This window comes from Gallinula chloropus (genome assembly GCF_964237585.1).
Source record: "Gallinula chloropus genome assembly, chromosome: 7".
Classification (NCBI taxonomy): Eukaryota; Metazoa; Chordata; class Aves; order Gruiformes; family Rallidae; genus Gallinula; species Gallinula chloropus.
Window position 1 is genome coordinate 6,505,311 of NC_140092.1, and position 123,655 is coordinate 6,628,965.

The 123,655-nt window shown below is 40.3% G+C and overlaps 5 protein-coding genes across 5 annotated transcripts; 3 read left to right on the forward strand and 2 right to left on the reverse strand.

Annotated features, from left to right (window-relative positions):
- Positions 1 to 51,961: 51,961 nt before the first annotated feature.
- Positions 51,962 to 62,147, reverse strand: QDPR (quinoid dihydropteridine reductase). Its single transcript, XM_084266679.1, has 7 exons — positions 61,929 to 62,147; positions 61,659 to 61,751; positions 60,262 to 60,358; positions 58,538 to 58,678; positions 56,169 to 56,277; positions 54,682 to 54,765; positions 51,962 to 52,797 (listed from the first exon to the last, which is right to left on the reverse strand). The coding sequence occupies exons 1-7, from the start codon at positions 62,013 to 62,015 to the stop codon at positions 52,689 to 52,691; spliced, it is 720 nt and encodes a 239-aa protein (XP_084122805.1). The 5' UTR covers positions 62,016 to 62,147; the 3' UTR covers positions 51,962 to 52,688.
- Positions 62,148 to 63,114: 967 nt separating this feature from the next.
- Positions 63,115 to 67,499, forward strand: CLRN2 (clarin 2; the record flags this gene model as incomplete). Its single annotated transcript, XM_084266742.1, has 3 exons — positions 63,115 to 63,417; positions 66,626 to 66,805; positions 67,234 to 67,499. The coding sequence occupies exons 1-3, from the start codon at positions 63,165 to 63,167 to the stop codon at positions 67,497 to 67,499; spliced, it is 699 nt and encodes a 232-aa protein (XP_084122868.1). The 5' UTR covers positions 63,115 to 63,164.
- Positions 67,500 to 68,803: 1,304 nt separating this feature from the next.
- On the forward strand, positions 68,804 to 81,740 carry LAP3 (leucine aminopeptidase 3; the record flags this gene model as incomplete). The annotated part of the gene is made up of 13 exons (XM_084266603.1): positions 68,804 to 68,926; positions 69,500 to 69,615; positions 69,924 to 69,978; positions 70,644 to 70,749; positions 71,836 to 71,995; positions 73,361 to 73,522; positions 74,344 to 74,502; positions 75,227 to 75,351; positions 77,522 to 77,610; positions 78,352 to 78,454; positions 80,102 to 80,181; positions 81,030 to 81,142; positions 81,252 to 81,740. 13 exons carry the CDS (start codon positions 68,804 to 68,806, stop codon positions 81,448 to 81,450), a joined length of 1,590 nt encoding a protein of 529 aa, XP_084122729.1. The 3' UTR covers positions 81,451 to 81,740.
- A 783-nt stretch (positions 81,741 to 82,523) lies between these two features.
- Positions 82,524 to 85,641, forward strand: MED28 (mediator complex subunit 28). Its single transcript, XM_084266788.1, has 4 exons — positions 82,524 to 82,685; positions 82,783 to 82,849; positions 83,828 to 83,940; positions 84,393 to 85,641. Exons 1-4 carry the CDS (start codon positions 82,527 to 82,529, stop codon positions 84,588 to 84,590), a joined length of 537 nt encoding a protein of 178 aa, XP_084122914.1. The 5' UTR covers positions 82,524 to 82,526; the 3' UTR covers positions 84,591 to 85,641.
- Positions 85,642 to 85,651: 10 nt separating this feature from the next.
- Positions 85,652 to 121,311, reverse strand: FAM184B (family with sequence similarity 184 member B; the record flags this gene model as incomplete). The annotated part of the gene is made up of 11 exons (XM_084266787.1): positions 85,652 to 85,796; positions 87,173 to 87,378; positions 88,029 to 88,133; positions 88,311 to 88,449; positions 91,023 to 91,204; positions 92,283 to 92,395; positions 93,799 to 93,952; positions 94,846 to 95,058; positions 99,573 to 99,683; positions 107,500 to 108,258; positions 121,177 to 121,311. The coding sequence occupies 11 exons, from the start codon at positions 121,309 to 121,311 to the stop codon at positions 85,706 to 85,708; spliced, it is 2,208 nt and encodes a 735-aa protein (XP_084122913.1). The 3' UTR covers positions 85,652 to 85,705.
- Between the last annotated feature and the right edge of the window lie 2,344 nt (positions 121,312 to 123,655).

Consider the following 123,655-nt stretch of genomic DNA (forward strand, 5'->3'; position numbering starts at 1 on the left):
CCTACGTCACTGAATTCAGGTCTTCACAGTGACAGGGAATCAATAATAGATATTTATTTCACAAGAATCCATGAGCACATGCATCTTGTCACTAACCAAGCTCTGCATGCCCCCCACCTTCCCATCCCAAAACGTCACACAAAACACACAAGCTCCATGTAATAATATTAAAAAGGAGAAGGGTAGGAGATACAATCTCACAGGCCCGTACAGCAGCGGGGAATTCCCTCGGTGAAAACGTGTAGTATCCTAGGATACTCTCCACAGAGAAGGAAGGCAAAGTACCCTGCACAGTCCCAGCCAATCTGACATAGGGGAAATTACTTGCTAACCCCAAATAGGTGACTGATTTTTCAGTGTACTAGAAAAGCTCTTACTAATTGACCCAAGTGAATCAGGTACTGAAGACACAAGAAGTGCTCTCGCTATGAAGAGTTTATAATCTGAAGTAAAGTACACTGGATAGTCTGATGAGCTGATCAAATTGACATTGCCAGAACTTTCCATTTAACAGGAACAAACATTAATCCTTACTAAACTAGGCAGAATTGAATAGGAATAGAAACAGACTTCTGTCTATTGCCTAAATAGTGAAGAACTCAGTGCAAGAGGATTCTGTGGACGCCAGAAATGTGGACACATTTAAATCAGGCAAATTAACAAATTAATTTAAAGAAAAATGTGTCAAGGATATTAAACAACTGAATGTAACTTAAGGTTCAAGAATGTCCTAAGCTGCAGTCCAGTAGGAATGGAGAAGGTATGGAGAAGAAATATTATAGTATACTGCTGTGTTTTTGATGTTCATTCCTTAGTTATCTGTTACTGCCTATTATGAGGGATGTCGAATGAGCAAATGGATCTGTGGCCTCAGAAAACTTTTTCTTATATTCTTATATTATGATTAAAGAGGCTCATTAGATATAAGCACTAACTTGAAGTACAAAAAGACCATACTTTCTGGAAAGAGAAGGTATTTAAATATTAAATATTAAACATGTTTGCCCTTTACAGAACTCAAAGATGCAAGTGTCCATCCTCTGCTTGCACTGAAAAACCTTCATCTTCTATACTGCTTTGCTCAGCTACTAAGCCTGCAGCACCCAGACTGTGTACTTTCAAAATGATAAACATTAAACAAAATACAAATGGTTTTTAAAAACACATTGCAAAGCAAATGTTACTGCAAGGGCTAAATTATTTTTTGAGTAAAACATCCAACAATAGAAAACCATTCCAAAAATCATTCCAGTGATCCTTTCAATGGCTCTTCTGTAGCATGCTGGTAATGTTTTTTATACTTCATCCCCTGTGGCATTAACAAAATCAAGGGATTTAACTCAAAAACTTCATAATTACAACTATAACCTCTTTTCCAGAAAAGAAAGAGGTGACAGAGAGAGAAGGAGTTATCATGTCTCTGTGGACAAGCCCATATAGAGGAGATCTGTCCCTACATCTATAAGTCCTCTTTCCTGGTGGACTACACAGTAGTGCAGCAGTGCTAGCAGGTTGCTGGTTTTAGGAACAAATTGTGGTATAATGTTTACAGATGTTATAAGGAAATAAAAAAGTGGTTTTGTTTGCATCACCAAAGAAGACAACACTCCAGACCCCTAGATAGAACAAGCATTACCATTCCCCACTTGGTTAAAGCAGGATGTGTAAGTCCCTGCACCTCTGATCAAGAATGGCCCAGTTCTCCCCACCTTCCTAGCAGCAGAATCAGAAACCTTAGTGCAGGGTTAGATGCTGCTGAGACAGGAGCAGCAGGCATTGCAGACAACCAGAGATCAGCTTCTTGGAAAATTGGGCTCTGTCCTTCACTTTGCCAACCTTTCTCAGATTCTCAGTTGAAACTACTAAGCAGTGCCACAGGCATCCAGGTATGAAGCCTAGAAGTACAAAGGGATGGTAAGGTACAGACAGATATCTTAACACAATTTCATGGGAGATCTATGTCTAGGCACCCTGGTTCCTAATTTAACATGTGTTCTGCTTTGTAAGGTACTAGGAGTAAAAAAATACAGGGTAGATCTGACTTCTCTCATGTCCTGTTAAGGACTATATGTGATCACATCATACAAGACTGTCCACAAAAGGGAAATGACAGAGAAAAAATATTCTTGAAGATATGACCTAGTGGATGCATCAGATCTGTAGCACAGAGAAAGTCAGAGGAAACTGAAGTGCAGTCACACACATCCAGTTTGTCTTGACTCTCTGCTCCATAACAACAGCAACTGCTTAGCCTACAGGAATAAATGAAAAGCATCTTGGTGCCTAACTGCATAGTAGGAGTGCAGTGTGGAGTCAAACATCTAAGCAAAGGAAATGATATACAACCACTTAAACAGCAATACCTTAAAAGGAGTCTTCCATTGCTTTGATAGCACTGTCCTGTCTCAAAATACATGTTTAATTATTTTCCCAATAATTAGATTTTTTTAGGAAAATATTTGAAATAATTAATTTTAAAATGTTGCAGTGAGCATTACAATTATTATTATCCATCTCTTCCTCTTTCATAACCAGGGACTGATGACAATCAGAAAGCCCAGATGCCAGTCTGTATATTATAGTCTCAGCCAGGATATTTGGCTCCTTGGCAAGATCCACAGGCAGTTATTCTGGCAGCTTTCAAGTTGTCCCTGTCTAGCAAACAATTAAGTCTGTTGACTGACTACTCAGACTACCCTGTTCTGGACATCTGGACTTTTTCCCCTCCCCGTATTTGTAGCAGAACAGCTGTTCTGTGCATGTACTGCATTTCTACAAGTATGCATCCATTCCTTTCCTTTATTAACGAGGAATCAAGGAAAGCATGTTTACATAGGTCCCTTTTATGTCACAAAACACATGGTTATCCTCTGTGCTAGTAGGACTTTGCACCAGTTCAAAAGTTTCCAAACAAGCAGACACAGAAATGTACATGAAAGGCCATATCTGAGAAGTATCTACACACATGTAGGTCCATGGCAGATGATGCATATTACCTGCTGCTTTCCCCCAGAACCTGAAAAACACTTGTTTTAACATCTGCCTAAGAAAGTTGCCAGAGACTCTGTAAACCCTGACTCTGACCTCAGCCACCTCTTTGACTTCCTGCACAGAATTTCCTCTGCATCAAATGGACCAGAAACACTCCATATGTGGCTGATCTCTCAACAGAATTTGTCTTAAATTATTTATTATTCTTGAGTGCCATCAAGGTGCCTGAGGTTGTACAATGGTCCCTGTCTCAGGGGAATCTAAATGAGACAGAATGCTTAGTGTAGACATTCAAAGCAATACCACACAGCATGAGCAGATGAAGGGCCAGGCTCAAAATTTCATCACTCCACTCTGTTATTATCTAACATTATTACAGAACATGTGTGCTTTCAGTAAGGCCAGGTGTGCATGTAAAGATTTTGTTAGGTTGCCTATGAAAAGATAGAGAGTGATAAAAATCAGGCCTGCTTAAAATTACCATTCTGTCCAAAACCTTAACATAGAGGAAACAGTCACAAACAAAGAAGTGTCTTTATGATTTAGCTTATTGTTTTTATGAACAAAACATGCTATAGGCCATCATAGCCAAAGAACTGTTTTGTTAGCATAGCCCATCTCTATTAGAAGGTTTTGCTGCCACAGCAGCACTGTAAAGTGGTCCTAATGTAGAAAGGCCTAAAATCTCTCTGAATGCCAGGTACAATACAGGAGGTGGTGGCTAAACTTTTTGAAGAGAGCTTGGGCTGAATACACATGGATGTTACTGTAAGGTTACATATAACTAGACACCCATCACTCAGTAACTACTTCTGTGCCTGATCATAATGCACATCCTTAAAAGGGTAAGAATATGGAGGAAAAATATTTATATTTACAGCCAGGAGGAGAATGTAGCTGGGTAGTTATGGGGGTGCAGCTGACACACTGTAGGTTTCCAAACTAACCTACCTCATGGCAATTTGTGTATATACCCACATGCTTTGAGAAGATGATGTACAAAGAAGTGAGCAAAATTCCAGGCACATCTGGAATCACTCACAGTTATGACTACAAGGAAGTTGGAGCTGAACACAATAGATATGGAAAGTCATTAGAAGGATTCAAAAGCAAAAATAACACAGTGGAAAGAGTCACAGGGAAAGTGTACTGGATTGATAGGACAGAATGAATTGAGAAATCTGAATATTGAGATGGGTGAAGTATTCAAGCCAAAAAATATTGATGTCAGATGTTATGCTGCTTTTGGCTGGGATACAGTTTATTTTCTTCATAGTAGCTGGTATGGGGCTGTGTTTTGGATTTGCACTGAAAACAGGTAACACAGGGATGTTTTAGTTATTGCTGTAACTACTGTAAGCAGAGCTTACACTGAGCCAAGGCCTTTTCTGCTTCTTCCCCTACCCTACCAATGAGTGGCTGGAGCTGCACAAGGATTTGGGAGGGGGCACAACCATGACAACTGGACCAGACTGACCATGAGGATGGTCCACACCTTAAGATGCATCTAAAGCTGGGGAAGAAGGTGGAAGAGAGGGATGTTTGGAGCGATGGCATTTATCTTACTGCATCTCCATTATATGTGATGGAGCCCTGCTTTCCACAGGATGGCCTGCCCATGGGAAAGGAGGAATGAATTCCTTCTCTTGCTTTGCTTGTGTAGCTTTTGTTTTACCTGTTAAACTGTCTTTATCTCAACCCATGAGTTTTCTCACTTTTACTCTTCCGATTCTCTCCCCCATCCCACAGTGGGGAGAGTGACTGGCTGTGTAGTGCTTAGCCATTGGCTGGGGCTAAACAAGGATGGATGACCTGTCCTAGACTAGCTTACTGAAAAGGATATTCCCTCTGCAGCAGGGCAAATGCTCAAGATATCTTACATTGTAGTTCAGATGTAAACCTGAGGATAGCCTACCCGGGCTTTTTGCTTTTTATGCTTCATGGTATTTCAAATCCTGGTCTAAATTCCCATAAATGAAGAACAAACATGACTACCGACTGCCTACACATGCCCATCTGTTCAGATGGCACCGCTCCCACTAACAATTTAGTTGGGCAGTTTCACTGAAGTCGAGGTGCCAAACCAGCATACGTTTCACAAAGATAGTCCCTATGACACTACAAGCACCATTTCCTTTGCAAGATTCCATTGTCTGGGACAGGTTTGAAGGTTAGCCATCTCATCTTCCCTGATAGTCTGGTATAGGAAACAAGATCACACAACTGCAGTGTGACTCCTCATCTGTCAGCGTGCCCTCTTCTTTCCTGCAGAAGTTTGGCAAATCTCAACCAGATCTGACAGAAGGGCAATGGTTTCAAAGTTGTTACTATCCTGTTCCTTTCAAATTAATTTAATTGAAATCAATAGCTGGTTAGAGGAGACCTTATCAGTGAATTTACTGAGGGAAGTTCAAGGGTATGACCCAAATCCTTACTAGACAACAGAAAATCCACACAGGTGTATGTTGTCTTGCTCATGGGAAAAGTGACTGTCAGAACTTCGCTGATATTAGACAGAAGGGAATCCAACTGTTGGACACAAATGCATAATAAAGAGGAGAGCTGCTCACAGATAAGCTTGGTTTTGATGACACTTCTCAAAGTATGTGACCAAACTAAATACCTGAAGGCAAATGCTGAGGAGTCCCAAAGACTTTGCAAACATTTCTGGCCACAGCTCAAACACTCCATGTGTGTAGCTGAATAAATTGGCAGCGCACTCTGTGCTTCACAGGGCAAGCACAGTGCCATCCACCTACACGTAGCACGAATGCATCAGAATATCTGTTGGGTTCTTCAGATGCTGCGAGCTGCTTGGTAATTTCCTAATGAAAGTTAACAGAACTTGGAAAACTCACGTAAGCTCTCTCACACCTTCCTGAACGTTCAGTCTTGTCCATCAAACTCTTGGCCGCAGGAGAAAACCAATTCAATGAGCAAGCCATCCATGGATTTGTATAGTACAAAAGAAAAGCCTATGTGACAGCTTCCCCTGGCTGGTGCAGCCCAGTTCAAGTACCTCGAGCTATTTTGTGACGAGGCTACTTTAAAAGTTATGCCATTAAAAACTTTTAATCAAAGATATATTCTACTCTAAAGAATCAACAGCAGCAAACCGAGCTGGTTTTCTGCCTCAACAAATGGCAGTGCAGAATGGAACGAGGAAATATAGGCTAGTTTCCAAACAGAGTGGTGACAAAAATTGACCAATGCATATTGGTCATGAGAGAAGGCAATTGTTCATCTTTTTATCTTCAAAAGAAGACAAAATCCACAAAACTACTGACATACACATGAGCTCTACAAAAGCAGCTAGCTGTAGTGATGGATGGGGAGAACTACCGCATTTGTGCTCACAGAGCTGATGTAACCACGCAAAAATCAGTCCCAGCTGTCTTGGCTAAGAACAAGGAGGCTAAAGACATGAAGAGACCTGGATTAACAGTATTAAGGGAGATGGCCAGCGCCCATACCATGTAATTAATGTCATCCTAGCAGGAATAAGGAATATCATCCTGTTTCCTTTCAAATGCACCGTGGCCCCAGATGATCCACCCCTACCAAGAAGTCTGTGGCAAAGAGCAGAATTTAACATGGATATGTGAGCCATACCACTATCAGTAGTAACATCGTTTGCACCATGAGCCATGCCCTAAACTGGAACCCTGGAAAATTAGGATGTCATTATCAGAAAAGGCAGACCATTCCTACAATTCAGAATTCATCAACAGAAATAATTTTTGCAGAAACCCTTATTTGAAAATGCTATTTTGCACAATAGCTTTATTTTTTTAAGTAATAACAAGTATTTTCTTTGGCAAAACTAACTTAAGATTAGAAGTACTGTCACTGATAGTCTATCCTGAGAAGAGCATTCCTGTCAGAACTGGTGAATTTTGTGTATATACTAATTGTCCCTCTTGACCTTGTTGGATCAAATACTGCAGAGTTTCTATATACAGGCAGTTGATATCCTACAAAACAGCTTCACTGGAGTTCTGTGTGGAACAGTGTCACTGACAATAAACAAGAGAGAAATATACAATGGACCAACAAATTATCATTTTAATCTTTTAAACTGTAGTTTAGAACTAACCAGAAAAAGCATTCTGTGTGTTTTCTGAGAATCTTTTGCTCTGTTAGATAAAATTGGTGGAGACTTTTGAAGGATCCAATTTTACTGGCAATTACTCCTCAAACTAAATCAATAACTCTAACAATTTTTAATAGCAAAGCTCTTTCCATCTGAGTGGCTGCAGTGCATGTGCATAAGCTGCAGTGATGTTTATTGTATATCAAGATGGAAAAGCTAGACTTTAAATTGTGTAACTTTCCATAACACAGTTTTCCTGAGGGCTGTTCAACTCAACAAGCAGCCAAGGAAAAGGGAGGGTGAATGCAACAGATCTGTTCCTTTCCAACTTGAGATGCAGATGAGGCCCCACCCAGCAAACCAAACCTTTGGCATTCATCCACATGATCCTCCAGGCTAAGGAAAGAGAAGCCATGGAACAATATAGCAACACGAGCCCTCCTCACTCCTCACCCATCTCGTTCTGGTGCTTTCTTTCTCACAGAAATAGACTGCTCTAAATGGCAAACAAGGCTGTCAGATTCATGGTCCTCCATCATTTAAAGAGGCCATGTAAATCTTGTTTCTAGTATGCCATCATTTGCCCAGTTTCAACACAGTAGAAGATACAGATATTTTTATTTCCCATTCCTCACTATCCCACTGGACATGAAGAGGGTACACTCTTCAGCATGGGCAGGAACATGTTCTTTTTCCAACCTAATCATCAGTGAAGGAACAGAAAAATTCACTCATCTGAAATGGAAGTAGTAATCAAAATTCCCTCAAACGACAAGATTTTTTTTACTGCAAGATCAACCTGCAAATAATTTGGTAGAACATCACCATCTGGTGGATACACCCACTGACAGTTTGGGTTTTACTTTTTCTTCATTTCCCAGATAGTTCTCCACTCAATCCATTCAATAGTGATCTATAGCTTCTCCTTGGGACCAAATACAAACCTGCAAAAAAGAGGGTGTGAAATTCCTATTTTCATATACCATCATAGGTGGCAGACCTGTTAAATAAATCAACGACTCTTCCAGGCTGCCGTGGAAAGATCCCATCCTTTGTGGAAAATAACATACACCTCCTCCAAACAAAGTCAGAGAGCAAATAGTAGTCTGCTACCAGTTGGTTAAACAGCACATTCCACACCAAAGCTGAGATTTCTTTTTCCTTCAGCTCTCACAACTGAGCAATTAGTCTCACTGTTGATGGAAATCATGCACTTTGCATAGTCCCTACTCCCCAGCATGTCAGCAAAGTGTAAGATGCCAGACTCTTCACAAGCTCTAACAGGATATTCGAGGAAAAGGGGAGACAGGAAAACAGAAAACATCCATACTATCCTATGAGGGCAGTCTGGCATCAATCGAAAATCAGGTTATCTAAAATCACCATCTGCCCTTAGACCCTGCATCTCTTGTCCTTGAAACAAGATGTTGAATATGGTATTTTCTGTCTGGTTTCAACCAAAACCTGAGAAAAGGAACTAGATCCATATTGTTGCCACACGTTTCATGTAACAAATGGGACAGAACTGAGACCACACCTCCTCCAGCAGAGACTGCACAGTGTGTGGAACTCAGGCCCCCAAAGACAACGTGCGCCAGTGACTGAAGAAAAACTTCAACAAGATCTTGTGGGACATGGCAGGCTTCAGCGCTCCCAGCTACATGCAAAACCCCACAGTCTTACCATTACAGTCATTTATGTCGTTTGCAACTTACTCTCTTACTCCACAAGTCCCTTAGCCTGGCACACTTAAACACTAGATTATACCTATGGCAGTAAATGCTTGGCAATGCAAAGGCACAAAAACCCCCAAACTGATTCCTGTAGGAATGTGTGTTGTGAGATTTATGTCATGAAGTTACACAACTACAGGTGAAAGGTGAGAAAGGAAAAGAGAGAGTCTTTATGGTGAAATTTTACATAATAAAAGAAAACCACACACAGCACATCTGCTTCATACTGTGCCTGTCATGAGTTTGTACCATGAAGTTCCTATGAAATCCTGTGACAAGTTGACACAGTGAGGGAAGGCTCTACAGCCACTCAGATTTACCCTATCTAATACAACTTAAAAAATTACAAATAACATATTTTAAAAGAATCCTTTTTAGGCACTACCATAAAAAAATGTAACGCATATTGTAAAAAAAAAATATATAAAAGTACTAAGAAATGGATAGAAACTATCACTAGAATGGATATTCAAGAGTTAACAGCAAAACACTGTCTCTTATTTGTGGGTGTGGGAGAGGTCCCAGTGCAGTGTTTGACCTGTGAGAGAACCCCACGTTTCAAAAGACTGTGAAGTCTTGAGGAGAATCAAAACACCTGAGCAGTGGTTGAATTACCCAAAGCTTTTGCAATATATCTAAAACAAAAGATCTTTTAAAAAACAGCCAAAATACATTCTTAGAAGATGACAGAAAAACTGGATCGGTAGCAGATCTGAGATAAACACGTCCTTAAGACACTGTCAATAAAAAGAAGTACAGTTTGGATTCATTGTTGTGGCTAAAGCCACTTTGAAAAAAAATGTTTAAAAGCAATTAAGCAATTTTACAGAAATAGTCTGGGATTTTGTGCAAAGGGAGTGAGACTCCAGGCTTGCCTCATCTCCTAGAAGCATCCCATATTCTTAGATGTGACGTTGCCATGACAACCACAACTTGGTGACCTCGTTATTTCAACCTAATCCTGCTTTGAAATTATAGTTGCTCCACCCTTTTGCCTGGCTAGCCTGATAACATAATCATTGTAAATGAGGATGGAAAAACACAGCAGGATACCATTCCCCCAGTGACATGGGACTAGTCTCACCTTATCAGGGAAACAGACCAACAATTAAACTGCACAAATCTAAAAGCCCAAAAGTAGATTTTTTTTTGTTGTTTGCTATTCTATTTTGCAAAAATCTAATATAGCTTGTCAGTGCAGAGATTCAGTTTGGAATGGGGGCTTTTGGGGAAATTCCTTTTAATTTAATTTAATGTCTTTATCATGAAATTAAGCAGTAATAAGGGATAGTTCTCCTTAATTATGCATTTGTTTTGACTAACAGCTAGAGGAAGACTTAGGATATACAAAAGGAGTCAGGACAGAACTTGTTTAGCAAATCAGATTGGGGTTTTTAGGTTCAGGCTTGTCTTGCTTTATTCAAAGTGGTTAAAGCAGTGAGCATTACAAAATCCCTGCTGAAGCCATTGTGAAAATATTTAGTGTATTTGCTCACATGTTGCAGGAACAGTACTGTAATTTTGCTCTTATTAAATATGTGGGCAACAGTACTGTTGCTGTCACAGATTTAAAGGAAACATTTTCTTGGCTCCTTGGGGAGGGAATCCAGAGTGGTTTACGTACATAGGACACAGAAGAGGAAAAAGTGGAGCAAATACCTTTAAAAGAACATCAATTTTGAGTTGTTGATGTGTGATCCAACTGAAGCTCCATAGACTGTAGTTTGCAAAATCATTTCGTGACTGTGCTTACATAGTTCTGTCTCCTTCCCTCTTTTGGCAGAGTGGTTGGTCTGATTTCCCCCTTCCTCAGTATTCCCATGTTTTAGTACATGGGGCCAGACTTTACCTTGGAGGTTGTGGTGTTGCCTGAGACTTCTCGTGGGAACAACACACACACTAAGGAAACTAAATTTGTAAATAAGGGTCATTATTAGAAGAAGACAACAAAAAGGAAAATAGGGGAGGTATTTTGACAGAAAAGTGCAGGGAATTCTTAGCTTGCTCTGTATGGACACAGGACTTTATTATTATGGTTATTTTCAAAAAACTATCACAAAGATTTCCTCCATATTAAGCTTACACACTTCAGCCAGCAAAGGGGCTGAGCTTTTTAACATTGGAAAGGTGTTGAACTAAATCATTCTTTCCAGCTTCCATGTCACAATAGGGAATTTGGGTGATACCCTGTAATATAAATCAGCAAGGAATCAATGCACAAGCAAAGGTACCTATCGAGCACTCACAGATTTACTCAGTGACAAGCCAGGAAAACCTTTACTCAGAAACTGTTTTATTAACACTATAACCATGTCTGTTAGTGGTCATCAGCTCTCAGACAGCTGATGAAGTAGCAAGGTAGGTGAATAAAGTGATCCTCTCTGGGTAAGGCTTTACACAAGAGATTCTGTTGAATACTACTTCAGCAATGCGTGGAGGTTATTCTCCCAAATAGCCAAAAACACCCCAATCAAGACCCAAAGCATTATAGGCATACATTGCAGGTACAACATGATGAGCTGAAAACTAAGCTCTTTCCTCTTTGCCATGAAAGTTATCTTTGCATCCAAAAGCATCTGCAACAGGCAGGACTGAACCACCCTTTTCCCTTGCCTCTGTTTAAAAACTTGCCACTCCCAGGTACAGGAAATGAAATCACTGATAGCTCACACTTCCACCTTCACCTCTCTTTAGCACAAGGACTCTCAGGTGCATAAGATTTTGCTTTTCTCAAAAGAAAAATAAAAAGAAAAAGGAAAAGAAAAAGAAAAAAAAAAAGAAAAAGAAAAAGAAAAAGAAAAAGAAAAAGAAAAAGAAAAAGAAAAAGCCTGACAAAACACACAATTTCCTCCATGAAGGTACCATTTAACATCTCCCCCTTCCTCCCAGCCTTCTCCTTCAAGTGGGGCATTTTGCTATCAATTGCTGATCATTAAATGATTAGAAGAGGAGAAATGGGAATATAAGCATTAGATTTTTTTATTTCTTGAGGTGTTCAGCAGGGGTTAGAAATCAGTCTTCATTAAAATATTTTTCTCAAGATCTGTTGAATCCCAAGAGCAGAGAATAGACACGAGTAGGAGATGTTTATACAGCACTGCAGCAAAGGAAGCAGGTTTTCCTTCACTAAAAGGCCAAAGTTCATTTTCTTAGAATAGCAGCATACATTCCAAAATGGTGCCTCACATTTACCAAGAGCGATCAGTGAACAAGATTTATGTCCAAATTCATATTTAGTTCTCCTACATACAATGGTGAAAGGCCAGACTACTCAATACTTGATCAGGTTTTGAGTCTGATTTTCCCAGCCTTGCTTGAGATTGCCATATAAAGTGTGTAGGCTAATTAATCCTTCTAACTACTGATTCTAACACATGAACAGGAATCCAGAAGCCCCAAATGCAATTCCAGACAGGAAGTGTATTTTGACAATTGATTTTTGCATATAGAGTCTGACTTCTTAAGCTGTTACAACCTACTTTTCTGAACTCCCTTAAAAAAAAAAAAGAAAAAAAAAAAGTAAAATATTGTCCCTTCTGCAGTTATGGTCCTGGATTTGAACAGCAACTAAAATCATTCTCTGTTCAAAGCAGCTAACATACAGGGAAAAAATAATTACTAACTCCTCTCTGTGTAGTTAAAAGTGGATTGCATGGCAGACTTCTTGCTGAAGTTGAGGAACCCAACTGGCTCCTTGCCGACCCTGCTATGGAGTCCACAGGTGTGAGTTTTTGTAGGCAATATAAAACTTCTTAGATACAAATTATTTTCTGCTTTGTACAAATTTAAACCAGAAATGGAAACAAAGCTTTGTTTTTCTCCTAGATCAGTAGTGACACCTAGTGACCAAGTACTAAAGGAACAGCGCTTGAAGAGGACTGATTTTCACAAAACTGCTGGATTACATTACCAAAAGTACTGTTGGCTGGGGACACCACCACCACCACCACCACCACAAAAAGTCTAGGGTGTGTCAGGAGGGCATAAAACAAATAAATACTGACATTATCTATGGGGTGATTTAAATTTCCATAGAAATGCCACATCCACTTCAAAGGACAGCATGCTGCAATGCAAAAAGAAAGGAAGGGACACTTTTCACAATCAGAGAAGAAACCACTTGGATGAGAGGAAAGTAATTACCCAGTGGAACCTGGAAAGGCTATGAGGCAATGTCTCCTACACATGAACTGTGTACTCAGGGCAAGGAACAAACCCTATTTGTAAGAATCCCAGTTTTCCATCTCATCCAACAAGGATAGCTCCCAGAACAGAGCACAACTGCTCCAGTGTTATGCTTAGTCTGGTCCAAGTTCTTGTTGATATAGAAACTCACTAATATAGCTCACTGTCATAGCTATATTAGAATAAGTTAATTCCATTTTACCTACACCAGAGCAGGGCTCTCTCTATCTGGATTTACTACTTGGATCAATGACATGTAGATGCAGGCAAATGCTGTAAAGTCTTCTCATAGGCCTTGTCCATTCATACACAGGTAGCTTCATATGTTCCCCAAATAGGTGGTTAGCTCCAATCTGTAAATCACCTTTAGTTCGTAACATACTGTCCACATAGTAATCTTTTCCCAAGTTCCAGCGACACAGAAGGTCAGCAAGCTGCAGTAATGTTAACCAATGTTATGCAAACAGGCTTTGCTTTGTGTGGGGGGAAAAGATGCCACTTTCTTCCTGAGAATCACTTCTCCTTTCCAGCTATTCACTCAGTTTTCAGATTTGTAAAATGCTTTGCAAGCTGCACTTGGAATATAAAAAGTTTAAAAGATGCCCAGGAGTATGGATGAGTTCCCTGAGGAAGAGATTAGTCAAAACAGAAAAAAAAATGTTTAAGGAAGGAAAATCTGGGAAAACTCCATAGTAGAAATTATCAGGTGATGTACCTACCCTCTTGATCAGAAGACTAATGTACAGTTCAAAAGCAGACCCACCAATTCCTGCTGCAATACATCTCAGAATATTCTGATGGTGGAAGAAAATACTTTTTTAATATGATAGGAACAAGTGGAGAGGAAGTCTGCATCAGTGTTCTGCATCTTCACTTTGTGTTCATTTCTTGTCAGAGAAAGTGACTCCAAGTCTCTTTCAGGAGAGTCAGCCTTGTAATGTCCAAACTATGAAACCATGCCCAGCTGTGCAAGGACACTTGCATGGAACAGTTAAAATCACAGATAACTGAAGTAGCTAAAAAAAATATAAGAATTTTGAGTGAAAGGAGAGACATCCACAACCAGCAGCAAAGAGACCATTAACCACAGAGCCTGAAAACCTATCCATGTTCCTGGGACTTTTCAAAACAGGTGTAAAAGAAAAAGTGTTCAGAAATACAAAAGAAAAGTACTTGCTCTTTGAATTTCTGAGATAAGGAGTACTGAAGACTGATGACAGAGAAGGTTTAAGAATTTTCTTACCCAAAGATAACAGCTGCAGCTTTGATTGATTAAAGAAAAAAAAAAAATCCAACAGGGTGACTGGCAGTGTTAGAAATGTGTGGCTTGTTACACCCAAAAATAAATCCAGCTATGTTACTTCTGCTTGCTACAAGCGATTTGCCACATAACTGTCCCATTAAACTTCACTTGTGCTCCTATTTGTACCACAACCAAGTATGAAGTCCCTTCCAACAAAGAGGAAAAAATTCCAAAAGAGACCAATTGATTATCCCAATCAAATAAACCTGGAAAAGTCCTCAAAACAAGCTGTGGTGCATCGAGATCAGAGAAAGGAAGGTGTCCTGTGTTTAACCCCTTAAGTCTTTTCCTCACTACCAGCAAAATAACTGATGAAACTAGCCAGTTACCTTGACCTGGCATGTACAGAATGTAGATAAGTTTGAAGAGGAACAGAAGCTTTTGTTGATTCATCCTACCAGCAAGACAGTGGTTAGTTTTAAATGGAGAAACAGCACAGATTCCTGAACTCAAGAAAACCTCTCTGTGTGTCAGTGGTCTTTGATAAACACTTTTCACCTTGGCCCTGAGTCTGTGTAACATCGCTAAGGGATCCATGGGAAGTGAAACTTATCCATTATTTGACCTTGGTGAAACGTCCAAGAGTCAGAATCACTGTTGGAAAAATTTTGTGGCCATAAAAAGGAAAAACAATGAAAACCATCACCTTAAATTGGATGATCTTCAGTTTTGTTCCCATCTCCAATGTGGGCTGGCTGTGACCTTGCAGAAAGGTCAGTAGGACACGTTTGACATTAAAATAATCAGTATATTGCAACATCTCTTATTTATATCTTAAATTGAAGAGAACTTGATTTTATCTTGTATTAAGATTTGCAGCCTTTTTCATGTGGTATCCTTCATCAATAGTGAATTAAAGGTCAATATCTATTAACAGCATAATTTATGCATTTGCTAATTACTGTAGATTACATTTGAAGTGAGGTGATCACACACTTGTTAGCTCTAATTGCAAGAGAAAATCATTAATCATAGCTTTATAATACAGCATAGGTGTTGTAGGTATTAAATAGATGTTTAGCTTATTGCTGCACACCTCCTATGGTATCAGTGTGAATACCCTAAATATGCAGAGGTTATAAAAAAATTCAGAATGCCTGTGCTGTTTTGCAGAGTTGTGTTCTGAAATGCTGAATTGCCAAAGAAACCAGGTGCACTTACACTAGGGTGGGGAATGAGGGAGACTCTCTTGATGTTTTATAAAATGAAATGTACATAGTTTAATAAGAAAGTCCTCACCTTCATGTAAAAATTCGACTTTTTCCCAAAATGAAATGGACCATTAAGATTCAAGAATGTAACTTTGTAAATAGATCTGTTATTTCATTGCATCAACCCTTAGATACTTTCCTAGGTGGTTTTGCCTAATGATCTTGCTGCCAAGTTCAACAAAATTGAGTGCAATGTACTGAAAATGCACTCAACTCTTATTGAACTTGTTGATGAGGACTGTAGGGCTGTTAAAATTGACAAAACTGAGAAATTCTCTATTGCCTCCTATTTTATTTTTCTTTTGGTTCAACATGTAGCTTTGCAAACATAAAGCCTTTATTGCTTGCTGGTCAAAAAGAAAGGTCATGCTCAGGAATACATTTCATTAGTCATGAGTCAAGCTCTTTAACCAGTTTACCTCTTTGGTGAAATGCCAATTTTTTAATAGTACTGAGGTACAAAGGTAAAAATAGAAATATTTCATAGAGTTCTAGAGAATATTACTGGCCAGCTAAGGTCAGAACTCTGTATCAGGGAATTTTTCTTAAAAACATTTTCTTGGAGACACAGGAGCAGCAGAGACATCACTGAAAAAAATCATGCTTTGGTTTTAATAGTGTAATCATCACTAGATCTGCTACTAAACCCAGATTTTTTTTTTCCTGACAAACCACTGGAGACATGATTCATAACATGACCCTGAACCAGCTGCACAACAGTGATGAGGCAGAGAGTAGGCATGTAGAACTGTGAAGAAAAAATCTAAGAAAAATGGTGATACATTGACTAAATCCAAAATTTCCAAACCATACTCCTAAGCAGCAAAATTCTACTAACTAAATCTGTCCTAACTTTTATTCCCATGAGCAACTCAACATTTTATGGGACTAGGTTGAGAACCACAAGGTATTTGGTGATCTTCTTCAACAAATAGTCCTATCTATAGTAATCACATAAGCACAACTGAGGGCATTAAATCTGGGAAGAAATTAGTGAAGAGATCAAGTGAAGGAAATGCTTAAACCAACTTAAGAACTAAAAGATCTGCCAAAGTTATTTTACCTTCCCTGATGCTATGTTTCCTGGACCATATCACGTTATAGCCAACACAATATATCAATTTATAACACAATTTCAATCTAGTTGAAGCCAACTCAGAAACAATTCAAAACCACTTCATAATTAACAAAAAAGTTAGATGTTAATAATCCAATAAAATGTTTGAATGCAATATACTGCACACAAAAACACAATAGAGCTGATATGTCAATACCTATGCATGAATTTAGGCTTTAACTGTGAAATATCCAAGGCTCTGCCATTTCTTATGTATTACACAAGTCAAAAAGAGTATTTTATTGATCACAAAAGCAGGAACTTCAAAATTAGAAAGGGTCCTTTGTATATTTGGGTGCTAAAGACATTAAATCCCTGTTCATGAGCCCCTTTTTTACATGTGGCCCTCATCAGCCCATTTCCAGTCTGACCAGAACCAGCATTATACAGTTTGTCACCTAACCCTAACAACACTCAAAGATCAGTTCTTCATTCAAACTCATCAGCAGTAGTGTACATGAAAAGCTCCAGGAAGAAATTCTTTTCTAGAACAAACCTTTCTCTAGCAGCCCCTTTCCAGCCCCACTCCAAACAGATCTCTAGGGTTGGCTCTTCCCAGCTTCAAACACGGACTTTGAAGATGGATGTTTATACCTCATATCTGGCAAAATCTAAATGTCCAGCACCCTCTTATAGAAAAGCACAGTACCAAGATCTCACAGTTAATCAGGGCTGTGCTCACAGACCTTCCCACCTCTCTTCACATTGACAGAGTCTTTAATTTTGTATGGGAAAGAAGAGGAATTTTTGGAAATTTTCTGACCTTCAGAATACGCTACCAAGTGCCCAGGGACTCCTGGCTAGATCCTGTGAACCACAGCAACACTGAACCACTTTTCATTGAACTTTGCCTACAAATCCATGAGAAAGGTTTTCAAATGAACTGTTACCAGCTTACCAGTAGATGTGCTTTCCACAATACAAAATAAAGCACCTGTGCCTAGTTACATAGTCACAATCAAACCTTGATGAGGGCTCAGTTTCTGCTTCCCCAATAATAATTGTAAGTAGTGTCTTTGCTTGCAGGAAGCATGATGAAGAAACCACAAAGTTGCCTCCAGTTTCAAATTAGGAGATGCTTCTGCATTTAGTTTAAACAGATTCATGTGACGCAGGTGTAGTCGGACATATGGCTGCCTAGAGATATCTGAAGATGAGTGAACTTTTTTCCTCTGATGCTTGCTTTGTAAGGTCAAGACCTCTCCTTTCAGCTGTAGTTCAGACTTCAGTAATCCATTCCTTCCTCACTTCTAAAACAGATTACAACGTGCTACTCTTGTCCACTTGAAACTGCAGCTTCTGCAGCTGCTCTCCACATACTACTCTCACACGCAACAGAAGATAACTTGTGCTTCTCACATCTGCCACGGCCTTGGATTTGTTTGGATTAAGAAAAATTCTGATCCTGTGGCTAACAGATAGTTATATCACTGTGATCTATTCAAGTAGCTGAGGAAAGAGGGAGTCCTCTGGCTTGCAACCCTCAGATTTAAATACTTTTAGATTGAGGATAAATTTAGCTCCAGATCCTATTCTTTGTTCTGTTTTTCTGACAGGGAGAAAACAGGATGAACTTTTAAATGTAGGCTTTGCATATCTGCTTCTAGTACTGTTTTGGTCCCAGGTGATTTCCAGATTATTTTACATAAAGTCTACCTCTTGTAATTTTTGTAATTTATATCTACCCTCAATGCAATCAAGTACATTGAAAAAAGTATGCCATAAAGAATAAACACAGATGACTGAAATAGTAAGTACTATTAAAAAGCAAAGCCTGATGAAAATCTAAAATTAATATCATATTCTTCAAAATAACATGGTATATTCCATTTAAATTATTGTTTTGAGTACATTTCTATTTTTCTTTTCCCATTTCAAGTAAAAATACGATGAATATTGATGTGTCCCAGAGAAGTACACCCACAAGAACAGTACATTTCATTTTATTCTTTTTGCTTTGCTAAAACTTTTTGTATTTTTTGGTCTTTACTTATTTTTGACAGCTGGGAAACAGGGAGACATTTACAACTTTTACAACCTCAAATGCAACAGGAAGTCCTCTTTGTGGTTTCTTATACCTTATGGAACGTAAGTGCTTCCTAACATCGCAGCTCTGGCAGACAAGAAATGCAATTGTTTAATGCAATTTAGTCAAGAACAGCTAAAGAAGGAAAAACCTGACTTAGGAAAAATGTGACAGAGATTCCAGATTTGCTCATTAATGGTTGAAGAGAAGCACTTCATGTGCCTGAATGACTGCCTTAGCATGGTATACTCCTTTCCAAGTGCTGAACTTCATGCCTCTTTTCCTTTGTAAAGCTGGCTTCACTTTTGTTCAGCATCCATTTAGAGTGACTTCTGTGTTTTTAATTTCTCCTTTGAATACAGAATTAAAAAAAACAGGTTTGGCTGAGTGGCTTTAATCAGAAACAGAAAGAAAAAGTTTTGAAAACAAAAATTAGGTATGCCTAATGCACCAAAATCAGCTTTCATTCATTGACTCACTTTTCCTTGTTATCTACAAAGCATTCTGCTTTCTCAAAGACCTGAAGAAAAAAAAAAAAAAGAAGAAATAAAAGCACCAAGGATAATTAAGTTACCTACTAATTTTGTCCAGAAATCTTAAGTTAGAAGAGAGCATCAAATGTAGTCTGCTGTCTGTTGCAAAATAACGAGGTGAAGTTTAATGTGACTACAAGGTAAACAGGAGATAAGTGAAGTATCAAGAACAGGAGTTTGGCTGCTCTGGTATTATGAATACATCTTAAGTTTTTTTAATGCCCTAATTTGTTCTTTATTCTTCACTACTGCAAGGCAAGACTAATTTATTACAACAGTGTTATCACCACTTTAGAATTTGAATGTACTACAATAGAACAAAGGTAAATTGTTTTTAAAAATAGAACTCTATGTGCAGACAAAACCCTTGAGATCTTTAGATTTGATATTGGTGTCCCCTACTTTCTGGAATCTTGGGATCTTGTTCTTGCCATTTAAATAAAATTCCTCAACCAAACTCAACTGGCTGGTCTTGTTTAACATCTTCATCGATGGCCTTGATGAGGGAATAGCATCCACCCTCATCAAGTACCTGATGATACAAAGCTGGGAGGGGTGACTGACACGCAGGACACTGGCACTGCCATCCAGAGAGACCTGGACAGGCTGGAGAGCTGGGCAGGGAGAAACCAGATGAGATTCAACAGAAGCAAGTGTAGAGTCTGGCACCTGTGAAGGAATAACTGCCTGTATCAGTACAGGCTGGGGGATGACCTGCTGGAGTGGAGCTCTGAAGAGAAGGACCTGAGGGTCTTGGTTGATGACAGGTTGGCCATGAGCCAGCAGTGTGCCCTGTTGGCTAAGAGAGCCAATGGGATCCTGTGGGGTGCATCAAATGAAGCATGGCCAGCGGGTCAAAGGAGGTGATCCTCCCCCTCTACTCTGCCCTTGTCAGGCTCCACCTGGAATATTGTGTCCAGTTCTGAGTTCCCTGGTATAAAAGGGACAGGGATCTCCTGGAGAGAGTCCAGCGAAGGGCTATGAAGATGATTAAAGGACTGGAGCATCTCCCCTATGAGGATAGGCTGAAAGAACTGGGGCTGTTCAGCCTTGAGAAAAGAGGTTAAGAGGGGATCTTATTAATGTTTATAAATATCTCAAGTGTGGGATTCAGGGGGAAATGGCCTCTTTTCAATGGTCTGTGGGGACAGGACAAGGGGCAATGGCCTCATGTTGGAGCACAGGACGTTCCACACCAATATGTGGAAGAACTTTTCCACAGTGATGGTGACAGAGCCCTAGGACAGGCTGCCCAGGGCAGTTGTGGAGTCTCCATATCTGGAGATATTCAAGACCTGTCTGGATGCCTACTTGTGCAATCTGTCCTAGGGAACCTGCTTTGGCAGGGGGGTTGGACTGGATGATGTCTTGAGGTCCCTTCCAACCCCTAAGATTCTGTGATTCTGTGACAATTAAAGTAGGACTAGGTCTGCAAGGAAAGTAATGTCTGAATTCAACCCACCTCAGTAAAAAACGTAGTCTAGAAAAGAAATAAGCACATGTTGTGCTTCTGTTTAAGTCAGCTCAGAATACATATATTAAACAAGTATATAAAACTTGCCATTGTTGAGGTCCTCATTTAAATACATCTATGCCTAAAACTGGTCAATAATTGTGTTAGAAATTGAAGATCTGTTGAATTCATCACTCCATCAATGTCAACGAGCTCTCTGCTGTTGAGTTCATCCATGATGCTACAATCTAACACAGATTCTGAGAAGGTTCAGCTGCCCTATTTGCCACCACAGTTTTGTCTTGAAAATACAGAAAATGAGATTATAAAAGTTACATTATTTTCGCTGCTAATAATTTTGATTATCATGTTTATCTATAAATGTTGAATCAATGATTACAAAAACACAGGCTCCACACTTGCAGACTTTTTGTTTCATAAAAGACTAGGAGTTCACATTACATTCACTAAAAGAGAAAGAAGAAAAAGGAAGAAAAAAAGGAGAGAAAAAAAAAGTAAAAGAAAACCAAGAAAAAAGACACACCAAAACCTAAACAAACAACCTCTGTTGCTGTCAGTGTGTTAGAACAAGGAAATAACTTCCTCCCCATCATTCAAGTAACAACCACCAAATAAAAGCAAATAGCCTCCAACAATTTTCCAGGAGTCAAAAGCATTAATTATTCCACACCCAGATGTCAAATCTTTCTTCTCAACTTGTAACAACTTCTACAATACAGCTATGCTTTAGTCAAACAAAACAGACGCAGCAATACAAAACCTCAGGCATAGCACAGAAAAACAGATACAAGAATGGGGAATAAGTACTGAATACATTATAGTAGAGTCTCTACATCCAAAAATGTTCTTCTATCATCTCACCCACATCCCTGACATGGCATCAGTAGGTCTAATAGAATATATTATCTTGCCTTACAAATCTTGCCTATGTTATTCAGTATTAATCAGAAATTATTCCTTTTTAAAATGCTGTGTTAGTAGAAGGGCTACAGAAAAACACCTGAAATGTCTGCATGCTACAAGAACTGTTCCCTAAACCAGAGAGGAGAGAATCAAACTAAACCTGGAGAGCCCAATTTCAGTAGAGAAGTTAAAGCTCAAATGCTCAGTGCAACAGAAATTCGAGGGGATGACTACACAAATACCAGCTATTTTAATTATTAGCATGTTTGAGAGAGCTGTATTGTAATTTTCATGCATCTAAGAAAGTAGAGGCAAGGATGAACCAATGATCAGCAGGTAACAGGCAGTGCTCTCAACTTCCTCTTTGCCTTAGCTTACAGGAATGCTTACAGTAAAATGATTATAAAATAAATCCTGTGAGAACATAGAGCTTATAACTGCTTTGTATGGTATGGGACCAAGCATGTTGCCGATGGCACAGAAAGAGTCAGTGATTTCTTGGGGAGGGCTTTGTTAGTAAATTTCTACTGATTTATGTGTTAAATCAAAATTTTCCTAATCTTCCAGCAGTAATTTTTGGATAAGTACTGAGGTCCAGGTCTCCCCTGACACTGGCGCAGACTAACGCACGAACACATTACAGTTCACATACAGATGTATGTTTTGCTCAGCCATCTGCTCTATCTGAAACACAAAAGAGATCACAGAAAATGAACTCTAACTCTCTCTCTGAATACACAGACAAACAACTGGGTTCCCAACAAAACGAGTGTGTTGGTTTTCACTGTGTGTTGGAAAAGATTGCACTTTGCAGGCAACTCAGAAAGTCAGGTCCCTGTTCTGAAGAGCCTGGAATCTTGGTAAGGTAATCATGAAGAAACGATGACTGATGATGGGGTAAGAGAGCATACAGATCACTCCAGGAGGTTTTTTATTTTCTGGATCATGTTCTGAGTCTTTTATTTTACCCTTTTTTTGTTTGTTTTTTAATGGTGTTTTGTTCATATAATGGTGTAGGTGTTTCAGGCACCCACACAACTAAGGACTGGATTGCACCAGAGCAAATGCAGTGAAGGGTGGTAAGCTGAGAGAAATTGATTTAGTGAGAGACTTGAAGGGGGAGTGAGGTGGGTAGTACCAAAATAAAAGAGTTTATTTTCAAGTGCAGAGAAGAGTCAGCCTGTAAGAATTGAGTCAGAAAAGTAAGGTTAAGAGGCACATGCAGAAGGGGCATGAAATGGGCATGCTAAAGGCTAGAAGAGATACGGACATAGTATGCAAAACAAGAACAAGAAAGAAACCTGATTTAGTAAGGCCATTAAGAAGTATTCAGCTTTGAGTCAATGACAGAAAAGGGAGACAACTGTAAGAGACTAACTCTATTAACTGAAAAAAAAGAGTTCAGTTACTTGGGACAACTGGAAGACAGTATAGAAAGGGAAAAGAAGGGTACAGCTGCTGTAGCACTGTCAGAGAACTGGTTCTCATGAGCATGAAGAGATTTTGGCTGCCTGGAAGTAGTGCTTAGCCATCCCTGACTCCTGATCATGTATCTACATGAAAAGCTGTCCTTTTATTTGTTTCCTAGTGCCTACAGCTATTCAAGGCTATTCCAAACTTTGGTCCTGAATACTATGTGGTTTAGAATGCCTACAACCTAAAAACTGAGCAGGTATAAATTGTTTAGCCGGGAAATGATCTGACCTCCAAACAAATGAACATAAGTAAATTCAAAGCTCCCTGGAGAAGGCAACAGTAACATCTTGAGCTGAGAGGGTTCATTGTAACTACTCACATTAACTAAGTACATTGACACGCAGCCAGTCAAATTTTCACATAGCAGGCAAATTCTCACTGTAGGTTTCATTACAATAGGCTATGTACTCATGCATTGCAACACCATAATACTTGACTTCAGAATAAAAACTGTTCATTTTATACCCTCTGAAATTAAACAACCAAAGTATGAAGAAGTTTCATGTGATTGAGCCAATTAAACTGATGTCCTGGTTCCTGCAGTCAGGCTTTAAACCGGTATCATACTTGGGGACTAAAAGCCAGGCCTAGAAGAGAGCAAGTAACACAACCTTGCTTCTTATTTTTATATATTAAAAAAAACCCACAAAATAAAACAAAAATTAGCAAGCCAAACGACACCCATCATAAGCCTTAAACCTGGAGCTTTATGTGGAGGTATTCCTACCTTCAGGTTCCAATATGGAAATCTACCCTGTGCAATAGCCTACTTGATTTCCCTATGTATTAAGTGGCAAGTAGCCACTAAATGAGGAAAATCTGTCATTCTTTTAAAGGGAAGCTGTCTCATATAATAGCAATAATCTTTGTTAAAAATGGGAAATTGTGATTCTGAAAAATAAATGCATGAAACATTTGCACTATAAAAAACCAAGAGTACAAACTAATATTTTGGCTGTAATTTTATAACATACTGTTTATTCACCCACAGAAATAATCCCTCAATATTACATTTGAAAAATATTTTGGCATATTTGATGCACACCTGAGTTTGGAAAACAAGAGTGAGAGTAGAAGTTGACAGAAGTAGAGTGATAGTTTATAAAATTGTTAAAATTTCCCACATCCAGAACTATAAAAAATTGAGCTACATTCAGAGATATCCAAACACCATGAGCCAAACGTGATCAGACCCTGGAAGCAGTTCAGTAATGTTGTTACAGTATAAATCTGCTAAAGCTGATTTGTCTTGCAGAGTGTGCAGCAACTGTATCATAGGGAGGAAACTGAGTTAGCCCAAGAGGTGCTTTACCACCTACACTGCAGTAGCAGTTTGCAACAGCTCAGGAGTCCACACGCTGTTGTGCACTGTGTAGCACAGAGAAACAGATATACCCAAGACAAAGGCTTGAGCTTTTGAATACCTTGAGATTTATATTCAGTCCTGTTACTTGTGGGTGAGTTTTCTGCCTGACCTCCTGCACGATAAAAAAATGTTCATCTGGTACATGTGAAACATTCAGCTTTTCTTTCAGAATGACTGTATTTTATCCCATGGTGCATGCCTAGTGAGGTAGGACACCCAAGCCAAAGCAAGTCAGATTCATTCAAGTTCATAATAAAGGGAAAGGGCAACACATCTCCTACAGTCCTTTTATTAGGCCACATTATTGCCAATGTGGTTTTCCTTCTGATGTCTGAGGCATGAAATAACAACGCTATGACACATACTCAAAGTAAATAGCACAGACACCTTTGAACAGAAGAAAAGCTATTCACAGCTCTTCTTACTGGGCACTGGTCCTGATACAGTCTGTAACAGCTGATCTCATGGCATAAAAAAGACTAATAGATTGTGCTTCAAATGTTCAGTCTTGCTGACTCTCTTACTCCTATATCTACACCTCAACATATAGCTATACATTAATCAGCGGGAGTTTACACATAGACTAGTCAAAACCACCCTTTTTTTTAGAAACACTGGTTCAGTCACTGCCATTTTGCCTTCAGTTAACCTCATTCAAAATAATATCTCTCTCCCTACTGGCTCTGATTTGATATATAACCCTTTCAGGCTGTTTCTGTTGTTGTTCTTGATGTATTCTGTTCCATTCCCTACCTGTATATAACCACATGGATAAATGCTGATGCTGTACTCACTACAGTGACAGCATTATTAGAGCACTATTTTGTTGTCCACAATAAGCTCCCTCTTGTGCCTCTGGTGTTCTGTAATTAGGCCCCTTCAGACACACAGTTTGGTTATTATGGTTCATCAACTTATAATACATTATTCTAAATGGCTGCATTTTCATTCTTTTTTTTTCTTCTTCTTTTACTTTTTTTTGCTGTTAAATTAAAAAAAAATCCCAGATAATGTAGGTTAAAAAATTACTCACCCTTCATCTCGATCTAACATAATGTCTATGAGCAGCAGGGATAGCAGGAAGACGTTCTTGGGAAGAGAGGAACTTGAGCAGCTTTACAGGACAACAACCTAGGAAGAAATGACAAGCCAATACCCACGTTTACTGTTTGTAAATCTGAGCATTGATTCTGCTTTCACAAGTGGCTTTCATCAAATGCAAATCAGAAGCCTGGCATCTGCTTGAGTAACCAGGCAGCCCTGTCCCCCTTTCAGGGGAACAAAAGCCATACAATCAAAGGATTTTAAAAGGATGGCAAACTTATTGTAAGCTAGAAAAGGTTAAAAGTCTGCCAAGGCTTAAATATACCTCTCAGAACTCCCAAGTATGAAAGCACTTCTGACCTTTATGATTATTTTTTTTTCTGAGAAATGTTTCTGTATATTTGAGATGTGATAAAAAGTGACCGAACAGAAGAAAAACAAGCTCATTTTGTCTCTGTCTTCCCAACTGATTTTGAAAGCTCCAGAAAATAAACGTAGATCATTTCCTTTATTCTCAGATTTTAAAAATCCTGCTCCAACCAACAACACCCTGGGTATCATAACAGGGCCTACCTGCACTCCCCTGCATCCTGCACTCCCCTGCATCCTGCACTCCCCTGCATCAGTGACAAATTTCCTTCTGTAAAGATGGGTAATAACCAGAATTCACCCCAAACACGCTATTTCCTCGTCTCAGAAATCTCCACTGAGACTGATACATCCTGAAAAATGCCTGAATCACATCTGGGTAGAGAAAAACCTTTCTCTTTTGTTTTTAAACACACTTTAAATTTTTCACTTCTATTTGCTTAAATTAAAAGCACACATTAGCAGCACCAAGGATATTTGTTATTATTATTTCTACGGAAAATCTTACAAAAATATGTCCAATACTCATTTCACATGTACATTTATTGTGAAAATAAAGCCCTTTGCTGTCTGGTAACAGCAAAAGTAGGAATTTATATAAAAATATGTTTAAAACACTGAACAAGTTAATCAGAGTGGTCTTTCTAATAGCCTTATTTCTCATTCATTTGGGAATAATCAGAAAGCTTATCCCAATGACTATCAAGCTCGAAACAGAAATTCAAAGATGAGCCTGAAGTGTCAGTTTGATCAGATCTTCAGCTTTTTGTTTAATGATTTATTCCAAACTCCAAGGTACAGAAAGGGATACCATTTCACACACAAGTTTTATAACATAAGTGTTTCATAAGAACACAATTTGTCAATGCTATTAATAACTAGCTGGAAAATAATTCAGTCGGAGTAATGTCTGAAAGACCCTGTACTGTAAGGAAACAACTCTTTATAATTATAAACAATTTAATTTAAAACAGGTCTTGGTTCTAATGGTTTTGAATACAGTCATTGTCTGACAGAACAATCTATGACTTCTTCTGAAGGAATCATAACTCTCCCTGGTGTTTAGAGACAACTATAAAGCAAAAGCTGGGTATCCTTTAAGGCAAAATCAGAACAAAAGATTCAAAGCAGTAGGAAGGAATTTTGGTTTTCTGTATTATGTACTACATCAATCAAATTATTAAGCCCAGTGTCACAAGATGTCATGGAGCCCAAAAATAGAAATAGGTCTGAAATAAAGTTACATGAACTAAGGGAGAAATCTTTGTTGGATCACCCCAGGAATAAACTAGTTTGAAACAAACAGCCTTCTCCCTCAAGCAACTGACAAAAAGACCCACACCCAAACCAAACCAAAACAGGAATGATGATTTAAAAATGAGCTGTTCCAGGAAAAGATACTAAGTAGGAAACAGATTCTGTTATCATTGTAGCAGAGAAGGTAAAAGTCTATTTCAAGGAGGAAACATCACATAGGTGCAAAATATGAATACTGCTTGCAGGACTAAGCATCCTGTATTCTGATCATCACAGCTCAAAGCCTACCCACTCTGTCTGTTGCCAGTGAAGATTTCTTACAAACACAAACTCCTTTTAGGGAGCAAGAGGGCTACAGAAAACAAAATGGAGAAATCAAATGATCCCAGACTACAGCAAATGAAATAAAGGAAGAGGTCAAAGCATCAAAAGTGGAAAAGCCAGGGAACTGGAGAGGGATGTTAAACAGAGCACTCCTGACAGTGACTACCACTCTCTGATACTCCCCAGTTTGCTGATGGATGCTGCCAAGTGGTGGACTGCCCAGGGCAGAGACATCACTATGAGAAATAGAATACTGAAAGGGACTCAACAACTCAATATCTGATAGTGAGCTAGCACTTCCAGCTAACCCACTAAGGAAGTTCTTAAGGTAACATGAAAAACACCCCATGTGTTATGTTGTTTTTTCAATACAACATCTTGTGTTCAAAGTTGATCACCACCCACAGCAAGGCTTTCCTCACAAATACCTTTGGTTTAAGTAATATTGCCAGATACTCCTCTTGTAAAAACAATGTGTGGATTTAGTGTATCTATTAAAACATCTGTTTCAGGCCCAGAAAAATTAAGAAAATCTCTTCTGAGTCACGTACAGAATCATTCTTACCTTCTCCATGACTCTTTTCAGCTGCGGGTATTAGACACTGTTTCCTGAGAAAGAAATCAAATAAACTACTTTCTTATTAGTCCTGAAAATAAGAAATTTTCACAATACCATCCTTGCATAACTTGTTTTCATCTAATATAGTCATCTGCATAATAATTTGTCTTCCCAGACCTTTCCACAGAACCACAAAATGTAAGAACAAGTGTTAGTTACTGAAGCAGCATCCTTACCTGCTACTCACAGTTCAGGCTGTGTGAACACTATTAGCAGATAGTTACTCCAGTGATTTAGCTAGTGAGACTCTACATTACCCTTTCCTATACAGCAATTAGAAACAAGGTTTAGTGCAAGATACTCAGGAAAAAAAAATATGTACTTCAGGGTATGAACTACGTATCTGATTAAGCCCCCAGCTTGATGCACCTTATCTTGGCAGCGCTGAAGATGGGTATTGTTAGAGATTAGAGTGGCATGCTATGTTTGCTCAAGATAACTGTTCTAGAGTATCTGTAACGATGCACATTGCACAATAAAGATGATAAATTTTACTAACACTATCCAAAAATTCTGATAGCTTAATGTTAAGTACAGTACCCTTGTTTATTATGCTTCCACGAGGTAGCCCCATGTAATGTGAGCATGAGACATTGTGATAAAATTCAATATTAATACAGACCTTAAACTAGTATAATACTGTTTTCCATATAATCCTCTGGTTTTAGCTACATCTCACCTGAAGCTCTGAAATATTATCAGATAATATGTGGTGATTATCCCTTGAAGTGTGAACCAGACTTTTTAAAGTGCTAGTTCCTAAATCCCATTAAAACAATGGGATAATTGTGTCTAAACATTGTAAACTCCCTCTCTCAGGTCAGTACGTAGGATAACATAGATTAAAGGTTAAAATCCTCCTAGTCTCCTCAGTACTTTTAATCCTATTTCAAATTTACTATCAGAGCTGCAGCAGTCCCAGATGTAAGTTTTTCAAATACTTTTCAAAACAAAACCATCAAATATTTAGATCACATTAACTTCTCACCTTCTCTTCTTTCTCCTCCCAAACACACAAACATATGCAAACACATTCACACACACAAAAAAAGCACTGAAGGTTAGAAAGAGTCAATCTTTTTTAATGTGGAAATATAGAAATATTCCCTCATAAACGTGAAGCCACCATGGTTTAAAGTCTAAACATTCAACACATAATTTGTAACTTTAATCAACACATCTCATTTTGCTAATGCATACTGACTGGATGCCTGAGTGCTAATGAGCGTCCCTGAATGCTAATGGCTCTGTGAAACTAGATGGCCTCTGAGCATCACATGGATAATCTAAAACTTATTTGCATCTCAGATTCCCAGCACCATTCAGCTTCACCTCTCTTTGACCTTGACAGTTTATAAACCAGGGAGAACAGTTCTGTTATGAAAGAAAAGCCAAAACTAAACCAAAAAATGCTGGCAAGGCTATATGCATCTAGAATATATTTGAGACAAAGTACTGAGCTGAATATTCTCACACTAAAATGTGATCACTATAAGACACTGTACACCTTCTCTCCTCCTTCTTTGAACTCTAATGCTTACAGAACATATGCTTGTGAATAGAGGTGCTGTATCCAAGAACTTTTAAGGAGCTAAGTCATCAGGAAAAATTTTGAGATACTAAGAAAAACTTCTTCACTTAAAGGGTTACCAGGCATTGGAACAGGCTGCCCAGGGAGGTGGTTGAGTCACCATCCCTGGATGTGTTTAAAAGACAGGTAGACGAGGTACTTAGGGATATAAGGATATAGGACAGGTATGGTTGGACTCGATGATCTCAAAAGGCTTTTCCAACCTTATGATTCTGTGATTCTGTAAATCAAGGATTGTGAAAAGAGGTAATACAGACACTGCCTTTTAGAACCAACTGATTTTACACCAATTAAAGGCATTAGATATATTACACGTGACTGCATGTATTGCTATGCGGTAATATAATAATCCATATATCAGAAATTCAGTGCAGGTGGAAAACAGACGTTTCAGGCACACAAGCCCTTCTTCAACCCTATCCTATATATCAAAAGAAAATAATTCCATTTCTCCATCATGTAACATTTATTTGGTGATTGTCAGATGCATTCTGTAACGTTGCAAAAGCCCCACCATCCTGCCTGAACTGTTGCAGTGAATAGACCTTGCACCAGTACCCTGCTTTAAAGGGAAACCCTTACCCAAGGTATTATTTCAGTGCCCTGTATGTCATAGTTCTCTGTAGAAAGTCAGAAACACTTCTTTTTTTCTTTTAAAATTGTTTTCCATATGGTATTTTTTCTATGAAGAAATGCATGTGTATATATATATACACCCATACATATATGCACAGATATGTATTTACATATTTTCAAAAAAAACCCTCCTTGTCTGCCAAGAAACATTAGAAAAGTTATAATTGAAGAACGTGATGCAAAAGTTATTTTAAAGTAAAATGTCTCTGCACTCTTTATTACCTCAGAATAAACAGACACATAATGTTCAGATCTGTTTCCCAGTGTGAAATACAGAGGAAGCACTTGATGTATTGTTAAATCCAAAACCCAGGAGAGGTCATTAGATCATTTGATCTGATCTCTGCAATGTAGAGTACATTTTGCCTACCAGCTTTAATACAGAACCCCTGACCTGTGGCTGACTCAAACATTCCTCCCAAAAGGCTGCGTGATTTTGATCTGAGAACTCCAAGTCATGGAATACTCACACCTCTTTGCAATTGTTTTGCAATGACGTAACCCCCTTCTATTAAAAATATTTCTAATATTGATTTTCCATTTTCTACTTCCAGATGATAGAACTTCTGATACATAGAAAAACAAAAACATTTCTGTATGTTTGTTGATCCACCCAAACACACCACCATTGGCTTCCTCATCCAACTCGTCCTTTTTCTTTTTAAAGTTTACATTTTCTTTCTTCTGATTTTTTTCTAGTAATTCAAGATATATTAGAAATTACCCGCATGCCAGATATATTTCTAGTTCTTTAAAGACTGTTTGGTACAAATTATCTGCAATTCCATGAGTGTTTATCCTTTAGTGATTATCTATACTGTGAAAAGTACTTTCTTATCATCTTGGAATGCAAACACATGGTTATCCAAGTACAGAACAGAAACTCTTGCTGAACATTTCTACATCTCCTATGTCATTATTAATGATTTAATTATCTCCAGTTAGTAATGGAGCTATAGCATGACTGTGATTCCTCTGACTCCTCATTATTGTACTTGGCTCCCTTACGAGTTTTATCGATTTCTTATCTTCCAATGACGTACACAGCTATTTATTTACCAAAAATACTTTTGTATGACTATATAAAAACTGCATGTCCTACAGGAAGAGAGGAGTGACTTCATGGAACTGTCTCCAGAGACACTAATATAAAAATCAGGTTTGGATAAGACTGATGACAAGTTTCTCAAAGATGGATCTCAGGGATCCATGGGGGCCACAAAAATGATCAAAGGGCTGGAGCACCTCTCCTGTGAAGACAGGCTGAGAGAGTTGGGACTGTTCAGCCTGAAGAAGAGAAGGCTCCAGGGGGACCTTATAGTGGGCTTCCAACACCTGAAAGGTAAGAAAGCTGGGGAAGAACTGTTCACGAAGGTGTGTAGCAATAGGATGAGGGATAATGGTGTCAAACTACAAAAGGGTAGATTTAGGTTAGATATTAGGAAAATGTTTTTCAATCTGAGAGTGGTAGATCACTGGAACAGGTTGCCCAGAGAAGTAGTGCAGGCCCCATCCCTGGAGATATTCAAGGTCAGCCTTGACACAACCTGATCTAGTGAAGATATCCCTGCTTACTGCAGGGAGGTTGGACTACATGGCCTTTAAAGGTCTCTTCCAAACCAACACACACATGCTATGATTCTTCTGGGAGAGCTATGAGTCTGAAACAAATTACATCATTGGCCAATAAGGAGTTCTAAGACCCCTGCATTAAAAAGGTTTAGCTTTTACAAAACACAAGTTATTAATAAAAATTTGGTGAAACAGTTGGATTTGACATTGTAAGGAACACCCTTAGCACATCCTAAACAAAGACCACGGTACATAATTTTTGTTATAACTGAGCTTTGCTATACATGATAGGTGCTAGCACCTGCTACAGTCGTGGCAAAAAGATGTAAAAAAAATGTAAGAAAAAAAGCTAACATTTTGGCATATTTAAAGCTATGTGGGTAACTTTTACTGAGAGACAATTTGTTCCATGTGTGCTCCTATCACTTTTTCAAATACCAAATAGTATAACACATGGCTGGATACCAAGTGAATAAAAAGAAGAGCATCACAATCAACAAACTGCTTGTATCAGTAATTAGCAAGCAAACATAAGAGCATCTTGGACAGATACACATCAGATTTATACCAAAGATTACCATTACTATTAAAAAATTACTACAGTAAAGCTTCTAAGCAGTGGTGGTATAATAATATTCTGTAATAAAGTACATCAAGAGATGGAATTTAACTGAAGTCTAAAATACATGCATAACACTTTGTGTTATGAAAAAAAAGTTTAAGGAACTGAAAAAATTACTCTAAAATGTAAATTTTGATGAATTTCATGACTTTCAAATACTTTGTTACTGTCCTAATATGACATACAAAAACAGTATTTTAAGTTATTTAAAGAACTTTGTGAAGTTTAATTAGCTGGAGTATTTGCATCAGCTTCTCAGCTAATGCCACAGTATATACCTCCCTATTTCCCACCTCCCTGTTAGTTGCCTAGGTTTCACTGACATCAGACAGGAGCCCAAACTGTAGGCTGGTTTTTGCAACCAATTATGAATCGCTGTGGTGGGTTATGTAATCTGAAGAAAGGACCTTGTCAGCTACTTAATTCTCCACTGTTTCTGGTAAATCACTCAAGGCAGGCAAAAGTCAATTCCTCAGTGCCACGTTGCCTGTGCTGCTTTACCCCAGTGCACACCTAAATCCCAGCAGGTCAGTGAAGCTATTCCAGGCAGAGCCCACTGAGGCCATGGGACAATTCACACACCTCACACTTCTCAGTCCTACTATTCCAGGCTTTCTTCTGACATGTCTATTTTACCTCAGCTCAATTCATGTTCAGCTTTGGAGGTTTTTCCTCCACAGTTACAGCAGATAACAAGTTTTAAATGTTAAAAGAAGGAAGGAAGAGTTAGGAAGGTCAGTGATGTATCATTACATTATTCAGCTGCTGTGGGTATGTGGGAGAGTAATGGTGGTGATCACTTGTTTCTAACCTAAACCCAGTTCATGCTGTGCCTTGAACAGTCTTTGCATTTGTCACTAACATTTCTGTCATCTCCTGGTTCAAGCAGCCAACCTCAAACACTACCTGTTGGAGGTACCTGAAGCAATGTAGCACAAGCCTATTCCAGTCAGAACCTGACCTGCAAAGGAATTTTCAGCTTCCATGAGAAATCCTGTATTGATTATCATGTTCCTTATTTCCTGAGAAGCAGGTGACTCATACCTCCACCACTGCAACAAAAGAAGCATGTAGAGCTGGAGCCAGTACACAGAATTACTCTGTGGAGCTGAGCAAGCATTCACTGAGCAGCCTTCCTGACATATACCATGGAAAGCAGTTCCTGTTATAAATCTTGTTTTATTCACAAAGTAGAGCTGCAACAATGATTTAAAATACTCTTGTCCTGCACTCTGGCATATGGGTCATCTCAACACAGCCAGCACCACCTCCTGTGGGCCACATTTGGAACTCCATCAGGAAACTGATGCAGCCTGAATGAAGTGGCAGAAACTAACAAAGGAGATGATAAAGCTAGATCATGCCTGCAAATTCTCCTTTTGTCCTATCTATAGAAAACATACCTGTTGCATAGAAGGAAGGGAAATATCTTGTATTGAAACTGATGCCAAATTTAACATGAAATCATGTCCTCTGTGATGTGTTTCAGACCTTGTTAAAGTATCAGAACACAGACGAAATATAAATTGCAGTCATTCAAAATTGATGGGACTTAATTCAGTCATAAAAGCATCTACTTGGATATGTATTTTATTTGAAAGCCTGACAAAGCAGCTGTAAATAACTATGGCATGTGCAAATGCCTGTAAGAAAAGGTTCACAATATCATGGCTTAACTTTCAAAACCCTTCAAAAAAACAAGAGTCCTTTTCTCAGTTTTCCCATGTTTGTTTAAATATATACATTATATGTATTATATATAAAAGAAAGGTATTTTCAAAGTTTGTAGCTCTTTATTTTTTTTTTCTTTTTCTAAAAACATTATTCCAATGTCAACAACCCACAGAGATGGGTCAATTTTGTTTCTGAGCTAACTTCTGCCCCAGTTAGATGTCTCTTGAGCTGTATATTCACTGCTCATTACAGCAGCCTAGATCTAAATGGGGGGTTTTTTATAGACCCTTGGAACATTTGTCTAGTTCTCATGAAAACACTTAAGACTAAGCTTCACCTTGTGTGGCTGACAAAATGAAGATTATCCTTTTATTATTAATCTTATTATCTCTAATAATGGCTTTAGAAGCTACTGTGTAAATATATTAAAATAACTCCATATAGCACATTTTAATCCTGGTTTAACACACCCTTTTACCAAGGAAAAGAAATCCTATTAATCATACTGGTAACTTTGTGATATACAGAAATAGGTGTTTCCTCCAGTCAAATCCTTCTCCTTTTCCACTTAAGGGCTAAACCAGAATTAAGAACCTGGGCAAATCTTTGATGCAGTAATCCACTGACGCACCAAACACTTCTGTGAAACATGTTACCCCAAAAAAATTAATTTTACTTCTGCTGTGTTAAGCTATCATAGCCTTTTGGAGCATTGATGATGTATCTATTCATGATATCTATGCAGCCTGTAAAATATATGAGCTTTATAGCTACCAGCCACATAACTCTGTGCACATTTGTTCTACAGAATGACAACCTTAACATTTAAATAAATGTTTAGGATATTTTGACTGATTTTGACCTAACTTTTTATTTTCAGTTAGGTCTTATTAAAGCAACAAGAAAAATACTGGCAAATTTCTGTATCTTACCACTTTATTCTAATATATTATTTTTAATTTCCCATAAATTTACAAATATAAAAAAATCATGATATATCATCTCTTTTTCATAAAATCTGAAAGTTTTAAGATCACATTTCCCTTTCTCAAAAATATTTTTATTACCTTCCAAGTTTGTAACATAATTTACCTAGAAATTGAAACATAGTTACATCTTAGCAGGAATAAAAGAGGTGAAGTCAATCTCTTTTACATACAAAGCAAAAAAAATAGCTCCAGCTCAAAAAAAAACCCACCAAAAACCTCTCTCAGCTAGGATCTAATACAGCAAGTGATGTTGTTGTTGTTTTTCACAAGGTATTTTTCCACTGCCTCCCTCCTCTGAAACAGGGAGATCATTAATTCTACAGTCAGCAGCTGAAACCAGTTAGTCTGACCTCAGACGTTACTGACCACATCCCTTCCTGCTCAGTACGCCCCAGACTACAAAAGATATATTGCTTTTGCTTTCTTACTAGAAATTAAGAAAGCAGTCAGGCCAGAGCACTTTTCCTAATAGAAACATGCATTATTAGTTACAAATACACCTCTGTGAGTATTTTGAGTCCAAGTTCAGGGCCCTGTAAGGGAGAGAAGACAGAGGTGGAAGCAGTAATGAATGCTACACACTACTTTAACCTACGTGACTGTGCAGGTTGGAATTACAGTAGTACCATGGATTTAATCAGTCATCTCTCACAGCACCACAGAATTGCAAAACAAGACCAATCCTCACTGAAGTTTAATTTAAAATAAACATGAAAAAGGTGTTAGGGAAATGTCTGTTCTCCTGATCAAGATAAGACTACAAATAGGAAAAAGGAGTCGTGCTCCTCTGGAATGGTTAAACACTAAACACCTGTGCATCCACAGGCTTTACAGGGCACTAACTCAACAGCAAAGTCAGATGTAAGTCTGATGTAAGGACAGCCATTCAAACTGTAAGATCTGGGATCACTCTGGGCTAACTGTGTAAAGAGAGGGCAATAAACAAGAGAGAGAAAAAAGCAAGAACATCTCTAATAGACAATTTTCTGAAGGGATTGACTAGGCGGTGCGTTGCTCTCATGAATCAAACCCATCTATACACGGTCGCTGCTGTTTTCCCTAAAGCTGAGGGATTGCATCTTTTGGCTTCCAGTTTATTTAAGGCAGCCTGCTTCCATGGATCCAAGCTTGGCATTGATTTCTCAGCTGCCTATGTGATCTGGAAAGCCACTTCAGCTACAATATTGTAACATGGTTTTTTTTCCACATGGCATTTTACAAAATTCTCACGAAAGAACGTGTGAGAGCTCTTTAAAATGCAAGATTCACCAAAGGGGAAGCAGCAGTTAGCTCTGCAAAGGAAAAAATGTCACATGGCTGAACACATTCTCTTATTACTCCCAGAAGCTAAAGAAGTAGCTAGAGGCAGAAAACTGACAATAATTATATTGCCTAGAAACTGACAGCATACATAAATCTACTGTATTAAGCCTTTATTCATTGATTTACTTTCCAAAGCTCATTTCAGCATTAGCCCAGAAGTAACACTGTACAAGACACTGCTCTTCAGTTTAGGGAAAATTTGGGTAATTTTTCCTTCCACGTACTGTGATAATTAAAGTTTTGTGTGGTTCCTCTTTCTATCCTGCGGCAACCTGAATTGCCATGATTTTTGACTGCAATTTTCTTCCTTAGTAGATTGTCAGTAATACATGAAACAGAAAGCAGGTGTGCTTAAAGGGAGAGTAATTCAGCCTTTGTTGAAGTTGTTACATGTACAGCATAAGCCTGCAGTGATGGCAAGGCAGCTATTCAGTCCTGAACGCCTGTTTATGTCAAATCACAAGAGCGGAGACCAAGCAATCTAGAGCCAGCAGGAATCTTTCACTGAACTAATTTTGACATAACACTGAAAAATCATGAATAAGAGGTATATCAAGGAGGGATAGAGTGGTAGAAAAAGTGCTAGCACAGTCCTGGCAGACCAGTACATGTGTGCTCCTCTCATTATCTCACAGGCCAGCTAATTTTAGAACAAATTTCCCTCTTTTGAGGTACCAGGTCCAACCTGCACATTTACCGTTCTTTCAGGGACTTATGGTAGCACGTTACTGTGAGGTCCCTGGGTGGAGGGGAAGAGCAGATTAGCCCAAGTGGCAGGCAAAGTCAAAAACAAGTTTTAAACCTCCCACATGTATGAAATCAGTATTGCTATTTTGCTGCACTTTATTGCTTAGAGATGCCTGGCAGTCTTAGTCACATGAGTAAACATTATACCCACGGTATAAACAGATTAAAAAAATGCAATTAGAAGACTGGAAAGATATTCTATCATATTAATTCACTCCCCACAATGATCCCTTATTTCTCAGATTTTTGTGCATGTTGGTATGCATTTACTTTATTTTGGATGTCTAATTTTTAATATGGTACTGTAGTATTTAATGACATTTCAAAGCCAGAAAAAGTATTAAGAATTGTAACACTTCTATAGCTACATCCACTGGATATTGTATATTAACAAGTAAAACATGTCATTTTTAGAGTGATGATATGTTTATTAATAATTTTTTCTTCTGTAAGTTTCAGGATATACAGTCTCCTTCAATTGATGTTAACAGGTTTGCATATAGCTCACTGCATGGGGTTTTGGTGTTATTTGGCCTCATAGCCAAGTTGAAGGAAAAGAAAGACTAGTTTTAGTGTCAAGTGTTTTCATAATTTCTACAATGTAATGGGGCAGAACATAAACTGAGGGTTGTTTGTTTGTTTTTTATGGAGAATGTAAAAAATAACAATCAGACCTTGGGAATCACAGAAAAGAATTGTGTGAATACAGAACTTTCCAGAATCTGTATTGAACTTCAGGTGCCAGACCTCCTGTGTCTCCTCACCCTGCTCAGAGAGAAAACCTGCTTTCTTTTGCTTTCAGGGAAGTTACCTAAGGGTGTACAAGGTAAACGTTTCAGGCCAGTAAAACAGGCTCTTTGCTTTTTTTAAAGAGCACAACAGATATAAATCACACATTCCTTCAGCAAATGTGTAGTAAATCTAGAGTCCTGAAGCACTGGTGAAAGGCATGAAGAGACTTGAGGGACTCGTAAAGACAGCAGCCGAGCAGGGGAATACTGCTGGTGACATCTCCAGGTCAATCCACCCCTCCTGCAGCCTCCTCCCAAGCTGTCCTTTAGCAAGAGGGCCAGAAGGCCCTAGCATGTACTAGGTATACACTGTCCTAATGGCTTCTGCAGGAAACAAAGCAGTTTGGAAGCAATGCCTCTTAGAACCCGTGGCCTAACCAGCCTGAGTACTGCAGCACAGGCACTGTTACCCCTTCCTGGCTTTGGTACAAAAACATTACACAGAGCTCTTTTGCTGGGATAGCTACAGCTACACAAGAGCTTTGCTCTGTGTGTGTTAAGGGTGTAATCATTCTGCTGCTCAGTCCTTTCAGGGTGACTTTGGGTAACTCCAGTTAAAGGGACAAAGAATTCTTTCTGCGGGATACCAAAGTGCCTATAGCAGGGACGTGGTCATCAGTTCCCTTACAAGTTCCCATTTTAAGTACTGTATACCCCTGATTTAAGAAATTTGCCAAAATTCAGACTGAGTAAATAAAGAGCAAGCAAACTGGGGCGTGGGGGAGTAAATTCTTGTGGCATAAAGTGAGTAAATCCTTTTTGTCTGTGGAGATTCTGCAAGAGGTTTTACTCCATTAATCCCTCTTACTAGAAAAAGCAACCCCCAAATATCCACTCTTGTCCATTCTTTCCTCCCTTCTCTTTTTGGAGAGTCCCTTAGTCCTAACTTTGCATAGTCAGAAAGAAGACACAAGTCAATGAGAAGGCAAGTGATTCTGGAATCAGGGAAATAAATGCCCTATGTGATGGAGCTTTAGAGAAAGGATCTGCAATCCATGCTGGATTGTGACTAACATCACTAAACAGCCAAGAGAAGTGCGTAAATCCAGGGAATACAAGGAACCCACTACTAACCTTGCTGGTCTTGCTGTCAGTTGAACAATGGCAGTGATGTTGGTATTAGTGGAAAAGGTTCATTTAAAAACACTGCCATAAGTATAAAGTAATAAAAGGGAATGCATAGCGTTGGAATGCCAAGATGATAGATCTTTAAGACAGAGACAGAGCATTTTGCTGCTGGCTGAGTATATGAATACTAATACTTTTATCTACTGTGACTAAATTACTTTCTTAAGTTGGCTGTAATTTGGCACAATATTTTTATTATGCAAACAAAAATGTTTATTCAGTATTTTTGTTCTTGTCTTTTATACTTAGCAGATTGTAAATGCATGTTATCTTAATATTTCATGCAATCTTTGGATTGTCAACGTTCAGATAAAGTGTATTTTTAAAGAAAATGTAGGATGGAAGAGCATTTGGATCCTATGTCAATATATTAACCAGTATCACTGTCTTCCTCCTGTGCCATCAAGTGGGAAAATCGCATCCTAAAGATGATTAATCTTTTGAAATGAAGAGGAGCATTTTGTAATTTTTTTTCTCAGCTATTTCAGAATCAGTAATTAGCTCAAAAGACAAGTTTCAGCACTTCTTGCTAAAACAGATTGGAATATTTCATCTATATTTCTTACAGAAAAACAAATTTGGTTGAGTCACAATTAAATTCCTCATTAACTATTTAAGGGGTTTACTGCATTTTTCACATTTCCTCTTTTTCAGAAAAAAAAAAAAAGGAAGAAAAAGTTGTGTAGTAAATTTACCTCAGTCTTTTTTTTTCATTTAGTACTTTTAGACACCAAAATCATTATGCAGAAGTAAAGGAAAAGGACAGGTTTTTCCCTATCTGAAAAAAATAGCTTTTGAAACCTGTTTGATATATTTTAATGTAATATACATTAAAATAATTTCTATTTTCTCTAATTTCATAAAATGCACTTCTAATCTATTTACTTCTTTAAGTCAACTTGAATCTCCTCATTACAGACTTAGCTATAAGAAATCAAAATGGGAATTTCATTACATCGGTGCAAAAACAATCTAGGCTAGTTATTTTTCCTTATTTCAAGCATTTTGGACATCACAACATATTAAATTACTTTGTTGTTGTTGTTTTTAAATGAGCTTTTAAAAAACACCTGATCCTACTCAAGGCTTTTTTTTTCCTCTTTCTTAAAATAGGCTGTAATTCAACTTGTTTTGATAGATCAAGTTGAAGAAATGAGATGTCCAAATCAGAACATCTACTGCTGCTCCATCATGCATTTGAGATAAACAGACAAATCTCCAAAATAAAATGTGGAACATTTTGTGTCAACTTGTGTGCATGGATTCATCTCCCTTCTGAAATTTATCAGTACTTCTGTGATTCTGCCATTACACTTAAATTATTTGAAATATGAAAACGTGTGATTTTATTTTTGTAACAATAGCAGAACCACTGTGCTAAGGGATCTGATGAAATCCTTGTCAGGGACTCCTGTTGCAGTTTTGGACTTCTAAGATACCTTTGAAAAAATCTTCTCACTTTAGTTCTAACTTACAGATGATCAGTGAACCTTCAGTCATAAATTATTGCTGTGAAATACAGTATAATCATCTGAGGCTATATAAATTAAGTTCCAACTTAACTCAGCATCTCTGATTGTGTTTTGTTTGCCTCTCCAAATACTTCTACTGCTACACAACATATAAATTAATACTTTGGGGGTTTTAATTAATAAATACATGCCTACAGGGTGATGTTTAGGTGGATCTGATCATTAGCAGGTTAGATCCAGAGTTTCTTTGTGCTGCATGGTAGTGTGTTAGCACACACACAGAATGAAAGTTCATGAGAGTCATCAGTAATGAGAAGTTAACATGACAGTGACTAATTTTCCCTTCCTACAAAGCGACAGTGTCCAAGTAGGATTGAACTTCTCTGAATCATCTCAAGAAGGTCTAGAATCAAAATATTACAGAGTACACCTAGAAGAAAAAGTCCCTGGTGGATGGAATAATGAAGCCCTGCATGTCCCCAGCTGAAGGGGACAGCAGTAAAGAGGCACACTGGAAAGCCACAGCTCCCAGAGTTCATGCTGATGTGGTTGAGGAGAGTCAGCGAGAAGCACCTCAAATTGCTTAAAGACTGGAAGGACCCAGATTTTAAAAATAATAAAAATCCTGGTTTTCAATAGCCAGGGCTGGTTCATAGGCTGTGAATCCTGCCTTTAGTGAAGCTCTTCCTATTGCAGTTGACAGCCTCCAAGCAATGGAGATACTGTATTTTCAACCCATGCTTCACATCTGCACTTTTTTTTCTTCCAGAGGAAGAGAAAAAAATGAGACCCATTCCTAACAGACACTTTGCAATTAGAGAAATGGGTGATGTGAGTAGGAATTTCCCATTTTCAAGCTACAATCTGAATAAACCTCCAGTGCTGTCAATTTATTTTGCTCTCCCCCCTCGCCCCCCATAAATGTGTGTCTAGCATACTACAGATTAATGGAAATACTGCCTTTTTAGTCCTTACTTCAGCCAGCTACAAATCATGTGGCTGACAGTTAAATGGCCAGTCTGAAGATCCTGTCTGACGTCGCCGTGGCTTTGGTATGCCCCGGGATGTAGGTCACTGTTAGTGCACAGCCCCTCTCACATCCTTTGCTCCCATGATGCATTTAGATGATGGTGCATTAATGCGACATTCTTTCAAAATAGAAGTCAAGAGATGTAAAAGCTGTTTCCCACATAAATGATTTTTAATCTGTTATTTCCATGACTCTTGACATCTGCCATCAAATGAATATATCTTCTCGTTTTATCCTCGAGAGAAAGGCAGATTGTCGCTATGCCCACTGCCAGCACTCATCATCTTTAAACAGCCTTATTGCTGGTTTCCAGAGGTGCAAAGGAAAGAAAGGAGGATCTGGCCATTGTGGGGTTTTTGCATAAGAAACGCTGGAATGAAGAAAGCTCCTGTGATTCGCAAGCCTTGCCCCTCACGTCACACATCGTGACATCATGCAGTCACATAGCCACATCATGCAGTGCTTACAAATTTAACAAGCTCCATCCTAGAGACAGGGCAGCATTTTAGCCTCTATAATCCCACTGAGAAGGCTGTCCCAAAACCTTGTAGATTTAATGACCAGAGCCTTACTCTAATTTCTCACTTGAACCTATGTCAGTTTAGCAGCAAGATGTGAAAATGGGAAAAAAAAAAAGTAAGAATCAGTGTTTTATACCAAAACCAGAGCCTATCTGTCTTAGCATCCTGTTTCCCACAGTGGGCAGTATACAACACTTTGGGAAAGAATTTAAGAATCGAGTACTGGAAGAGCAAGGAAGAGCTACACTGTGACAGAAACAGGCAGCCTAACTTGAAACACTCACTGCCAACTGTAACTGAAATAAAACTAAATGAATAAGCACATTACCTTTCATCCCATTCTTTTCTGATCCATCTAAACCTCTGAGAGGCATTTTAGGGAAAAGATTACAACAGGTGCCTTTTAATTTGTTTTAAACTCTTTCTAAGTAGAGCGAATAGCTCAGGCTGAACCTTGACCTACTATGCCAACACTCTTGCCATGCTGGAATACTCTGTATTCCAGCCTGCCATATCTGGCTGGATTGGGGAACTTTGTAGGTCAATAAGCCATATTCAGGGTTAGGGCCTACAGGGACCTCAAGACTTTGTACAGGGAGAAGTATGCCTTTCTTTAAGATGTTTCTGCTCAGCCTGAAGTTAGTGCCACTTGCTCAAAGCAATCCCAGACATGACATTAACACTGCTAGAAGCTGGTTTGAAACTTGCAGGATCAGCTTCACCTTGTATTAGTTCATTTGACAAGAATGAACTAATACAAGGTTATTGATTGGCCAAAAATTTACAAGTGAAACGTTTAGTTTGGGATCACTAATTTTTCAATGAGTGGAAGACAGCTTGGCTTCCGAATAGCTACTCCAAACAGCCACAAAGACAGGGCTCCTGATATTATAAGATCGATTTTGGTGAGCAGCAACAAATTGGACATTTTGTAGTTTCATTTTTGCTGCACTTGCCATGAAACGTTTCACAACTCCAGGTCATTAAGCTAGTAGCAATGGAGAACATTCTTCTCCAGGCACTAACAACTCAAAATGCCAGTTGCATCACCACTGCCAGCACTCTGACATTGATAGCTACATTTAGAGTCTTTCCCCATGTGAGATTTCATAGTGGTTATGACAATTTATCTGAGTGTCTTCTGAAAAGTGGGAAGAACTGAAGGGAGGCTGAACTTCATCTCTTCTACTCATTAAAATAACAGAGAGGCAGAGGTAACTGGGCAACAGTAAGAGACAAAATGAGGAGGCTGCTGTTATTAAAATAAGCCTGAATGTAACCAAGAACATGGAGGTTGGAAGAAGGCTGTGGTGGAAAATTGTAGAGGTGGATTTGTCTTCCAGCTCCAGCATGATCCTAGACTTAATGTTCCACCCACACACACAGCCCACCCCCATTAGCCAATTAACTTTTTAGGTCATGGTGTCCCAATCTTGGTCATTATCTTCTTTCTCACCCACTCCTTCCACAAAGTCCTCCTTACACCTCCAGTTTCCCCACAGAAATTGTAACTGCTTGGGGTAACAGAAGACACTGATAGTGAAAAGAACCACATTTTTAATTTCTTCAGTGATGTTACAGGTGTTCCACCTCCTGGTACAAGCAGAAGGATGTAGAATTCAAACCCATTTGCTTCCCCTGAGTTCAAGGAGACCACATTATATGTTTTAATCCAAATCACAATTTATGCCACCAGTAAGCACCAGATAGTCTTTTAATATTAATTCTGTATAGTTGGAGAAGCTTCCAATGGGTGGACTGTTCTGCTCCCATATGAAACAGATAGCATGACTCATTACACTCATTTGGGAGGCCTTTATTACTACAAGGAGGGTGAGTTTCTGAAGTTGGCAACATGGGATAGCCCTGTTTGTTGAGGAAGTACAAATCAGGAGTTAAAATGTTATCTCCTCTGGTTGGAACAGGTACATTGTTTCTATCACCTGGCTGCTAATTTCCACTATATCCAACATTGACCCAAGTAGTTTATATTTCCACAACTGCTTAGGGAATATGTCAAGTCTTGGTTCATAGCATCTCCTGAGTTGGAAGGGGCCCATAAGGATCATCAAGTCCAACTCCTGGCTCCACACAGGGCCAGCCAGGTCTGAGCAGGTGACTGAGGGCACCATCCAGGTGCTTCTTGAACTCAGTCAAGCTCAGTGCTGTGACAATTTCCCTGGGGAGCCTGTTCCAGTGCCTGACCACCCTCTCAGTAAAGAGCTTCTTCCTACTATCAGACCTAAACCTCCCTTGTCACAGATTCATGTTGTTCCCTTGGATTCTAACACTGATGACTGAAGAGAGGAGATTGGTGCCTGCCCCTTCACCCCCCTCATCAGGAAGCCATACACTGTGATGAGGTCTCCCCTCAGCCTCTTTTCTCCAGGCTGAACCAAAAAGGAATCAAGCTAGAGAAGAAAATGGCTTGCAAAAATATTCATGCCTGCTGTGGTCAATTCTTAACTCAAAATTCACTGCTCTTAAGATTTTCTTCCCTTCTTGTCCATAAATCCACAATTTGCATCTTTACCTAGAACCTTGATCTTTCTGTATGCTGTTGATACCCTCACACCAAACCCTGTCAATTAGTGCTAGTACAACCCTAGGTTTACTCTGTTACTCAACAAGAAAACAAGGGTGTTGCACAGCTCTGCCTCTTGCCATATACTGGTGTTCTGGGTTCATATTTTTACCTTCAGTTTGAAGAGTAACCCCTCACTCCCTCATGTCCATGTTTGCTCTTCTAATTTCACTCATTTCCTTTATCCCAGTCTTCAGTATCCCCCAGTACTTGCTCCTACTTGTTCTCCATTAGAATAAACTGTGCTCTACAGCTCTAGCAGTTCACCCACCCCAGAGATCCTCTCTTGTTAACAATTCCACTTTGCTCAGCAATCCAAAGCAACCTATAATCACAGTGGCTGGATTCACGCCTCACATAAAGTGTTCTTGATTGAGATCTCAAAAAAAAAAATTAATAGGACAAAGAATAATAAGCTTAACAATGAGGAAGTGGGACCAAACTACTTCAGATCAATCCCCCTTTTCTTCCTGCTGAACTTCAAAATTACCCTGTAAATGCCACCCTCGGTGAAAAATCATTATAGGAAAAAAACCCCAAACCCTAAACATTATGAATTTTCCTAATCTGACATGTTTAGCTGCATTCAGAGTCTCTGCAAGAAATCCACAGAATGCAGCCGTGCACAAAGCAATTGCTCTGTTTTCACCTGTTCCCTGTTGACTAGAGTTCAGGTGAAATGAACGCATTAAATGATGGAATAGAACTCAAATTTGCTACAGCTTTTAGAAATTCTTGCTTACCCAAGTAATTTTGTTGTAGTAGATGTACCTAACAGCAGATGCACATAGAATCTCTTTCTGAATAGAAGGTATTGACTTAAACAATGTAACAACTGTGAAAACAGAAGTTAGAGAAGCAGGAGGTGTATCTTATCCCTTACATGAAATCCAGTGGTTTTGGCAAGTGACAAATGTTAACTGGACAAAAGGTAATGGGTTTAAACTAAAAGTAGATGTTAGATAGATTTAGATTATACATTAGGAAAAAAATTCTTCCCTGTGAGGGTGATGAGACATTGGGACAGGCTGCCCAAAGCAACTGCTGCTGCTCCCTCCCTGACAGCGTTCAAAGCCAGGTTGGATGGGGCTTTGGGCAACCTGGTCTAGTGAGAGGGTGTCCCTGCCCATGGCAGGAGGGTGGGAACTGGATGATCTTTGAGGTCCCTTCCAACCCAGGCCACTCCATGACTCCATGATTCTAAGGACATGTTAATTTGAAAATTCAGCCACCACTGGAAATAAAACAGTGGGTGCTTTAAGAGTGACAAATCCCAGTTTGTTCCAATTTTTAACAGTATTTCTAAAGCTATCAGACACTCATGAAAGAATTAGGTGTCACAGTGTCTGAAATTCAACTCTCCCTCTCTTAAAGTTACTTTTATCCACCTCTGTGGCTTCAAATTTACACAGTTATTTAACCTTGGTGACCAGCTGCTTCAGAAGCCAGGTATGTGGGTACACTGCAACACCACACCACCCACAGCCCTGTGCCAGCCAAACTCAGTGCCTGGCGAGGAGCCTGCAATAACCTGTCCCCATCCCTTCAAACATCACTTCATAATACCTGAGGACTACAAGGGCAAACACTGCTTTGATGTCCCTAGCAAACACCAAGAAAAGTGGTTTAAGTGAATACACAAACACATGCCATCTACAAAGTTCTTATTAATAACACGCCCTTCCCTTTCCCCTCATATGTGTTCCCCATGATCTTCATGCTTTTTTTCTACAGCATTCAAGACATTTGCACACCAAGCATGACTTAATGCCATCAGCACCATGAATCACAGAATCACAGAATCACAAGGTTGGAAAAGACCATTAGGACCATCAAGTCCAACTGTTCCTGTCCTAAGCTAAACCACATCCTTAAGTACCTTAATCTACCCTTTTTTTAAACACATCCAGGGATGGTGACTCAACCATATCCCTGGGCAGCCTGTTCCAGGCCCCAACAACTCTTTCAGTGAGAAACTTTTTCTTAACATCTAATCAGAACCTGCCCTGGTGCAGCTTTGTGCCATTTCCCCTTGTCCTGTTTCCTGGCTGAAGAGACCATCTCCCACCTCTCTACAACCTCCCTTCAGGTAGTTGTAGGTGGTGAGAAGGTCTCCCCTCAGCCTCCTCTTCTCCAGGCTGAACACCCCCAGCTCCCTCAGCTGCTCCTCAGAGGATTTGCCCTCCAGCCCCTTCCCCAGCCTGGTTGCCCTTCTCTGCACTCGCTCCAGGACCTCAATGTCCTTCTTATGGTGAGGAGCCCAGAACTGGACACAGCACTCACGGTGTGGCCTCACCAATGCCGAGTACAGGGGCACAATCACCTCCCCAGACCCACTGGCCATGTTATTTCTGGTACAAAAGACAAAACCCTCTGCAGCAGCAGGGTGGGCCCGCGCCTGCAGTCTCACCAGTCAGGTCTTTCAACCCGTCCCACGTCAAGCTGAAAAAAGCTCAGTCCAAACTTACCTCTTTTTATTCCCTTTTCCTTCCAAGCCGCTCGTTTTCTGACCCTTGCCCACAGTATCTTCCCCAGCTTTAACCTCCATTAAGAGGGGACAGGGAGCTGTGAGAGCGGCAGTCAGGAACGGCACTGAGCCTGTCAGAACCGGCTCCAACCAGCTCAGACACCTGTGGGGACTATCCTGTTGCTCACCAAACCCACGGCAGGTTGAGGAACCATGGGGTATCCTGGCTGAAATATTAGTTTTTAAAAGACACTGTTAGCAGCCTGGGGACACTCTTGACATTGGGTGGGGAGGAGGGGTTGTATGTTCAGGGACATCCCCCACAGAGGGACAAGGAAGAACCATGAAGTAGGAAAAACAGTGGGCAAAGGCGGAGTAGAAAACCATTAAGCACATCCCACCTCAGCCTCCTACACACACACCTCTCAGAGGAAATTTGGGCTGAGGGACTGCAAATCCACAGGGGAAATGAAGTAAGCTGAGACTGAGGAGGGGGTAAGGATCCCTGGTTTTATGCATCTGTGTAGCCTTATCTTGCCAATGATGATGTTTCCCTACACACTGGCTGTGCAGACGGGGCAGAGGTTTGCCCGGTCACACTTTTGTTGAAGAGAGGCCTAAATTTGCAAAGAGGAAGTTGGGGGGGTGTAAAGAGAAAGAAAATTTGTTACTCACAAAATCAGACAAGTTAAAGCTATTTACCAGGTAATGTGGATAAAATAAGCCATTCACACCTGTTGGATCATAGAATCACAGTCACACAATTGGCTGGAAAAGACCTTTAAGATCATCAAGTCCAACCATTAACCTAACACTGCCAAGTCCACAATAAACTATGTCCTTAAGCCCACATCTATGCATGCTTTAAATATCTCCAGGGATGGTCACTCAGCCATTTCCTTGGGCAGCCAGTTCCAGTGTTTGACAGCCCTTCCAGTGAAGAAATTTTTTGCTAACATCCAATCTAAAACTCTCCTGCCACAACTTCATCCCATTCCTTCTTGACCAACACCCACCTGGCTATAACTTCCTTTCAGGTGGTTGTAGAGATCAGGAAGGTCTCCTCCCAGCCTCCCTTTCTCCAGGCTAAACAACCCTGGTTACCTCAGCTGCTCCTCATTTAGACTTGTGCTCTAGGCCCTTCACCCTCCATTAAGCACTGCTTCCTTTGATTAGTGCAACACTGTAGGAATGAGGTGCTTGCTCACTTGCAGGTGATGTTTGTCTATGGGTTTAAATAAAAAAGCCAACCACTGTCACACTAACCCATGAAGATCCAGAATCTATCTCACTAAGATGTCAGGTGGAAAGAGTAATTGGTTTATTCAAAATTAAAAACAGCGTTGTATTTTTAAATTCCAACTGTGATAGTCATGAAAAATTAATGCCTGTTGTATAGAACCACTGCCTGCTCTCAGATGCATAGGCAGTGATGTCCAAATTACCTGGCTGAGGTAATCTTTGTCATAGCACCTCTTTTGCAAGTGAGTGGTAGCAAAGTTTTTTGGCTTCAGTTTGTGGTCCCAATCATACATTCATTTCGATGAGACTGATGATGAAGGAGGTGTTTTGCACTTCTATTATTGCTCTCACAGAGATATAATTGCATTTCATTCATATGTTCTCATTTTCATCAGTATATCTCAAAGCACTTTGAAATGGTCTCATATATATTTGGGATACAAGGCATGGATGCAGAGACATATCCAAGGTCTTGCAGCAGAGCAGTAGCCAGAGTAGGAAGAGAAATCAGGGGCTCCAATCTAAAAGTTTTTCTATACTTTTCATTTGTAAGAATGTCCTAATATGTACTTAATAACAGTATTTAAGAGGAAGTTCATGCAAGGAAAATACTGTGATTAGTGGTGTAGTTCATATCTACAGGAGGCCCTGGATAATGAATATTAAACTCTAGAAATGGCAGTCACATGGCTTGCTACTTCATGTTCCCTCCTAAATAACACTTTCTTTAATATTATCTGTTCCTTCATTTCACAGGCAAAGGCATTAAACTTTCACATTTGAAACCCTACAGCAACTATTTTTATGTCTCCAAATCCCATCTTTTTGCTCCTACTCCTCTGGTCTGAATAGATGCTGGTGCTGTTGGTTGGGTTAGGAAATTCTTACAATCCTTAGGTGCAGTAGAGGAGTTAAACAATCTGTTTCCCTTCCTCTTGTGCCCGAGCTCTTAAAGCTGCTTTACAGAGCAGTGATTGACAACCCGCCTGCTGGTAACATGCCAGGAGTAACGCTACACCCTGCGCTGGGACTCCCTTCACAGCCTTGGCTTCTTTTTTCCTCTGGTGGGGAGGGATTTGCATGTTGCTGGTTGTTGGGTTTTGCTGTTCACAGGATCACAAGGTTGGAAAAGGCCTTTAAGATCATCGAGTGCACTGTTCCTATGCTAAACCATATCCCTGAGCACCTCATCTACCCCTCTTTTTAAACACATCCAGGGATGGTGACTCAACCCCCTCCCTGGGCAGCCTGGTCCAGGCCCCCACAACTCTTTTCAGTGAAGAATTCTTTCCTGACATCCAACCTCACCCTGCCTTGGCGCTGGGTGTTGCGCTCTGTTTGGAGCAGGCGCAGCGCTTTCGGGAGCGGGATACGTTACAGGTGGGGTGTGCTTGGCGATGGACAAGCGCGAAAGCTTTGGCTGTGGCGCGCAAGGAAGGCGATGGAGCCTCTCCCCGCGCTGTGGCACGGTTCGCATCCCGCTGGCGCAGCGAAGGGCGCTCCGCGGCGGGACGGCTGCCCATGGCCTGGGAGGCTCTGCCCTCTGCTGGCGCTGGGAGGGCCGGCGGGCCGCGCCCAGGCTGCCCGCGCTCGCTCAGCAGCACACCCCTCACTTAGGGCGCGGTGTTTGGGGAAGGGCCAGGGTGGCGGTGTCTGACAGGGCACTCAATCTCAAGTGACAGTTGCTATTGACTTTCTGCCATGCTTGTCGGATGTCTGCCTCTTCCTCACCTTGCTCAGCGCCACGAGCGTTAGGCTGAAGCATCTCCCCACGCTGCTGCAGCCCCCAGCTCTTTTCTTCCAGTGAGACAGTGCAAGGAAGAAGCAAGATCATAAACCTTCATTTTTGCAGTGGTGGCAGGTTTCATTCCACTATAAAGAAATAGTGCTTGCTTAGCATAATGGGTTATAAAAATCCATATGTCCATAAGAAGGACATTGAGGTCCTGGAGCGAGTGCAGAGAAGGGCAATCAGGCTGGGGAAGGGGCTGGAGGGCAAATCACATGAGGAGCGGCTGAGGGAGCTGGGGATGTTCAGCCTGGAGAAGAGGAGGCTGAGGGGAGACCTTCTCACCACCTACAACTGCCTGAAGGGAGGTTGTAGAGAGGTGGGCGATGGTGTCTTCAGCCAGGTGACAGGAGATAGGACAAGGGGAAATGGCACAAAGCTGTGCCAGGGCAGGGACAGATTGGATATTAGAAAAAAATTTTTACTGAAAGAGTTGTCAGGGCCTGGAACAGGCTGCCCAGGGAGGGGGCTGAGTCACCTTCCCTGGATGTGTTCAAAAAAAGGGTAGATGAGGTACTTAGGGATATGGTTTAGCATAGGATGGGAATGGTTGGACTCAATGATCTTCAAAGGTCTCTTCCAACCTTGTGATTCTGTGATTATTTCAATGAAACATTTCAAGGGGGAATTTTGGGTTAATGTGGAACAACTGCTGAATGACTCAGCTGCCATCGTATTTGGAAACCATCCCATCTGTTTTCCTTAGGTACAGAGCATAATTTTAAATCTTCATTTTGTGGCAATTGGTATTAGCTAATTGACAGAAAACAGATTTCCCATAAAAAGTTAAGAATCCACTCACCAGTTCCCACTCACAGGTAACACTATTTCTTGTTTCACAGCCAGCAGATTTCACCACTCTTACACTGCTGCAGCCAGCACATTGTTTGTTCCAACAGCTGTATTGCTGCCTCTTAACCAGTACGCTGGACTGAGTACAAGTTGAGTGAGGACACTGGAGCAGACACCTTTCATGGAATGGAGAAATTGCCATGTTGTCTATCATTCTTCTCCCATCAAGCAAGGGTGGAAGGAATCAAGCTCAGTTGTGGACATTCCTGTTACTATGTTCACACTCCGTTCAACATGGATTTCCTCCATCTCACAGATCTGTATAGCTGCAGCTGCTCTGTCTTACAATGAGCACAGCTGTCTGGTGAACTGGCAACAGCAGCAGTCAGGATCTGCAGAGCAGACCCCTGTGAGGCTTTGGATCGGTGCTGGAGCTGCACACATGCAGAGGGGTACAGTGCAGTGACTGGTGGCGCCACTTCATCTTCAACACTGTCCTAACACAGCTGTTCTGCTGCAAGACCTGTGCTGGTACCATCATGCAGTATGACCTGGAGGCCTCTAGGAGCTTAGGAACCCTCTACTCAGCATAACATGGACACCTCCCCTGCTTTTGCAGCCCCCTCTCTAGCTGACAGTGGCAGAGTGTACCTGAACCATCTAAGTCAGAACCACAGATTTGCTACCAGGACCATCAGGTCTTTCTAGTGAAGGAGGAGGAATCAAACCAGCTTCTGAAATGCATGGATTGCACCTCACCACCTTTTACTGACCTTTTGTTCTCTACCAGAGCTTAAAGCTGGTCTCCCTCTTCTGCACCTCTACCACAGAAATGTATTTTACACAGCATGACCAGAAGGAATTAGGAAAGAAGTTAAGTCTTTTTCCCATAACAGAGCCGCATGCTCAGTTAAATTGATTAGAATGCAATCCAAATATTTGGATCACAGGGACAGAGACAGGCCAGTACATAAAACAATATATATTTATTCAGCACAAAAGGTTCCATATTCAAACACAAGTGTGTGGATGCTTCTTCTAGTACTTCTTTACAGCACTTTGCTTTTTCAAAAAGTAAAGAACCATCGTGACTAACGCAAAGGCATACTAACCATTTGGCAGAGCAACTGGTTTATCCCACAACTGCAGACCTGATAGCAGCTTATAAACTGTAAGGCAAGTCAGGAACAACTCCTCATGTGAATCATCTCTATACAGTTCCATTAACTCAGGAGGAAAACTCACAAGAAAAGTGGTACAAGAGTAGGACATTACATACAACTGCAGCACTTCTTATCACTGCAGCCAACATAATATGCAGGGGCAGGGTTACATTCTCAGAGAGAGACAGACAGATTACTGAAAGAGTCACAATAAGTTGCCAGGACCACTGAGGAAAACAAATCCATCCACTATGTATGTGATTACATGATTAAGCACAACTCCCATTTCAGAGAAAACAGGCAAGTCAACATATAACAGAATTAGGACATCTACAGACTTCAAAGCCTGAGGCTTTGAGACACGTACTTGATACCTGTTGGTAAACAAATGCTGAGAGCTCACAACTGACAGCACAGAAATATTACTTGAAATCTGGTTCCATTAATGACATAACTACAATCACTGGCTACAGAAGACTGTTTTCCATAGCTTCTCCTTTGCTGAAGTTCCACTGCCTTAAGTGACTGACATCAAAGATGGGCCGCTGCAACCAGTTCAGTCTTCCCTCCTGTAGTTACCACCTGGATTAGACTCCCTGAGTTTGGTCGATTCTTTCCTGTTATCCAGTCGTAGAAAGTTCTGTTTAAAAATAAATGGATCAAACAGGGTGAAGAGGAGGAAAAATAATAAATACAAAAATACTGCTGGCAGGTGTATTTATGGCAAGCAGAAAATAAAAGCCTTTTTCTCTTCCTTCTTTTCCTACCGCCCTCTAGTGACTTCTGTGCATGTTGTAAACTAGCAACGTGATTGCTGGATGGAGACCCTCAGAGCTGGACAGAGGCCAGAGCTTTACAGCACACACAAGGGGTACTCAGAACACCTGGAAAGGAAAAGGCTGGCAGCCTGAAGTGTCAGACTGGCAAATTTTTTCCCGAGTTTAAAAAAAAAAATAAAAAATTTGAAACGTGGAAGGAGAGGCTATGCAAGCTGCCTTTATACTACATACCAGAAGCACAGATTTCTGGCTAAATCAGATGCTAAGCCCATCACTCTGCCCAGAGGCCATTACAACACTTAGATATGTAACTGTGAAAGGGATCTTGACAGAAGCAGAGAAAGTCCTGAGACATCCAAAACAGTGCAGAGAGGGGCACACTCATTCCAGCAAGCACACCAGAACACCCCGTATCAAAATGTCACACTAACTCCTTACCCAAGGATAACAGAAAGCACTGAGTATTTCTCAGGTCCATCAACCCATCCCATGTTGCAGACATAGCAACGGCCACGCTGCAATGTCCTGCTACCTGGCACAACAGCTCCTGAGGCACAAAGTTCAAGTGCCATACAGGAAAAGGATTTCCTGCATCTTCTCAAGATGCATGTTACCAATGCTTAATGCTGGGTGTGGATTTGAAGTTTAGGGAAATTAGATCCCAAGAAACAAAACAAACTAATCCTCCCAAAAGGAAGGAAAACACCCACCCTTAAAAGTTAAAATTGAAAAAATGAATTTCTAAAACCACATCTGTCTAAGCAGTCTCTGGAGCAAAATACATTAAAGCTCTTTTTTGAACATTTTAGGCCAACAAAACTGAATTGATGAGGCTTTTTTCAAGACCCACAAACAGCTGCACAGGCTTCCAGCAACAAGAACTATTTCCCACTCTGATGTCCAATTAAAAAAAAAAGCCACAAAAAAGTCTAATGTCATAACTAAATCACCCTCTCAAAATTCAGCAACAGGGAAATGCAATTTCAGTGTTAGTTCTAGCAGACTTCAAATGTGTAAAAGTAAAGCCCTTCACCATGTGTAAACATAGACTCATCTTTGTTTCCCTCAGAGCCAAGACATTGTGTCCTTATTTTCTCATGACAGCCCACCCTCAGCAGAATCTTTGCTACTCACCACCACATCACTGAAAGAGAAGGTGCAGCATAAGTACTGGTACCTGACAGGAACCACAGGCACTTAGGCTCATAATCTCAGCCTGCTGTTACCTACCCTGCAGTTGAAGTTTTGGCATTTTGCTGTCATTCAGGACAAGCATTTGTGGATTATGGAATCAATAATCTTGTCTGAATTTTTCTAAGCAAGAGCAGGGATTTTACCAGCTGAGAGAAGTGAACTTACACACTGTAGCCTGGGCAGTGCAGAGTGCTTAAAAGAAAGGAGAAAAAAAAATCCCAAACTTTACACGCCTATTTGCAGCTTATGCCAGACTGCTGCCTCCTGCAACGGCTGTCTGCAATTTAATTTGTCTACAGGCTTTATGAGATTCTCTGGCTTCCAACTGCTTAAGGCTATCTCCCTTGTCAGAGTAACTGGGGTAGAGATGCTGAGCTTGATGGAGTTAGGCTAATTTGCTCCAGTTAAGAGGCCTGTGCAATAAGCCCAACATGATTTAGAAACATACACAATGAGGAGGTGATGGAGGAAAGAAGCCCACCCAAATCCAACGCTGCTATTTAGAAAGGACATGCAAGATGGATGAGGAACTGCTTATCACAGATACTCACTCAGCAATGAATTCTATGGGTGTCCAGGAGCTGAAATCTGCGTCAGGCATTGATTTCCTGTTTGCAGGCGTATCTAGGGTAACCCTGTGATTAAAAAAGATAAGCCTTTTATTTAAACATCCCATTTCCAACAAGTACCACCTGTTTCTATTCACTGCTGTAACATATGCTTGACTTTTATACCACATGGTATGGATTTCCCTTGCATGCTCTCTATGTGTCACCAGCACGTGGCCATCAGTTTCAATGTGTACCACAGGCTCCAACCTGTAACCCCTCACCTTCCCAGCTTGCTGATGACATCCAGCCCACTGCAGTGTTTGCTCAGCCCACAGCTTGCTCCCAGCTCCTCTCATGCAGACAGGGAACAGCAGTACCAGGCTTGTTCATGGGTGCTGTGCAGCACCCACACACTACACTACACTACACACACGCCTTCAAATAGCCTCACACCAGCTGCAAATGCAGAGACACACTGCACCAGCACAGCAGTTCTCACTCAGATGATGTGTTTACTGCAGGTGAGTACGCATACATGCGGTGACATCAAGGGGTGAACTGTTCACAGTGCTCAGAGATGCTGTTGCCAGTCCAAGGTGTAATAACTCTCAAAAATTCCAGCAAGAACAGGATTTGCATGGGAACTATGCAAGTGCATAATGCCCAGAAGTCCAGCCCTGACACCTGCCACGCTCTCTAGAAGGCAGTGTCAGTTATCCAATACTCTGAATGCTGCTGCTCTGACCTGGAGAAGCTCACATAGCAGTGCACATATGAGGAAATCAAAGCAGGGAAAATCCAGGTGGTGCTCAAGTCCCCATTCAGAACTCTTTAGTCTTAAGTTTAGAGTCCTGACCAGGATATGGACTTGCCAAGAAAAATACTTCTAGTTTTTGCAGGAGAATCAATACATGTAAACACAGTGAAGGTGTATTAGGCCATCCACTTTTTACTAGCTTTCCTCATCAAAAAGAAAGCTGACAGGCAAACACAAGCTAAACTTTTCCTTTTCATGGATCCTCAAGGTGACTTAATTTTACTCACTGAGCACAGATATGCAGCACTTCATGAAGAAGCATCTGTAACCAAGTCAAAAGTTGTCACGCAACCCCTTGCTTTACTGTTATCAGGCAGCTAAGCCTAGAACTGTGCTGAATAGCTCATCTCATTTGCAGAGTTCTGACTATACTGAAAAAAAAATAACACTCAGATTAGCACAGTGCTATGGTTAAACTGGTTAAAAGCAAATAAAATTTTAACCCCTGCTGATTTGCAACATAAAAGGAAAGAACTGAATCACTTTCAGGGTGACCTGCACATCATTACGTTCATACCTGCAAGACGCCTCCTTTCTCTGTGAAACTGAGTGGGGCTGAGAAGCTGTTTGTGTTCTGTGAACAGGACACCACAAGCATGTCCACACGACTCTGGGTTACAGCAGCAATAAACCAAACAGCACAGGCAGGGGCAGCCACGCAACCACTTACGGTAAGATGGCAACAGCGGCAGAACCAGACGGCAAACCACTACTGGCACCGGCTAAACTCTGACAGAGCTGATGCACTGCTCCTTTGGCCATACCATAGCCAATCATCCCTAACAGGGATTAAAAACAGGCAGATTAGAACACAATCAAAACAACTCTCACTGTCATCAGTAGTATGACAAATTCAATTGTTGATGAATGTTAAGACCACTTACCATGGGCAGAACAGAATCAGGCTTTTAAAAATCAAGACATCAAGCCACACAATTAAAAGAAAAAACAAACAAAAAACACAAATGCAGAAAGCTCTTATTAGTCACCCAGGAACTATCACAAGCCTCTGTCTACTCAGCACTCCAGAAATCAGCAGATTCCCAAATTAAGCCTGTTTAGTTAATGCACCTTGAATGCTGGGGCCTACAGGGCTAACCTTGCTAATCTTACTAAAAGAGCAAGCATGAAGATGCACATGGTCCTTACTAAGGCAGCCTTCTGTTAACATTAATCATGCAACTAAAGTATTTCCAGGTTTGGACACAGATACAACTTGCTTCTCTCCTGATCTGTAAGGCACTGGGTCAGCATCCCACAATCTGACAGGCCTTTGGAGAAAACCACCACTCGTGGTAGGAAATTACTGAATAACCTGCAGGTAAAGCAAACTTCTCCCTAAACACTGCTGCTTTCCAGGCAGACAGCACTGAGCAGCAGGAACGAGAGCATAAGGCACACCAGTGAGGTACACGAGCTGGACAATCACAGGGCTACAGGACCAAGACGCCTCCAGTATCCACCTGCCAAGCAGCCTGGACACAGATTAAGCACAAATGAAAAAAATATGTATTTTGTCTGCTCAAATGGATGCTTTTCTACCCATGTAGGTAACTACACCACCTCTGCAATGTTCCTGAGGAAGCGTTTTGTTACAAAAGTAGTTTTGCATAGAAGTGCTCTGGCTACACTCCATTAGAGACACTGTGTAACAGTGGCTAACTTACTGTTACATAGAAGTATCCCATCTCTGTTATTCCCCTCTTTCACTGAAACTGAACATTTGAAGACCTCCTAAAACCTTTTCATGCTTCTACATTTCTTAGCCATCCCTGTTGGGCTCCTTCTGCAACCATTTATGTAATTTTCAGCATTCAATTTGCACTACATGAGTCAACATTTTCACACAGGGAAAGAAAAAAGAAATCATTACACTAACAGCAAACAAGAAAAAGATGATTTCTTCCATCATGGCTGGCAGTAACAAGCCCAGCAAATTGTATTTGCAAGAGTTGAGTAACAGCTCTTTCCCAATTCTTCCAAGTGTTAATAAGTTGCATGTGTTTGCCCAAAGCACCACTGTTTTTCAGAAAAACCCAGACTCATTGAAACCAACTAGTACAAAACATGAAAGGAAATCGCTTTGATTCCTGTTCTGTGGTCGCCAACCTCCCCCAACCACCCAAACACAAAACATGAAAGTTTGCCAGAGTTCACATTTTTTCATTTGCCTGTGCTCAGTCAGTAGGACACAGAAAATTATTCATTTGCTTATTCTCATAAAATAAGCCTTTTATCTCTGGATTATGCCAGATGTAGCTGGAAACATAGAATATAAATCATTACCTAGAAAAAAAATCAGCCTATTTTTTTCTGAACAGCATTAGACACAGATTTCAGGAATATTCATAAATTCTATAATATGTTTTAAAATGCTACTATCTATGTCTCATCAAAATACTGCTGAAGTCACACTAAAAGATTGGGGAATAAGAGTGTTTGCCTCAAAAACTTTCTTCTCCCTGCTTGTTGGCTTGTGTGCCAGCACCTTGGGGGTTTCCGTTACAATTTTAAATTGCTTCCAGATGTCCTGCTCCATGCAGACCAACACAATGAGGAGCAAGATGAAAAAACTCTGTAATAGAGTTCATATTAAGTAGCTAGTGGAGGGCAAAGGCAAAGGTCAGCAAGCTTATCTGTGTCTGAAGCAAAGGTAGACTGGAATCAGAACATGAGCAGCACAAGCACATTGACCGGAATCAGCTGAGTCATCACCAGTGGAAAAATTGGGCAATTAAGGACTCTGTCTTTCAGAACACAAATAGGAGATTTCACTTTATTTAATCACTCTACTTACAGCTCTCTATATGCTCCTATTCTTTATTATTTTCCAAACTTTTATACCAAGTACATTTCACTAAGGCACATCAAATAAAATTTAAACACCAATTCTGTCTGTTGGCCCTCCAGAGCTATTTTCCATTTGCACTAGATGCCAAGGAACTGGGGAGTGAAACTTGTTTCACAAACAAGAATGCTCAGACCAACAGACAGCTCTAACTGCTGATGTCCCAGCAGTTATCACACAGTGTGTTTTACCTGGGGTTCCAGATAAAGCAGCTTGAGCTCCTGTCAAAGTCAAGAGGCCGCCTTCTTTCAGATGCTTTGTGGCTAGGTGGCTGGAAATAGTGGATGTCCACACGCTTTGCTTCCACATCAGATCACAGTTTTTATATAAGGCTGATTGGGAAGAGAATTAATGAAAGTATTTAAAAGACAGAAGACTTTTGACTCTAATTTCCTTACTGTCACACAGTGCCACAGCACTATGCAACAGGACTATGGAAACATGCTTTCTATGATTTTCTACTTCAACATGGGTTAAAATATCAGTTTAGGTCTTTTGTAACTCCCTTGTCTTTGGGCTCTGAGTCCCAGCAACACAGCACATATTCTAGGCAATTATCAGCTCTCTTGCTACCAGAACTAAAAAAATAAACAAACACAAGATAGTTCCACTGGTTCTCCATTAAAGGCTCACAGATTTCCAAGTTCTTCAAACTCCTGTAGGGATTATTTCAATCTATGCCAAGGATCTCAAAACTCCCACATCAGCCTCACCTCACCTTTCAACAGGTCTCTTTCTATAGCTTCCTCACTAGCTGTAAGAGAGCTATGCTACATTAGTATACAGGCAGAAGGCTCAAGAAATAAAGGACCTGAACAAAAGAAATATTTCCTATTGCTAATTACTTCATAAGCCAAGAAACAACCTGTCTGCCTGACAGTAGCATCCTCATGTGGACTATCAAAGATGCATGCATCTGCACTGTACTAAGTGTGCATTCCAGTGCCCCTACATGCTAGAGTACAACCTCTAGTAAGGCAGCTTACTGGGGAGGTAATGCCAGTAACTTCAAATGAAAGCAGAATTTGCACTCTCATCATTATGTTTGTTATCAATATCAGCATGGGGAATGATGAAAAACAACCACTAGCCATGTCAGATTTTATATGTAAAAACCTCTGTGACATAAGGTGGCCACCTATCCCAAGATACCCTGCTTCCCTGTCAATACCACTACTGTAAGTTATGGCTAAAATAGATTACCTTATCTAAAATACAGCTCACACTAATAACATAATGTAATGCAACTCTATAAATGTATCCACTGTGGTCTGTGTATGCTGTTTTGCCTCTTTAAGGAGAGATCCTTGACTGTAATACCTGAACTGGAGGGAGAGAAAAAGACATGTTTTACCAGATTGACTCTGCATAGAAAACAGGCTGCTGGGTTTTTTCCTCTCTACACTAGTGGGTAAACATTTAATTCCAAGTATTAGATGTTTAAAAGCCTTTTTTTAAACAGAAGGCTGTTTTCATTTCAGAACTCCTTCCACTACCGTGCTGCGCAGTGATAGGTCACTGAACTGCAGGAGCAACTGAGGGTTTATGCATAAAGCAATGAGTTAGGAAACAGCATTGATGCTCTTAAACTGCCACTGTCTTATCTAACTTGTCTGACACAGGTCATCCTGCCAAAGTTAGTACACAGGTAGCAATTCTGAACTCCTTCATGAAGTGCATCAAGTTTCCAATGAACATTGGTGCATCAAGAAGTATTACTGAGAACACTAATCACTGTGCAAACTGAAGAGACAGCAACAATTCAGAGAAGCTCTAAGTAGTATTGTGACTGTGCTATTTTGTCCTCATCCAGACTCAGGAGAGAGGATGATCTCAAATACCTTTATTACCACGATTTTTAAGGATTCCTCTCAGATTTCACATGTTCACAAGCATGCAAGGACCAAAGGCTTACATTTAGCTTTGGCGCTGCCTCCAGCCCATCCTCCTGCTACACACAAGATCGCATCCACCTTTTCTTCACCAAGAAGTTTCCCAACTTCCGCTGTCACCTTCAATACAGAGAACAAAACCATGGTGAAAACGCTGGACTGATACAGTAAAGGAGTGAATATCAAGGCTGCCTGAGTAACACAACACACTGCAATTCAAACAGCTGCAGAAAATTAACATTCATGACCTACAAACTCAGTTGTGTTGAAAGATCAAAGTCAGACCATACACTGTGTGATATCACTGGAAATAACACATTTGAGAAGGACTGGAAGATGAAACTCTTACATACATCATTAAGAGAAGTTTTTATTTGTGACTTACTTTTGGACAGGTTCTTCTCTGGGCACGGTGCTGTTTAATACAGGAAATGAAGCTCCAGGGCTGACCAGGACTACTGGTGTCACTTTTGATAACAGTGCAAGAAGTGAGCAACTAACGATTAGCTTAAGAAACCTTCTTATAGCTTCTATCTAGACCACAACCATCAGTTTGAGCCTGGCCCCTTAAATTTGAGTTTCTCCTCCTTTTAGATACCTAGCATTTTCTTCTCTTTTTCAAATATGAGACTTCACAGTTGATAATGAATCTGTCTGCTATGATTTTTTCTGTCAAAGGGAAAAGCAAACCTCCAGTCTCAAAAAAAAGGGAGAAAAATCCACTGTTTTTCACACTGAAAAATACACTGCAAACATTCTACACTGTCTCTTTCAAAGCTGTAAGAGTTGTATAGGTATGAAGAAAACATTGATTAACAATTCAATTTAACGGTTTGAGAAATCGGTTCAAAAGTTTAAAACTGAAATAAATAATCCCTGTATCTTGAGAATAAAGCAAAACAGCTTTTCGGATAGCGTGCCCGTCCCCAGGCTTCCCTCCGCGGAAGCCAGCGCAGGCTCTAGGGCTCTCACGCTCGGAGTCGCCCGCCCACCGCCACATTTACGAGCCAGGACACGAAGGAAGCGTTACATTTCATTCTTAAGCTGCCTGTTGCGCCGACCTTCCACAAGCCCAGCTCCAGCTTTCTGCACGCTCACCCGTGTATGCGGCCGAAAGGGAATCGCCGAAACGCAGAAGCGGCGGCCAGCAGCAGCCGGGCTCCGCGGCGGCACCGCCACCGGCCAGGCTCCTCCTCAGCCCCACAGCGGCGGCTTCGCGCATGAAGCCGGACACATCCCCACAGCCGCCCCCACGACGCCGAGCCAGGGGCAAGCAGCGGATAACACAAAGGGAAGGGAGGCTGGATGGGTCCCTGCCGCAGCCTCGCCCCGAGAGAGCCGCCTCAGGCCTCGCAGGCGGCGGTCACCCCGCGGGGACGCGAGGTGAGGGTGCCCGGCCCAGCCCGCGACGCTGACCCACCTGCTCGGCCTGCTCGGGGAAGGAGTCGGTCGGCCCCACCACCACGTTGGCGTTGGCGTCCTCGTTCTCCGCCAGGTCGATGCTGGCCACCCACTGCCGCGGCGAGAGGAACGGCGCGTTAGGCCCGCTCTGCGCAGCACCTCACCCAGCCCCGCGGCTCGGGCGCTCTCCCAGCGGCCGGCTGCCGCCCTGGGAGCACCGTCCCCACAGAGTAGCGGTGCTCCCGTCGCCGGAGCTCCTCGCCGCGCCACCCCCCGGCCAGGCGCTTACCCAGTTCCTAGACTTGAAGTACTGGACACACTGGGATCCCAGGGCCCCTCTGCCCCCGTACACGAGCACCCTGCCGGCCGCCGCCATGCTCGCTACCGGCCGGCCCGCCTCTAGGTCTGACTCTAGCTCCGGCACTGTCTCGGCTGACCGCCCGGGCGTCCCGGCCCGCGCATGCGGGCTGCCCCCCGCGAGGGGCGGGCGAGGGGCGGCAGCGCCCGGCAATAGCTGGCAGAGAGGGGCAGGTCCTGGTGCTGTCTTCCCGAGGACCGCGCCGAGGCGGGGGGCCGGGAGGAGGACCAATCCCATTGCCTCAGCCCAGCCCCGGCCCGCCTCCCGCCCGCCCCTGAGGGCGCAGGTGATGCCGGGGCGAGACTTTTACCTCAGGAAATCCCCCACCCGCGGCCCCTCCCAGCCTGGCCTGAGCTCCGGCGGCGGACAGTATTACCTACCCCCCAGGGGCGCTGCCGGGATTAATTAATTAGTGGCCATAAAGGTCCCTGCGGGTCTTGAGTAGCAGTAACCATAGACGCGCCGGCAATTGCGGCCGGTTTTCTTTAGCGCTCCCAGGTCGCACCTGTGACTTGAATTGCGCCGCTTGCCTCGGGCCTCGCCGGGCTGCAAGGGGCTGCCTGCGGCCCGTTTGAAGCCCGAGGAGTCATAGGTGTAAACCTCGGCACCGTGAATGTGCCCCACCGGCGGGCTCGGAGAGGGGCGGGCAGCGCTCCGAGGCGCGGTGACATTTAGAGGCGGGGTGGGAGCAGGCAGGGCCTCACGGCTGAGAGGCCAGCAGAACCCTCCTGTCGAATGATGAGGTTTTAATGCATCGTCCCTTGCACGCAGCTGTTCACCCGCGTTCGTAACAACATAAACCCCTGGATTCTGCTCCTAATTTGCATCCCATGAGGTTACAGTACAGGACTTGATGTCACTGGAGCAGGACAATTAAACCTCCGAGGAAACATTAGCCAGGCGATAGATATAGGATTACTTTCCGCAGGAACAAGCGTCGTGTGCTGGAGCTGTTAGCTGCAACCCTCTCAGGATGTCGTTGCAGCAAAACATATCTCTGGACTTGGGCTTTCACCTCACAGATTAACTTCTGGAGCTTCAAAATACAGTGAGATGTATTTTGCAATGCCTGCTATTCGTTTGTGGATTTTGGAGCAAGAGACAAAATGGGGAACGTGCCTGATTGCTGCAGAGAGGCCTTGGAGATGATTCTTTGGAGCCATTAGGATGCCTGGCTGTTTTAAAAAGACTTTATTTGCCTTGGCTTCTCTAGTAAGTTTTGTGTCCTTTATCTTGATCGTTGTTGCCATGGGGACCCCGAAGTGGATGACTGGAAAGATCCTTTGCAAAACAGGAGCTGATTTGGTCAATGCCACAGATCCAGAGCTGGTCAAGTTCATTGGAGAGATCTACTACGGACTCTTTCAGGGTGGCAAAGTACGCCAGTGTGGGTTGGGTGGGCGGCGTTCCAAATTCACAAGTAAGTACCATTTTGGTTGACTCTTTAGTCTAATGTATTTAAAAGCAGCCTAGTCTTTTAGTTTACAGAACTTGGAGAATGCAAATTATTATTATTATTCAATTTATATTTGTGGCTGACTTGTGGTCTTCATGGTTTGGGATGTGTGAATGTAAACTCTTTTCTCATTTCAAGCTAGTTCTTTTCTTCTGGTTATATTCTGTAATCCTGGAATCAAGATGGAAAAAAGTCCCTATGTGATTTACTAACAGTAGCCTGGCTTTTCCCTACAGCAAGGACATGAGTCTGTATATCATACTTTCCCTTTGACCGACACTTTCCTATGCCAAGGCTTGCTCCGCAATCTCTCTGTGCCACTCTCCTTGCCATCTCTGTTCAACTCTTTTCTCTTTGTTTTTTTCCTTTCAGAAGTAATGATCTATTTAGCTGGCCACATTTCTGTATTTCTGTAGCACTCCTTGGGCATGTGTCTGCCACAGCAGATACTCGTGACTTGATTAATGTGCTGAAGAAGTTTTACTTTGTCTTCTAGTAACTTTGGAGAGAAAAAAATTATTGAACTCTTAAAAGATGTGGAAACTCTTATAAATGTATTCCTTTTAACTTGAAAGATGTCATTGATGTCTCAAAAGCACACAGATGTTGGTCCGTGCTTTGGGTGATTTACAGTTTTCACACATCCTGTGCTGCAGGGAAGAGGTACTTTGCATTGGAGATCTGTAGCTCCGTGTGCAGATCCACTGTAACTTAAAACTGGTACAAGTTGAAGCTGCTGCCTCTCCCTGGCCCACAGCAATGCTGTCCTGCCCCATCCTTCACAATGGCTCTGGTAGTTATCAGGGTGAGGTAGTTCAGGAAGTCAAGCTGGCCAAAACATTAATGTACCAAAAAAACCCCACATTTCCCATAAGATCATGGGTGACTACAGAACTACACAAGCATCACTATAAAAACCTGAAAGAAGGCAGGACCATGGGAGTTCAGCAGGAATGGAGAAGAGAACCGGAGCAACCTCAGCTTAGATCAGTGTGACCACTTGTTAAGCTGTGGTGAATTTTGACTACTTTCTTTTACAATAACCAAGTATGGCTCAACATCTGACTTCAGCTGCAGCTTCATGACTTGGACACAGCAGCCGTGCTCAAATGCTTTGTCTGGTGAGTTTGCGTGGCTGGCAGTCAGGCCGTCAGCTCAAAGCTCTTCCAGCTCTGCTCTGCTTCTCTTCGGGATATTCAGAAATACAGTGCCAGTTCTTTTACCCTATCCTCTCAGAGGGAGTGTGGAAAAGAGTAGACAATCCCTTTTAAATGCCTCTACAACTTTCTGGACTCTTAAATAAACTTTCTGATTAAATACTGTGTAACCTGAGAGGAAGGCCTAATGTTCTACCATCACTCTACCATCATCATTACATATTTGGAAGACGTGATCCTATACCCCTTAGACAAACAAAGCTCTCACTGAAGCTAGTAAGAATTGTTAGGACTATAAAATTGAGTCAGTAAGTGCAGTGGGCACAACCATGCCTTTAGGTAAGTAAGTGTGCTAGTGATTTTCCCTCTTGAATACTTAAATAGGTCTATCATGTCCGAAACTTTCACAATACTGGTTTCAACTTAGTGTCATAAGGGTACAAAAAGCTGTCACCTACTTTTGCACAGAGGCCAGCAAGACTTTTGGGGGATTATGGGTGTGACTTGACTTCTTTTTGCTCTTAATGTCCCCCTTAAACTCCAAGCATTCTGAACTCCCGGGGGAGCTAGGCGATGGGAGGCTTTTCTGGGGGAAGGTGTTAGAGTACCTGGACTGGACGGGCAGCACAGAGCAAGGCAGAAAGCTAGCACCTCAGACCCTGTAGTGCTACTGTAGCTCCCACGCTGCAGTTCTGAATCACAGTAACACACTGCTGTTGGTACATCACCTTTTGTGGCATTAGCTTTCGCTACAGTAGGCCTGCAGCTGGCACACGCTCTTTTAACTGGGACAGTGACAGCACGATTCAGTGATCCATGTCCAGTGCCATTCTAGACTCCTCAAGGTGTATCATGTGGCCTCCAGCTGCTGCTTTTGAGGTGTTCCACATGTAGTATGGCATGTATGTTAGACCCATTGGGTTGTCATGCTAGTCCCGAGGCATCTAAATTAGCTTAAGATGCTTGTTTTGACAACAGAAGTGGACTGGGGAAGCTGGATATTTTGCCTGTGCATAGCAAATACAGCTGGAACGTGTTAGGAGCCTCCATCCTTCCACAGGATGCTTATTTCTCCCTAAGTCAGGCTCACTGGTCATGTCTTTGGGACAACCACCCTGAAAACTCTGTTGGTTTGTATGAAAGCTAAATTCCATGTGCCTTGTTGCTGCTGTCAGTTATTTCAGAATAGACTATTTCAGTTGGAAGGGACTGAATGGTCATCTACTCCAACTGCCTGACCCCTTCAGGGATGAGCAAAAGTTAAAGCATGCCAGCAAGAGCATTGTCCAAAGGCCACTTAAATACTGACTGGCTTAGGGCATCAATCACCTCTCTAGGAAGCCTGTTCCACTGTCCAACTACCATAAAATGCTTCCTAAAGTCCAGTCTGAACCTCCCCTGGTGCAGCTTTGAAGCATTCTCATGCATCATGTCACTTGATCCTAGGGAGATGTGCACCTCCTTCTCCACTTTTCCTCCTCAGGAAGCTGCAGAGAGCCATGAGGTTGCCCCTCAGCCTTCTTTTCCACAAACTAGACAAAGCCAGAGTCCTCTGCTGCTCCTCAGCTGAGCACAGCTTTGCACAGCTGAGGACATTCCTTCCAGCCCTGTCACCAGCTTTATTACCCTGCTCTGGACACATTTGAGTTCCCAACCATCCTTCTTAACATTCGGGGCCCAGAACTGCACACAGCACTCATGCTTGATGCACCCCAGGATGGGCTGCCAGGGCACACCCCATACTCATACTAGATAAATAAACCAGAACCTAAGCTCGAATCCTTATTCACAGACCCTATGTGAATGATTGTTCCTGTAGTAGAACATCCCTGGTTTGTCTGATGTAGTGACAGATGAAGCATCATAAACTAAAATGTGTGTAATTACCTAAATTTATCACCTCTGTTAAAAATATTCTTGTTTAAGTCTAATTTGTCTGTAGCACCAGTACAGTGTGATGTTCACTGTTGTCAAGAAAAATTGCACACTGAATAGATCATTTTTTTCCTTGACAGTTTTCCCACACATGGTGAAAAAGCTGAATACAGGCCTGCACGTGATGATTGTAATGTTCCTCTGTGTGGCCATTTTCTTTTCCCTGGTCAGTTTTGGATTCTGCATTCTTAATGCAATAAAAGTTCCTTACCGGGCTATTAAAGGTCCAGCAGGAGTGTGCCTTTGGAACTTTCTTGCAGGTAAAAATCATTTATCAGTATTTTTCATTAGTCACATCCATACAAAATGTTGAAAAGTAATAGTTCCTTGTCTTGCCTTACTAAACAGCTCCTTGACTTAATTACTTGTGAATAAAACAAAGTTAGCAGTGAATTCTCATTTAGCAAAACAGAACTGTCAGGTGGCATCTTGGCTTATTGTGTCAACTATTTACAGGAGCTGTGAAAGCCAGTCTTCAGGTTCTAGATCACTGATAAAAGGACTAGATTACAAATGCTGGTATGATGTTTGGGCATAAAATAAAGACTAAGCATTTGGAAGGTGTTTAAGCCATGCCTAGGTCTTTCCCTATTCTGTATAAGGCTCGCAATAAGACTTTTTGAAACTCAGCTGAACTGTCTGTCTGGTTTTGACATCAATGGTGAATACTTCTTTCATTTTGTTGCAGGTGGATTTATAGTACTTGCAGTCACCAGCTTTATGGCTGCTGTGAAACTTCATCACCTCACAGAAAGAATTGCCAATTTTAGGGAAAATGTCTTTCAATTTGTTATCTTGGAAGAACGGTTTGAAGACTGTTTTTGGCTTTGCGTGGCAAGTGCCACAGCACATGCAGTAAATTTGCTGCTAGTAGCCATTAGTGGGATTCATTTTCCTACAATTAAGACTAAAACAGAAGAAGCAAGTGTTACAGCAGAAGATATCATGTACTGATAAACCTACACAAAACTACTTTGGTCAAGTGAACTGTCATGATAGAAACAGCTTCTTCTTCAGCTCTGGATTTGGATGGATGATGGTGGTATCAATATGAATAAAGATGTCAGTCTGCAATACCAGTAGCTAACATGTGTGGGCAACTGAGAAAAACAAATGCTACAAGGATTATTATTCTCAAAACTGGCCAATATTTGCAGTGAATATAGGCTGGTCACAGTTTCTAGAAAATCCACATTTTGAGATATTTTAGAAAAACTAAGGTGAAATAGGATTTCACTGAAAACAAGTGTCTCCTTTGTTTAGAAAGAAAATACATGTATAACAAATCTTTGATACTATAAGGTTATTTCAAAACAGAAGGAATGGACATTCGCCAAGTACCTTCACAGAATTACCTAGCAGTGTAAGCTCAGTTACAGATGTATGGAAAAGCAAACTAACTTATATATCAAACAGCAAATTGCTCACAATCAAGGTTTTGCATTTCTGGGAGAGAAAAAAAAAACCCACAATGAAACAAAACCATTCCTGGATCACTTGACATTAAAATCCAGCGTATGTTCAGTGTTACTGAAACTCTGGCTCTTCGTACCCACTACACAGTAAATGTCAGCAACCCCCAAAGGGCTCTTTTCCATACAGTGCTTTTGCTAGAGGAGCATAAATGTCCTTCTTACACTGACCCAGTGTTCTGGTGCGAACTTTCCTGATAGACTATAACAACAGTCATTTTTACCAGTCTTTTACTTCCACTTACCACGTTTTCTTCCCGACACTGCCAGAGCTTTCTCTTAGAACCTGATCAGCTCTTCCCGGGCAGACAGGCTGATGCTATGCAAGCCACCACCCTATATGGAACATAACGCAAGTTTGTCGTGTTTGCATTTGCAATAAAGCTTTATTTTTTCATAAACCATGTATATGCCAATCTTTAATGTGCAAGTTAAGCAACGCTGTATGCGTGCCAGGGCTTTGTTAGTCTGTGTCAAGCCCGCAAGAGAAGCTGCTGCAGCCTCGGCAGTGGGTGCGGATGCTTCTCTACAGCGTACCACAAGAGGGCAAAAACCTGCTGCACGCCGCATTGCCCACCGCCCCGTGCTGAGCCAGCTCCCCAGCACAAGCAGGCCGACCCTCCTGCGGCCCCGACCCCACAGGTATATAAGCTGTTCCTGCATGCCGGTACCCGGCTTCTCCATTCCCCTCCCATCCCCGCCCCGCTGCCGTGAGCATCGCCCTGCGTGGCGCCGGCTGATGAGGCGGTCGTGGCGCCGGGGTGAGGCGTGGTTACAGTGCCTGCCATGCTGCTGCCCTGCGTGCGGCGGGTGGCTGCGCGCTGCCTCAGCCGGGATCTGCCCCTGGCCTGCAGCTGCTCGGCGCGGGGGCCCTCGCCGCGGGGCTACAGCCACGCAGCGGGCGGGAAGGTGAGGGGGCGGCGGGGGGCGCTTCCGCTTCGCGGCCCACGCTGCTCGGGGCTTGCTGAGGCGGCGGGGGTGTAGGGTGGCTTCCCCGGCTCCGTGCTGCAGCTCGCGGCGGGGCTGGCCCGGCTCCGGCGTGGCCGTGTGCCCCTTGGGTCCGGCCCGGGGCTTTAACTCGCACACCTGCGGCGCCGAGGTGGGCGCCGTGCCTGTGCTGGGGCCGCTGGGAGACCAGAAGTTCCCTGCCCGGCCGAGGAGCTGGAGTCAGGAGCGGTGCCGCTCCCCACGCTCCTCCTGGGTGCCCCCGGCTGGACATCAGCGCTTGGGAGGGGGTGGAAAAAAGCTCTTTTGTACTTAAAATTGCAGGTGGAAGGAGTATTAGTCTCTGTGTTAGGTAAAACGTTTGTGACTTTAGCCATCCTGTATCTAATGTCTTTCTCACGCTTAGAAGTAGTTGCAGTGGTTTGTCCAGGTTTACCAGGGCAACGGCACTAGCTGTGGCTTGAACAGTGTGCTCCTTGGCTTTCAGACAGGTCTCTAACGGTTCTGTTCATTTATGTTAACCTGCATCATTTTTAGGGCCTTGTTTTGGGAATCTACTCGAGTGAAAAGGATGAAGGTGCTGCCCAGCTCACTAGTGCAGGGGATGCTTTTGATAGACTTGTGTCTGGCAAGCTGAGAGAACTTCTGTCTGTGTAAGTGTGTGATAAGCTCTGAATTGAAGGTGTTGCCAAGCACCGATAAGAATGATCTTTTTTGTCATTACTAGTGCTTGTATCCATACCATTTCCCAGGCTGGTATTGGCTCCTACTGGGCTGAGCCGTTTGGAGGGGAGTTCCTGTGGAGAAAACATGCCAGATGTTCATGGGAACTGCCCACCTCTGTCAGTGGGCACAGAGCCGTGTGCCAGCACAGTGTTGAGGAGCACTGTGTGGTTGTGGAGTGAATGTAGTACCGTAAGGTGTATCACTTCTTTACTGACAGTATCTTTTTGTGTCCTAGATGTGGGCCGCCTTTGAAGAAAGGCAAAACACGCATATTCCACGGCTTGCATCAGGTATGAACGTGGGATTTTTGTGTGTATGTTGATTGATGTGTGAGGTTTGCCTTTACATCTTACTTGAAGCTGAGTTTGGTGCTGTGTTTGTGTAAATGGTCTGCTTGTCTTCCCCCTGCCCCTCTCAACAAGAGTTGTGGCTCTTACTGAAACTCCTGTTCTGCACTCCTATGTTTGCATGGCCTATGCATGACCCTGTACCCCCTCCACTGCTGCATGCTGAGATGCTGTAAACAAGTTCACTGCGAAGGTGATGTACTCTGAATAGCTACTTACTGAATGAACCAAAGAACAGCTTTGGATCAGACTGCTACTGTGCCACCTGTGCTCAGGAGTGAGTGCACCAGTGTGTACACATAGGTCTAAAGATCTTCCAGATATGGCAGTTCTAACTCAAGGTGGTCCCATCATAGGCTTTAACCAGAGATTAACACATAATTAACTGTTAACTGGACAACAAAACAACTGGTTGCACACCAGGTGATTAGGATTGCAAGACAGTGGCGCCACACTGGCACTCTTAACGCAGAAGCCTGTAGAGAAAGTACTGAATATATTTTAAGGCTGTGCTTGGCTTGATTTGAAAACAAGGTCTCTTAAACAGCTCTTTGCTGTGGCTGTAACAATGAGGAAAGTGAATCCAGTTGTATGTTGGCTTCATCTAGGACTTCCCGAGTGTGGTTGTGGTTGGCTTGGGTAAGAAGAATGCTGGAGTAGATGACCAAGAAAACTGGAATGAAGGCAAAGAAAATATTCGTGCAGCTGTTGCAGGTTAACTACCTTTAATTTTTCTCTGTAAGGCTATTGAAGTGGGGCAGCATGTGCTACTTTTGAAGAGTGAGTCCAAATACAACTTTGCTTTGAAATGCGAAACCTGAATGGTTTGGTGAATGCCTTTAGCTGTTGGTCATATTCATGAAGTTTTCCCTTAATGAGGAAGGAGATACAAGGCCCATAAATCAATCTGCAGATAGGCAACTCCAGTTATTTATAACAAATAACTTTTCTAAACAGTATCATGTTGAAAAGGCATTTGTTTAATTACAACTACTTTGAAGCCTAAGAGCATCACTCATTCACTTTATGCTCATGCTGACCTAAGTATGGACATATATTTACTTTCATTACTTAGTTTGTAACTGAGGTATAGAAACGGGTATCTTTCACAGCATCAGTGGCATGATTCAGTATGTCACCTGCCATGGGCAGAGGAGGCATGTCTGTCTTAATCAAGGATGACTGCTGCATCTAAACAAGAATAAAGAGTTCTCACTGCAGAGTTTATAGTCTGAGACTGGAGGTCAGTCACATGTGTATGACAGCTGTAAGACCATAGCACTAACCCGTGTTGTCTTGCTAACTACCAAAACATTCTTAAATTATTTGGGTACAAAACAAATTCATGGGATACATAGGTTTGGGGTTTATTTTTATAAAAATGTCTATCAACTAGTTTGGAATAAAAGAGCAGTCATATGTTCTTAGCAAAAAACTAAATTACAGCAAATTTCTGACACCTGTAATCATAATCCATAGCACTGCAGAATGATAGAGCTTTTCTTTTATGTAGAGTGAGCTTAAAGGAATTAGAACAGTGGACTTTCCTCTTCATTTTTGTGAAATGTCTTAATTGTTACAATTCATCAAGTACTATTTTTAGTCAAAATTTGTCAGTATATGGTCATTAGCATTTTAAACTATTTTTACTGTGTGATCTTTTTAATTATCTTACTTATAAACTCAGGTATCTTGAGTTAATTTTAACTTTTATTTGAAATGTCATATTGATCACCTTGGATATCTGTTTTGCTGTTCTGTGTAGTATTCAACTTACTAGTTCCATACTGTATGTTTCAGTTGGTTGTAGACAGATCCAAGATCTAGAGATCCCTTGTGTTGAAGTAGACCCCTGTGGAGATGCTCAAGCAGCTGCAGAAGGTGCTGTCCTTGGATTGCATGAATATAATGAGCTGAAGCAAAAAAAGAAACCTGTAGTTACTCCTCAGCTTCATGGAAGGTGATGGCAAAAGGAAAGCTTGCCTATTTTTTTATATTTTTGTTTATAAAACTGTGTGCGTGACTGTGCGTGAGGAAAACATAAAACTGAAAGAATAGGGCTAGCAGTAATATCCCTCTTAACTCTTCCTACTTTGAATTTCCTGGAGTAGTATATATCCCAACTATTTTCCTCAATAAGTTTTGTTAGTATGCTGTGTTCTCAGGTAAAGGGTAAGTAAGTGCTGCTTCATAGAAAAGAAAGCCCAAGATAAAAATAAAAGTAAAAAAACCCACTTAAAGCGTAGTTATGACAAAAGGACTTCTGTTAATATAGTGGGGCAGAGCTATTTCAAACTCCATAAATGAATAAATCCTTTACAGAACTGGAACATGCTAACTGACAGCAGAGCATGCCATGAGGGATGCTAGTTTGCCTAGTTCATTTGTTACATTTTCATTCACAGAATATAATGCAAGAAGAGAAGCTTGGGTGCTTCTAGCCTCTAAGTGGACATCACAGCTACTGGAAGGCAGAAAGCAATATCAGAGCTTTTGGTTCCAGAACAATGTTTTATTAGTGTCCCTTTTATTCTATCAGAGAGAACTTTGGACTTTCTTATAGAGTATTGTGTTGTGCAGCAAAGAGTCACTTCCCAGATGTATTTTATATAGGAACAAGTCTTTCCTTATGATCAAGTCAGTGAAATAAAACAACACCCTCTCAGTTTAAGCATGTCTTAATAAACTACATGCAACACGCTTCCCATTTTGTAACACAGCAGGTAGTTTGGGAGGTGATTATATTAAATAAGCACTGAAAACATAGGTGGCCCTATGCCTACTTATGACATTGCAAGGAATTTTTCTGTTTAATAATTTAGGGTGGAAAGTACCTCTGGAGGTCATCTAGTCCAGGTCCTCTTGGATGAGGGAAAACATGGAAGTTAGATACAACTGTAAAGCTCAGTGAAGAACAGAATTAGAGGCTTTCTATGGGAAATAAAAACTTTTGGGGCGGTTATAATTAATGCAGTTACAGATTTTGGAAGGGGTATTAAACCTTGTGCTTAGGGATTTAAGCCAGTCTCTGACTACTAAGGATTAAGACAGGACCTAATGTATTAGATCATTTTACATCTGTTTGCTCTAGGAGCCTTCTTGCTTTTTGTGAAGCATTTGGCACTGACTAGAACCAGAGATGAGTTACCAGACTAGATGCACCTTGGATATCATCCTAAATTCCTCATAGTAAGATTACTATGACATTCTTAATTGCCCCAAGTTAATGATACTGCATTTTCAAACAGGAGATAACAGATGGATGCTGACAGCATCTTATTTTTGCAAATGTTTATGATCCTGTTTTTTTTATGATGTTGTTTAGTGCTGAAAGTGAAGCCTGGCAGAAGGGTGTTACCTACGCTGAGGGTCAGAACCTTGCTCGATACCTTATGGAGGCTCCAGCTAATTACATAACTCCAATCAAATTTGCTGAACATATTGAACAGAAGCTGAGAAGTTTCAGTAATGTGAAGGTCCATATAAGGTAAAGGCCTTTGAAATGATTTCTGTGTATAGTAAGATACCTTCCAGGTTACTCGAATACGCAGGGTGCTCTCATGTTCCTTCTGCCACTCCAAATGACAGAAGCTGGGGAAGAGTTTGACAAAAAGCTATGAGAGGTGCCCAGGCTGCAAGCTGCTCTCAGTGTTAGGAGGTGAGCTTCCAGCTAAGCAGGGTATTGTGACACAGTACAATGATTGACTGCACAACTAATTGACAGTTAATTACTGCTTAATTAACACACGTGCTGTGAAAGAGCCTGATGAACACTGTGAATAGAGGGAGAGTACTAGCTACCTATTTTCTAATACCTTTTGGGTATTTTTCCCAAGTGGATTTTAGAGGCTGTTTTGTTGAGAAGCAAAGATTGAGGGAAGTCTACTTTGCCTGTAGCTAACCATTCTAATAGCAAAAAGCTGAACTGCAACCTGCTGCAGTATTTTCATTCCATATGCCTTCAGAGACTGCAGCCTGATGGGCAAGTGAAAGTTTAATGGTTCTGGTGCAGAAAGTGTAGACTGGTGGTTGTTTATTGTGGTGGTGGTAGTGGTGGTGGTTAGTTTGTTTTGGCTTTTTTTTTTTTCAAAAGGGGAACCAGAAACCAAGCAGCAACTTTTGAGGCACTATTTTTATTTTTCAGAAAAAAAATAAGGGTTGAATTTAAAGGACAGTTTTCCAAAATAACTAAAAAGGAATTGTTTGTGTACAAACCTGCAAGGATCACGATCTCTTGAAAACAAACAAACAAAATCATCTTAGTCAAAGTGCCCAATTTAAAAAAAAATAAACTATTTTCTATTCCAGACCGGAGTCCTGGATAGAAACACAACAGATGGGAGCGTTCCTGAGTGTAGCGAAGGGTTCGGCTGAACCTCCCATCTTTCTGGAGATTCACTACTCAGGTGGTGCTAATACAAATGACTCCCCACTGGTATTTGTAGGAAAAGGAGTGACGTTTGACAGGTATGTATGCCAGTATTTTAATGACTAGGAGGAGGGAAATGCCTTCTTGCTATTGATGCTCAATAGAGAGATGCTTTTTCTTTGCTCAGTATCTTCCAGTGCCATGCCAGTGAACCTGCCCTACCTAGTAGACTCTGCTGCCTTTTCTGGGGAGAGAACAAGCTTGAGTGGTTGGGCAAAGTAGAAATCAGTATGCCCTTGACTTGTAAGGGGAAAATGGAAATTCAGGGAGCAAAAAAAAAACCCAAGGAACTTGCCTTTTTTTCTTTTTTTGGCCTGAGCAAACCTCTGGATGAAGCATTTAGGTATTCAGAATTGCAGTCTGTTACTGGACATCTAGATCGTGTATAAGGAAAGGGAAAATAGTTTCTGTAACTACTGAAGAACTTATCAGTCTGTTCCCCTCCCATATGCTGATTTTACCAAGTGTACCATTTTGTTCTTTTTTTGTGCTCTTTTGTTGTTATGAAGCCCATTGAGTTAGTCTGCTGCAAATGACCTGGATTTTTATGGGATCCTAATTTTGAGGAAACAATTCTGGGATGTATTTTATCTGAACTGAAATCCCAGATGCCTTGCTTTCAATACACTTGTTGTAGGGTGTTGCAGGAATATTTGGAAACAGGCTTAGTTGGTGCTAAAGCATACTGATGGACAGACTAGCAGCAATGTGTCCAGCTTTGAGCTCCTACATGTTGGGTGATGTTTATGCTGTTTATTGCAGTGGTGGCATTTCACTGAAGCCATCATCAGGTATGGATGCGATGAGAGCAGATATGGGAGGGGCGGCGACGATCTGTTCAGCTCTGGTGACAGCAGCAGCTTTAAATCTACCTCTTAACATAATTGGTAAGTATGTTTGGGCAAGAATCCAAACATCTTAATTTTACACAATTTCTTTGTCAAAGGCATTTTCTAGTATCACCATCAGAAATGTTACAGACTGTCAGATTTGTCTCAGCTTCCCTTCTGTCTTACTTGCTTAAAGTTACTAGCTTGAATATTTGAACACAGAATTAAAATTTGGAAAGCATTATTTTTAGATTTTTAAGTAAGAAATTATTATGAATAAACTTACTGTCAACAGTTTTTCAGAATTTCTGATCCTTCATTACAAGAAGGAATGTGAATATCTGTAAAAGCAATTAAAAATGAAAAGGAGTAAGCTGTGCTAACTCCATGAGCCACAGCTGAATAGAAAGAGGGATCAGCTTTTGTTTCCTTAGGTGAATGTCTCAGCAGAAACTGGGATTGATACTGGGTCCAGTACTGTTTAATATCTTCGTAAGTGATCTGAGTGATGGGATCAGGTGTGCCCTGATGAAGTTTGGAGATGATCCCAAATTAGAGAGGTAGACACTTTGGAAGGGAGAGCCACTCTGCAAGAAGACCTAGGTAGTCTGGAAGAGTGGGCTTACAAGAACATTATGAAGTTCAACAAGGACAAGTGTACGGTCTTGTACCTGGGAAAACAATCCAGGAGTGCAGCAGAGACTGGGATCCACCTGGCTGAAGAGCAGCTCTGTGGAAAGGGACCTGTTGGTCCTGGTGGACAAGCAGCTCAGTACAAATGACCAGTGTGCTGCAGTGGCGAAGAAGGGCAATAGGATGCTGGGTTGCATCACCCAAGGGCATCACCAGCAGAGAGGTTATCAGCCAACACTACTCTGTGCTTGTCAGGCTACACCTGGAATGTTGTGTTCAGTTTTGGTCCCCACTATATGAAAAAAGATGTGGATGGGCTGGAGAAGGTCCAGTGGAGGACCAGCAGGATGATAACAAACTGGGAAGCCTGCTGTATGAGGAAGGGCTGATAGAATTGGGTTTGTTCAGCCTTAAGAAGGGAAGGCTTAGGAGACTTTATCACCATGTTCCAGTACTTGAAGGGTGGCTACAAAGAAGATGAAGATTCCCTTTTTGCAAGGAGTTAGATGGAAAAGACGAGGTGTAACAGATGCAAGTTACTCTGGGGGATTTTCTGACTGCACTCTAGAGGAAAAATTTCACAATCTGAACAATCAGCCATTGGAATAATCTCACCAGGGAAGTGGTGGATTTCCCAGCATGGAACACTTTTTAAAAATTAAGCCAGATGGGGTGCTGGGCCATCTTGCCTGGACAGAGCTTTTGCCAAGAAAGATTGGACCAGATGATCCTTCAAGTCCCCTCCAATCTGGTGGTCTAAACCAAACAAAAACACCCCCACATAGAAGCTGATACAGTTTTGAAGTATGAGCAGTTATTATATTTTTCAGCAGAAACGTTGCACAGCTAAAACGAAACGAGGTGACTCGGGAGCCGCGGTAAAAGGAGTTGCAGGTGGCACGCAATCCGTGCTGAGAGAGCTTTGTGTTTGAGAACCTGGTCGGGCAGGAGACTGTTCGGTCGCTTCTACGCTTCAGCCAGCAGAGGGCAGCGAAACACGCAGCCTCAGGACGCGCGTCACGTAGCGGGGGTGTCGGTGGAGCAGCAGCCTGCGAACGTAACCCCGCTGCGGGGGGTGGTGCGAAATGCACTCATTCCTTGTGCCAGGAGCAGGCGTTCCTCTGTCATCTCGCTACCCCATTTATAGTTGGAGTTTTGACTCTGACCCTCTCTGCTCATCTCTCTGTTCGTACTGTGGTTGGCGTTCTGCAGTGCATCCTCTGACCCGCCTTGACACTTACCCAATGTCTGGTCACAGTAAGCAGGCTCCGAGTGTTAATTTGGGAAGTTTTCAATTTCAGGGGAAAATCCCTTTACATGTGACTAATTATTCATATGGGGAAGACACAAGATGGTATCTGTTGCTCCTCTGATCTCACTTATCTGGGCATAAAGTAGAAGTAACTCCAAGTGGTAAAATGACACAGGTGAGAGAATGTGGTGGTGCAACGTGCTGGTAAATGTCCCTGATTTGAAAGTGACCATAAATTCAAGATGAGAATACTACTGTTTTCTTCAGGAGGTTTTCTGAGTGGTATTTCTACATCTTTTCTGAGAAGGAAATTAGCTCTGTATTTTTCTCTTTCTCTCTGAGGTCTGGCACCCCTCTGTGAAAATATGCCCAGTGGTAAAGCAAACAAGCCCGGGGATGTCGTTAGAGCCAAGAATGGAAAAACAATACAGGTAGGTATGAGAAACTTGGAATGGGAATATTTCTAGTCCATTGGTTTGATCAATCAAGTTATGTTTGAAAAGACCCTGTAAGAAGATAAGCACTGCAAGTGGACAGTTTTTAAAATTGCAAGAAGCACGTTACTAATTAGAAATTGGTATGGTGGGATTCTTTCAAATATAAATACAGATTGAAGAGATGAGACATGTTTTATAAATTGCTGGGACAAGTTAATGGTCACTGACTGAACATGCTAGAAAATCTTTTAGCACAGGAGGTTGTTATAATGCTCATAAATGCAGGTTCTCATTCAGAATGAATAAGGTATTAATTGCTTCCAGCAGACCCTTCAGAACACTGTCTGGAGTAAGACATAAGAGTATTAGTTTCTTGCTGACGTAACCGAGCTGCTCTGTACAGTCAGAACTCTGAGTCACAGGGGCTGTTGGCTCACAGGAGTTTGCCAAATCAGTACTTCAAATGCTCTTTCATATTTAATCCAAACTCATCTAATAGATTGAAGGGTACTGAAAGTCGTTGTGCTGTCGACCACTGATTTTGTCCAGAAGTCGATGGCTAAATACTTCTCTCTGTCTAGATGTCTGTGATTCTGACACCTTCGATTACCTGAAGTTTCATGGGTTTGTGACAGAGCAGTTAGAATCTGCCAGCTGTGTGAGATATGTAAGAGCTATGTCAGTGAAAAAGATGTTTTCGGTAGTTACCTGTTTTTACTAATTTTGCACCTGAAGGTAGATAATACAGATGCAGAAGGAAGACTGCTGTTAGCTGATGCTCTCTGCTATGCCCACAATTTTAATGCAAGGGCTATTGTGAATGCTGCAACGTTAACAGGTAAGCAATCTCCAGTGCCTGCTCGGTTTGCAAGTCAGTTCTTTGTTACTGTCATTAATGAGGCTGTGGATTAGGTGCACTATGTCCATAAAGCCAACCTGAATTTGAAGGCAGCTGAGATGATTTTACATGTTGTAGGACAACAGCTAGCACAGTTTATGCTCTACCAACTTGAACAGCTGCACTGTGTCTCTAGGACTGGGGAGAGTATTGGCACGCAGGGTACACACTCAGCAGTGTAGGTGAAGTTGGGCTGGCCCAGCTGAGCTTGGAACCAAGAAGAGTGGGAAAACCTTGTGTAGATTTTGATGTTTCTGCACAGTGTTTCTCAGTGCCTCTATTTCTGAGCTAAGCCTTTCCAGCTCCCCGGGGCTGTGTGATGCAGATACTGGTGTGGAAGAATCCTGCCAGGTTCATACAGCCCCAGCCATGCTGAGGCCAAGATACCTTCTTTGTCAATGGCTTCCTGAGTGCCTGAGCTCTGACTGAGCCAGCACCAGTTCTTCCATTATGTGAGCTAGCTCAGGTCTCTGTGATTCCAGGTAATAGACTAGGAGAGTTGTCATCTTCTTCCCAAAACCTTATTTGACTTAGGTAACTCTTACTATCTGTGAAGTCTCTATGCTTTCAGGCCTAATAGAATGTGCTTTAATTGTTTCATGATGTATCTGAATGAGGCTATAACCTTAAATTTAAAACCAGCATCGTGTATGTATCTTGTGAGCTGCAGTAACAAGGTGTCATGGGGGTAGTGACTGTGGCTGAAACAAGCACAAGCAGTCAGGAGTAGTTCAGACAGGAGTCCACTGTGGTGTTTAATGAATGTGCTAAACACAATTATCTTTCAATATATTTTCTACTGCTGCTTTAAATTATATTCCATCAGTTTCACCAGTTCAAATGCTGTGGAAAATTTAAGTAGAAGGGGAGCTGATGTGAAGGTTGTTGGCTTATGTAAAAGTATTCCCATATAAAGGGCATGACAGGAGGAGGAATTCACTCCCACTATAGTTTTTTCTGTGTTTGGGATCCCTGGGTACCAAGCAGGAAGGAGGAGAGCTCCTGTAGAAATTTCTTTGATGTACCATTTCATTAAACTACTTTTTTTTTTTTTTAATCTCACTGAGGATTGGCATTAGAGAAGCAATTCAGTGGCATCAAATAAATATGTATGTAATCCCTCTGGTTTAGGCATGGTTTAGTTTTTGATAAGGATTATTTTAAAGTCAATTCACATATGCTGTGCAAAAATTATGCAAGTAAAATTCACACAAGGGAAAGTATCAGCTCAAAAATTGTAGAGGTCTGTAAACTGGAAAAAGTCCACTCATTTTCTATGTGGAAACAGTATTATGAGAAATCACAGTTGTTGCTGAATTCATTGCACTAAAAATATTGTTAACATCAGACTGAAAACAGAAGATCTGGTTTCATGAGATAAGAATTCATAAAAAACATATTGTATATAAACATTCTAACAACATTTAAACTTTTAAAAATGCAAATGTACTAAAATCTCTAGTTTTTGCAGGCTTTAGAAATTACTGATAATGAGAATTAAAAATAGGAACCTCTGTGAATGCAGAGAGGAATAGCTCGAGTCCCCCTTTGTGTATGTTGTATAACCTTGAAGGTGTGTTTCTGTAGGTGCCATGGATGTTGCATTGGGATCTGCTGCAACTGGCGTGTTCACAAACTCATCTTGGCTTTGGACTCACCTTTATGAGGTAGGCCATCTGCGTTATTATTAAATCATAATAATGACTTAGTTATTGAAACGTTAGTGCATTACTGAACATCTTTATGCAAATTTAAGAGATGTTATTTTGAGTTCTTGACAAAATGGTGTTAGTACTGTAGTTGAAAATAATTTTTACTATTAATTGCTACCTCTTGAGTGAGGTTTTTCAGGTTAGGAGAAATTTCTTCTCTGAAAGAGTGGTTTGGCATTGGAACGGGTTGCCCAGGGAGGTGATGGAGTCACCATCCCTCAGGGTGCTTAAGGAAAGGTTGGATGAGGTACTTAGGGACATGGTTTAGTTAGTAATATAGGTGGTAGGTTGGTGGTTGAACTAGATGATCTTGGAGGTCTTTTCCAACTGTAATGATTCTATGATTTAATATCATACATTAAGCATGCACGTCATTTCAAGGATCTATATATTCTGATAACTTCATATGCATATGTTTTGGACTACTAACAGTAATTACTTCATGTCAAAAAGATAATTGATCTTGTGTAACAGCCCTCAGAAAAGTCAGAGAGGCCTTGTTGAGTGGCTGAAGTGTGGTGGCTAAAGGAAGTCTGAAGGGAAGGGCTTGTCTTGTCAGGGAAAGGAAAGAACCTGGTGAGGGGAGAACCAGTCTTCAGATTTTTACTTGTAACTAATGCTAAAGCACCTTAAAAAGTAGAATTCATTGTTCTGTTTTGCAGTGTATGTACAAATACAACATACTATATTGGGCTGAAGACTTTTAGATGGATCAAAGCCAAACAAAAATAAGCATGCATACAGAGGCTTATAAATACAGTTTAAAAAAAAAAAGGCCAAAATTATAATGGTTTCTTTTTCAGGCCAGTGTTTTGACAGGAGACAGAGTTTGGAGAATGCCTCTTTTTGAACATTACACAAAACAAGTAACAGACTGTCCTCTCGCAGATCTGAGCAACATTGGAAAGTACAGCAGGTAAGATGTGCCAATACCTTTCATGTGCCCCCCTTCTTTCAGTTCATCAGTTTAACGTTGGTGCTGTTGGGTGTTGGGTTAGAAATGACACAATTTTTCTGCTTTTCAGAGCTGGAGGAGCATGCACAGCTGCTGCATTCCTGAAGGAATTTGTGACTGCCTCCCACTGGGCTCATTTAGATATAGCTGGTGTGATGTCAAATAAAGATGAGGTGCCCTATCTGCGAAAAGGCATGGCAGGGCGGCCTACAAGAACGCTGGTAGAGTTTGCAGCTCGGTTAAGTCAAGACAGTCACAATGCCAAGTAAAATAATTACTGCAAAATCATCCATTCTGCCTTAAAAAAAATCTTAGCAAGTGTTATTTATAAATGAATGCCCCACCTGTATTTTCACTATGGCACTGAACTACAAGCACATTTTATCAATCATTCCTTGGGTAAGAGTATCATCCTTGGGTAAGGTGTCATCCTGTATTACGCAGTTTAAAATAGAAAATGTTCTGATTGAGCAATTTAGTACTAAAACATGGTGATGGAAAATACCTGAACTCCTCTTTTGTATGTAAAGTAAGCATAATTATTGCAAACAATAAATCTCTTTCTGCGGTGTGTGTTTTGGTTGTGGGAAAATTAATGATAGATGGAGATCATTGCTGTGCCTTGGTTTTGGGTGAATTGTAGGTGGTGTGAAAGGGAACTGTGCAAAGTTCTTTATAAAAATGTGATTCTAACATTTTCCCTTTAGAAAAACCTATTGGTGTGTCCTGAGGTATGAATGATGTACCGTCAAGATTTCTTAGGCTGTTGCAGTTACTTTAGTGCTGAATCTACGCTGGTCACGCTGTGTTATGTATCTTATAAACTGTTTTACAAAACCCACTGAATGCAAGTTTGTGTTGGGTGGGCTCTGTGGCAGAAGCTGCCTCAGTCTCACAGGGGCCACTGTGCTCCAAGCAGGGACCGTAGTCCCAGAAGCAGTTCAACCAGCAGATGGACTTAACACTTGTAGTGCGAGGTGAGGTTTTTCTTCAGAATTTGGGGGATTGGGGCCCGGGGGGGGGTTATTTTGTTCTGGGTTTGGTGGTGGGCTTTGTTAAAACGCCGGTGTGTAACAAGCGGTGCTCACCTGTTGCTTACACAGGCCGGAGGTGCGGGATGGTCGGGCTGGGAAGGACCGCTTTGCATTCTCTTCTCTTTACCGTGGGAGAGGGATTATTCCCGCCACCTCAGGCCGCCCCAGCTGCTGTAGCAGCCGCCGGAGCTGAGGAGGCGGGCGGCCCGAGCGAGACTGGCACTGAGGGGCCGGGCCCCAGCTCGGGCCCGCCTTCGGCTTCCCGCCCCACGGCGCATGCGCAGCCTCCTCTGAGTTCATAGCCGCACGCCATGGCGGCTTCCCTAAGCGGCATGTTCACCAACCAGCCGCCGGGGCCGCCGCCGCCACCGCCTCCCGGCGGGCCCGGCCCGGCCGGCCTCATCCCGCCTCCGACAGGGCCGCGCAATGCCAACAACACGCTTGTGGACGAGCTGGAAGCGTCCTTCGAGGTGTGTGGGCAGGGGCGTGGGAGGCCGCGGGTGGGCGCTGCCCGCAGGGCGCCGGCCCCTCGCTGCCCTCTTCTCACCGCTTTTCCCTCTCTCGCAGGCCTGCTTCGCCTCGCTGGTGAGCCAGGACTACGTCAACGGCACGGACCAGGAGGAGATCCGTACCGGTGAGGCCCGGGGCGGGGTGGGGGGAGGATGTAGGGATGAGTTTCCGCAGTGTCTGTCGCTTTCGGCCGCTGCCGAGGTGCTGCAGCTCGGCTCGGCTGCCGTGATGCGCTGGGCCTGAGGCGGGGGTTGCGCTTCTGCGGCCAGCTTCCCCAAAAACTTCTCGGTTGGCTTTTACAGATGCGTTTGGGCTTCGCTGGGGCTGCGTGTGCCTTGTCATTTGAGGGCACAAGAGGTTTAAAACCCACCACAGGGTCTTCGAACGGTGGCTCCGGCGTAACTCGGGGCTGCTGGCCCCTTCCCGAGGCAGGCTGCTGGCAGCAGTGGGAGGCTCACGCGGAAAGAACCCCTCCGCGAGTGATGTGGGGAGGTCTGAGCGCTGGCTGGCTCCTGCCAGGGGGTGTGTGCGATTGTATCAGGCTTGTGTGTAAACAGGTACCTCTGTGGGAGCCATCAATACCGAACTGGTATACACAGGAGGTGGAGAAGCGGTCTGTGACCGTCCAGTAGTCTGCTTGCTCAAGGGTCATTTTGCAAACAGCATACGTGTTTCTGAAAAGCTTTTTTTTCCCCTGTATGCTGGGTCACACTCGTATGCTGGAATGGGACAGTATTTATTATCAAAGCACAAGTGCACGGTACATGCAGGCAGAATATTGTCCTGAATATGCCCGTATTTTAGAACTTCACATTGAGCTTCATTGCTTGAGTGGGTAGTGACATGTTTTCTTTACTCAGCAAGTTCTACAAACTGTTACTCTGTCATTATCAAAAGTGTAGCAAAACTTGGGAAAAAGAGCACATTATATGGAGACAATGCGCATTCTAGTTTTACAAATATGTCATTTTAGTAAATCTGAATATTTTCTTTCCAGAAAATACTGTGAAAAGTGTGTTTAATAGCATGCAGACAACTCCCACTATCAGCCTGATAACTTTTTTTTAATCTGTTCTTTCTGTTCTGATGTTTTTATCTTTAGGTGTTGATCAGTGCATCCAGAAGTTTCTGGATGTTGCAAGACAAACTGAGTGCTTTTTCCTACAAAAAAGACTTCAGCTGTCCGTCCAGAAACCAGAGCAAGTAATTAAAGAGGTATCTTAAAATCAATTTCTCTGTGTTGTGCTAGGTCAGATAAGCTGTATACCAGTACAGTTAATCACCTCATTCACATTGATTTTTGGATTTCTCAATGTGATGCTCTATCTTACGTTGTTAGAACTTGAGCGTTAGCATAGCTCTTACCATGAACCTGGAGACACTGGATGCCCATTGCTCAGTGGAGTGTTGGAAAACAGATGATAGTTTCATTAACAAACTAGTTGGATGTTGTTGTTGGAAGTAATGATCTCTGAAATACATGCACCTGGGGGAATGGATCTGGTGCATTTGTGGTGTTTTCCCTTCCTTTCACTAGAGTATTTTCCATTATTAGAATCCCTACAAGATCAGCTTGAAAACTTGAGCTGAAAAGACATGCTCCTTGCGTGAGGTGCTGGTTCCTACAGATACTGTCTGTTTACTAATCCACATCTTTTTATCCATAGGATGTGTCAGAGTTAAGAAATGAGTTGCAGAGAAAAGAAGCATTAATTCAGAAGCACTTGGGTAAACTGCGACACTGGCAACAGGTCCTGGAGGATATCAGTGTACAGCACAAAAAGCCTGCAGAAGTGCCTCAAGGTCCCCTGGCTTACCTAGAACAAGCATCTGCTAATATTCCTGCTCCAATGAAGCAAACATGATTGTTAGATTGCACATACCTGAATGTTTTCAACAGTGCAGTGGTCTTTTTATGTTGTATGCTTTTTGTATAATGTAATTTGTACTACAAATTGCTAAGTGAAATAAATTATCTTTTTTTGTTTGTTTTTGCAAAAATATGGATTGATTTTTATATTTCAATGGAAAATACACAGAGTTGCTATTCAAGATGCCTTCTGGTAGGAGCACGTTTTCTAGAATGCATCCTTTTCTACTGGGAGAGGCTGGCCCTAGCTTTCTCCCAGCTGTATCTTTGCTGGGATGAAAATAATTGCAAAGCTTACTGTTTGGTTTTTACTGGAAGATACAAATGTTCTGTGATCCAATAATAATCCATAAGTAGCACTGTAGACAGCATTTTGCTGACCATAAGAGCAATACTGAAATAAAGACAAAGTGTGCAGTTCCCATAAATCTGGAACTCTGTGTATCAGTCTGACTCGCACTTAGGAATAACAGCACTGTTTTGCAAATGTGGGAATAGATGATTTACAAGCAAATTTTAATGTTCATAATTACATAGCCTAATTCATCAGGCTGATTGTTACATGTATTGAAGTGCAACAGGAAGGTTATATTGCAGTGCTGACTATACAAAACAGTTTTATTAAGCAAACCAGAAAATATTTCTAAACCAGCTTGCTATAAACATGCTGTTCCTGGAGGTATACTACATGCTGTACAGCTTGAAGTAACAAAAACCTATTGAAAACTTAAAATAATTTCTGCATATATTAGTAATTTTTAAAAACTGCTGATGAATAAATGTATAAACCTGCAGGAGTAAGGTCTTCACAGGCCATATCAGACACCAAATTGCATATTTGATATAATTGTGGAGTGCATTAAAAAGTCTCTTCACATAACAGTATGCAGAATTTACTTCATGTTTTACAGAGGTTGTTAAAAAAAACTGCATTCCAGAATCCATGCCTATGCCTCCACAGTGATTAGATGTGAGTGCAGTTGTTCATAATTCCTTGGAAATTACCCTTTTTTTTTCTTTTTTTCCCTAAATCATATACCAGATTATCGTTCCTTAAGACAAAACAGGAAGTTTTTCTTGTAATTCTGAGTAGCCTAGAAATAATTTGCTTTAAAATGAAAAATACTTTATAAACCATTCTTGAAGCTGAGGGTCTTGGTTTTGGTCATCTTTGGTTTGTTGTGGTTCGTTGCCATGTGTCCTGTGTGAACAAATATGCATTAGCATCTTACAATCTTACCAACATTTAATACTCTTTTTTTATGACTGGATCTGTCCTCATGTGAACTGGATGAGGCCAAAAGGTGGCAGCTGCAATTTCTAGTGGGATCTGTGCTAGCCAGGTAACTGGGCTAACTGTACTAGTAGTAACACAAAGGGGAAAGGGAAGGAGCTATGGAGAAATGCTTCGGATGTAAAAATCAAAGGAAGCTTCAAGTGTAGAAAGTGCTGAAAATCAGAAATGGCAGCTGCACCTCTTAAAAATATGAAATACAATTTATGCATTAGAATGTTGGGTGAAAGTTTGATTTGGAACTGAAAGATTTATCTGAGCCTTAACTGGCTTTTATAACCAATCCCAATACACTGTGCCTGAATTTTCAGCATTTGGGATGCTTTTTGAACATTATATTCTGGTTAGCTTACAGTAGCAAATAGGATTTCACTTCTGATTGATTTAAAGGAGCAAGTAAGCAGCAGCCAAGCTACCCTCAGTCTCCCTGTACGTTTCCCTTTAAAATCCAAATCTGATTTGCCTTGGCAGTTGTCTGGCATGACACTGGATGCTTTTATCTTAAAGATGTGGGGATTGCCAAACTGGATCCAAGCCCATGTCCTGAGTTACTGTCTTTGGCAGCAGTCAGCACCATCTGCCTTCAAGGAGAGAACTCTGTAGCACACAATTTAGAGGATAATCAATCTGGGAGTTACGTGAGAAGGCTGGCTGTTCTGAGTTATGGTAGTAGGGCTTGTGTTTTTTAAATATTTGTTTTTGCAATTCTGTATAATGTTTGACTACATATATTTTAAGCTTTAAGAGATAGTTCAGTCATGTTTATAAAATAATGTTTTTTAAAAAAACTTTTCAGAGAGAAAACCTCGAACTAGTAAGTTTTTTTTTTTTCATGTCTCAATTTTTAAGTGTCTAAACACTGTTCCAAATGACTAGCCTACATCCATTCCAATATCTCTTAAAATAAAAGTATGCCATCAGCATCTACCATGTACAAAGCAAGGAAACAAAAGTAAGAAGGAAAACACATCCTTAACAGAACCACTGCTACATGCCTGAAGTTTTTAACAACCACGTTCATTATTCACTACATTCTTCATTAAATGTTTGCAACTCCTTTAGTACCAGGAGGGCTTGCAAGCATGAGCTCTGCTGGGCAGTGACTACAGCCTACTTCTGCAGTAAAGTCTGGGGTCTATCTGCAGAGAATTAAACACGTGGAGCTCGCTGGATGACAGAAACCTTACATCACTGTTTATTTCCAAGTATCTGATGACTTGCCTACAAGATCTGCATACCAAGTCATTTATCATCTTACAAGTCAATGCAAAATGGACAAATACCTTGTGGCAGCGCTGCTGTCTGGGGACTGTGCTGCTGGAGAGCCCACCCTGAGGCAGCCAGGACTCCGATCTAAGCTTGTAGACTTTGTTATTTGAGGAGCACTTCTTTTTGATCTCAAGTCACCGCTCAAAAAGCTCTTTGCATAGGAAGCTAAATTCGGAACGCTGACGACACGACTGGGCACCTCAACTGTTTTCTTCTGCTGCTTTTTATCATAAAAGAAAACTTCATTAACCACTTCATGCTATAAAAATGCAACACCACCTCATTCTTAGATGCCTTGTGGGGAGCACTCAGAATTCCCATTTGTGTGCTGTGAGGATCCACGGATTAGGTATTCCAATTAAAACGATTTGTGTATTTGACCTTGAGTTTTTAGATAGATACCTCAAAGCTGCTAACTTTGCAGGGCTACTCAGAGCTCAGTTAGGAGCTTTCTACCAGCTTGACCTCCCTTCTTTTCATGACTATTTATAGACAGTATCATACTGGGTTGACAAAGGACAAATCCTGATCAGCCCAAACCCAACTCATAACGTTGCTAGATGCATGCAATATCCCAAATAGCAGCTCCCAAATCTGTAAGCAATGGCTGTGTTTATCCCAGTGGAAGACTGAGCTCTTTGAGGCTTTCCTGTTTGGTACTTGCTTAAACCCCTGTAACTATGTGCAGTTATACTTCTGCTGAATTTATGTTACACTCAGGACCTTGCTGTAGGCTGGCTTACTGGGAAGTTTTACTGAATAACCTTGTAAGAAAAAATTAATAGCACCATCACTGTCCTGATCATCTGTATGATTTAAATCACAATAAAACATAATGATTTGCAATTTTAATTCCTTTGCTCATCTTACCTTCATGGAAGGAGTCAAGTGTCCTGTATTGCGGTTGAAGGAAAATGATCGACTCCTGTGAGATTCAGTGTTGGCTAAAAGCGAGTGCTGGAATTTCCTTCCTTCCTAAGGAGAGAGTGAGTTATGTGTATGGAAACATCTATTTGTTGAAAGTTGGCATGGAAACATAAATTTGTATTCCAGAACAGAAAGAAAAGTGCCAGTCTGAAGCGATGTATTACACACTAAATGCAGCCTTCCAAGAGATTGCAAAATATAGATACATATTAAAGGAAATCTTACTGTCAGCTGCTTGATAATCTCTTCTCTCTCGCTTAATTTGTCTTGCAGACAGCTTATAAGGTGTGCATCTTCTGAACTGGACTCCCACTTTCTTGACTTTTCTTCTAATTCCTTAAGTCTGTACCAAAGAAAATGCAGACTGGAAAAAAAACCCTTCTCAGACCAGGTTCAAGAGATACCTGGACTCTACTCTAAATTCCAAGCTTAAAATGCAGGGACATAGCCAGGCCTTCCTGGTAAAACAAGGTTGGTTTAAAAAAAAAAATCATCTGTATATGTATTACATATAAGTATAGAATGTTGTGGAGTTTCAAAATAAATTACCACCTGGGTTAACTAGAAAGATAGTTAACCAGGCATGGCTCTGGGCTTCTGCTTACTGGTTTGACTTGGACACTCCAGTTGCAGTCTGAAGCAGAACCACACTAACACTGAGGAAGAGGAAAAATATTTGGACAAGTATTTGACCTTCAGCCTTTAGGAAACGGAGGGTCTATTCTGTATAATGATGCTATTGATATCGTGCCTGTGACTAATTTGTACATCAATCTTAATAGTAAAACACAACAATACAGTACCATAGGAACTCACTTGTATTATGCAAAATTATTTGGAAATCTCTGGGATTTTAACAGGAGGCTCTGATGCTGTATTTCATCACATCATGGCATTAGAAACATTTCATACTACCTAATTTTTTTTTCTTAAGATAAGAAATGTTATAAGAATGTCTTTAACTGCAACATTTGTCTTTAACAGGCAACATATTTTGATAGATACTGCCATTTGATTAACACCATCAGTTCAAAACTAAAAAATGCCTAACAGTTTTTCAAGACTAGCCATAAAATTACTTTCTGATAGCAACCCCAAAAATCAAGACACCTGTTGGAGAATCATTGTTAGCTTGTTTGCTAACATTTTGATAAACTTTTTCACTAAATCAATGCAGAGGCTATGCTCTGTTGTTTACTAATTAAAATAGAGTTAGCAAACTCAGCAGATTAACAATTGTAATTTTACACAAGTTTTCCATTCACCTTTTCTTTTTTTCCCTCTTTAATGTATTTTCTATGTATTTCACTTCTTTCTGAAATGCTTCAGGAGAAGCCCTCGAATTTAGTGAACAGGCATGGCAGCGACTGATTTGGCACTTGGCACAAAATAAGAATGAGAATAAAAGTAAAAATGGGAGAATCCTGAAATGGATCTTCAAGGGTAGAATAAAAGCTATCCTTCTGAACAGCCATTCTGGGACTTTTCTTTTCCCATAAAAGAAACCTTTGTCTAACTCTCATCCAACTCCTTGCAAAAGGTTTCTGTACTGGAGGTAGAATTCTCACCATTCAATAGAATGGAAATGGGAATGATTACTTCAAACAGATTATTGGCTTCACTTATTTGGCAACAGGAGGTATAGTAATTTAAAATAACTGCTCATAAAATTTGGGCACAAGCCAGTAACAAGCCACTATCAGCTTTCAAATCAGAAACTGCATAGTATAAGACAAGGTCACTGTTGTTGCAGTAACGATACAAAAGCTGCTCTTTATTTGCACTCACCAATGTAACTATTCCCATACACAATGTATTGGTCCTTCAAAAGCAAAACAAGAGCTACAACTTAATGTTCCAGATCTTCCACGAGCTAATTTCAGAGCATACTGTATCAGGTGCCCAGGACCATTTGAGCTCTTTGGTTCTACCTCCTGTTATACAAAGGATTTCTCCTTATGTAATTTCCATTAATGCTTCCTTCTCAAATGCTTACTGTAGAAGACCTGCACCATTTATCCTCTGTAAAGACTATCCTCCAGCCCAGCAGCTCTAGCATTTGAAGCCTTTTAGACCTCATCGTTGACACGTGAGTAATTCTCTTCATGAACACAGGCTCTAAATTCCTTCAAGGTAGCTGGAGGGCATTGATGAAACTCTCTGGTTTTGCAATTCTGTTGATCTTGCTTCAAAAGCTTGAAATGAAAGTCACTTTCAAGTACTCCTCTAAAGAGTGCCAATGAAAAAAAAAAAAAAGGTTTCTTTCTCATTCTTTAAATATCTACTAACTGGTAGACAGCAAAGGAATTACTCTGGCCACTCTGACAGTCTGCTGAGAGACACTGCATCCCCTGAGTGCTTTTCTCTAGACTATATAGGGCATAATTTTAAAGATTCCTTTAAGGGTATACTCTTCAGAAATCCTTTTATATATACAGCTTGAGTAGCTAGGGACATACATTCTGCACCACTGCAGAAATTAACTGAGAGGTATATATGCACCAGATCCTCAATCTCTCTGGAAAGGGTATGTGTTAAGTATGATCAGCCACAAATTTTAAAGGATTCAACAGCCAAACAGGGCAGAGAACCCCAGCCTTGTCTCCCATGGGAAGGCTAAATCCTGCACTTTTTTCTGTATGCAAATGGGAAGAGTGCAATTACTACAGTGCCACACATGTTCCAAGCCTGCGTCCACCTTCTACGTGTCCCCCTTCTACAAAGACAGCCAAGACCACAAGTCAGCCTTTCCTGTGCCCTGACAGCTTTTATTATGGCTGGAGATAAATGTGAAAAGAACTACTGCTTTTACAAAACATTATCTCTAAAATTAGCACTTAGAAAGGAGAGTTCCTGACACTCATCGGATACAGTACACCTCTGATGCTGGCATTATTGACTCTAGATAGCACCATGAAGGAGAAATTTAAGGCAAACCTGTGCTGTTTCTCTCTATCTTGAACCTGTGCAGTTTCTTGCTTCTGTGACTCCAGCTCTGCAGTGAGTAGCTCCATTGTGTCCTTCAAAAGTAAATTCTCTTTCTTGAGTTCAGAAATTTCACTCTGACATTTTTCCAGGTCATCATGAAGAGATCTGATCTGGCTCTGGCTACTTCCTTCCTAAGAAAAAGGCCACATTTAATTATTCACAGCCTCTCATTATTTAACCTGAAGATTTCACTGGAATGGTGTGCAATTCTATGTGCAAGACAAAATCTGTGATCAAAACTTCCCAAATATATTTTATAGTCTTTGTAAAATGTATTTTGTTAACATCATTCATTTGCTTGTGTTGTAGATTCTGATCTTTAAATGAAGAAAAAAAAAAAAAAAAGAGCCTGCCCCCAGGGAAAAGATGATAAACAATGCTAACATTTTGAAGTTCTCAAAGGACATAAGGGAAGGAAACCCATTCCATTTCTGTAAGAGACTCAGTGCACTTTTATATGTCAGGCAGAGAAGGACCTGGGGGTGTTGGTTGACTGCAGACTGAATGTGAGCCAGCAGTGTGCCCAGGTGGCCAGGAAGGCCAATGGCATCTTGGCTTGTATCAAAAATAGTGTGGCCAGTAGGCCTAGGGAGGTAATTGTGCCCCCGTACTCAGCATTGGTGAGGCCACACTGTGAGTGCTGGGTCCAGTTCTGGGCTCCCCACCATAAGGACAATATTGAGGTCCTGGAGCGAGTCCAGAGAAGGGCAACCAGGCTGGGGAAGGGGCTGGAGGGCAAATCCTATGAGGAGCGGCTGAGGGAGCTGGGGGTGTTCAGCCTGGAGAAGAGGAGGCTGAGGGGAGACCTTCTCGCCACCCACAACTACCTGAAGGGAGGTTGTAGAGAGGTGAGCAATGGTCTCTGCAGCCAGGTGACAGGAGACAGAACAAGGGGCAATGGCATGAAGCTGTGCCAGGGCAGGGACAGATTAGATGTTAGGAAAAAATTTTTCACTGAAAGAGTTGTCAGGGCCTGGAACAGGCTGCCCAGGGAGGGGGTTGAGTCACCTTCCCTGGATGTGTCTTAAAAAAGGGTAGATGAGGTGCTCAGGGATATGGTTTAGCATAGGATGGGAATGGTTGGACTTGATGATCTTAAAGGTCTTTTCCAACCTTGTGATTCTGTGATATTCTCTATGAAGAGAGAAATTTGGTACTACTGCTTTCACGAAACACCATATGTCAACAAAGTAGGAACTAGGTTCTTGCCTGTTGCTTCTTCAGTGTCTTCACACTCCACAGCTCCATTTGGAGCTCTTCTATTTGTTTCTTAAGATTAGTGCACAATGTCTGTTGCTCAGAGAGTTCCACCCTTAGAGATCCTAGTAACAATTAGACAATCATTAAGTCAGTCAGAGGCCAGCTGGATGGGGAAGGTAGATATAGACAACATAGATGAATATATTAATACATTTGTTTTGCCCTCAACTCCTTTGCCATTAAGTATAATGGCTTCTTACTACTAGAGAAGTAACTTGGTTGAGCAATAGTAAGAAGATATGAACCACAATAGCAATGATTCAACATCAAAATCAGAGAGGTAGTTCTGTGGCAGTTGTTTTGCAAACTAAACCACTGTAATTGCTTCTTCTGACCTTGAACTGGAGCAAACCTGGGCTTCCTGTTAAGTCCACTCATGTTGTATAAAGGGCCATAATGTAGGCTGGGGACACCTCTGGTTGTGTTACAGAGTCGCAGTCAGAGAATGACAGGGGTTTGGAAGGGGCCTCCAGAGACCAACACCCCTGCCAGAGCAGGATCACCTGACCAGGCTGCACAGGATCGCAGGCAGGTGGGTTCTGAGTATGTCCAGAGATGGAGACTCCACAACTTCCCTTGACAGCCTATTCCAGTGCTCTGCCACCCTCACAGTAAAGAAGTTCCTCCCCATGTTTAGGTGGGACTTCCTATATTCAGGTTTATGCCCATTACCTCTGTACTCCCCTGTGTTAGGGAAGTACAATGCTTAGGTAAGCAGATCTGTCATATTCTGCAACTTTTGTGTATATTTGGTACAAGTTTCAGGATGGGTCAAGTAAAAGGAGAAAGAAATTTTCCTGTTTCTCATCTCCATACATTTTCTTTTCATAACAAATTTTCTTGTTCTCTATTGAATATATAAACTTTACAGAGTAACAAATCTTCCTAGCAAATCTGAATTACTGAAAAAAAAGATAATCCAGTTTGTACTTACTTTCAAAGTATTCATTTTTAAATTAAAAATCTTCTTCTAGATGAACGTTAATAATCTGAGTGCAAACCCAGAGATATTATGGGTCGTCCTAATGCAGAGTTCTGTTTAATTCTGAACGCTTTAATGAACTTTCTACACTGACTAGATAATACATATGGAACAGCTGATCTCCACTGCTGAACTCAGCAGAACAGACTGGAACCACATGTAATAATTCTTCACATCACAGAAAAAAAAAAGGAAAGTAATATATGCTAAGTACAACACTCAAATTTAATATACCTGAGATAGCATACTTGAATTTTGTACACTAGACTACTCTCCCAGCAACATTCTGCTTCTGACAGTTGAGAACTAGGTTAACAAGGAATACTAAAACTGTACTGCTGCAATTCCTGGGTATGGAAAAGGAGATTCACAAAGACTCAAGTTCCCAGAAGATGGAAGGAAAGAAAACAAATGGGAAGAAAGTCAATGTTTCTCAGCATATAACCAAGCAGTAGGAGCTGTGCATGACATGAGACATTATACCTAGCAAGAGATTCTGCTGCTTCTGTATCTGGTCAAGTTCATCATGCAATCCTTTCTTTGCTTTCTCTTCCAAGGTTTGTATTTCCAGCCTATGAGACTCATGTTGGGTCTTGAAAGACTCATTGAATTCCTTTTTCAAACGTTCTTCTGTCTCCTGTAAACAAGACAACCCCTCAGAAAACAAACTAGTTGGAGCCTACTTATCACCTATTTTTACTTTTAATGATAGGGTGAATCTGGTCTGTCACTGCAGAACTTTTATCTTCATCACCACAGGATATTTAATGTAAAGGGGAAGGGGAAAAGAAAACCAAAACCCACACAAAACTGGTGATACACAAATGCAGTTTCTCACTGAACCATGCAACTCAGACCATACAGCTCAGAGCCATCCCGAAGCTGGACCATCCACAAACTGCAAGTCCTGGAGCTGTGCACACCTCCACCCAGCTCCCCTTACGCTGAGCATGACATAATTAGTATGGAATAGCCCCTTTGGTCAGCTTGGGTCACCTGTCCTGGCTTCTTGGGTGCCGCCCACCTTCCTGGGTGCCTCCCCACCTTCTTGTTAGCAGGGCAATACAAACAACTGAAAAGTCCTTGTCTGCTGGGCAATAACTAAAAACATCAGTGTGTTACCAGCACTGCTCTCATCCTAACTCCCAAACATGGCACTACATCAGGTGCTAGAACATAAAATTAGCTCTATCTTAGCCATCCCAGGACAAGGAGCTTGAATTCATCACAGCCTAACCGTAGAGTGTAGGCTATATTATTTTATGAAAATATTTTATTCACACTGTGGTCTAAGTTCAAATGTGAAAATTAAAACCAAAAATCCGAACCCAAAACTCATGAGGTTTCAAAATCCCAGAGTCACCTGTTATGTGCAACAATGGCAACTCATTATTAAGATAACTGGAGATAACTGAGGTTTTAACAATTGGCTCTAGCTAATACTGTTTATCCCACCATCTTTTTTTTCACCCTAGTACATTACTAGCTATCTCAGCAGCACAGCTACACAAAACTGCAACATAAACTGACCTTGAGTTCCTGATTTTTGCTTTTCTCCAACATTTTTAAGACTTTTTGATGTGATGCCTCCAGCTGCAGTTTAACATTCTGGTTTTCTTTAATGGTGTTTTGAAGATCCTGCAAAAGCTTCTCTTTTTCTTTGTTGGACTGTAGATTATATTTCTTCAGTGACTCCTTGAAATTATTTGCTTGTTGGTCTAATATTTGCTTCAGCTGAGCCACCTTCCAGAAAAGTAAGTCAGCAGGATAGGATTAATAGCTGCATTCACAATGGAGAGGAATTATATAAATTACATCATGGGAAAGCTGGGTTGATAGGTAAGAAGACACATATTCCTTCACCAAGTGTTTTGTTGTTCTCTTTTACGTGCCAGAAAATGAAGTAATAGTTTTACCACTTCTTAAACAATTTCAGTTTGAATTTCACTAAAGCTGTCCAAAGAAACTGTTTTGAGCTACCAAATCTGAAAGAGCATCTAGATGCAGCTGGTCCAACCTATGAGTTTAGCTACCATCCAGTATTCTCATGTTTTTCCTTTGCATTATCCAATTAAACACAAGGAACACTGTCTGAAAAAAGTAGTGAAAAATAATTGCTAAATATTATTCTTAAAGAAAAACATGAATTGTCTTCAATACGTCTGCATGATGGAATCTATCTGTGGCTTGGATACACTCCAAGAGATGCCAGAGCCACTTGTCAACCCTACCTTTGTTTCCAGAGCTGCTGCAAGTTTTGTTCGTGATTTTTGGCCTTTGGTTTTCGGGGCGTGTGTGTGTGTTTGTTTGTTTTGATTTTAACTAAGTGGCAATTAATATGATTTTACTAACGGGGTACTTTGGCTTCTAGTTACAGGTAAAACATTTACTTTGTCTTAATACCTATTGAACTCAAGCCTATGTTTTCCAATATATATAAAAGAAACACTGCAGTTTTAAGGTACTGCAGTTCCTTATAAAACTAACCTGTGATGTGAAACACTTAATGCTGCACAGTCCTCTCTATCAGCTGACATAATATGCATTAGTATTACTACACTCAAGCATGCTTCTTTTTCTTTTTTTCTCTGGGCTTCCTGACAGTAAGCCAGTGAGTAAAAAGGATGTGGCAGAAGAGGAGGCTGTATATTTTCTAGTAAAAAAATTGGAAAGAGGTAAAATGTCACTTGGAATATTTCTTTTGCAAATTAAATATTCATCTAGGTAAGGAAGATGAAAAGAAGCATATATAAACTTCAACTGTGGTCACAACATTATTAACCTTCCAGACTCTCTTCAGATACAATTATTAGTTCAAAGCACTACTAAGATGAAACATAAGACCATACTAACTAGAAATAGGCTTAGCAATAAATTGGTAGCAACAGGGAACATAATGTAGTAAGAAATCAGATAGAAAAAGGATTTCTAAAAATATTATTTCTCAGTTATTTAAGGAAAAAAGACCTACACAAATATATCAGGCATACAAACACTCTGATGAACCCTGCTACAGCTAATGTATTAGAGGTTCAGAAACAAACATCTCCAACCCAACAGGTTTCCTCCTCCTGTCTTAATGGTTTTCAAATCCAGCAGTACAAATTCTTCTTGGAGTATTTTTTTACAGTGCCCAGGCATTTTATTGTGTTTCATTACCTCAAAACCGATAGCTAGATCCTCAATTTGTTCAAATTGTTAAAGTAACATGTAAGCCAATGAAACTATGCCAACTCACATCAGTCCAGAATCTATCTTGCTCCTTTTACTATTAACAGACCAACAACATGTGAGTTTGTGTTTTATGATGTCTTTCTGCTGAAAAACAAAACTCTTTGAAAAACCTGTACCTCTAATACCATTATTCATTCACTTTTATCCACCAAAATTACAGAAAGTGGTGTTAAAGATGCAACTAATAACTACCCACAGTATAAACTCTAGGCAATAGTGTCTTCCTAGGCTCTGATGAACTCTTTCAAATTTCAAGGTCATGTTTGCAGTTGCCCTTTCTTCCAATAGCTGATTTTGCCTCCAACTGTCTTCCAAGTAAAGAAAAAATGAACAACTATTACTAAAAGAGGACAGATAAGTTTTGAAATATTTCAAAAGTCTTTCAAGTTTTACTCTTCTAAATATAATTACTGCCCTTCTCCTGGGAAGGATGGCTTGATTCTTTTGAAGAAGTTCCCCTCAGACTTTGATAGCCCATGGGCAAAAATACTGGGCAAGTATAAGGCTGTGCTTGCCACCACAGTTGGCTCCTCCATTTGACTTCTGCTTTGATTATTTTAATTCACTGTGCTTGCTTGCAAGCACTATGAATACTTGAAGTCTGTCCTCTGTCTGCTCTCACCCCTTCTTTTATTTATTGTATGTAAGAAGTGTGAAGTCTCAAAGGCAAGATCTAAAGTTGGAATCAGAGAGAATATTTTTCACTTCCTGTATCTTTTAAGTAGAAAGACCCAAGTTTTTCAATGCATTGCTGGGGGATGAGTTTATATAAAAGACTTAAAACTGCCTTTTTGATGTATTATAGAAGAGTCACCACAATTGAGAATTTATTCAGAGTCAAAATAAGGCACCCAAATGCTACAGGATTTTACTCATAATATGATGTTACTACATCAAAATTGCAACTTGGTATGAGAAATACCAAAATAATGGCATTGTATTTTACTGTTACCTTTAGACTTACTTCACAGATACTTCAGTTCACAGCTAACTGCCTTCCTAAACATACATAAGGCAATTCCTTACTAGAGGGACAGGTGTGAACACACCAGTCACACACCTGCTGCTGCTATTTGGTGGTACTTACAAGGTCTCCATCAAGGCTCTGGGCAGTCCTGTGCTAGCATTGTTCAAATATGTATCGTGACAAGGTGATGCCTCTGCTTTCCTTTTATGTACCTGCTAATTCCAGAATAGCCCCCATAACACAGGTTGAACAGATCCCATATTGCAAAAGTGAGGAACTGGAGGACTCTAATGAACTAGCATTTGACCCACACAGGTTCTCACATCCTTCCTTCCAAAGGACCAAATAGGTGTGAATTTGATTTCTTTATCCAGAAGAATCTCAGTAATACAGAAATGCCATCCCTTTGAAGTGCATCCCTAGAGAGGTGAAATTATCATGATTCTGTCTACTCTGCATTGTGCTTTAGCTATGTCAGCCCAACCAAAAATGTGCCTTATGGAGCCAAGGAAGCTATTTTTAGATGTGAAAATTTATCCAGGTTAGAACTGGATTAGTAACAGCACATTGCCCAACCTTTGAGGCGGAAGCTCTGGGCTGAGCTATTGCAAAGGTTCCCAGCTGGGAATCATCCCCTCAGTGAAACATAATTTTGCAGAATAAATGGTGATTTCTTCACTGAGAATATTCACATACTTATAGAAGGAAAGGGTTGTAAGTTGAAATCACTTCCCTGGCAATACTGCCAAGCAATTGGTTCAGAATACAGAGTACCAAGAAAAATTCAGAATTTCTCTTCAGAGAGAATATTTCCTCCCCTTTGGGAGTACTATCAGATTCCAAGACATACTAAAACATTTCTTAGTGTAGCTGTTCATACTTACTGTGGTGGTATGACCATAGCATATGGAATGATACATACTATTTTATATTATTTATGTATGTGGTGGCAATAATTTCCTGGCTCCCCTTGCATTTATCATGATCTCATGATAGGAGAGGAACAGCAGTTAAGAAACACAGGTTCTTTCCTATCTTTCTGTCCTGAATGTGTGACTTCAAGAATAGTAATTTGATGACTCACTGTCTTACTTTTTCCATCAGCAAAACCTGAACAGTAACTGCTTCATGTTGTATGCCTTTGGATTGCTTTCAGACCGTTCAGTGGAATACACCAGCTGCATGCATACACACAATACAATGAGATCAGTGTGGCACTACTCCTCCCTTCCACCTCTTCCTCTCACACCTCAAACACGTATACCTTTCAGGCATTACCTGAGGATGACAGACCATCACAGTAAATTTTCAGCTTTGAATGGACTAAGACATTTTTTGTAGAAACATATACATTTAGAGGACTTTGGAAAAGAATAAAGACAACCAATTTCTGAGAGCCCATGGTTTGCACTAGGTGCAAAGAAGTCACTCTAGACAGGTCAACATGGGTTGGATTGACCTGAAATTCTCTCAGAGAAGAGCTTGTAGAAAACTCTAGCATGCAGAAATTTCTGATGAAACTTAAAAATGGGATTTAGACAGAATTTTAAGAACATTATGAACTACACCTAAATTCTGTATTTCTAAGAATGGGAAATAGAATGTCAGTAAGTACTGACATATATACTAAATTACTGCATATTTCAAATCTGCTTCAGTTACCACCCTTACTATCAAGCAGGCTGAATGGAAACAATGATCTGTTCAAACTTTTTTCTAAAAAAAATAGCCACACCCCAAAAATGAAGTCAACATGAGCTGTGAGAAAGATTCTAATCTGACTTCCTCAGAGTCAGTTACCACCCAACTCTGACACAACCAAACTCCTCACCAAAAAGCCTTGGTATATCTCCAAAGAGTGGTAAATGAAATTTATTGTCAAAATCTTCACAAATGTTCAGGAATAGTAGTTTCTGTTATTTCTAACTAGAATTGTTGTGTATTTTCTTGAACAACAGTCACACCAAATATGATTAAAATCCAAGCAAGAATCTTTCAGATGAGAACAAAAATGAAGAGCCCTTTTATTACCAGGTTACATTTATGCTCAGTTTACCTCAAGTGAAGAATTTTGAAGTTTCCCAGTTAGGACTTCTTTGTCTTTCTCTAGTTGTTTTAGTTCACACTCAGATTTTCTTTTAAATTCCTCCAACTGTGCCTGGAGTTCCTACAGAAAAGAAAAAAAAAAAAAAAGGAAAAAGAAAATGAAAAGAGCATGCAATATCTGGGACAAAGCAGCTTGGGGAAAAAAAGAACATTTCTTCTACATTAACCTAGATAACAGAGCAGTTCACACAGTAATGCATGCTAATGTTTACACAATAATACATGTTACTGTCTTTTAATGTCACTCATGTTTTATTCAATCAAAGAAGTGTTCGGTTTGGTTGGTTCTTTCTAATACCAGTGTTAGACAATACAGCTTACACAATCCTAATTTTCTACAGAGAGCTTCCCTGAGGTAGGAAACTGTACAGCATGAAGAGTCAGACTGTTTTGCCTTGAGTGGTGTTTAGTGTTCAAAAATAATCTAGTATCTAAGTCACCCACAAGATCTGAAAAAACGTAAATATACATTGAGCATGTAAATAACCGTATGACTAACTAATGGGCACTTAGTGGAAAAAGGAATCAAGGGAAGCATCCATAAAGAAAATCCCAGTGAGGAAGTAAAACTAAAACAAAATAAAAATTTGAAGATTATATAATCACCTTATTGCTAGTAATAGTTTTTGAAAAATTGGTAATACCACTTGCAAGACAATGACCAAGAGCTTGTGGCAATCATTTGTGGCAAATATGAGCAATAGCTTATTGCAGAAAGACTAAATGTGCAAATATCTAGAAATGTTTAAGTGATATATATTAGAAGCTTGTATGTGTGCTTGTTCTTTGTATTTGTGTCAATTTGCTGACTCAAAAAAATATTCTACCATATTTTCAGACACCACAAATGGAGAGAACAGATTTAAACCAGTGATTTAACATCTCCCCCATCCTGTACAGCCTCTTCCCACAGCCTGTCCCTGCCTCCATTTTTATAGCACATGACTTAAGAATTATCTTAGAATCACAGACTCATGGAACCAACCACCCAGCCATGGGCAGAGACACCCTCCACTAGACCAGGTTGCCCAAAGCCTCATCCACCCTGGCCTTGAACACTTCCAACAATGGGACATCCACAACTTCTCTAGGAAAATAAATACAAACCTTCTCAAGCAGCTGTTACAGACCTTAATTGCGTCAAAGGATATAAATAGTGTTAGCAATGAAAGATGTTGTAATTTTATTTAAGTTTGACTAACTCAAGATTTTTCTGATTTAATTAATATGAGTTTCTAAGAGGATACTGTTATAAGCAATAATATTTATTCCCTATAAGCTGCAAATGCCTGTCATTATGCCTGTTTTTTACTGAACTATAAAGTGTTTGATATTATAGTTTGATCTGATTCACAAGAGTTTCAACCTGGCATCATTTTAAGTGTACCTGTACAAACTTATTCACATAAAATAATACACTATGTAAAAGGCAAAGTCCTCTTCATAAGGTTTGTACCTGAAAGTGTAACTGTGTGCCTTGAGTCCTGCATCTTCACATACTCATCAAGTGTGAGCACTTTGGTAATTTACTCACAAAGGTTCTTTTTTGATAAATGAGATGGCATAAACATATAAACCCCAGCAGCTTCATAGGCAAAAATTAATTATTCTGATGAGCCCTTAGAACAATTCCTAATCTACACAGTTTAGAATGTACTATGAAGGTTCACATTTAGTAATAGGAGTTGCATGCTTTTTATGACCTCACAACTTGTCAGCAAGCGATTTGATTATTCACAAGTAAATGTTGACCTTGGAAAGGCATAACAGCATTAAAACTGGGAAAAACAGGTAGAAGTATATGCTTAGCACCAAGAAGTATCTAAGGAACACTTGACCAGTAGTTTGATTGTCCAATTCTACAAATCATTTTTCTTTTTTGTCTGAAAGATGTCTGACAAACACATAAGTACTTTAGGAAACAGAACGTAAATTCCTCCTTAGTGTATGCCCAGATTTGACAAGCCACTTGGACATCCACTGAGTCATAAGTTTCACTAAGTATTAATGCATGTGCTTAAAACTAAACACGTGTTTCAAGGTTTTCCTCCATTTGAATAGATTTCTGCTCACATTAAGGTTCCCACTGCACAGAAACATTACATATTGAAAATTTCCTGAAGCCAAAGGATTCAGCCACAGACAGCAGCTCTCATGAAAGTGAGATTCTGTGAAGAATCTCTTAAGACTATTGCTGGTAATGCATACTGAGAACAAAAATTATAGCTCAGCCATTTAAAACACATTGAGAAAGTATTGCTCAGGCAACCTGTCTGAACCCATGAGAAGACAAGCATTCTTCCTGACCAAAGTTAAATAAGGACACATATGTATATATATGTATGTTTTGTTAGTAACTAGTTATTTCATTGATAACACCTGCACTTTGAATCCATTTACCAACATTTCGCTGAATTAGGATCTCTGCCTCAATAATGCAAAATTTTAATTAAATCAATTTATTGATATTTCACAGCAGTAATACATGGGAATTTAAGTCAGAAATTTGAATACACTTACAATACATTTTTCTTCAGAAAAATCAATCACTCGAACAGTCACGTGCAAAGCATGCAAGGGTTGCTAAGAAGGCAGTTCATCACATCAAGGATAAATTCACCTTCTGCCTGTGGAGCTTTTCAGAGAAATACATCAGTTTAACTTTTTTTCTTTTTTTTTTTTTTCAGTAAGACCATAGCAAGAAAATCCTTGGTGTTATGTTAATTCAAAGTGCCTTGAGTGAGGATAATTCAAATGATGTCACTGTGACCAATAAGATTAAAACCAGATGAATTAGAGCATCTATAGATAGAAAAGCATTCCTACCTTCTGCATTTTTTCTTTCAGCTTCCATCAAGTTTTAGACTGGCTTGATTTCCCTTGTATGCTTCCTTACAAGATCTTCCAGCCTTTTTAACAGCTATTCCTTCAGAAGTATCATTTCCTTATGGGACTGACGCTTGCCTTTACAAAGCAAGTTCTCTGTCTTTTATTCATACCCTCTAAATAGCTACAGCTTCCATAGTCTCTAAAACACACCCACTATATAATATGATAAAACCAGGGTAGAATTCTGGGGTCACAGGATTTGTAGTGCATATCCTATTTAGGTGGATATACTCCATTGAAAAATACTTGCCTTATTTTAGTTACTAAAGTAGAGCTGTAGTAATTTAGGACTACATGCAGCTTCAGCAGACTAGAGATAGGGGTCTGAGTTTGGGTGTGTGACTCTTCCAACCATGTCAGCTTCCTCAAGTACAACCAGCCTTAGTGCCATAAAAAAGTACAAAGGACAGTCTGGGTTTTATTATGTCCCTGATGCCAGGTCTCATTTTCCAGAATGCTAGCATAAAAAATACAGAAAAGATTTTGGGCTGGAAAATTGCTTAAATGGAGATATTGTACAGAAGGAACTCTCAAGAGTTCCTCACTGTACTGAGTTTCTTCTTGGTATTATTTCTGCATACCATTTTGAAAGAACTATCTTCTATATTAAAAAAAAAAAAAAGAGTTTAAAAAGATCAGTATTCCAACTTTTCCTCCAGAGAGAAATTCTGGTTACAGAGGAAGTTGAACACTCTGCCGTGGTCTAGCTCAAGGATGTAAAGAGTTTCTTTGTCATCCCTGGAGCAACTCATGTACTCCAGGTTAAGTTTACAAGTTAGTTTTCCACTGAATGAGGTCAGAGATCCAGGATTCTTACAGGATTTGCTGCTATTGAATTACCCAAAAGATACTAATTTTAAAAGAAAAATTACATTGATTTCAGTGCTTTTGGCATGCCATACCTCAGAATATTTGAGAGCAAACCACCTGTTCAGGCTCTTGCACATCTTAAAAGCCACTCTTATTCTGCCTATTTGGTAGAAGTCATTTGTTGCAGCTGTGGTATTTGATGTTTCAGTTCATCTACTCTATGAACAGCTTTGCTTTTAGAATTCAATAGTTTCCATATCTACTGTGGTATCAAAATTTGCATTTCAAATAGCATAACTAACTTGTGGAATTTCCAATGTGAATAGCTACTAACAAGGGTAATACTTCAGAATTGCATTAATGAGCATTTTACCTGCTTTTTGCAGGATTTCCTTCTCTTGAACTGTATTTCTCTCTTTGACTACACTTAGATCTTCTACATTTTTGACTATACCTTTTGAGTCCAGAATTTTTTGTGTTCCCTTAAGTTACACTTCCAAAAATATGCATGATGTTACTTCTGCATTTATTGCACATGTACTTTTTTGTCATCTGAAATAAATGGTCATTTTTTTCTCCTGGCGTAGTTCCATGATATAAATCTTTTGGCTACAGAGCTGGTTTAAATGCATTTTTGCTCTTCCATACCCTTAAACTGTGTCTGCTGCCAGAATGTAATGTGGAGCCATTCCCTCAGATGTAGTAGGCATCACTGAAGTAAGCACTCATCAAGAGTTATCATCTAAAAGATGTCTGAGATTATCCTAAACTTGGAACAGGATATACTTCCATTAATTTCATGACAACTTGTACTAAGACCTACATGAATATTAGTTTGGGACTTTTTTTCAATTGCTGAAGTACAACAGTTTGTAACATAATCAATAATAGAGATGCCTAAAACCAGAAAAATTGGCTCCTAAAGGCTTTGCTGGAAATTGTCTGTAAGTGAAGGCAAAAATTTGAACCATATTTAATGTTCTATTTCTTGTCATTCTAGTCTCAGTTTCCAGATGTCTAACATAATACTGCAATATTCATTCAGACAAAATTGCCATTTGTTCCTATATGAATGTTGAGTAAAACCTCATAGGTTAAAACTAACTTGTATTTAACATTCACTGTAACTGAAAACTTAAAGGTAAGCTTGTTCCTTTTGTTATAGGTACCCTAATGAAATAGCTTGATTTTAGGAAATTACAGCAACTACGTACATTGAGGCCCCTGAATAGAGCAGGAAGGGGTATGCTAAGAATGCTGCACTTCAATGAGTACATACCCAGCAAAGGGGTGCTTATCTCTAGTAGGAACAGTTAGGATCTGGAGACACAGCCAAAGGATGAAATGAGCATGTGCAAGAATAGGGTTCAATCAGCAGACATAGTGAGGAAGACTATCAACCACCACCAGAAGACCCCTGCTCAAGATAACTACACATGCATTAGGACACATGCAAATGATAATGATTTCCAGGAAATAACATGAATATGCTAATTGTTACCCTCCCCTCTCTGTATTCAAGGTAATCAGCAGGGTTAACTAACAATTTTTGTAGAATGAAAAAATATAATCTATGAAAGTAACAAAAACCCACTCATGGCAAAGGTCAAATTAAGAAATGAGCATTCTATGCAATTTTAAACTATGACTCTGCTAAAAAATTGTTTAAATATGTTGTGCTTTGTACTTGTGGGTCTTTGATGGAGCTATCTCCTGTGTTCCCCAGCGCTGGAATAGAAGAAGTGCCAGCTTATCTGATTTGTGTAGATAAGTTCTTCACGACTGCACCCGCCAACACTTTTACCTCTGACATATGCCAAAATTCTTCCAAAATGAGACTGAACAGATCAGACTTAATGACTTGTAATCCTTTGTATTCTCTCTGCCATAGTACTAATAATAATTGTGCACTAATGTGATGCCTTTCATCTAAAGATCTCGAACCTCTTGGCATGCACTAAGGAGAAAACAGAAAATTTATCTTGCTTAAACATCAATCCTTTTATCTTTCAAGCCTTATAATAGCTTTTCTTGCTAGTGTTTACTAATGATCAGAGTTATTATTGATTAAAGACATGTTTTAGTTTCCCAGACTGTTATTGTCCACAGGATTCTGAAAAAAAAAAAGTGGAATTTAATGGTGGTACCAGAAATAGCCACTTTAGAAAGGAGAAACTTCTGGGTTTTAATTTAAACCGGAAAGAACCAGAAAATAACATTGTGACTGTTTTCCTTGTTTCAGATTTATCCTAGACTGAGGCTATCTCTCTAAAGGTTTGAGGCAATATACTCTGGTGGTATGTAAATCAGTTTCATTCCATATCTGAAATCACAGAATCACAAGGTTGGAAGAGACCTTTGAAGATCATCAAGTCCAACCATTCCCATCCTAAGCTAAACCATATCCCTAAGTGCTTCATCTACCCTTTTTTTTGAACACATCCAGGGATGGTGACTCAACCACCTCCCTGGGCAGCCTGTTCCAGGCCTTGACAACTCTTTCAGTAAGAAATTTAAATCTACAAGTTGAGCCTATGAGCCTCAGAAAATATTTTGGTTTTATCCAGTTGATACTGATTTTAGAAGTTAACTTGCTAATGACACCACCTTCTTATTTCCAGTTCCTATCATGTTTTACTTTATTTCTAAAAGGCCACATTTCTTATATGATAAACCAGAACAGTAAACTACTTGGAAGAGTTTTCATGTCTCCATTCATCCTTTCTCCTTGTTTCGAGTACCCACAAGAAACCAGGATCTTAGCTTCCCTCTTGCCCTCTGTCACTTCTAACTTCTACAGAGCCAGGACACTTTTCCTTATTGAAAAATATTATGGATTTCTCTGACTCAATTAAAAAACATAGCTTATCTCTGTCTCTGCATTCATGGTATCTTCTCCACTTCCCTGCAGAACGTAGAGGTTTTTCTGCTACAGATCTACATGGCGAGAGAACGGAATGTGAATAATGCTGAGGAAGGTGTGTTCAATTCACCATCTGATTATGTGAAACAAAAAGGCAGAGACTGTACTGAAGACTGAACTTCCTCAAAGACCATCCTCAAAAAAGAGGCCCAGAACTCTGCACCATCAACAAAATGATGCTGACAGACAAGATGTGAGGGCAGATGGTGAAAAGGATCAGAGTTGTCTTGGAGGAGCATAGCTGAATGGGTTGACCCTCTTCTCTACAGAATTATGGGGGGTTCTGACCCTAAAGTATATAAATCTTCTTTCCCATCAGAAAACAGTTATTGTTATTCTGAAATACCCTAGACCTGCAAGGTGTTTTCTTATGCAATATGCAAGATTGCTGCCATAGGGCTGGTGACATGTCTGATAGGTGAGGTTACATGAAAAGGAAAGGACCAACAGTATTAGAAGGAAGTGGAACTGTTGAGTGCAGAGCTTGGCTGGGCACTTAGTGTTGAGAGCAGTTCAGAGTCTCTCCCACAGCCTGACCTTGAGTACCAAATGCAGCTGGTTGGCAGATTGCCCATGATGTACCAAACTCTGAAATTGCATCTGACACGTGATGCAATTAAGCAGAAAGGGACTGTGGAGCTGTGCTGTAAACATATGAGAGATACACCAGCTAGGGCAGACAGGCAAAGTGTGAGGTGAGAACTAAAGATGAAAGTCTCACAGCTCAGGACATAAAACTTCACAGGTGTAACGGACACTTCCTTAAATGTCTCTTGGTACAAGCTACTTTTTGCAAGAGTCATACAACCCAAAGCACTTGATTCCTAACCTGCCAGCTCAGGTCTCTTAATTAACCCTGTTTATATCCATGTACTGAGCTGCTGGCAGTCACAAAGGAAAAGGAGAATGTAAATACTCTGTAAATACTGCTTGCTGTTCTCTTCACATTTCTGTCAAGGAAAGGTAAAGATCTGTTCAGTCAGCAGACAAATTTTACCTCACTCCTCACTCAGGTAATACAAAGCTTAGTGTCCAAAGAGGTCTCCTAATGAGTCACTAATCATCTTTAAAACTCTCAACACTATATCCCTCCTATTTGTCTTCTAAGCCTCTAAAACTGCTTTAGTGCTTACAAAGCATTTGTCTCAATATTTAAATAAATAATACTTAAGACACCCCTCCTCCCTTACATTTTGAAGAATTGATAATTTGCACTTTTATAGGCAGAGATAGGTATCGCAGTCACATACTCTACCTGTATTCTCTCCTTCAGCTTCTGGGAATGCTTCTTCCTCTCATTTATCTTCTGGCTTTTCTCCTCTAGGTCTGCCTCCAGCTTCTTAACCTGCTGCAGCAAAAAACATTCCTCAGCCTCTGAGCTCCTCCTTTGCTCCATTTCTCTTTGCTGACAGTTCTTTGTTTCTATCACAGACTGCTGCGTAGCCTTTTTCAAAGTCTCCTTTTCTCTCTCATAAGAGGCTTGCAGTTTGCTTGTTTTCTGAGTGTATTCTTCAGTTCTCTGGTTCTCACTCTTCAGGTTTTCCATCTCATTTATTAGAGTTTGCCCTTCCACATAGTATTTTGCATCTAATATTAACTTTTTCTCTAAATTTGCTCTCCTAGATGCTTTACATTCATTTAGCAGTCCATCAGACACCTGATGTAAATGTAGGAGTTTGTTTTGAAGGTCTGCATTGGTATCTACCATGTCTGTAGAAAGGATTGTCTGTGCATGTTTTGCTTCTGTTTTCAGCTCCCTCTCTTCCACCTGCTTCTTGCACAATGTTAACTCTGCCAAGGCTTCTTCCTTTAGTCTCTTGTGTTGTTCTACTGCTATTTCAAGGGCCTGAATACGTTTTCTCAGCAATTGTTCTTCTTCAACTTTGCTTTTACACTGGAGAATAGTTTCCCTTGTCTCAGCAAGAATGTGCTGAATTTCTTCTTCATGAGCCTCTCTCAAAGCCTGTATACTAGCCTCATGTTCGTCATTCTTGGTATTCAGGGCATATATCACCTTTAGAATGAGAAAAAATAATAGGAAATTAAAGTATCTGGTAAATGGTAGCAGTTACTGTATTTATCAAGATGTTAAATGCCAAAACATAATGACTGTTACAGTCTAATCTTTTTGTTGTTATTTCTTTTTTTCTTAAAAAAGAAAATGCTATTAGAAGCCCATAGTAGATTGAAATTAAAAGTTCATAGTCAACACTGATAAAGATTTACATTAAGCTTACAAGACAGTTACTATCATTGCAAAGTATAGTAAATGCCTTGAAAAGGCAGGTGCTTGTTTTTTCAGCCCCCCCTTTAGAACACACAGGATCACATTGTTTCTACTGAGCATAGTTATCTAACTCAAGGGGAACAACACATTATGTATTAAAGTATGCATAGAGGTTTTCCATTTGTTAGAGGTTTTCTTTTTTTAAAAAGGAATTTACTGCTCTACAAAACTGGGTTTGTAACTTGTTATGACAGATACTTTCAGCCTGACCTGAGCCCATAGAGGTTAATCAAAAGATTCCTAGGCAATAGTTGAGAAAATAATAATCTTAAGTACATGAACAAATACAGAAGCAAAGGTCACAACTACTTCTTTAATTATGCTAGAATTTTGGCCCTGTAATCTTCAATATTTCCTCTGGGAAAGCCTCAACTGGGAGACCAATAGGCAAATTACACTGAATTTCAGTCATCATTAAATGAAAGCAAACACACAAATACATCTTGCCTGCAGTCCACATCCTCCATGGCAGTAATAAATCAAGTGCAGAAATCTTAAAATGTCACAAATGTAAAATACGTTCTGGATACATTTCTGGATAAAAAAAGTCACAAAAAAAAGTAAGAGCATCATGTTCCAGAAGACAAGCAGACAAGAAATCATTGTCTACATTTAGATATGCATATTTTGGGGCCTTAGATTACATGCTGTTAATTCTTCTCTGTTATTTTTAACCATTTTTACTTTGAAACAGAAACAGTTGCAGCATACCTAACAGATTCCACCTCCCCACTAACTAAAATTGTTCTATGAATCTTTCTTAACTGTTCAGACAACAGGAATAAAAATACAGGGAGAAGATTAATTTTGCCCATGGTTTTAGAATGACCAGTAATTAGTTTGGGCAACTCTTGAGTTAACTAGGTCAGATGCTGATGATCACATTTCTCCATTTCATTCAATCAGCAAAAGAGAGATTAACAGATTAACATCTGGCCTTTGTGACTCAAAGATTTCCACTCTTAATGATTAATTTATGTAGTAAATCAGCGCTGCCTGTCTCATGTCATGCTGTATTCGGGCTGATGATGGAATATGGATTTCTGTAAAGTCTGACTTTTTCCTAGAGATCTCCTAAACTCCACTGAGCATAAGACCATCACCAACATCGTGAGTTGTCTAAAAGAATGGAAGAAACTGGCCTTTCTGCTTTGTCTATTATTCCTCCACTTCTTTTCATTAGCAGATGGAACCGCAGGAAGACTTTTGACTTGAAAATATGTACCCTTAAATATAATCTTCAAGCTTGACTGCTGAAACTGATTCCCCAGTATCTTAACCTTCTTAAAATACTTCATTTTTAGAGGGCTCTGTACTTTATAAAATTTAAGCCCTCCCCACATGCTTCTCACTCCCTACAGAATACAGCTACTATACTATATTCCTATTCCAGATGCCTCATTTAAGAGGCTGGAGTTATGTGAGATGAAACTGTGACTTTATGTGCTGGAAGGAAAAATAATGAAAAATTATTCCAACATCTGCACTTGGTTGAGTGTACATACTGCTGGCTAATGTGGTATAAACCTCTTAACAGTTGTGTTGATAAACAGCTTTTTCAAAGCAGCTCTATAACTAATCGCTTTAACAATGCAGACAGAACTGCTTTGAGATGAAGAGAGTGCTACATTGCTCTCTGAGCTGCTAGCATAGTACTAATGGCTACAACCTCCTCACACATCTCAAAAATACATATTGGGAAACTTACTGATTTTACAGCAACAGAGATCTTTATGACAGGTTGGTAAAAACACTGTTACACACATACACTTGAACATTAACAGTGCAGTGAATATGAATACATCTTATTGATCCTATTTTATCCTCCAAATCTAAATGGCATTTCTCTTCTCTTCCTTATGGTGATGTAAAATAACAAATATATATTCAACTTCACCTCATCAGTGAAAGGTAAAGCATTCAAACAAACAATAAAAACAGATTGTTCCATATTTCTACAGTAGTGTTAAACACTACTCTTGTTTGTAGGAGCCTGACTATAATAATGGGGAAAAAAATGGTTCTAATGGGTTGCTTTACTAGCTGGATGAGGAGTGAGACATTTTGGTAATGAAGGTGAGGTGTGTGGATAAGAACAATCAGAGAAAGGCAAAATATAATGTGTTCTTCCTCCAGGCCCAAGCTAGGGGGCAAAATTCCTTCTTTATGGAAAAAGGGAGGAAAGGGGGAATAGGAGGGAAAGGGGCGGGGGAATGGAGGGAAGGGGAGGGGAGAGGTACACAGGAGTGAGAAAAGGTCCTGGAGGGGGTCCCAAATAGGGTACTCCTGACAGCACCCTAAACCAAGCAGGAAAGGAGACGGAGTAACCCCACTATTATTAATTCTCAAATAATGTATTTTAATTAAGGTATAGGCCTAGGTTATGATTAGCTACACTGCTGATCGAATTTTACACTTAAGACTGATTTCAACTGAACAATGATTCCACTGTAACATAGGATCAGTGACCTCATGAACTAAGTCTCACACATCTCTGTGGCTTCCTGAAAGCAAGAGAATAATTTTATGCACCCAAACAGCTGCAGTTAACTGTTGATAACATCATCCATTTATGTATTTATATGAGAGAAGCCTTAAAACTTGGTATTCCAAACATCCAGCAGTCTTTCAGAACCTAAAGCTACAAAAATATCTTTAAAATCACAAGTATTTGGGTTTTTTCTTTAAGTTTTATGTTGTTTTTTTTTTTTTAATTTGCCTTCTGATTTTGTCTTCTAGGTGTGCCTTCAGCACTCTAAAAACACAAGCTGAAAATGACAGCTCAGATTCAGCTGAAATAACTTTGTTTTCAAAAGCTGGAGCTGTGTGGAGAAATACCATAAATGTCTTTTGCAAGCTCTCAGATTACATAGCTTATTACCATCCCATTCATTAGAAAGTACTAAAAAGTAAATTTCTTTTTATGAGAAATATGTTCAGGTCATCGTTCATTTATTCACTCACCATGCCAGTACATTAAAATTACCTTGTCTCAACAGAGACCAACACAGTGTTGACTGTCACTTATAAAACAATAAAAATACTTTATTTCAAGCCTTTCACTGTCAACAAGTTATTAAAAATATCCTTCAAAAATTTCCTAATCCTGAAGCTACTATCTATTCAATGGGCATGGATAACAAATTAACAAAGTCAGAGATGCAAAGGATTCAGGATCAACTTATGTTTAATGGTGTCCATGAGCTCAAAGTCAGAGCTGAGAACCTAGCTACAGCTCACAGTGCCAGCCCCTGGCTGAAAAAAGTACTTCTGCTTTTAGCTCTGGGAGATAGACCCGTTTTAATTGCTAGTGTGGTGCAACACTGAACATAGAAAACCCTAGTTTAGTGGTCTGTGTACTGCATTTGATCTCTTAAGTGCAACTGAACATAATATTAGCCCTGGCTTAAATTTTACTAGAGAGACATCTAGCAGCTGCTCATTTGTATTTTATAGTTTCTAATAAGCTAAGCAGAATAATTGCCAGGCAACTTATGAGTAAGAAAAGGAAAACTATACTGCAAGAATGCTTCCATGAGTAGAACAGGTGCTAAAAAAGGCACAATACTGCATCCCAACAATTTCAGCAAAGCAAAAATATACTGTGGAATCACAAAAGTTAATTCCAGACAGAAACTACTCAGCTGAGATACTCATGTATAGTTTATGAGTGAAAAACCTATTAGTGAAATTTCACTAATTTACAGAATTTCTTTCTGTAACTGTTCTATAATATCTACTCAACTTTAATCCCTTCTCTTTACACTGGTCACAAGTCCACCTGCTATAGCTCTGGTTGTATGCAGCGCCTCCTCAGAATCTCAAAAAATAGGTCTTCCTAGACAGTCATGGAAATATTAAAGCTTCCTCCAGTTCTGACATGGAAATTTTTATAGAAACAGCTACCACAGAATGAAGTCAGAGGAGGGTACTAGCAAGTACCGTGAGGAAATGACAAGAAACCCCCCATGCATTTCTTTCTCAGATGAATGTTTCCTGCATACAAGAGGTGGGATTCATCTCATCTAACATGATCCATTACAGGATTATACATTTACTCTAGGTTAGTCAATGGAGAAAGATGGGTGCCTCCTGAATGAACAATGTTATCCTTTGTTTCTCTGTTCTCCAGGGTTTCTCTCCATGCTGCACTAATGTCTCACTTCATGTTGGCTTCATTGCTGTATACCCACTTAAAGCTGTTTTACCAACACTGTACAAACAAACTAAGATATTGGCCATACACATTGGCTTTTTTCCAAACTGAATGCAGTTTGTCTTACACCTATATTCCTTTTTTTTCTTTCCATTCTGCTTAGATATTTATGATTCCCTGTGAATCTCTATTAGTCAACTTTAATATGCTGTTTATTTTTACTTCCAGATCATTAATTAACATGTGAAATACTGCAGGCTCTAACCCAGATCTTTGTAGCATCTGCCTCTCTACAATATGATGTAAACCTTTTGTTTTCAGTTCCTGATTCATGTTATATCTTATCAGGCAAAACCCTTTTCTACGTTTCACTTTGAAGTAAAAAACCTTAAAACTTAAATATCAAAAGCAATATTTTTTGTAGATTTTGTAAGCAGTTAAAAACTAGAATAAATAAATCAGTCAGCATGGCAATTACATTAAATATATTTCTATGTCTTTGTTCTCCCTGAGGCCAATCAATTTCATCCTGAACAGATTTATCAGTTTAAGCTGTATTCAAACAGTGTTACAGAGGATCACATTACTTTCCAGTATAAGTTAAATTAGGTAAATTTTCTATGAAAACCTACAGAACTAGGTGAAAACATGTTAAAAGATTATGCTTATTCATTTAAATAGTAAACCAACACACACATATGTAGACAAGCAGAAAGATCAATTTTTTTGATTTTAGAGTCCTTTCTATTCACCTTTGTAAACTGTCCTGGTGAAATTCTTGCCTAACTCCTTAAGTTCTCAAATTTCCCCATATATCTTGGGCTTTTAGAGTCTTGAGTGAGTTCTAATCCATTTTGTGAAAGCTATTTCAGATAGGTAACATGCAAGACATAGAAGGTTTATATCTATGCTCTCTGCCAGTTATAAGGTCACTGTAGTCCAGGTAAAGTTTTGGTGAAGAAATCAAGTCAACAGTTCTATGTGAACAGAAGGAATATAAAAGCCTGACTATGCAATACACTGATAATTTAGCTGTCTGCTTTTTGTTACATATCTAAAATTTACTGGAGAGCTTGATAGGTTTATATCCCAGAAGTTTGGTCTCTTTTGTCCTTCAAGAATATAATGCATCTCGCTAAACACATCTAAATACACTGGGGACATAATTCACTTGCCAAATTACACTCAATTTTGTGAAGATTCTTCAAGATCTTTAAGGACTCAAATTACAGACATATATTCAGTACTTTCAAAGGGTTGTGTTCAGGATTTTTTGATGATTCTAAATATTTATCAGAAATGTTGTCCTTCCAAAATACCTTTTAAAATCTAGTGTAGACTATGATAAAGCAACTCTGTCCAATTTTACAATAAATTAAGTAAATTCATCAAGTTCTCATCCAATTCTCATTTTTCAAAGTACTCCTTTCCTGAAAGGTAATAGAATTTAGATGTCTTGCAAATATAAATTGTAGAATCAAGATTTAATTACAGCCTAGGGTGAAACAGGTTTTACCAACCAAATGCATCTTATTGGTGGAAATAAATATTACAATTTATTTTAAAAACAGTGTTTATTGCAAGTTTTGCCTCCAATGTAGATCTGTGATAAGCACAGATAAAATGAGGCCTGTTTCTTCCTAATCCAGACTAAAGCATTATACAGATTGGATCAAATACTTACTCTCATGTAGTTTGCAGGTGAAATTCCAATAGAGGAATTTTTAAAATCTAAAAAGAATTCTTTGTATGTTCTACATACTTTGCTAATTAAGGAAAGAAGCCATCAAACCCCTCAGGTTTCCATGAATTAATAATACCACCTTCTACTATTGCAGGCACCAAAACTTAAGTTTTTTGCTGCCGTAAGTAAATTCAACAGTAGGAATAGATGTGAACCTTCCACCTTCTGCCTTTACTATGCCAACAAAAGAGTTGGAGTTTATTTCTTCCCAGTTTATTGTGCATGAAATTAAAAAAACAAAAACAAAACAAAAACAAAACAACAACAAAAAAAACCACTATTCAGAGGATTGTGGAGATATCAGTTGCTTTGCAGTTTTCTCATCCAAATATCAAATAATACAGAGTTTATACTCTTACTTTGTTATGACTGAACATATCCTCTGCTCAGAGTAGTGAGTTTTCAGAACAGAGATCATGAATAGTGTCTAGAGTGCTGTGCTTGCAGCTACCCTACTGAATACATCTGCTAAAATTTTGAAAAATAAATTAATAGCAGAAATTATACTTGACAACAGGAGTTGCAAAAGAACCTCAGAAAGACAGTAGTAAAATGACAGATGAAGATCAGCGTAGATAAATGCAATACAGGGTACTTTAGTGGAGAAAATCTAGATTTTTTTGTACATACTGACAGAATCTGAAACTGCTCAAGAAAGAAATCGTGGAGCTATAAAATACACAATGAAGACAGCAGCCAGACAGCTAGATAATGGGGCTTCTTAGCAACAAATGCAGAACAAATGAAAAAACCCACCTGTCTGTATCACAAACATAAGTCTATGATTCACCCACATCTTGTATATAACACACAGTTATGGTTCCCCCCTCCAGAGGAGGCTAATTGAACTGAAAAAGGGTATACTAAAAAGCAACAAGAATAATCAATCATGATAAAAGCTCCCATGCTGGAAGTAACAATAAAGTATGACTCAAACTCTGACAGAGACAGCTAAAAAAGGAACATGAGATACCTTTGTTAGAGAGTGAAATACGAGGATTTAGGTGTTCACTTTTACCTGTGCCATTTGTGCAAACTCCCATTATAGTCTATCAACAGATATCTAGTCAGCAGAGCTGACAGAGACCTAAGAGCAGTTGAGCTCACCGAGCTGGCTCCAAGGTCCCAACTCACTTGCCTAATCTCAGAAACCTGGTGCCATTTAGGTAGCCACAGACACCTGGAACATCCACACAGGAGTTGACAAATATGCCACATGCTTTGCAGAATAACTGTCCTTTCCCAGAACTAGGCAGATTATGCTCAAATCTCAAGTGAGATTAGTTCTACCTCAGTGTAATATAGGTCATTTCAATAAAACATATTCTACCTAATGAAGATGTGACTTCAGGAAAAAATAATAGGAAAAAAATATTTCACATACCATATGCAATGCTGCTGAAGTGTTCCAAAGCCTAAATAACACAGCTTTAGGGTATTTAAGTGAGAATGTTTTAAGCTGAGTTGTCATTGACTTCTAACTCGAGTATAATTTTCTCAATTGTAAAATATTGGTATCTACGTACTGGTTAAAGAAAATGTTAGGAGAGAGGTACAGTTATAGTGTCACTGAAAAGGGTACTTTTATACCTTACTCATGAAGAAAGATAGAACATGAAAAAACTGTAATGTTGCAAATTAGTTCCATTAGCAGTTAACAGATCACTAGATATTTTAATACCTATTGCCTGTAATATGCATAGTAATAAAAAACACAACATTTTGTATATAAACATTAACTGGGGTTCTCTGAAAAAGTATCCTGAATTTAGTATATGGTTTCCATTATAAAGTAGCTTTGAGTTGTCGATTACCAAGGCTGTCAGATTTTCAGCAAATCTAGTACAGTCAGTGACAAATTTTTATGGTAAGAAGGTAATCCCAACACACTGATGTCATCTTTATACCTTGAATTAATTTCAGTGACAGTTTCTAGTCATCCAAATAATAAGATTTTAGGTTACTTGCTAATAGAAATAATACCTTTAATACTACTTTTGATTAGTTGACCAACATAATTATATGACATTGCACATGGATTTTATGATCCAGGAGTTCCCTTTTAGTTCTGTAAGGAAAACATAGTGATGACAAATTAAGAGATCTTAAGTATGTGCATTTTTTGTCATCTGGTAGATATCTGAAATCTTTATAGAAAGGTGTACATAAGAATAATGAAAAAAAAATACATCATCAAGAAAAGTGCATGGGGATATTGATAGCTAATTTTGTTAGTCTTGATAATACATAATGTAAGCAGCTTTATAAAAGATTCTTTCTTTTGCCTACATGGAAACCAGTTTTTATACTCCTTGCCCAAAGGAAAAATATTGTTGCTCCAAAAGCAAGATCCTAGCTTTTATGCCATTCCATTTTGTTTCATTTCTGCAGAATGCTGAATACCTCTCTAGAGAAATGAGATCAAAAAGCCTCAAGCACACAGGAGAGCTCTGGCAGCATAACAACTAACTGCACATCAGCTGAGCCACTGTAGGCACTGGTTACTGTTAGCACATCATAGTAAATAAGGTCAATAAACTTATCTTAAACTATGTGAAAAAGGCAACATATTTCAAGTAGAAACACGAGTAGACAATTGGAGTGCTCCAATACAGTTGCTCAGCTGATAGGTGCTTACAGACTAAGCCATTAGAATTTGACAGTATTTCATTCCTAATGTATCAGCTGTTTTTTAAAATGGCAAATACAATAGAAAAGTGCTGCAAACTCTGGAGTGGTGTAAACAGTCCGTGCCCTCACACACACATACCAGGCCACTCAGTAGTTCTGTATTCCACCCACAGAGTGCAGACAATAGAATTAAATATGAGTCTATATCTCATACAATTCTGTGCAAAAGTGAGACATCCTTCTTTAAATAACTAATGAAAGTGGGATTTGCTTATCTGGCTGATTTTCCACTGAATCTTATTAAGTAATACTCATATTTTCTATGCTACTGACTGAGCTGAGGGGCAATAAGCCTCCTGGAGACTGGTGGTGATAAGCAGAGAGTGCGTATAACATTTTCAGATGCTCCACACAGTCATTAACGAACATCTGACTGTGCTGCTGCTTCTAGAAGAGGAACACACTTGCTCCCCTTTGACATTTCTTTCCCCTGAAGGAAAAAAGCGTTCTTAATTGTGCTTTATCAGTAATTAACTTTTCCCTGCATTGGAACTCTCTTCCTTTGTAAGACTCATAGTATCCAACATACATACACAGAATTATTGCCAGGCTGCTTGATCTTTTGACTAACAAACTACTTGACCAGAAATATTACACTTTAAAATGTTCTAATAACAAGGCTCCCAATTTCCCAGCATAGTCAGATGAACCCATAGGGAAAACTAATTTGAAGGTAACTGTTTTATTAAAAACATTCTATCAGTATCCTGGAATTTGTCCCTAAGAAGGAAACAAAACCATTTTGTAGCTTAGGTAGCTCTCTGATCGCCAGGTAATAGCACTATCCTAGCTGTTCATTTTAGGCTTGGTTCCAGAACTGCCCACTGGCAGAGGTGTGAAAAGTAGCCTGAATAACAGGGATATCTGCAGGGTACCTAGTTCTTACCAGCCCTGCCTGAACTGCCTTGTCAATGAAAGTTGACCCACTCTCAGCACCCCAAGACTTCATTTGCATTTCTATCCTATCTCAAGTGAAAAGGAGTGTCCTGAGAATTCATTAGCACATGAAAAGCCTATGATGGCTGATGGATGTTAGAAATCCTTGGTTTGCAGCGTTGGAAAGTGACACCCAACGTGTCTTATAAAAGTCACCATGTATTTTAAACTCCACCTTATTGCTAGACACATCAGAAATACAAAGAACTGGCAAGCACAAAACTGCATGCCAAGGCAGTCTGATGGAGCAGTCTATACTTAATTACTGATAGGCAGGCATTCTACTACAACCACAAGAATACACTAGCTTCAGGTCCCTATCAGTTTGAATGCACTAGTGTACCTACCAACTCTGTGATTCATATATTAGTGAATGAGAAGTACAGATGGACATTCCCATTTGCAAGCAGAATGCTCTTGTTTTAATTCCTGAAAATTCACAAATCAAAGAATAGCTCATCTGGACATAGCTGCAATGTTATCTGATTTTAAAGTAAAAAATCAGAAGGCCTAGATAGCTCTCATCCAAAGTCACTAATCTTACCAGGGCTTTTAAACTTACCTGCACCCATAACAACAACAACAACAACAACAAATAAAACAAAAACAGTTTTCACTTTTTAATATACCCTTTCTATATATGTATATATATATATATATCTCCAAGAAAAACTGTTTGTCCCATGTATTTATTTAGCACTGTGAGCTGAGGCTTTAAAATCAAAACCTAAACTGGACACTTAATAATAAACCCCTGACATATTTTCATTAGTGCACTTCAGATGTGGCAGACAGGTGTCTGATGGTAAACAGGTCTGTGGCCACTTCTGCCTTGAATATACAAATGCCACCTTGCTTTTGCAGAAAGAGGGAATCTGCTTGGACTCTGTGGTCTCTGGAGGTCCCTTCCAACCCCTACTATTCTGTGAATCTGTCAATCCTGAAGAACAAGGAGTCTGAGTGAGTTTACAGTTATGCTCATTGTGACAGCTCAGTGTGGAAAACCAATGTATATTCTACATGTCAACAGAGGAACAAGTCAATCTTTGTGGGAAAGGCCAGGCACCTAAAAATACTGATAAAAGGGTTACAAAAACCAGTAGCTTATTGTCCAAAGCAAACTCAATGTTTCTAAAGAGTTGTATTTTTGCTGCTGTAGCCAGAAAGGTGCAGAACATAAAAATGCACTACTGAAGTTTTGAAAACTTACTATAGTGTACCTCTCCAAAAGCAGAAATAGCAGGGCAGTAGAATGGGAGCAGTTTTCAGGATTGCTGTGTCCTGATCACCTATGGGGATTCTCACTACCAACCCATGTCTTAGAAGGTAGTCAGCACTTCCCACGATGGAAACTCAACCTCATAACCCATCCTGGTTCTGCTGTTGATGCCTTTGCAGACCCCTCCTTTGCCTATGACAGTAGGAGTGGGCCCCAACTACGCAACAAAGAAACAAAATATAAATTAAGCTCTGTATCCTACACATAATCTAACCATTTTGTATTCATTTTGTCCTGGCACAATGTGGAGTGGACAAGCAGTTACATCATTATTTTTATCAACAATGAAAATCTAACATCACAGAGGCAGGAAGGTGCAGCTGTCTAACAACTGACACCAGTCTTGCATACTAGGTTAAAAATGCACCCAGAAAGGAGGTAGTGATTCCTCAACTCTTGTTACTGTGACATATAAGCTGTCAAATAATAAGCACCCAGCTCTTGCTATTCCATTAGAAAAAGTAATACTGTGGTTTATTTTGAGTGATACTTATGGACAAATTTTACTCAGTGTACAGAACTGAGCAAAGATAGCAAGTGACAGAAAACAAGGGAATGACTCAGGACATCTTAATCTAATTTACAGTAATCTTTCACGTACATTTCACTGTAGTTGAGGAACCAGGAATGTTATCAATAAACATAAGGTGCTTCTTTCTAAGAATTTTTACAGACTTCATTGCTCAAACATATCTGTATTTAAAGTAATAAGAATAAATATGCTTATTTGGTAGTTTTATTTCAATTACTATAGAATGAAAATGTACCTTGAAGAATAATGTGTACGTTCATGGGCAAAAACTAAGGATCAGATTGTGTACAAATACTATTATACAAACATACATTCAAAGTATCAGTAAAGTAAGTATAGGTGCAGTATTGTAAATATAATATAGCAAGTATGCATGTAAACATAGGTTGCACTTGTGTATTCATACACCATACACGTTATCACATACAGTCTTCATTACGTGACAATAGTGGCACTATTATCCTAGTGAGCCATTGTAACTTGAACATCTTAATGATTTCCTATAGTTTGACCTGTTGTTTTAGCCAGTGTTTTTTGATCGTTCGTGTTTTTCATTGCTAAAGTATCTTTACCAATGGCAGTGAAACAGAACATGTGAAAACTGGAATAGTAAACAATGGTAGGAAATAGGTTTTTCTCACTGGCAAAAGTGCAGCATAAAAATAGCTTGGAAGGTAACTGCAATCTCCTGCAGATTTTCTCTCATTTCTTAACATAGTCTGGAAAATGGTCAAAATATTTTGTAGTGTATCTCGATAGCGACTCAAAGTTTCTCTACAAGCTACTATGCAATTTAGCCCTGCCTCTTTTCCAACTCTTTTCACAAATGTAATTTAAAGTATGTCTACTTATGCGCAGCAGGAATAGCTAAGTAACATTGTGCTTTAATACCACAGTTGGACCGCAGTTTTGCAACAAGATTACTCGAAAATCCGTAAAGCGCTGACTTCGTAATTCAAGAAAAAGGCGGATACCGCCAGATCCTGAGCAGCAGCCAGACAGAGCCAGTGTCTTCGCAGAGCTTGAGCTATCGTCTATGCTAATAAGAGCAGTTAAGTGAGAGACGTCGACTGCCAGCCACAAAGGCAACCCGCTAGGGTTGGTTTGTAGCACCCGCGGGGGAATTGTTCGAAAGGAAGTTAGTGCACACCAATGCTTTCAAGAACTGCCTGGTGAGAAGAGAGGACGGGTTTTCCCTTGATTCCTCTCAGATAAGGGCTATCAGAGGAGGCAGCTCATAGCCAGCCCCGTCGCCCTCCGCCACGGCAGCCGCACCTCCCTTGCAAGACTTCAACAGCGAGACTTACCTTAGTGAGCTGGGCAATCTTCTTGCACATTTTCACGTGCATTTCCTGATTACATTCCTCTGCCGAGCTGTTGCGAGCAGCTTTAGATCCATTGCAAGTCCCGGGATGGTGAATCTTGTTGATGCCAGAGGCCATTAGGCTTGAAATTTAATCAAGTCTGTGTCGGCGCCGGGCAGCGCGATCCTGCCGCTGCCGCTGGCCTTCCCCCGGCGCGCCGCACGCAGTCAGAGCCTCACAGCGCCGGAGGAACTTCAGCCCCAAACAGGGCAAAGCTGCAGCCGCCGCTCTGCCTTCTCTGCAGATGTCCCAATCCTTCAGCAAAAACACCCAGGCGAGGAGGCAGAGAACAGCATGTACAAACAGCCTGATTGGGATTTTTTTTTCCCTCCCCTTCTCTTCAAATGGTTGGGCTTCCGCCAGGAGAAGATGCCAGCGGCTGGATGCTACAAATGCCCCGCAGGAGACGCTGAGCCAGCTATACCGACAGCAGCACTGTTGCTGGGGATCTGTTACCGTCTGCAGATTAAACCATGTTGCCTTCTTGGGCTGCCCAGGGATTGCAGGGGTCATCAGAGAAAACGGTGTTGACACCTTTCATAAACTCTGTTATTTTGGCAATCCTCTCTAAATCCGGATGGACCAATCAAGTGACGGAGAAAACCTTGTTCAGTTGTTACTGCTCTGCTGAAAGCCGAGTGGAGCAGCAACCCCAGGAAGAGGCACACTTGAGCACAGCTGTGCCCTGCAGCCTTGTCGAGGATCTGGTCCATCTGCCTTATCCAAAGAAGCTGGTCACTTCCTCGCAGTTACACTAAAGGCAGTGGAAAGGTGCCAGTAGAAAACTGACAATGTTATAGTTTGGGGGTTTGGGTGGGTTTTTTGGGTGGGTTTTTTTTTTTTCCTTTCTGGAAGCTGTTCCTTTTCTTCAAAGAGACTAAATAAAAGGACAGAAAAAGGGCAGAAAAAAAACCCCACAAGCTATTAAGATAATGGTTTTTTTAAAGAAGACTGTTTCAGTAAAGCGTTATACGAGAAGAAAAATGGTTAGTGGACACGTTTAAACAAGTCTAGAAGAGGAAGGAGAAGGCAAAGTAGGGTGAAATCAGAGGTGGGAAAGGGAGAAAAAAACAGGTTAAAGAGCTGCTTAACACCGCTTTAATGTGTCACTGTAGCCAGTACAAGAGACCCCATGGAGCAGGCTAAGGGCTTCATCTCTCCTCACACTGGCCAGAGGGGACATGAGGGACCCTTAGGTTTTTGGTACTTTCTGGTTGTTGAAGATGCAGACTATATAGCTTCTGAAATCGTCAAACTAGCTACCATTGAAAGACCCACGTAGCCTAAATTCCAAAACATGAAAAAGCTATTTGTTACAAGTGTTTAATACATATGTTTGCACCTTAGTTTAACATATTTCAAACAGTTTCCCCAAAACACAATTAATACAGGGCCCAGTTCTTCTGCTCTGAATACCAGTACTACTGAAGTCAGTGGGATTAATTATTTTTTACGATATGAAGTCAAAGATAAACTGACCCACCCCCCAGATTACACCCTACTGCTGTTTTGCAGTCCACTAAAATTTGCATTTGAAAACGGTAGAACAATACAGTTAGTGACTCACTGTAATACTGTTTCAAATGTCAGATAAAAAAAAGATTTAAAACTTCTCATGTTAGTGTCTCAACAAAGAAAGATGCATCTCCAAGTGAGGTTCTAATTGAATTCTTAAATCACTTACCCTCATTATTGATTTCCCCTTAAACTCAGTTTAGTCCCAGGGTAGCTTTTTAACCTAAGAATACAGAATTCAGAGACTGTTTTTCCCTTCTTACAGGAAAAGAAGGAAATAGAAGTAAAGAAAGTAGTTAGAAGACTTGCAAGAACAGTGATCCTGCTCATGTTACTTAATTCATTATCCTACTTCTAATAATGCTTGTTTTGGGTTTGAATGCAAGAAAAAAGACAAGTTGTTCTGCCACTGGTACATCCTGAGTAACTATAATGCATATAATTACATATAAAAGGATAATAAAATATAATATGATATATAACTAGTTTATAATTTTAATTTATTCTCATGATTTGATAATCCAATTAAAAGAACACTTGAGGTGCTACTGATTTCCTCATTTACTAAAAACGTTCAAAGTATTTAAAAATGTATATTCAATTTTATAGCTGACATACATATACACAAATTTTTGGAGGACTGTGGTGAACAGAACCTCTGATTACTACCACACAATGTTGGTCTGATTATGAACGAAATATTGCTGTGTTTATATTTTTATTATGGAATCTTGAACCAATCAGGTCCATCAGGTATAAAAGCCCTTGTACATCTACTAAATAGGATAGCAACAACTTCCATTATTTTACCTCTTGACCTACATATAAAATTACCACAAAATGAATGGCATGCAGCAGCTTGGCTTATCTCACGGCATTGTGTATTTGCTCACACAACAGGACTGAC

Bases quoted from the DNA above. Each gene is read 5' to 3' on its own strand.
- QDPR (XM_084266679.1), bottom strand. From the start codon at position 62,015: ATGGCGGCGGCCGGCAGGGTGCTCGTGTACGGGGGCAGAGGGGCCCTG. The intron at 56,278-58,537 runs GTAAAACACACT...AATCCCTGTTAG, and splicing joins TGCTTTATCTGGAACCCCAG to GGATGATTGGCTATGGTATG. The intron at 52,798-54,681 runs GTGAGTATCTGT...ATTTTTAAACAG, and splicing joins CCCATAGAATTCATTGCTGA to AACTTTCTACGACTGGATAA.
- MED28 (XM_084266788.1), top strand. From the start codon at position 82,527: ATGGCGGCTTCCCTAAGCGGCATGTTCACCAACCAGCCGCCGGGGCCG. The intron at 82,686-82,782 runs GTGTGTGGGCAG...CCTCTCTCGCAG, and splicing joins AGCTGGAAGCGTCCTTCGAG to GCCTGCTTCGCCTCGCTGGT. The intron at 83,941-84,392 runs GTATCTTAAAAT...TTTTATCCATAG, and splicing joins CAGAGCAAGTAATTAAAGAG to GATGTGTCAGAGTTAAGAAA.